This window comes from Dysidea avara, chromosome 10 (genome assembly GCF_963678975.1).
Source record: "Dysidea avara chromosome 10, odDysAvar1.4, whole genome shotgun sequence".
Classification (NCBI taxonomy): domain Eukaryota; kingdom Metazoa; phylum Porifera; class Demospongiae; order Dictyoceratida; family Dysideidae; genus Dysidea; species Dysidea avara.
Genome location: NC_089281.1, coordinates 11,266,841 through 11,395,849, shown reverse-complemented (window position 1 = coordinate 11,395,849; position 129,009 = coordinate 11,266,841). Strand labels below are relative to the sequence as shown.

The window sequence follows — 129,009 nt, the reverse complement described above, 5'->3', positions numbered from 1 at the left end:
ATTTGGTAAGTTATGGTATAAAATATTTGAAAATAGAATAACAGTATGCGTTGATGTAAAAATGGGACCAAGTACAAAATTTTTTATTGTTTGTAAACTTAGTGTCCATTGAGGCTATATTACTATAGTGTGTATCAATATTAATAATTTAGCAGTATCTGTTTTTGATACCGTCCAATATCTTGACTACCACAAATACCGTGGATTCTAAAATGCACATCTTATATCATAGCTAAAATAACCTGTATGAAGAAGTATACTTGCAGTACATCTGTATAAACCTGCAATTGGCTTTCAATGCAAATTCTACCATTACTGTAACTCTAGAACTACAGATAAGTTTAGTGATACTGCAGTATCAAGTTGACGATACCATACTGTTTATGAAATATCAAAACTATTCAGCACTACATGCATTAGTGGCTTCGTTTCTACATAAACTTGACTACTCTATTAGAGTATTTTGTATTAGCAATGGTGAGTGGAACGTGCCATCTAAAGTTGGGTCCAGATTTTCTTATGTGAGACTTTTCCATTCACAAGTTTTTTAGCACACAAATGCACATGTGCATGCGTTTACAATATACAGGAGCAGTTCTCAGTGACAAAGTATTTAATGACAAGGCTTATACTTGTGAATTCAATTGATCCTGGAAATATAGCATTTTATCAACAAATTTCTTTTTTACATTTACACAACTGGCACATGCAGCAATGTTAATACACAAGTATATAATATCAGCAGTTCAAAGCCAAATAAAAATATGTGTAATGAGGGTTAATAATTTCATGTTCACACACACATAGTTATAATTTAGCTTTCACAGGAGAGGTCAACATGAATACTTCAGGTGTGAAGGTGCCATGGAAGCCATACGGTATATGGTGTTTCAGCTTTATCCGAGTCACCGGTCCTTTATCAACATGTTGAGCATCAAGAATAGCAAACTCAGTGATGTGTTTCTCAGGAATGTACAGCTGAACAATGACATAACCATCATCTTCTTCACCAATATGCCTGGACTGCCAGCCATGACGTGGTACAAACACAGGCTCCCCCAGGCATCCATGGGAGTACCACACTTGTCTATTCTTTGACTGACTGTCAAACTAAAACAGAAAAAAGTATGATGCTTTACTATTATTTTTGATTCAAAGCATGCATGCACACACGTACCATATTCATGGCCAGTCTCAAATACACACGTGGGCTTGTTTGCATAGGCATAGCAACATGCCAATTTAACCTTCAAGATTGAAATACTCTAATAGAGCAATCAGTTACTCTAAACATTCAGATGTGTTTTCAAATGACATCAAAATTACTACCAAATGCAATTTCAGAAAGCTAATTCTTTTCTGATGGCATGCCCCCAGACCCACTAGACTGAGCATGCTTAAACATGCATGCTAGGTGTGCAACGCACAATGCGCAATTTAAATTGGCTAGTTATGACCCTGTTAGTCCCCTCACTAATATTGTCATTACTATAATACACCGCTGTTTGATAGTATGCCTAGCAAGGTATATACTGAGGTGCCAAAAACTGAATATAACTACAGCCTTGATGTATGTGTCTCACTTTAGGGAGTGTTTCACTGTTGCAAGTGAATACTGTAACTGAGTCGATTATATAGAACACTTTCACTACTCTGTGCCTGAAGCACACTAAAATAAATGCCAGGCTCATTTAAATGCCACTTTACACGCAATGGCTTCTATACAGATAAATGCAGTACATACAAACACACACAATTTCTGGGTGCCATACTATGGATGCAGATCATAATTCTGCCGTTGAGTAAATAAGGACATATTATATGTATGCAGCTAACACACACACGCACGTACGTATACACACACGCACGTACGTATACACACACGCATGCACGCATACACACACGACTGCTTGTACCTTAACAACATCCCTGTATGGAAGATTACAGCTCTTCCTGTCACTAGCCATCAGATAGGAGTAGCGAGTTCCCTCCATCCCATGACGGTATGGATGTGTTGTGGGGAACTCTACACTGGCCCTGTCTACTGCTCCATACGAAGTGCACACCTTCTTGCCCAAATCCAACTTAAATCTACACACCAACCCTACACAAAGACATGGGTAGGTTGAAGAAAGCAATACACAGACACAAATAAGAAGACGCTCACAAATATACACACAGATCATACATGTATAAATACTGATACAGTACTCGGTCACATACCGGGTGCCACTGAAGCATTAGACAGCCATATTTCACTTTCAAAATTCATGTTAAACTTTGGACCCAAACAAACAGCATTGAATGTTATCACATCATCAACTTGCTCTGACGTTGAGAAATGAAAGATCTAACAAAGTACATAACATCATTTTAATGTAATACATGCAGCTATTGTATTTTTCCTTACATGGAATGGATCTGTGTCCAGTTGGATGATCTCCTGGTGTTTGGCTCCCTTGTGTCGTGGGATGACCACAAAACGTGATGGAAGGTGAGGATAGTGATGCATCTGCTGACCTGGTGAACTCCAGCCGAGGTAGATAGACAGAATACTCCTACAATACAACATTAAAGCTTTGAGCACCAAAAATATGGAAATTTACCCACCCATACAGTGGAAAGTGAATTATCTTAATGTCAAGAAACGTATCAATCCAAATGCCACCAAAATGACTGTTTAATTAGAGCACTTTCCAAACAGGTGTACGTTCTATTAGAGTAACTGAACAAGGTTCTATACATACGTACTTGGCTGATTGGTTTTACCAGAAGCTTGTAAGTGTCAAACAACCCCCCCACCCCACATTATTTCAAATAACTTGACTCTCCAGTGTCTGCCTGACTATATTGGCCAATAATTATTAATTCTCTCATACAGACATTTATTGTAGTGGCCTACATAACTGTTAGTCTGAATATAAGTTTGTAAATACTATGAATTGTCGTTGTGCAGTTACTTACATAAATGACGTATCAACAAAAGGAGTCATGTGGAACACATAATAATCTGGTAACAGCAAGAAGTCATGAGCATAGTTGAGTCCCTTAATGTGGTGAAGTTGATGTTGTACGACTCTCCAGTGAGGATCAAACTCATAAATTCCTAGTGAAGGGTCTACCTTACCCACACCTGGCTTGACACTGATACACACCAACCTCTGTTGTGCATGAATAAAACATGTAATGCTACACACGTGGGTAAGCCTACACACACACACACACACACACACACTTACATTCTTCTCCATATCAAGTCTAAAATGTGCTGCAAGGGTCTTCAACTTAAGAGTCCCTCCCAGATCATCAACCCCCAATGTAGTAAGTGTGTGAGGGTCAAGACAATGTGGAAGCCCCGTCTCATAACAAGATATCACCTGTAGAGATCATTATTAACTTTACGAGGCTTCGTATAAGTATACAGCACTTACCTTACCACCCCAATAAAACACGTTGGTATTAGAAGGGTTGCGGTACATGTGTCTTGGCCACTGCAAGGTGAGTGCAGATGACAAGAACACCATTGTATCCTTCAGGGCACTTGATGGATGGGTGCCCATCTGTCCACGGTACAAAAACTTGCGTTCTTTCTGCTCCTCCAGGCGATGTTTAGATGCCACAAATTTGCACTTCAGATGCACGCGCCCACCTGTGAAAGTTAGCGCCACAATCATCCCATCACCGTCAATAGCTAGAGGAAAATCACGCTGAAAACGTTGCACCAATGATAAAATTTCTTTCTACCATGAACTAGTTTCTTCCCGTACACCTCGTGCAGTCCAGGACCGTTTCGCAGTAGCGTACCGTTCAGGTCAGAGGGGACGGATCCTTCTATGTCTTCTTGCGGTACCCAGTAGTCGTATTCTTGTGGAATAGTATGCCAGCCCTTCTTGACTTGGTCTATCTCTAGCGGTCGGTGTACATCTTGCAGCAGAGCCTCCATTGTCCCTTGCCGGGCCTGCGGTGCTAATTACCGTAATACGTATTTGGGCAATTATATATAATTGAGTGAAATGCAAATACTGCGGCTGCTAGTATGTACAATGACAAAGAAATAATATAATTATGTACAATATAATGTTTACTATTATGAGGTTGCTAACACTTCAACAAAATCTTTGAGTACACTGAGTTCCTTGTCAAATCGTTTCTGAATGTCTTGCAGCCTGTTACATAATCACACAATAATATTAGTAGGGATGCAGTAAAACTGAGCAAATCTGAGGAGGGTTGGTCATGCAACCAAGGCAATTAAACTGCTAGATTATACCCAGAACCATAATCACAAGCCTTAGGCTTAAACTACCCACAATCCATAGCAAGAGTACATAATAATAGAAAAAGTATTATTATGTACTCTTGTCCATAGCTTCTTTACTAGCAGCACTATGATGTGTGATAATTCTCAGTAATGCTGGACTTGTACCAATACCAGGTATCTGAATTCGACCAACCTCCTCTGAAACACCACACAACATCATTAACCTGTCTTGTCTATTCCGAGAGGCTTCCCTGACAGAATCTATCTCATCTAATATGACTGTGTCCAGTTTAGCAAATTGCTGAAGGATATAGTTATGTGGGTAATTACAGAACTTGTCTAAGTGTTTAATTAACCTCATCCATTTCATGATCTTCTACCCAAGCCTGTTGTAAGGATTCTGTCAAGACCAAATGGTTAGTACATTACACTACACTACACACACACACACACACACACACACACACACACACACACACACACACACACACACACACACACACACACACACACACACACACACACACACACACACACACACACGCACCTCTACATTTATTCAATTCACTAGTAGCTCCGGCCTCAACTTGTTCTCTGCTATCAGTAATGCCAGACAGATGTGTTGTCTCCTCCTTCAGCACCTCAGTAATCTGCGCACCATAACAACCATCACTGAACAGAACCACCTACCCTACAAGACTAACCTCCTTCAACCTACACAAAAGAACAAACAAGTAAAACAACAGACCATAAGTTGTGGAGTTTAATTGTTACAGTCAACGTATTGACTTGAATTACAACCAGTCCTGGCAACGCCTGAGGCCTTTGGTTGCTGAGGGTTTTGAATAAATCAAGTGTCTAGTCTCAAATGAATGCCTAGCGCAGTCATAATTTCCATGCAGTGCGAAGTGAAGAATGTTTTATAAAGTTCCTTTTAAGCTTGACTCTGTGAAATATACTGAGGAAAACATCAAGCAGAACACAACATTCAAGTATCACGAATGCTGGCAATGTGTATGTACGTAAACGCTGATCTCTTATAGTCACAAGTCTCCTAGGGTAAAAAGTTGTTTGAAAAATAAACACTATGTAGGGTCATAATTTGAGTCAATACAGTAATTATTTGCATATAAAATACATGCCTTTCATTTTCTTTCCTGACAATATTCAGCTTGTGGACTATTGTATTCACAACATGTTCTAGCTGATCCACTTCAGTGCTGTGCTGTCGTATGTTTTGCCTAGTGTAGGCCCTGCACCTCAGAATGTTCATCCTTATCTCCTCCTGTATGTAACATTATCAGTGTTGATATAATTATGCTAACTGTTTCACCTGAGGAATGTGCATCTTGCTTAAGGTCTTCTTGGCTCTAGCTATTCTCTCCTCTATTCCAGTTTGTTTGTTCTTCACCACTGCAATACTTCTCTGATACACATGTATATGTATCACAAGATCACAGTTCTTACCAACAATGTCTTTTTTCTTTGCTTCATATTTCCCAGTGATTTCATTATACTCTTCTTCTAACTTACTTAACTGTGGCTATAGTGTGTGTGTGTGTGGGTACAGTTACACATTACCATTTATATACTGCCATGAATTTACCATTACTGTTTCATACTGTTTATCAATATCTGCAAGGGTATTTTGCATTGATGTAATCTGTGTCTATTGGCAGTAACATTGTTTGTTACGCTGTTAGGTATGTGTAGGTGAAATGGTCATACCTCTAGGCTTGATTTTTGTTGGCTAAGTGATGCTATTAGTTGATCAAGGTGTTGTTTAGCTGCACGCAGTGCTTTAGTGAGGTCTTCAGTTTGGTTTGTGTGTTGCTCAATATCTTTGTGTAGTAACTTCATCTGTTAATATACCATATTTGTATAATGAATCATGCATGCAGCCGTGCACAAAAACACACACACATGTACACGCTCACACACAGAGCAAAATAAAGAAAGCAATGAGTTCCCCAGTGATGTTATAGCTGGGTGGGCTTCCCCAGTTGACAACAGGTCCCTGTTATACAGGAGAAGTTTCATGCTCAAGGAAACAACAACTATAGTAACTTGGCATAACCAGGCACTGAACCTGGAATCTTTTAATTACCAGGCTGATGCTCTAGCCACTTGGCTACGCTGCCTCTACATACACGAACAAATGCATGCACAAATGCATTCATATGCATGCGCGCACACACACAAACACACAGACTGTACATATACTTACATGTGTATGTATACTGTACATGTGTATACACTATAATAAGTGCTCGTGTACCTTCTGTGACATTTCATCTTGAGAATGTTTTTGTTTCTTTACTTCTGCTGTAGCCTCTTTAAATGATCGTGTCTGCTCAACTTGTTCTTTTTCTTTCACCTTCTGTAACTCCAGTAGCTCCTCCATTACTTCTTGTCTAAGACATGTACATTCATAATTATGTGTATAAGTATGTATGTGTGTACACTCAACAGTGAAGTTGTAAATAACACTATGTACAGTGATCATTGTAGTGAGACATGAAATATTCTGCAACACTAAAAGTCTGTAACCATTTCTCTAGCAAAACAGAATGTGTACCTGTATGCATGCATGAGTGCATATATTAAGGTCAAAGTTTCCCAGTATAATAGCTAGTGTTTTAGAATATTCTCTAATAGAGTAGTCATACAAGAATTACCTCCTTACCTTAACTGTCTTTCCCTCACTAGTTGATCCTTCAACTTGTTGATTTGCTCCCTCAAAATTGTCACAGATACTCTGCCATACGGAACAATACACATGTGTATTACAGGTGTTACACCACATGATCCTTGTAATTGAATGAGGACTAAGAAAAAGGGCCTCTAAAAACAAGGAAGAAATGTTGTAATTTCTTCTTTATAATCGATATAATATTCCAGATTCTAAATCCAAGTACCACATACTTGTGTGAATCATTTAGTTGGACTAGTCCCAGTTCCAGATCATGGTTCGTGCCTACCAGTCGAGATGCCTCGTCAGCTTGAAACATCAAGGTCCTCTTTGATGTATTAACACTAATTGGTAAAGAAATATAATCACCCCAATACTAATCTGTTTTGTATATACTTCTCTTGGATGTCTTTTAGGGTGAGATTCTGCATGTTGGCTTCCTCCTGTGCCTTCTTTTGCTCTAGATACATTGTAACTGCATTTAAAGACTAGGCAAATGTCTCTTACCTCTCTTGAGCAACTTGCGGCCACCTGCTAACTTCTTAGCCTCAGCTGTGCAAGTAGCAATTTCTTTTACATACTATCATTTTTTTTTAAAAAGTGAGTAATCATCAAACGATCCATTAACATACTTGTTCAGTCTTTTGGATCATTTCTTCTTTCTTTTCTGCAAACATTTTCACCATTTCATCTCTTTGTCTTATAATATCTTTTCTAATAATGAGAAAAAAGGAGAGCTGTATTTCACATACGTGAATACACATACTGTTCATTGTTAAGCCGTTCTGTTTCCTCTTCTCCTTCCCTCAACTGCTCTTCAATACCCTTGTGCTTGGCATTCAGGCGTTTTATCTTTGCCTCTAATTTGCAGCATGCCTGTAACACACATGCAAGCAGTAAGGCAATTCATCAACATATAATTGGATGCACATTTCTCTTATCCTCAGCCTCCAGTTCAGTTTCAACAGCACTGTTCTCCAAACTGATAAGCTCCCTGAAGTACACGAAGTATCATACTTCAATCAATATACCACACATTCAATCTTACTTCTTCAACTGTACGTCTGCTTTAGTATTCTCTTCACATCTTTTATTTACTGTCTCCTAGATGTTGGAATAAGACATAAGTTTTGTGCGCAGATATAAATTTAGTTGGTACCAAATCTTTGGCAAGAGATATCTTTTCTTTGTGAAAACTTTCTCTTTCTCTGATGATGGACTGATCTAGTTGTATAAGTCTACTCTCAGCACTAGCGATCTTGTGTTGTGCAGTGTAGCAAATGTCACTGATTATACTGTGTGTACCTGGTGTTGTGTGGTTGAGAGACTGTTCCTTGTTTCATTGAGGACAATCCTAGCACTATACATACACAGCACAATGTGTACTTAAAATAAATCAATACAACAGATTAAATAGTAATGACATGTGTATGTCACTTAATATGTGCAGCTAATTTCCTTGAGAAAAACTTCTTTTTTAAAAACCAGCAACACTTGGAACAATAAAATAGCATAGAAGCAAAGCACATAATCTTCACTAGTTTAATAGTACAATCATGCAGGAACTGGGATGCATAGACATCACAGGCAATGGCAGATCCAGGATGGGGCATTTGGGGCAAATGCCCCCCTTTTACTTTCCTCACCTTGTGGAGGAGCCAGCCCTTGCATACTTCTGATTAAAATACTAAACTTTATGTCAGGCCAAGATCAGTTTATACAACTCATGAAAATATGTACATTTTACTAGCATTTATTACAAATTCGTCTGAAACCAAAGTAAACCATAGATACAATAACGTTTACCGGGATTGGAAACGGAAGTGGGTGCACATGGGATCCATGTTTCGCTTACTTTTGGTACATCTTACTACAAAGCAGAGCAGTTTCACTGGATAAAGTAGGCACTACTTATTAGTTATGGCCATGAGACATGCGCTCGGCATACAAATCAGTTTAAATACTCACAGATGAAAAAGATACAAGCCCATATATCATTGAGTCCGACTTGCGCTTTCGACTGACACTGTTACAAAAATGAAATTTACAACCAGCAGAAACGTTTTACCTCAGCATATTGCAGTCTAGTGACTCCATTAGTGTGTAATACAACCTCGTAGCGAAGTATTTTAAGGTTACGGGATACTGTAAACCCCACATGTACACTATCGATCATTTTTCATGATTAGGGGTTTGATTTTTCTTAATGCATTGTTATCAAATATTTATGCATTCTTAACTTCTCATAAATCGACATGGAATTCAAATATTGTTATGGAAACATGAGTTGTCCCCATGCCAAACAGTGAAAACTGTGAACCAAAAATCAGACCAATGAAGAACCATGAGAACTTACTAACAATTCTAAGGTTTGAAGAACATCACTTGTGAGGGACTGGCAAGAGGATTTGTGAATAATGTGTATAGTTGCTGAAATATGACTACAATATGGCCTAAAGCAAGACACTGTGGTCACAAAATTAATTTTTAAATTGATATCACAAGCACTAGAAACATTATTTCTAACAAATGGCTCCGTCAGGACCTAGGCAAGAAGCCAGACTAGTAGTCTGTTTATACAAAATGCTAACAACTAGTTTGACAGTCCTGATTTTTGGTTCAGGAAAATATCGCCATTAGTCAGCAAAACTACGCATGCGCTTACAGGTGCGCCAGTTGCTAAGTGTGTTGTATCTATGTTATCTTGTACTGTTACATGTGTTTTCTTGTACCTTGTAACTGTTCAGTCAGCACGCTATTATTCTCCCAACAATTTAAGCCTGTTACCAGCTGATACAAAACACAACAACACCAAGCCCGCCTTAATTGCCTTAATTACGTAATAAAATTTTTGTTTGACAGTCGCTCACTATCCCGTAACCTTAAGTCAAATTCGTACAGAAAGTGAGTTATCTGTACCAATGCAGTAAGGCAAAACACGGATAACATCAAAGGCTGTGACATAACATTGGGGATTTTGTACACAAATGATGACGTAGTTACTTCCGTTTCCAATCCCGGTAAGCGTTATTGTATCTATGAGCAAACCAAAGTCAAAATAGCTGTGAAATAGTCACCCAGAACCTAGTCTCGCCCCCAGACCACATTGTGGTCTGGGGATGAGACTACCCAGAACTTTTGTGCGTACTAAGCGCCTCGATGTTGCTGTTGTCTAAGACATTCAGAGCCTTAAACAGCATTTAAGACTTCACAACCATCTGCAAAGGCCAAAATGGCAAAAATCAACAGTGAGACACTACTAAGAGGTGATTATTTGTTGCTTAAAAAATGCAGCAACTAACACTGAAGAGAATCTGGCTCTCCCCAACCAGGTACAACTTAGTCTGTTGTGCCCCTCCCCTTGCCAACTCCTGGATTTGCCCCTGACAGGAACTAACAAATTATATCTGAAGTTGCTTTACATTTTTTAAATTTGTTACATACATTGGGCAGATGATAGGTGACAACTGAAATGTTCTACTATTTGTATATTCTAAGTATACACTCACTTTGATTTTTCCAGCATACTCTTATTTAGTTTCTTCATCAGGTCATTATACCTTACTGACAGTGACTTCTCCTCCGTACTAGAAGAAGATGGAGATCAAATGTACTGCTCACATGATCTCAATAATGGATTACCTGAGCACTTCATTGTGCAACTCCAGCACTTCATTCCTCCGATGACAACCATCATCATTCTGACTGATGTTGCCTAGCTTCTCCTGTGTGGGTTGTACATAAGTGAAAAATAGGCTCAAATTATATTTATTTATTTATTTATTAAGGCTCTACAGCACATATTGAAGAAAAACAAAAAAAGAATTATGCTGCACCACAATTCATGTAACAGTTCTTGTTGCATGTTTGGGTATTTGTAGTGTGTGCTTGGCACATGCACTACTGCACCAGTAACTGATACACACAGTGTAGCAGTAGCTATACATATAATATACACTCCATACAGAACAGAATGTATTTTATTGATGGCAGTTGCGTCAGGCAAAGTTGACCCACAGTCCAAGCTTTAAAAAAAAGCATGAGGGTGGGAGGTCATTTTTTCACTTTTCATTAGGCCAGGCAAACTTGATTACTTGTTTATCATCCACAAAAATTCAGATTTCTATGCAGTCATTTTTCATTATTCATTAATAAAGAAAATACTCCAAATCAAGCTGTCTGTTACTATAAAGGTTAGCTAAACTAAGAACTAGCACTCCACCATTTCTGAGGTGCAAATAACATTTGCAAAATTGTAGCCAGCCTTCATAGCCCCAAAATACATATGTACGCAATTGATAGCAGCAATAATAAAATTAGAGGAGGTGGGGTAAAAAGGGATGCAGGCGGGGATGAAAAACAATTAATCAAGTTTGCTTCCTTTTTTCTTAGGGATTGAATTAGGAAGAATCTGAGTACAAATTTGTTGCTGCAACTCCATCTTAATTGTAAAAGTGTTTTGCACGACAGCCTGGCTCAAGCCAGTTGAGCTGTCACCATACGGGCATGAAAAAACACTCACAACATTAACAGTTGCTGAAATTAGCATTCTGCTAATCTTGTCCTATATGGGCTCTAAGGTTGACAATGACAGTTGCAACGATGTAGTACGTAATATTTGAAAACTTTCCAGACTTTGGAATATATCTAAATAATAGTCTACAAAAGTCACTGATGACTTCACTGCTAATACAGACCAAGGGACAGGTGTCCTAATCAGAGGATGTTACAATAATTAGCCATACTAATATTGAAACATCATGTGAATGAATAATCAGAACATCACGTGATAAAATAATGATATAATGACAATTTGAGGAGACTTCAAATACCATGCGGGTGGTGATGATAAACTGTGAATTAACTTTGCCTGGCCTTAGACACCCCAGCAATCTCTTTTGCAAACTAGATGCATGTGTTAGGCCTGCCACTAACCTGTAATTCCTTCAGTTGTGCAGCATTAGATTGTCTGGCAGCTCCAGTAGCAGCTAATAGAGATCACAATAGTCACCTAACTCAATTTAGAGCTAGCATACCAGCTAGTTCAGCCTTCAGTCTATCAGGGAAGGTAGCCACTTGGTGTCTTAACATACTACATGCTATAGTTTCTGCTTCCAGTGCCTCATGAGCAGCCAATCTCTTGACATCCTGTGTTAATAAGCTAGCAACATACTTATAGTGAATCACGTATACCATGTCTTTTAGGATAGCAACTACTTCATCAATTAGCTGCACACGTGATCCAGAGGATTGGCACAACTGGGCTGTCAAAATGAACGAGTTTTATGCTCGTAACATAACGCACTATACTTACCTAACTCGTGTAAGTGGTCTATAGCATTATTAACGTCTGTAGACTCGACACCTTCATCTTCAGTTGCAGGGCACGTTGCCATGTCAATACCGGTACAGTTCGTATTCTAACATATTAACACAGCTCGCTACAGTGCGCGTTAATTAAGAACACTGAACAGAAACGTTGCAAGTTCTATTCCCTGATCATTCACGATGTCCGAATTCGTTCCTTTAGGTGAACAAATCGAGATTGATGAAGTACTGGCGGAGCCTACATCGGAAAGGGTTTGTGTGTTGATGAACAAAGTGCTTTCACAACACGTGATACTCTGCAGGTTATATCACTGTTGAACGAAGCACAGTTGTATGACAAGGAAGGAAAATTGAATTGTTTGCACCAAGTATTGATATTGTGGATGTTATAATTTGTGCATATACACCTTGATGTATGTTATGTATAAATTGTGGGGCTCATACATGCAATTAGCATTTGCAATGTTAGATTTTCACTGGTCATTATTGAAGTCCTCAAAAATTTTGTTGGGTAGTGTGATTGTCTAGTATTTGCCAGCTACTTTCACATAACAGCATTTCCACTTTGCATTGCCTTTCTAAGCTAATAGCTACACACAAATATTTTAAAGTGGTTATATGTGTATGGAATTTGTGTGTGTATGTGCACATACATATACAATGTGATACATATTTACTCCTTTTAGGTACAGGAGTTAATCATACACAAGGATCCTTCATTGCTAGACAACTTTATGGATGTTAGTTCTACACATTTTATACCACATGTTGTTATGGTGTTGTTTAGGAAGTGATAGCATTTCAACAAGATGCTTCTGCTGAAGTACGCAAGTGTGTCATTAGCTTCATGGAGGAAGCCTGGTGGGTATTTATGTCACACTGTATTGTATATAGGATTCTAGTTTGATGCCCTGTTAAGGTTTGTGGTCAGTGAAAATGGCAAAGTGATATTTTTGTTAATGTTTCCTTCAGCAAGAATTTTACATTGTTCCACTTTACCTATGGGGACTTGGGGAAGCGGTCTAGATAGTTAGATTTTGGATTTTCCTGCACTGACTCTTAGAACCTGAGTATTACATCAGTGTCCCTAGTCACAACTGCTGATAGCTTGTACACTCATGTGCATGTGTGCTAGTATGTGTTCTCATGTGTGTGAATTACATCTATCAAACAGTATGGTACCCCCAAAATGTTGCCATCAGAAACATCATATACGACAATAAGTTTCTTTACAAAATACATCAAATATAGTATTGAAAACAAGAAAATCCTTATAGTACAAACACTGAATTTTAAAAACCACCGAAACCTGATTTTTTACTTACCTACCTCACTGCCTGGCTACATTCACATGGCTAGAGGCTAAAAGTTGGGGTTCCGATGAATATCTGCCCTCTGTAAGTGTTTACGCTGCCATAAGGGATATCAGACACTCAGTAGTACCTGTAGCTACATGAGAGATTCATCAATGAAACCAGAATATAATGACCACACCTCCAACAATTTAGCTAGTAACTATAACTTTAGCGATTGAGCACAGCATCCCCTTTATGGCCTAACTACATTTATATTATAGCAATTGTGTACGACAGCACATTTAGCTGTACTTATAGTGATTGAACACAATGACCCTGCCTCTTGATAACGATGGAGGGTGTGAATGATCTAGCTGCACTTACAGCAATTGAGCATGGCTACCATGCCCCTTATTGGTCTGGCTACACTTAGAATGAATATCAAAGAAAAACCGTGTGTCAACCATGTCCATTGAAATATCGCGTAGCCCAGGTGCTCACTCAAGATATTCTAACACAGCAGTCACCCTAATGCTATATGTACCATATTTTGTAGAACAGTCACACATGTATATCACTAGTAGTTTTTATTGTGTATTTGTGCCAATATTTTGAGAATTCCAAATTTGGTTAATTTTTTGAAAATAGCACCTATGATTTTCACCACATGCTTTAATACTACCTTCTATAGCAAGAAGGATCCTGGTTCCCTGTCTAAGGTGGTACCCATCCTGCAGTACACCATGTCAGATAATAATGTTAACATCCTCAAGAGAGTATTAACATGTGTTAACCAGTTGTATCGACTGATCCTTGAGGTGAGGATATACAGTACATGTATGCTGTGTCACCAAGAGTTCATTATGTGTATATTATGAACGTCATATTATGAACTCTTGGGTTAGGGAATGAGCGAGTAGCAACTTTTTGAAGGAATGTTTACAATTATTGTGTTGAAATATGAAACCAAAGTTTGGACTCAGTGGAACCAAGAGTACAAATATTATGAACTCTTGGTGGAACCCCTGTATTCTTTGGTAAATGTAAGAGACTCCTATTTTCAGGAGTTTAAATGTGTATATTGGGACCATGGATAAGTTTCAAGATTATTAAGGTGTTCTATTTGAAGGGTACAGTTCCACAGTGTCTACCTACTCACACTCCAACAGATTGCTATATTGAAATGCATGAGGAATTTATTTAGAGCGTTCAAATGTTTTTCGAGGTTTACAGCACAGTACATCTTACAAGATCACAATTCCTTGAATTTGAATTGAAATGAAAATTTTTCTTTGTGCGTGCGTGTGGGTGTGTGTGTGTGTTACTGGAGGAATAATCAGGAATTTACTATTAGTACTTGTTGACTAGATTTATTTGTTGAGTGGGTATGTATATACAAACTTTGGTTATCAAAAACGAGAAACTGTTTAATTGAACGTTAGGGTCGTGCCCCACATATTAACTATTATTTTTTTATTTAGTTTCTACTGACCAGGAAATCAGTTACTGATGAGATGGTGGGCATGTGGGAGGTAGGGATGTTATATACATGTTGTAGTGTTGATATGGGTCAGGTATAGGCACACATCTGTTATAACATGGGGCTGGACAATATGGAAAATTTTCTTCCACAGTTATTGTGGAGCTATTTTCAAGATTATTATACAAATGTCACAATATTGATGCAAACTTACATGAATTATTAAAAGTAAGCTATGCATTTTATTGTGAAGGTGAAAAGTTTGTTTAGCACCAGGAGCTAATAAGAGCCGAAAGGCTCCTGCTAGCACAAGGAGGCTATTAAACTACAGATAGTACCAACCAATATAGAAGCATCATATGGAGAATCATGAGTGACTAGCTAGCAATTTGTAAGCTAGCTAAAGCTTACCTACATAGTGTATGTGAGACGCATACTGGCTATATCCAGCTGCTGTGCTACGCATGTATTGTGTACATTCTAATAAATTAATAGATGGCTATAGCTTTGCATAGGTTGGTTTGTTTCCTAGCAGAAAAACTGATCGACTTCTAAAAAGTGCATTTCTGATATGAACCACGGACACTTTCTTCGTGGTAATCAAGAAACAATTCCAATGTCCAGTATGCTGATTATCACTTTGTGTATAACATGCTATTGGAATCTGCAGTAATTCAGGTGATATCAAATCTGGGTAGGTAAAAACAGTGGACCCGGGGACAAGCAGGGGACCCAGGGACCCACAAGGATCCAACTATTCTTGGGATTTTATACACTTCAATATTTTATACTTGTACTTGGTAAGTACCTCTGCAAGTAGTTTTGCATGGCCAATCCACTTTTTTTCCAGTCATGATGTCTCACACGATGTTTATAATTAGAAATTGTAAGCGCCTTTGAAGAAGTGTCGGAAGCTGACTGCCACTCTCCTGTTATACAATGAGCATACTAGTCTATTATGTTGCCTAGTTACTAAATTTTAGAAACATTGTGCAAACACACCACAGTGTATGGAGTCTGGTTGTCGAGCTGCTAGACTGAAACTTGCTTAGCTAGTAATTACTATTTCCCTGAAATATAGGCAACATACACCCTGTAATAGACTAGTATGCTCATTGTGTAGCCTATAAATGCAGTCAGCTTCAGACACTTTTTCAAATGTGCTTACAATTTCTAATTGGAAACATCGTGTGAGATTCCATGATGGGAGTGGCCATGCAAGACCACTTGTAGAGGAAGCTAGTACAAATATAGAATATTGTGAAGTGTATAAACTTAAGAAGAGTTAGGTCCCCTGGTCCCCTGGTCTACTGTTTTTACCTACCCATCAAATCTGGTTTATTGCTATACAGCAATGCCTATTTATAGTAGTGACTGTGCACAAAGTATCAACAGAGCAATACATTGAAGACTTTGTAGAGAGGACATGGTAGTTGGATGCATCAATGCCCAGTACTGTTTCATTCTATCATGTTAGCACATAAGTAGCAGGATCATCTAGCACAAAATTACTTTTTTAGGATATGTAGTAGCATCCGTATGGTAAATGTACAATACAAGTAGAAAGAATTTTAAGTTGGAGTAGGGTTCAAAGAAAAAAGTGAAATAAGGAATAGCTAAAAAGTGGCACAAGGAAGGTTGCCTATACCTGCAAATATACTATAGTGGCCCTAATTCAGTCTATAACCGTGATTGAATTAGGCATTAAATGTCCACTAGTATATCTGCAGGTATAGGCAACCTTCCTTGTTTAATCACTTTTTAGCTACAGTGTATTCCCTTGTTTTACTACTGTGTTTTCTTTAATCTCTAATCCAACTTAAAAATTGGTTTGTTTACCTTTAGAAATGACAATGTTTTATATCGAGACTACTGTTGACTCCACTCACCTTTTATTTTAGTGACGCTTAAAGCGTGTCCAACCTCCTCTGGGCTGGAGGCATCACTTAGTTATTCTTGTTGAATAGAAAGTTTGAAATTTCCATGGAAACTTTTTGGAAGGGTTTGGGGTTGGTCTGAAGACATTTTTGGGCTTGGCTGAGCTGTGCCTAACTAATGCTACCAAGCTGTCATGAAGGAAAATTGAGGATGGTTTTAGGGTGATAATTTTGGCTGGTCCCTAATACAGTGGAACCTCAGTTGTCCAAACCCCTTGGGACCAGGGGTGGTCCATAAGTCTGAAAAGTCTGTGTCTCTGAAACTGTGTATAAAATAGCATAAAGAACATTTTTAGTATTATAAACTATCCTAATAGAACAGTCACTTCTCTAATAGAGCAGTAATTTCCATAGTTCGGTTGACTGAGAATCCAGATAAGTGGGGTCCGGATAACTGAGGTTCCACTGTATACAGTACGGTAAATATACGGTACTATCATACTGTATGATAAGAATGCTGCTAGTCTTAACATGCTTTAATATACACAGAACTTGTTAGCTCTCATCACATTACGGTAGGATTGGATGGTATACCAGTATGGTAGTAATAACGTCTGCCACACTGGTATCAACACTTATGTGTTTCAATTCCAAGTGGACATGCAGCTTACAGTTACATATTGCCACCATGGTGTACTGAATAATAATACCATACAATTAAAAAGTCACCTAAGCCAAGTTTAGCCACTCCATTGTCAAAAAAAGAAATTGAGTATTGGAGGTAGTGTCTAGCATTGTGGATACATTTATTACAATGAATGGACATGTCCAGAGATATCAAAAATCTGCCATCTGTTTCCTAGAGAGTTTTAAGTATGTTTTGTCTAAAGACAGACTTTATACCTAAATAGGTAAGCTTCCTTGTAGAATGGTTATTTTGGGTCATGTGGGTTTGGTCCATATTTGAAACTCTGCCTGGTATTCTTACTGTTGCTCTGGTCCTATAAGTAACAACTTGTAATGACTCGTCACCATCATAATCCACTCAAGCTGTGTCTTTGAGCTGGCCACACTGCTGTGACTCCATAGACACTGGCAAAAACTCATCAACATTATTTGCACTATTACTGTTTTCCCACTGTGATCTAAGTCTGTCTTAAGGAGACAGCAATAAGATGTGAAATTTGATTTATTCATACTATCAAGCTTGGAAAAAAAATTCTTCAGCTCATGTGACAATTTTAAAGCGACGTCATCTAATCCCACAATGACTCCATCTGAATGCTTGTATAAAACACCCCTAAGTCAATTAAAGATCACACCCTTGGATCTTTATGTTTTAAAACACTGGACTTCGCCTGTGATTTAACATCCACAATGATCCTCATGCTAAGTCTAACCTATACTCCTAAAGAATACTCTTTAGTTTTCAGTGTAGAATGCTTGGTTTGTACTGCTGAGGTAACCCAGTACCTTTCATTCCAGTTCTTTATTCAGCTGTTATAATAAGTAACTCATTCAGCATAGAGGACTTTCTTCAGTTGTCCACAATCACAAAAGTTTTATTTTCTCACATCTATGTGAGCCATTGATTTTTGTCTCTAAAAACGTGACATATAGCAGCTGCTGGTAACTGAAAATGACATAACTGGATACCTTCCATTGATAAGTAGAAAACAACCAAAATTTGTATGTAGTTTCTAAGTCATAACTAACTAATGATATTTTGCATCATGAACTAGTTTTATGTCACAGCTAGTTACCCCTGCATCCCTACTAGGTGACATTCTCCATTCAGTAGAAGACTATGACCAGGAGTATGAGTATTGCAGTAACATTCCAAAAAACTCGAAAGACCATGTCTCTGAGGGCTGGGCTCATGGTAATCTTGGCAATACCCTGTTTCCCTTATTAGCTATCCATATGTTTCTTGTGACTTAAATGGTTTGCTATTCAGAAAAATAGTGGCCACCTGGACTCGTGGACTGAGCTGGAAATAGCTTTTAAACAATATTCCAGGCATTATCCATCTTTTACAACACTGGAGACACCACTATCGAGCTACAACTGTTGGTACTGCTCTTCCTTACAAGTCATATGACACTAGTGCATGCACTAATTAATTAGAATACACTTACGACACACATGTACTTGCAGTGATAGAGCGTGATAGAGGCTATTTTTGTATCGTAGATGTATTCTTTTGTTATTTCAGTTCTTAACACTAGCTAGCGTTAGGGCTGTAGTGATGAGCTAGTTTATTTGCTAGCCCCATCACCTCGCCTGGTGGTGCCACCTAGCTAGCTACCTGCTAAGAATAATTACTGGCTCATCTCTACAGCTATAACACTAGCTAGTGCTAAAGCAACAAAGGAAAACATCTACGCTATATCAATAGCCTATCACGCTATATCACTGCTAATATACATGTATCGTAAGTGTATTCTAATTAATTAGTGCACATGCTAGTTTCATGACTTGTGAGGAAGAGCAGTACCAGCAGTTGTAACTCAATAGTGGTGTCTCCAGTATTGCAAAAGATGGATAATGCCTGGATTATTGTTTAAAAGCTGTTTCCAGCTCAGTCCGTGAGTCCAGTCCATGAAATAAAGTAGGCCATATTGACTAGCAATGCTACTATCACAGTGATTTCTCTCACATGCACACCCAGCCCCCATTCCTGAGTCAAATGGTCTTTCTTTCTCAACAAGCTACCACAAAGCTATATAGCTAACAGGCTGGTATTCGATGTTCAGTGTTGGGAGTAACGCGCTACTTATGCAACGCGTTACGTAATATTATTACTTTTGTGGTAACAAAGTAATATAACGAAATACGCTATAAAAACAGGTAATATAACTCAAGTTACTCTACTTGCAAATGTAACATGTTACCTAAGTAATATAGTTACTGTAACGAATCTAATATTACGTAATATTATTACTAAAAGTAACGAAGTTACTAATCTCGTTAGTAACCCACTGAGTAACGCCTAGCCACAACAAAGTAATGAAGCCTACTAAATGAGGCTTATTCACCAGCTTCTTACTTATATCAAGACTTGCACATTGTCCAACAACGCAATCATGTCACGTGATAAGGTGGTAGTTTCACACGTGACAGCTTAAGGCTATGGACACAAAGTAATATAATATGTAATATTATTACAGTTACTTTATTTTATGGGTAATATGTAACTGTAACTAAATAGTTCAGCTGCAAGTGATATGTAATATGTAACTAGTTACTTTTAAAAAGTAACTTGCCCAACGCTGTCAATGTTGTTCTACTACACACACTAAGTTTCCTTCTGTGCAGTAGAACACTTAACCAATCTGCCAATTATGAGATCAATCCTCTAGCAGTGGGCAGAGCTGTTTCTAACTTATTTCTAACTTAGGAGATGCCTGGAAGCTTGCAGAAGGTAAAGAACATTGTGAAAGTACCATAGGACATACTGTGTATTGGAGTGAACTGCAATGGCTAGGGCAGGGCCTGTGGCAACATTGGTAGTATTTGTATGTTGTTGAAAGAACCAGTCAAAGCCATCAACTTCTACACATTGTATCTATCAATACAGGCTACATTTCAGATTGTTAATTTCTCTGTCAGGTTGTGGTAACAATCTAAAATTCCTCTGGCACAACTGACAGAGGAATTTCAGATTGTTACCACAACCTGACAGAGAAATTAACAATCTGAAATGTAGCCTGTATTGATAGATACAATGTGTAGACAGTGACGTAGCCAGACTTTTCGCCATGCCTGGGCAATGGGTGGGCAAGCCATTTCCTATGTAACACACGTACAAATGCCCATCTTCATATGGACATCAATATAACATTTTAAAATGCATTATGTATCATCCTACACTACTGTATGCAAGATGACTAATATCAACCTAATAGAAGCGAACGCCTAGCTAGCAATTGGCCTTCTAACATATTACATACATCTAGCTACATGTGTCTTAATACCAGACTACAAAGATTCTTGAATTAAAGCACGAGGCGCTCTATCACGTGATGACTATGCTCTGCCACTACAGTTGTTAGCCTAGAAAAGTGGAAACAAAAAGAAAAGAATTGCTGACTGAACAAGTACTCCATACCGTTTGAACTGAGCAGTATCCACACGGATAGATGGGTGCTAATTTCACAAATACCTCTAGACTCCTTTGCCTCCCGAGTTTTGACCACACCAATAGCTACCGTGATCACTTAATCCAAATGTAAACCGTCCAGCCCACTATAGTGAAACCAATTCTTTGTCCTTCACTCCTTGCCACAATGCTGCGCGGTTTTTGTAATCACGTGAACTTGCTTCTATTTATTGCCTCTATTTGTGCACAATCAAGTTACTCGTAGGGAAAATCCCTTGGATAACCCCATCTCTGTTTAGCCAAAAAGAAGGAAACCATCGGCGAAAATGGCACGGTGAGTGTTGTATAAGTTGTGCTATACTTATTCTTGTACAGTGACTAGTTAAGTAACTTTAGCAAAATCTCGAGCTATCCAGCCCACGTCTTTATAATTACTCTGGGGGCTGGTGGTGGGGCAGGGAAGTCTGATGCCCGGGCAATGCCCTGGCTTGCCCGGGTTTGGCTATGCCACTGTGTGTAGAGGTTGATGGCTTTGACTGGTTCTTTCAACAACATACAAATACTACCAATGTTGCCACAGTCCCTGCCCTAGCCATTGCAGTTCACTCCAATATACAGTATGTCCTATGGTACTTTCACAATGTTCTTTACTACACAGTCTTGCATCACAGGTCCCTAGTGGGATAGCATTCACAGAATAGTATCACACTACATACAGGGCTCACGTTCGACAATCAGCCAATTTCTGGTCAATATTGTGTAATGACTGGTTAATTTTATTTTTATTTTTATCTTATCCGGACATTGTGGCTGGATAAATCAGACAGAATGTTACATTACTGCTGGAGAGCAGCCTTACAAAGGCAGCAATATTTAATTAAGCTGTTTGTTTATGTGTGGCCACAAGCTTTACCTCAAGCCAAAACAGTGATATTTGAACAGTGATATTTGAACAGTGATATTTGAACAGTGATATTTGAACACCGTACTTGTCAGCTATATATGACTGTGCAAAATGTATTTAAAACCATGTCATCCAGTGTTACCTTTGACTTGTGGGATGCATGAAGTTTCATTTAATAGCTAAGACTGTTGTATTGGACTAGAAACAGTGTTTTATGACATGGTTACATTACTTTTGGCATGACTACATCTTCAGCACTGAAAGCTTAACACTAGGTACCAGTACATTTTTATGTTTTGACAGGACAAAATCTGTGTTGTACTGGCAGTTTGACAGTATACTCAAGAAAATTACCGGGAGCCCTGACATAGCAATACTTATGTGTGTTGTGTGTGCGACAACAGTCCTACATGCAATATAGTTATGTATTAGTCATAAAACTGGTAAGGTATATCTTCTATGATGATCTTGTTGAAGGTGTTTTCACCAGTGATATCCCATGTACAATAGTTGTTGGTAACTTCACACCAATATAACCAATAGACAGTTCAGACTTGTCCTCTGACTTTGTTGTCTGTTGTTGTGGAGTAATCATCACTTGTTGTTTAGTTTCTTCATCAACTGGTGATTTTACACCAATCTTACAGAGTTGTGATCTTTCCTCTACTACCTGGTGATGTCTACTAACTACTAATTCTTGTTTGATGTCTTCATCATTAGACAATGTTACACTAATCCTACTGATATACAACTCTGTTTTGTCCTCTCTTGTTTGTTGCTGTTGTGGAGTAATTACAACATCTTGTGGCTCATCTCCCATTTTGTGTTATTAATAAAATGGTGCTAATCTGCTGTAATAATGTGATTTTTTTCTAAAAACACAATAGCTTTGCTTATATCATACTATTTTTCTAGTCACATTACATACTTGATACCTGATTGAATCCTGTTCAGCTGCTTTTTGATAAGTTTTGCTTAATATACTTTCAATTGCACATTGATAGTAAATAAGATTGATCTACTGCAGGCAGCTTTTATTTGCAGAAATTCTTACCTTATCATAACATCAAGGTTAATAGTGGTTGAGTAGGCGGCTCTTATTTCCAGAAATTCCTAGCATCAATCTACCCACATAAAGTTTTGTGGTTTATCATGACATAAAGTTTTGTGGTTTATCATGACAGTCTAATCACACAACAAGGGGAATATATCATAACAGAATATATCACAAGGGGAATATATCATAACAGAATATATCACAAGGGGAATATATCATAACAGAATATATCACAACAAGGGGAATATATTATGTACAGTTCTGCTAAAGCACTACGCCTATTTCAATATTTTGGGATAATTATAACACAGAACTTAACATGGGAGAGCCACTACAAATTAATATCAGGCAAGGCCTATGAAACACTTGAAATGATTTAACATTCCATAATAATTGATGCAAATACTGTCAGCTCATGGTGAATACAAGATGCTAAATGCAGTAGTGTTAGCAATGTAGGCGTATGCACTTACAAGGTTTTAAAGCTGGCTGTCAATGTGTGTCTTCATAGCAGCCAAATCATCATCATTATATCAATCCCAAACCTTAAGCATATGTTTTCCTGTCAGCTGCATTGACATATTCATCATTTATGATTTACTGACAAGAAACCAAATACATTCACTAGGAAGTGGCTAACAGAGCTTCAGTAAAATGAAAACCATCACCTTGTCACTGGGCAAAAAATACCCTAAATGGTAATAAAATCAACAGAATCATAACAAACACTAACATTTCATTGGTCTGGAAATAAAACAACAGACACATGCTAAACATTCATTTGTACTAAACATTCGTGCTGCGTTTTCAAGAACCAACCCTGTATCTCAGTCACTGGAACAAGATACCTGAAAAGTTGACACTGCAACAGAAATCTTAGCTATGTTAGTCTACTATACATATTTGTGAAATCATGGGCTTTAACCAGTTAGGTTAAGTTCATAGTTTTGATTGATATTTAATAATACTTAAATACTTATGTTTCAGCACTCAATTATGCCAGCCACTACTCCAGACTCTATACAAAACGATGTAGAACAGGCTGAGGTGGCATCATTTGGTGCACTAATGCTGATCTATTGTTCAGGTCTCCTTGTAGAATTACACTAGTGTTGAGCAGGTGTGAGTAAAGCCTGTTACAAGTCCTGATACAGTGACCGCTACTCATCCTGTACAGGAGACACAGTCAGATAGAGACTCCAGTGCTAGGAGTGCCAGTTAATGTGAGGAGCAGTCAGTGCCTATTTCAGCAATGCCACAACCAGTGACTAGGACACTTGACTACACGACTAGTGAAGAAACCAACAGATTGAAAGAAATTTTGTCATTTTATGAAACCACTAGAGCTGACCTACTTGAAGCAATTGAGGTCCATAAACAAAGTGAACAAGATGTTAAACATTCTTATGAAGGATTAAGCCTTTCTTTGTCATTTGAGATCTTTTTACAACCACTTGTAGAACTTGGGAGTCTCTCTCATATATCAGAGCTGGGAGTAATGGACATGGTTAACACAGAACCATAAGAGTTTAATCAAGCTTTAGAGTAAGCTGAACAAGCTAGGGTAAGAGCTCTTGGTGATACGTTTCCAACTGCTGCTGCTCCAACCAACTTTACCCACAGCTAAGGAACACCAAACTACTGTTGGGCGATACAATGTGCGTATCGATGTTGCTATTACTCGAGTTGGACTATCGGCAATATTGACACATTTAGTGTCGATAGTAACAATAAATGAAGTTTTACGATCAATTTGTTAACAAATGACATTTTACAATAACGATAATAATCATCATCATTGCTTTAATGCTTGTAATAGCATACCTGAATCAAGCTAATAAGATTGCTTTCGAATAAAATGCATGCACAAAGCATATAACAACATGGCGGATAACGAGGACGATGATATACAGTTAAGTGATGAAGAGTCTAGTGAAGAAAAAGAACTAAGCAGAGATTCCAGAGAACAGGCAGGAAAAAGAATTTACAGCCACTACGAAACAATACTAGCATTGTATGGAAGTATTTCGGATTTTTAGTGGGCCACAAGATGGGAGCCAAATAAGCAATAGTGGACAGAGGTATACTGCAACAAGTGTTACGCACGTTTGAAATATACTGGAGGTACTAGTAACTTAAGGTATCATCTCGAGAAGCATCATTTGACTGAGCCATGTCAGAACAAGCCACTGAAGCTAGTAACAGTGGATATTCTTCAACCCTAAGCGTAGTAAAGCTTCCGAGCTGAATTCTGAATAAACAATTTCAAGCAGTTTTCTGAAGATGACACCACTACCTCAAACCTTGGAAAGGTACAAGAAGTTGACTAAAGCAGTATGTTACTTTTTTTGCAAAGACCAGCAGCCATTCGATACAGTAAATGACATTATGAAGCAACTTTCCAATGACAGATGGATGATGCAGATTTCTATTGCATCACGACAGATATGTGGTCATCTCTAGCCAAGCAAAGTTACCATTTATTACCTGACAGATTCCTTTGACATGAGGTCCCGCTTACTTGAAACAAAAGAATTTCTTGAGGTGATATGATTGCCGAATCATTGCAATGCAACAAATTCTAATGGAATGATAGTTTGATCCCAATAGGTTGCTGGCTGCAACTACAGATAATGGCTCCAACATTGCTCTTGCTTTGAGAAAGCTAGGTTAAACTCGCATTAGTTGTTTTTGCCACAAGGTGGAATTCAAGCTACTACATGATTCAACAAGCAACAGCCATTATCTCCAGCACTTTTACAACTACGAAGAGGAGATCTTATTCCACCCAATGCTGAAATTAGCACAATGAATAAATTTGTGGAGATATAATGGAACTGTTTTGTCAATATAACAGAGTGAATTGGTGGAGAAAAATGGTTGACAATTTCGTCTGTTCGCCCTTTAATACTGAAAATCACATCATGTTTTTTTACAGATATCTGATCATGATCACAGCATAGTCAAGGAAATGAAAGAAGTTGTGCTAAACAAAATTGACCAGTACTATGGTGAAGGCTGTGATTTAGGAAAGCTTGACAAAGCCGTGTTGTTGCACCCTAGATTCAAGAATGTTTAACTTGTATCATCTTACCTGAATTAGTTGAAGTTGCTTCCAATTGTAGTGTATAGTAGGGACCACAAAGGAGTAGGCATGGTCCACGAAATAACATCACCCAAAAACCAGCTTCAATTTCCCTGACGACGATGAGGCAGTATTGGTTAGGTAAAACTAAGCCCAAACAAGCTTTCAGATTGACCCGAAACGCTTTCACAAAGCTGCTACGGAATTTTAAAAATACTTTATTTAACAGAATTTTCTATTGACTGACTGCCTGACTGACTGATGCCTCCAGACAAGTGTAACTCGATAATGGCTAAGGCTACAGGCTTGATTTTTTCACTGTTCAAAGTCGCTTTGGCCCGAGAGGTGCCTTTTGACATACCGCAGTATGTACAATGCATTCTTCATGGACTTACCAGTGTCCTCCTTTGTGTCCCATTCATCTTTGGTGACAGCCAAAAGTGTTGATTTGGCGATAGCACATGATGGCTTCCCTTCGTAGCGGAAATCATCCGTATTTGTCGTAGTGGCTATTTTGATAGCAGAGGTGCTTTTCATACAGTTCTTGATTCACACTGCTGTGTAACGGGTTGAAAATAGCCGACAACGAAGCATAATGGATACTTCACTTTTCAGATGATACAACTGGGGCACGCGGCACCATTTCTTTCTTTCGGTATGCGTGGATTGCAGAAGTGCTTTTCGAACAGTTCTTGATTCGAAATGCTGCGTAATGGGTTGGACATAGCTGACAACGAAGCGTAGTGGATACTTCACTTTTCAGACGATAATTGGGGTGCGCAGTGCCATTTCAGATGCAGTATGCGTGGGTTCACCAGTCATAATAATTTATTTACAAAAAAAAGTTAACAAACAAATACACAGAAAAGTTTGGAATTTTCAACTAGAGTAGAGACCATAACACATCGATAAAAAGTACTGAAACAAGCTGGAGTAGTGCACGATATTAAATCACAGTAAAACAATAAGAAGCGTTATATCCCTACTGCGCATTTCCATTATGGTATCTTGAGTGCAGTAGGGATATAGCACTTCTTATTGTTTTACTGTGATTTAATATCGTGCACTACTCCAGCTTGTTTCAGTACTTTTTATCGATGTGTTATGGTCCCTACTCTAGTTGAGAATTCCTGTGTACTTGTATATCTGTGCCATCAGAAAGTCATTCCACTGCCAAAAGTGCCAGTAAGTCTCCAGCTCCTAAACGAGTTGATAAAAATTATTTTGAGTATGTGTGTGTGTGTGTGTTGTGTGTGTGGCAGTATTATAAACTGATAGGGTATATCTTTTATGATCTTGTTGAAGGTGTGTTCACCAGTGATATTCCAGGTACAATAGTTGTTGGTAACTTCACACCAATATAACCGATAGACAGTTCAGACTTGTCCTCTGACTTTGTTGTCTGTTGCTGTGGAGTAATCATCACTTGTTGTTTAGTTTCTTCATCAACTGGTGATTTTACACCAATCTTACAGAGTTGTGATCTTTCTTCTACTACCTGGTGATGTCTACTAACTACTAATTCTTGTTTGATATCTTCATCATTAGATAGTGTTACACTAATCCTACTGATATACAACTCTGTTTTGTCCTCTCTTGTTTGCTGCTGTTACTACACCTTGTGGCTGATCTCCCATTTTGAGTTATTTGGTGCTAGTAATATATCCAGTAGTACATTTATGATTATTGTCCTCATTAACAAGGTGGGTACATATTAAATATTGAGGTGATTTATTTGTAGCATTGCTTGTATGTACGTAGCCTAACTTTTTGCTAGTCCATAAATGAAAAAGGTGATTGTGTATAGATTTGGAGTAAGTATAATTTGTGAAGTTGGTGAGTAAATGAAGGCTATATCATTTTCAATGATTCATGGTAGGCTTGCTAAGTTAGTCTCTTGGGATAGCCAACAAGGCATTAAGATTCACAAGTAATCCTTAATATTGTCTACTAGTGTTACATAGTTGTTTCTAACTTTATCCTCATAGTGGGTAACCAAGCAAGAGTGTTCTTCCCATTCTGCACCACTGAATATATTAATATACCTCACGAATAGTGGATTAGCAACTGCGTGTCTTACTACTTTTTGCATGCAGACACTCATAACTCTTATTATTGCAGTGGTTATGAACACTATGACAGTGTGTTAGTGCTTGTGAATATGTTTCTTGGTTTCATGGTGAAGTGAGTGCATTCTTAGTAATTTAGCAGTGTGGTAACAATGTTGTAGCCAATTGTCACTTGTTTGTACAACTTTTAATCCACACCTCTAATTTGGTATTGGCATACACTGTAATTGAGGTAACCTGCAAAGCTGCTTCAAATTATATCACTGAAGTAAATGCAATGTCATTCTCCATAAACCAAAATATACACTAAAGTTTATACAATGATTTGTACGTGGCTTGGTAAAATCTATTCTGGACTGCTATCTTTTGCTACTTACTTTGGTTACAAGTGTAGAACTGCTCTTGGTAATAATCTCAACTTTAATTTTCCTTATTTACTAGACTGCTCCAGTCTTGCTAAATGTGTATCATGGTCAGCAGTGCTTCATCTTGATTAGTTTGTTCTTTATCACCTTGAATATCAGTTAAGGCATCAAGAGGCAGTAGCAGATCTAGAAGGGTTTTGGTAGTTTCGACAGAAACCCCTTTTCAGAATTTCACTTTTTAAGGCTGAGTATGCCATTCTTCTGTTGTAAATAGTCCTTTATCATAACAGGAACATTTAACTTATAGAATGTCTTCTTTTTCACCTTTAAGGCCAACTAGATCAAAAGCACAGCAACTGATCTCACTCTATAATTTTTTTTTTCAGGCACTTGTTGCTGCGAAAGCTTAAAAGTGACCCTGATGCATTAAAGCAAGGAAAAACCATTGTCTTTCTTTGATAAAAGAGCAAGTAAGGATGTTTATATGGTAGCACAATGGGTAGCTATATAACTATACTAACGTTTAGACTCTATACTAATGCAATGGCTTTATGGATAAATACCCAGAAGCCTCCTTTCAAAAATCCTAGATCCACCACTGAGAGGACAGAAAAGTTAGCTTGTCATGTGTTTGGAAACAATACGTATGTCTTAGTAATCCTTTCAAGTACTGGCTAATGTTGTCAAATGTTGACAGAGAAATGTTATGTCTTAGTAATCCTTTCAAGTTCTATTAACTGTTGAATGTCCATCTAGTCAGTTAATAGGCACTAGACTAGATTCAGGATTGAGCAATTTTTGGATTTCTTAGGGACTGTCCCTAGTTCACTTCTTGTTGTCTTGACAAGATATGAGTGACAGGAGGTGGTACAAGTGAGAGTTACAATATTAGAAAGCTATCAACTGTTGGTATTTGGCATTTCTTTTTTCAGACTAAACATATTTGAAGTTCTCACTAGTTTTTTCTTGTTGGTCCCCTTTTATTATAGCCATCATTGAAGTGAGTGCATGTCTTTTGTAGTTGTTGTATACATCATCATAAATAAAAAGGGATTGGCAATGATGATGTCACTACAGACAATCCTTGTTACGGGTTTGACTTGTCTCTTGGTTATGAGTTCAGTGGTCGACAGAATTAGCGCTCAGTTTATCCTTCATATCCATCTTCAACCATTGTGGACTTAGTTAATGCTGAAAAAATTCTCATACCTTGTCATTGTCCTTAGTAATAGTGCCACAAAAAATTATTGGTGCCATGCCTAGGCAACCATAATGATGATGTTCAAGACAAACTGGCTCCATACCGCCGTGATTTGATAACACTCACCTGATGTAGTAGTGAAGAGGAAACTGTCAAGATAAATTCACGAAGGACCAAAGTAGAGTTAGTGAGATATGGCCACTCAAAGTCTGGACCCATAACAAGGATTGCCCGTACATAAAACTATTAGTGCGTATTGGGATGATGTCACCGTTACTAATCCCTATTTATCTATGGCATCATCAACGATAACATGAAAATGCTGCGTTGAATACACTATACATTATGATGATGGGTGGATTTTGGTGATTACCTTTATTAGCTACTTTGTATCTCTATGCAGCCAATGTAGTGTCAGAATTAAGTGTGTATATAGATGTACTATGTTAGAGTTAAAGCACCGCCGTGCGTGTGTATGGAAAATACAGCACGAGGAGACATCCCCCAAGTGCTGTATTTTCCATACACACAAGCATAGGCAGTGCGTTAACTGTTATATTATACTTCCTGGTCTTCTGGCTTGTAGCGATTTTCTGTAGTACTTAAACCGCTGCGACTTTCGGTGATCAGGATATCAGTAAGTGTTTAACTAATCTATTTCTAGTTGTAGAACGAACTAATAGGATTAGTTCGGCTAGTTTTAGCGATTTAATGTTACGCACGTGATCAATCGTGCTGTTATAGTTGAGTTGTGTTTAAAAAGCTTTGTGATCAGACGATCAGTAAGTGTTTATACAATCTATTCCTAACCGTAGAACGAAGTCGTAGGATTAGTTTGGCTGGTTTTAGCGATTTACAGTGTGTTGTTTATGTAACATTGCTTAAATAAATTCTCCGCATAACTGTACTGTATTTGCCCAATTAAGCGCAAAACTGTACTGTATGACTCATACAGTACAGTTATGCAGTTGATTAGTGCTGTATGGGCAATACGATACGCAGCATCGCTTTGATCCTCCCACGCAAAGTACAATATATAATATTGTATATATAAATGTACTATATAATATTGTGCATGTGTAATAGCTCTGTAAACGTATAGTTTTTGGTATTATAAAATGAACGGTTGGATGCTTTGTTATGTTAGTAGTGTGAGGGATGTACTATGATGTACTGGGTGATGATGAGCCTGGAGAATTAAGAATAATACACACAAGTATAGTGTTTACATGCTAACCACTTTTCCTTCTATTCTTGAAGGTCACCAGTGATATTCCAGGTACAATAGTTGTTGGTAACTTCATACCAATATAACCAATAGAGAGTTCAGACTTGTCCTCTGACTTTGTTGTCTGTTGTTGTGGAGTAATCATCACTTGTTGTTTGGTTTCTTTTTTTTTTTCAGTGATTAACAGCTTAGTGTTGACTTTTCTGCTGAAGCACAACTCTGATTTATAATCTGTTGTTTGCTGCTCATGTACAGCAGCCGTAACCTCTTTTGTTCCATCTCCCATAGTTGTCTATAAAATAGTATAACTAATATACAATACTAAGCATCTACTTCTGCTGCGTCCTCTACTATTAGATTACAATTATAGCTATTGATACCTTAGTGAATTCACTTCTTTACTGCTGTACTCTCCTCCACCACTGTGCAATACACTATTGGGATAAATGGAATAATGTGTTGTATTTATAGTAAGCAACCCTCTACGGCTTCCTCTATGTGTTAGACTCAATTATTGTGAAAGGTATTGCCAAGGTTATTATTATTTGGCTTCCATTACCACTTACTTATTTGGCTGCTACAGTGGTAATGGCAGCTAAATAATAATAACCTTATAAATGCAATACTTATTTGGCTGCTATTGCCACTATAGCAGCCAAATAATGTTTTCCTGTATTTTACTTTGGCATATTCATCTCCATAATCCTTTTACTCTATTCTAAACATTTATCCTGTACCTTCACTGGAACAAGTTGCCTGAAGTTGCCATAACCAGAACCCTAGCACTACATACATATTGCAAAATCATAGCTTTTAGCCAGTTGGGTGAAGTGGTTAGATTATAGTTTCAATTGATAATATTAGTGTTTTGGCACTCACATATGCCAGCCACTACGTCAGACCCTATACAGAACGTTGTCCATTACACTAACTGATGAAGTGATCACTAATCCTGTATAGGAGACACAGTCAGATAGAGATGATGGGTAAATAATTTAAGAACAATCTTAGCTGAGAATGCAGATAGCTCCAAGTGAGGGAAAATGGTTTGGTATCTTCAACATAGTTGACAGATATGGTCGGTACCTTTGTATGCCAGTATTTGTCGTCGCTACCCTAAGCTTCTCAGTTTTAACAGACTAGTGAGTATACAGTAGTCATTCTATGTCCTCCAGGTGTAAGTGTCTTATTGAAGTTCTCTGAGCAGTATGCCTTTTTGTTAATTCATCCATATGCCTCTGCACTTATGGGATGCATATCACTCTCTGCTTTGATCACTTGAAATCCTTAAATTATCACTGTCTTCATGCTGTTATCCTAGCTTGTTCAGCTTGCACTAAAACTTGTTTAAACTCTTATGGTTCTGTGTTGACCATATCCCTTAATCCCAGCTCTGATATATGATGAGATAAGTTCTAAAGTGATGGTAAAAAGATCACTAGTTACATTCAAATAATGATAAAGAAAGGTTTAATACTTCATAGGAACCTTTAACATTTAGTTAGTCCATGGGCCTCAATTGCTACAAGTAGATCAGCTCTAGTGGTTTCTTAAAATGACAAAACTTCTTTCAATCTGTTGGTTTCTTCACTAGTCATGTAGTCAAGTGTCCTATCATTCACAGTCACTGATTGAAATAGACTGTTCCAGTGTTCCTCAACTCTTAGCATGATGATCTCTGCTGTGTGTTTTACTTTCTTTTGCCGACTGTGTGCCAGCAAGAGCTTATATGCGCCTTCAGCACTTATATGCTCCTGGTGCCAAACATGCAGCAGTCTTAGCACCATCTTAACATATATATATATATGTAAACAAACCTATGATATTGGTTAAGCAGAGTAGCCTAAACAGTATATTATGAAATCCACTATACACTACAAATTCACTGAAGTTAATATGAAAATTCCCAGTGTCAAGTATGCAGAAAACTCATGCATGTTAAGGAAACCTGAAACATAAAAGATATTTCACCTAAGGAGGAGGCGAGAGCCACCTTAGCCATGTCTTTGAGATACACACACAAATGGAAAGAATCAAAGCCACAGTCACCCAGTTCAACTTAAAGACCACTCTGGCTGACCACAGCCCCCCCACGGGTTAACATACCCCAGACCCTATTCCAAGGGAGATCCAAGCCAGATGGATACAATGCAGTAGAAACCTTTCCAAAGTTCTAATAAACTACCAATACATTAACCACTGCAGCCTACAATTGCAGTTATGAAGTTCTGCCTAACATCAAACAACAAGTGTCAGACATCACCGGATCCATAAAAAACGAGCCATTGTAATGAAAATAGGGAAAAGGAAGAGAGCACCAGAAGACAACAAAACACCAGCACAGAACTTAGTATGGGAGAAGATAACTATCTTGAGTTTGTACTGCCAGCATTGTGGGATCCTAAAAATATCCTAAGGATGTGGGAGGACAGACCATTTGATTATGAGAAACAAGATGGCCACTTTGAGTTTATGGTTTGTCGAATGGCAAGATTCAACAGGTCATCTATTAATCAAGCTACCAGTGAAACTGTTAAAGTATTGGTTAAATTGCTGTCAATGGTACCACTTGGTAAATGAGTGATGTATTTATTGTCGCATAAAATGCTTATATGTGCAGCTTTTTATTGCATTCATGCAAAAGTTTACTGTGTTGTTTCTAAGGGCTATTGGTAAAACACGGAATTCCGGAGCGGAATTTAATTTCACCACATGATTCTTATAATCGAGTCTTAGCATGATGCATTGGCAGAGTGTATCTAGCAGTATCTTCATTCTAGCATATAACATCATGTACAGTAAATAATACTGAGATAGACAAGAACCTTGTGAGGGGTGTAACCCATTTAATGTGATGAACCTTCAGCTGATGAGTATTAGTGTATGATCTGTTGGAAAAGGATAGCTTTAGTGTAAAATATTTTGATCATATCATGTTTACATTGTTGAGTGAGTACCCCGGAGGGGCAGCCACTATTGTACACATGTTATCTAATGCTTCTTCATTTTCTTATGCCAATATGGAGCTTTAGTTGCTAGTTGAAATCCTATTCTGTTGCCATCACATTTCTTCATTAGTGATGTTAGGAAAAGGATTGTCAAAGCAAAGTCCAAATTGAATAGGATAAAATCAATCAAGTAATAGAAGACAACATCAGGAAGAGTGCTGAAAATGTTGTCACTTCCCAAGAGGTTTCTACTTTCGTTAAAATGATGTCAACTGAAACTATTGTCAAATGCTACACATCTGCAGACATCAAATCAAGCAGCATATATGATACTCAGCATGAAGACAGTGAGCTCAGAGAACTTTACTGAAATAAAAGATATTCCCACTGCAAATAGTTAAGACAGTTACACCTGAAGGACATGGTCTGATTATCCTCTCTAGTCTGTTAAAACCGGGTTATTATCTTCTGCCTAGTGATGGAAAATACTGGTATACAAAGGCACCAACCATATCTGTCAACTACATTGCCATTTTCCCTCTTTTGGAGCTGTCTATGTTAACAGATTGACAGTATGACTGTGCCTGTCCAACCAAAACGTAATGGGATCAGTTAACATCTCAGGCAAGCTAGTGAACACTAACACTTTAGCTTATAGGCCAATTTGGGAAAAAGATTGGGCAAGCCCAGGACTTCGCTGGGGCATGCAAAATCTCTCAAGTAAAATGGTTAGGGTGTCTCTAGTCTCTGATCTCTGCATTTTGATTGGCTGCACTTGAGAGATGGCTAGCATTATGGTTATTCTTCAAGCAGTATTACTGCGCCCCTCCATCCTGGGATGCCAGGTTGGCTATTCAACACAGAACAAAAATGGGTGGGTGGGGTGGGGTGGGGTGGGGTGGGGTGGGTGGGTGGGCAATTGCAGGATTACTTGCTGAACACTCAAATCACTGTAACCACTGAACACTAGGTGCCAATACCAGTTGCTGCATGGCAAGTGCTACAGCTCATTGTTGTGTGAAACTGCTATCCCATGACATGCAGAGAGGTGGTACAATGCTTCATTAGTACATTCCAGATGGCCCCTTTTCACATGTCTACCCTATGCTCTTCCATGGTGCCTGTTCTGTTAGGGTAAATTGGTATTTTACATTCTTATGGTTGTTATCGTGTGTCACTAGGGTTGGGTGATGTTGAAAATTTCCTTCCACATGTATTGTGGAGCTTATCATCACGATTATTGCAACTATCACAATATTGAAATAAACTATAGCAAGTACACTCAAAAACAGTTTATATTTGCATGGGTGAAATTTATTTACTACCGCAACTGCAAGGAGTTTAGAAAAAGTAGCCTAACTTATAGAGATGCCATGGAGCGCATATAAATCTTGAAGGAGGCATATGTATAGCTAGCAGATAATTTACTAAGGCTTTTAATGTGAGGCCAGAATCTTATCCCACAGTCAAAGTAGTGCTGCATCCAGTACATGTGCCTCACATGTATTCTAATAATCAGTGCATCACTTCACATAGTAGTGCAATTACTTATTACTTATTTTTAATGCGGCAAGTCTGCATTAATGAATGGTTTGTGGGCAAGCTGCTGAGTATATGTACAGCAATTACAACTACAGTGGAACCTCTCTTATCCGGGCGGTCTGGTACATACTACTGTCCGTATCTCAGAAATGTCCGTAACTAAGAATAACATGCTATTATACTAAAGTGACTAACTTAAATACAAGTAATGTTGTTATTGCTATCAGTTAGTGCTATGCAGTTTAGTAGACAGAGGGGAAGTCACTACAGAGCATTCATGGTCACTCCCCTGGGCTGTAAAAATGCATTATCACCTAGCAACCAAGTGGTAGTTATTAGTAGCAAGCCACCAAACAGTTAAACAGCAACCTTTAGGCTCCCTCCTTGTGCTTTTATCTAAACCAAACTTCATTATGGTCAATAAACTACAAGCCACATGACCAATTTGGGCTGTCTGGACAATGGAGGTGCCCGGACAATGGAGGTGCCCGGACAATGGAGGTGCCCGGACAATGGAGGTGCCCGGACAATGGAGGTGCCCGGACAATGGAGGTGCCCGGATAATAGAAGTCCGGATAAGGGAGGTTCCACTGTACAGTACTTAAATGCACATACAATTACACAACATCTACTTATAACTACTTACGTTATCTACTGTGTGTGCTATGACCGTTTATACCGACAACAAGCAGTATTAGTTATTGCCAGCTGTAATATCGCCTTGTTACCATCATACTGGTATATCGCCCAACCCAGGATGGTGTTGGAAACTTGGCATTACAAGACATTAGGCCTGTGACCGGATTTACGAAAAGGGGTCTTCCATACACATCCAATTCTATGAACTTGGAAAATCATATCTCTGTGATCAGTATTGGGCGAGTTACTTTGTAAAAGTAACTAGTTACATATTACATATTACTTGCAACTGAACTATTTAGTTGCAGTTACATATTACCCATAAAATAAAGTAACTATAATAATATTACATATTATATTACTTTGTGTCCACAGCCTTAAGCTATCACGTGTGAAACTACCACGTTATCACATGACATGATTGCATTGTTGGACAATGTGCAAATCTTGGTTATAAGTAAGAAGCTGGTGAATAAGCTTCATTCAGTAGGTTTCGTTACTTCGTTTTGGTTAGGCGTTACTCAGAGGATAACTAACGAGATTAGTAACTTCGTTACCTGTAGTAATAATATTACATAATATTAGATTTGTTACAGTAACTATATTACTTAGGTAACGCGTTACATTTGTAAGTAAAGTAACTTAAGTTATATTACCCGTTTTTATAGCATATTTTGTTATATTACTTAGTTACCATAAAAGTAATAATATTACGTAACGCGTTACTTATGTAATGTGTTATTCCCAACACTGTCTGTGATCAAAAGACATAAAGCCCTGAAATTTTGTCTTTCATCCCTCAAGCTATGCCTATTCTCACTACTCACCAAATTTTAAACTAATAGTCTTTTCCAATCTGAAGTTATGAATTGACGAAGTTGGATGTGTGTGGAAGACCCCTTTTCGCAAATCCAGTCACATATATGACTTGGCCAGTGAAAACTGGATGTGTGGACTTGCCTATAGGTTGTCAATGCCAGGCAAGATGCCAGCCCTTCACTCAGTAAAAAAAAAGCCAAGAGTGATAAGCCAAGAAGATGAGATTGAATTGTAATAAGGATGCTGGTTTATAGAAACTAAGATGGCACCCACTGTACACACCATAATTCACGATGCACACGTGATACCAATACAAAGATCCCACAATCATTACTTACTATACAAAACAATGTGAACACTGTACTGTGCTGTAAGGTAATTGCAAGTACTATACATGTAGTTTTGTGCTTTAGTCTAGTTGGGCTGAGGAACTATAGGTAATTACTCATGCCATGCGTTTCTATAACATCTGTAAAATGTATGTGTAGATACGATCGTCCATAGATAGTAGCTACATGATTACATGGTTCGAGCTGGTCAGCTAGTTGGTCCAGCTAAGGCTTGACCGACTGGACCATCTACTCTGGGCCATGAAGTTTAAAAGTAGGCAAATTTAATGTGCTTATATCTCCCATTTCACAGCCCCAGTCAGATATCGTGGACTCCAGTGACTAATAGTCACCAATTCACCATTTACTCTCTATAGAAAGTTGTATAATCATGTGTGAGAGAAACATTTTGGGGTATACATGCCTACATGTTAGTATCTGCAAGTAGATACTATCAAGCAGTGTAATTGATTGCATTTAATTGAGCCCAGTATATCACAGCTACTTTTTAGGATTAAAGTATTCACCACTCAGTGCTGAAATGTCCACAAGTCGCCCAAATGTACAGTAACCCCACCCTTGAAAATGTGTAAGGCCAAAAATGTCAGTCCATTGCTTAGACACTACCATTAAATGAGTAAAGCAAACGTGTTAACATTTTAAACACACTTTCTTACATTGTAAGGCTCACACATAACCACAACTGTTACTCCCTAACAACCACTACTCCCTAGCAACCACCAAAGGTTTCAACATTTAGCCACCTAAACTTTGTTCCACACTAGAAGGCAACAATATCTACCCCGGGGGAATGTAGACGAATATGAATAGGGGTGCAAGCCCCAGTCATTGGTAGAAATTTGGAGATAAAATTAGTTTTCGATTCCATTTCAAAGTTGTTCATTTTGGGTGAATTGTACTATATAAACCATTATCATGATTGTATAACATACATACTTGCACATTTGGTTGAATAAGATAATAAAGTTATTGTGTGAGTAGTGTGTGTGTGTGTGGCAGTATTGTAAGGTATATCTTCTATGATGATCCTGTTGAAGGTGTTTTCACCAGTGATATCCCATGTACAATAGTTGTTGGTAACTTCACACCAATATGACCAATAGACAGTTCAGACTTGTCCTCTGATTTTGTTGTCTGTTGCTGTGGAGTAATCATCACTTGTTGTTTAGTTTCTTCATCAACTAGTGATTTCACACCAATCTTACAGAGTTGTGATCTTTCCTCTACTACCTGGTGATGTCTACTAACTACTAATTCTTGTTTGATATCTTCATCATTAGATAATGTTACACTAATCCTACTGATACACAACTCTGGTTTGTCCTCTCTTGTTTGCTGCTGGTGTGGAGTAATTGCAACATCTTGTGGCTCATCTCCCATTTTGTGTTAATGTACTGTAGTGCAATATGTGTAACAAATATACAATACCAATCCTTGATCTAATTCTACTACTTGTACTACTTCCATTATCTACCTTTCTAGTTGGATTGCCTATTACCTTAGTAAATTCAGTTCACACATTCTTTGCCGCTCTGCAACCACCATACATACAACACACTGGAGTTAGGAGGTATTTAGGTATTAGTAGTTACTAAAAGTATTTTTCAGATGCCTATGTTGGCTTTCAAAATAGCTTACAAGCATGGAAGGTGCCTTCCACAGTTTCCTGTGGTTGTAACTAATCACTGGACTGGACTTACTGGACTGATATACTTTTAATTTTTACACATACTAAGATTGGATTTATTGAGCCTTGCTAACTATGGGCCTTCAGGAGACCTTCAGCCCACTACTAAATGATGAATATAGAGCAATGCAATAAGCAGAAACTAACTTCTATCAATTTCATAACTATTTATTATGCTCTGTTCCACTTATAAGTCTTAATACTCCTTACCGTTATGCTACAGGGAATGTGATAACAATAGTTAAACCAGCGATTAAGTATTTGGCATTTTAGTATTATTTTTTTCTGCTGAAACACAACTCTGATTTATTTTCTGTTGTTTGCTGTTTTTGTACAGCAGTCATAAGCTCTTTTGTACCATCTCCTATTGTAGTAATATAGAAAGCAAAACTTATAGAAACACAGCAATATTACTATTACTCACTAAATTTTAATCTATTGAACTATTTTCCTAGTAGCTATATAGTTACTGTACATATTTGATACCTGAATGAATCCCGTTCAGCTACTTGTCATAGGTAATGTACTGTATATTTAGCTGATAGTGTCCTAGGACAATTTATCTCACCTAATTTCCTTCCAATTATTACACCACAACTGTAGGTTTTTTTCTGCCATCATGATAGTTCTTACATGTGCATTCTTCCCGTTTCAGCTACATGTTTCTGACTCCCTGTATTCACAGGCTTTAAGTCTCCTCACAGGTCCCTAGTGGGATAGCATTCCAGAATGTGCAAGCTGGCCTATGCGACTAGTATATGTGACCACATTTATTAGAATTGCATCATACAAACGTACTACTATCTTAGTATTGCAACGTCTATGTAGCACATTCCAGTAGTCCAGTCCAGTGATCCAGTCCCTTCCCAACTGAAATGTGTGCCTACTGAAATGCCTACTGAAATGCCTACAGCAAGCGGGTGTAACTAATCACTGGACTGGACTGACATTTTTTGTTTTGTTTTTATGCATGCTAAGGTTGGATTTATTGAGTGTCACTAGCTAAGGGCTTTCAGGGGACCTTCAGCCTGCTGAGCTGAGCAGTGGAATAAGTGAAAACTCTCTTCTAAGGATTTCATTATTCATTATGTTCTACAACACTATACAGTCCTTACTATTGTGCTGCAAGGAATGGTTATCCAAAACTCAACCAACTTACCAATGATATCTGTGAATAAAACAGAGTGATACAGACCATCTGAGACACAAGCCGGAGAAAATAAACAATAACAGACATCAGAGTCTGAGACAAGTGAAGCTATTGGAATATCACTGGTGAATACTTAATATGGTGAACAGACAACTACTTCCAGGTAGGTGGTTAGATGTTATGATAGTGGTAAGAACTCCTCCCACAATAGTACCTAGATAATACTACTTGCAGCAGAGAATTTTCATTCATATGTGTGTTGTGCTGTCGAGGAGACTGATAAACTCTTATATAGTTTTGTAATAGTTATTAGACCTGATGTAATGTTTATGCTTAGAAGTCTGACGTGTGTGTAATAGTTTTAGGTTGTGTATTAATGAAGTATAAATGTTAGTGTGCGGTGTTAATCGAGGTGATAATAGCAGAAGATAGGTGCAGCTTTCTGTCTAATAACTGAGAATCAATCATCATTACTATCCAGCCAGTCTTCTTCCTCACATGTACCACTACCTTGATAATGTACACATTGACTTAGTATCATTATACATGTGCTGTTTCTTATCCGAGAAATAGAATGATTTGGTAGAGAAGGCACCAAGGAGGCATTTCTGAAAAATAACAATTTGAAATTTCTATAGGAAAACTAATATATCACCAATACCATAGCTAATACAATAGTCTTGGGACATGTTACACTCAAAACAAGTGTGTTGAAGAAAGTGCAACAACCAATGTGCCTAACAAAAGTATTGAAAAAAAGAATTGTAAAAAAAAGCAAATAAAAGAAAACACCAGTCCAGTGGTACAGTCCAGTGTGTTTGTACCTTCCCATTCTAGTTGATGCTCTATTTGTTAAGCCACTGGATACCTGTTGCTGTATGTATGAGTGTGAAGTGGGATTTCAGGATAAGAACATTTTCTAAACATCTAGAGGGGTAAACTTTGCTGTAGAGTGGTCATTCAAAAAGTGGGCATGGTCCATATTTGAAAATGCAGCGAACTGTTTGTGAATATGTGTAACGCATCCTTAAACCAATGTTTCTCAACTCATAGGAAGGCAAGGGTGACGAATAGCTTTTGAGTGCTGTAGGATGTGAAACTAAAGGGAAAGTGGCAGTAATGTTCCCACATCAAGGCCACAGTACATTTTTACCATAGCCAGCAAATAAAATTTAGTGAAACAAGATATGCTAATGGTGCAGTGTCTTGTAGTTTGTAATTACAGCTGTCATTCCTGCCAATATAGTAGCTTATATGTGACTGGATTTGCAAAAAGGGGTCTTCCACACACATCCAATTCTATGAACTCAGAAGACCATAACCCAGTGCTCAAAAAACATATTGACCTGAAACTTTATCCGTCCACCAAGCCATGTTGGTGCTCACTACAAACCAAATTTCAAGTCCATAGCCCTTTTAAATCTGAAGTAATGAATTGTCAAAGTTGGTATATTGGATGTGTGTGGAAGACCCCTTTTCGCAAATCCGGTCACATATCTGAGTGACACAGGTGAAGTAAGTCAAGCAAAAGAATGCTCACAGTGATTACCATAGTCAGTAGTGCAATGGTTTTCCATGTTGAAAATAGTTGTAGCCATAGTGTTCTTTTATGGTTCATGTGGAATATTTGTAGCACCAAGAGTTTATGATATAAAATAGTGTCACTACTTGATAGCACTTCATGGTCTTCACATATTATTGAGTATCCTGACATATCATTCTCTACACAGAGCATGAAGGACATCAAGAATCAGGTGTTGGACTTGGTGGAGTCTTCTGATAATGTGGGGTGGGTGGGGCTCATTTTGATTATGTTATATCATCTGTTCTGCACAGTGTGAAGACACAAGCCATAAAGTTTCTGGAGACGTTGATATTACTGCAGACAAAGAAGGACTCAGTTAGTTTATAATTGGTATGGCTTTACCTATTGTTGTTTGTGTTCACACTAAAGGAACAGCTATTGGATAAGGGTCCTGAAATTGAAATATCTTTGGACAGTGTAAGTAACTAAGTGTACTTGTCTCTGTCTGTCTGTCTGTTTGTCTAGTGTGTACATATATCTGTACACGTCAGTGGTACCTGTTGTTATTATGTATTTCTACAGATTCCACCAACTGAGTAGAATATTATGAAAATCATATACTACGGTAGTACTGCATATTAGCAAGAGTTCATTATGAACTCTTGATATTAGGGATCATGAAGTGTTGAGCTTTTCCAGCCAACCTTAAAACCAGCCTCAATTTCCCTTCATGACAGCTTAGCAGCATTGGTTAGGCACTGCCAAGACCAAAAGTGACTTAGACCAACCCCAAAAAATTTCTTTGGAATTTTCTATGTAACAGAATTTTAAACTGACTGACTAACTAACTCATCAAGCATAACTTGAATGGCCTGGCCTGCATAACTCAACAAGCATAACTAATTCATTCACCCGTATTTTCCCTTAAGCGACTGGACTGATTGCAGAGACGTTTCTCGTACTGTTCTTTGTTTGTAATGCTGTAATGGGCAAAGCATAGCTGAAAAGAAAATGTAATGGCCACCTTTCTGTTACGTAATTGATTATTGGGGCACATGTTCTGACACAAAATTACTTTATGGCATTCCTGGCACCATTCTTTGTTTTAATGTGGTAAGTATGCATGCACCACTGGCTGAGGCATGAAACTAGCTATAATTTCTAACTATAATAATATTATACAACTTGATACAGCTAATTAATGTTGTGCAATCGTGTATGCATGCAAGTGCAGCTATAGCCAGCTAATTCCCTAAAGTCTAACGTTTTTGAGTGGCTTTCAAGCATTACATTATGTAGAGGGTACTGAATCTACAAGCTGTTGATGATGGATTGCAGTAAGATTGAATATCTACTGTATCAAGGAACTAATCATGCACCGTGTATAAAATATACATGTACATCTTAACCTTGTCAGTGTGACATTGGCAAGGAGATCAATCTCATAATCAATGCAACACCACTTTCCAATCAGCACATGATCCCCCAGATCACAGCAAATTTCAGCTAGAATATTCAATAACAATGTACATTAGTGTATGCTAGCTATCACGATCACTAAGTTGCAATGTCACCTTTGCAGATGGTAGCAATTTCTTTAATTTATTATTAATAATGTGTAGGTATAGTAACAGGGATTGGTGCAATTCATTAAACTTGATTAATAAGTACATTAACAATGACCCTTTGAGTTTCTCATAAAGTGAAATGTTTATATACATAGGTGATCTTTGAAAGTAATGGAGACCTGCAAGGGGGCATTGACTTCCTTCGTAGAAGCTGCCGAGCCCGACAAACTGCCTGAAAGTTACATGCTCCACATCACAGTGAATGCACAGAAGGTGTGATGACAGTGTTGAGCCATTTGAATCTAAAGCCCCAGGGATTTCCCACAATGCCCAGAAAAGACCAAGTGACTCATCAGTACCAAGGGTAAGTTATCATGGATTAATTTATAGTGGCTATATTTACTGTAAATCAGGAAAATTTTGCAATTTTTGTTTCTGGCTGTATCAATGGAAATAAACAATGAATTATTTTTAACTATATGAATAATTGTGCATACAAATATTAACGTTAGTTATGCCGTCAAAATTTTTCGTCAATTATGCCAGTGACAAAAATATGTTGCATTGAAATTTTAATAGTCAAAAATTTTGTATGCCAAAATTTTCCTGATTTACGATAGTTTGGCATCACCTAAACTTTCTATTTTCACTTTCTTGCAGCAAACTTAAGATGCTCTATAAGATCTGTACATTTGGACACCATATTGTCAAAATGCATCACAATGAAGAAGACTAACCCCTGTACAATCTATTTAAAGCCATTGGTGTGGGTTTTCAAAGATTCAAAAAACCTTCAAAACTCACCTTAAAGAATGGAAGAACCATAGTAGAATGTGTCCGGGACATAAGTTTATTGCATGTGTTTGCATATAAATTGTTACACAGTCTTCTTTCAGGATATTGTACAAGGACCAATGTGGTATACATGTGTAACCATGTTGCTGCAATAGCCAACAATATACGTACATAGATCAGTGTAGGAACATAAATATGTTCATGAATAGTTTGCAGTGTAAGGTATACATACCAGTGTAATAGAGTGTTGTATATGTATCTGTATCTTATCTGTATCTTCGGCTTCTACATTTAAATTATTGTCTGTATACAGTTTCTGATAGCATTTTTTTGATAATTGTTGACTTGCATATTTGGCCACTAAGTATGCTATTGTGTGTCCTGGTGAACTGAGTGCACTGTTTACACTCTTCAGTCAGTAAAGGAGTCAAGTGAGTGCAAGTATATAAAGGGGGAGGGTATTCCCCCATATACTCTTGATGCAAGTGTAAGGCTTACAAGCTACCATGTAGCAGAAAATTTTCAAAGGATTTTACAGTATTTTCAGATGTTTTAAAGTGATCATTCTTCAGAATTATTAAATTGCCAGTCCTTAAGACCTGCTGTTCTTGCATTCCTAATTTGATTGCAACGTTGCTTTCACGTGAACTGTTATATTTTGGGGTGGAAATGTACTCACAACACTATTGTTAATATAGTGATTGTGATTGTTAAACAGTATTAGTCAATTAATGTCATCTCATATTCCTTTCTGAAGAAATACACGAGCTGGTAAAGCTGCATGCTGATAAGAATTTGCTCCCCTTGAAACTTTTCCAGCTAGTGCACTGTCCAATATGTGAACTTGCAGTGATAAATTTTGTTCCAAATCGATTGATAATTGTTAATCAATACTTCAAGGCTAAAATGATGTACTGTGTGTACAATTAAATACACAATTAGTTATATAGTTTTATAACAACAGTTTCCACTCTGTGTATTGTGTGTCAATGTCTGCTTTACCTAGAGTGTTATAAATTGCATATATGTACGTACTGCATGCTTACTTTAAGGCTCTGTTTTTCTTTTGAGGATGTAACTAGTGGTACTTCTGTGACAGTATCAATCAGTGACTTTATATCATTACTAGCATTGGTACCTGCCCTACGTGCAGGACCACTGTAAAATTGTGGTCAACAGTATTTACAGCAGTTATAGCTATTATACTGCAAGTAAAGGTTTGAGCAAAAATTAACTTAATACACAGGTACACACTTCATCACATCACAAAGAATCGAAGTTACAAAGAGAAGGCACTTAGTCTAATAGAACACACAGGAGAAACACACTGCATACAGGCACCCAATTGGCTTGCCCACGTCTGCCCTATATCTATCAAATGTGCTACTGTATACATTTTCCAACAGTCTACATACTGTGAGCAAGCTATGAACTTAGGATAAGTAAAAAGTTTAGTTAGAACTATGCACCAAAAAGGTAGACAATATGAAAAAAAAAAGTTATGCCTGTGGCTGGATTCAAACACACAGCCTACATTGCCAATAACCACATCAACTTCAGGGAGGTGCTATACCAGCTGAGCTGTATGTCCTGTGGTTAGCAATGGAATGCAGCTGAAGTTTTCTCTACATCATGGCCTTCATTGTGCTGTAGTGGATGAAGGAACGACCGTACGTGTAGGACCATTTCACATTAACCATACAATAACTGAGGTCTATAAACAGCAGTAAACAAACAACAGCAATAAACAAACAAACAAACAATATGAATGAAGCATTAAAGATCATGTCCTTAAGTACCATGCATGGTGATGTTATGAACCTTATTCTACCATCATGCAAGTCTAATAATTAAGTTACAGTGATGTGAACATGGAGTTAACTAAATAGCAGAATTTCATGTAGGCTAAACCAATAATTACTAAGACATGTGCAAATTATGTGGTGCTATCCTATCATGCAGGTACTGTAATAACGTGGTCAACAGTATTTAAAGCACTTGTAGCTATACTGCAAGCAGTAAAATTAACTTAATACACAGGTACACACTTCATCACATCACAAAGAATTGGAGTTACAAAGAGAAGGAACTTGAACATGCACTCAATCGGCCTGCCCTATAGCTACCTATCAAATGTGCTACTATATACTTTTGCAACAGTCCACATGCAGTGTAGCAATACCAGGATGATATGAACTTATATGAGACTAAAAAGTGAGTTAGAAAAAGTATGCATCAAAAAGGTATATAAAATGAAAAAAGAAAGTTGTGTCACTGGCGGGATTCGAACCCACACCCTACACAGCAGTATACTTCAGGGAGGTGCTTTATCAGCTGAGTTGTTTATCGTGTGGTTAGCAATGGAATGCAACTGAAGTTTTCTCTACATCATGGCCTTTAATGTGCTGTAGCGGAGGAAGGAACATACGTAGAAGCTTCCAATAAACTTTGCGACGTAGCCAGATGGTGAGCGTTTCATTTTGCGTGTGAATCTTTCTAGAATTCCTATGGATATAATTACATGAAAATATTAACAAGGAGAAAACACCCTGACCACCTGGTAGACTCCTGTAAGCGTTCGAGCATAAATCGGATGGCTGCAGGTTCGAGGCCACCTAGGTCCAGTCATGGAGTTTCTCCTTTCTCCAACTTTTCAAACACACCTTAAGTAGTTAAAGTCTAAGTAGCTAAAGTCTTTGAGCAGGCTGTAGGACCGGACCAGGTGTCCTACAGACCTTCAGCACTTGTGCTGTAAAGCATTACTAAATAAACTAGTGTCCATTTGGTTCTACTTGGGGTACTTAGAGATAATGAGTTACTCTCTAGAATTCCTATGGATATAATTACATGAAAATAGCAAGGAGAAAACATCCTGCACCACCTGGTAGACTCCTGTAAGCGTTCGAGCATAAATCGGATGGCTGCAGGTTCGAGGCCACCTAGGTCCAGTCATGGATTTTTTCTCCTTTCTCCAACTTTCAAACACACCTTAAGTAGTTAAAGTCTAAGTAGCTAAAGTCTTTGAGCAGGTTGTAGGACCGGACCAGGTGCCCTACAGACCCTCAGCACCTGTGCTGTAATAAATAAAATCGTCTCGATACGTGCACAGATTGCCGAGTAATCATCGTCAATAGCTAAGATACGAAAAAGTGTGTCACAAAAAGGTGGCACTAAGAAGAAGAAAAAAAGTTGTCATGGGCTGGAATCGAACCTTGGACCTTTGGGTTAACAGCTCCATGCGCTAACGTTTTGGCTGCTTGTTCGTGGTTTTGACAGGAATGTAGCTCAAGTTTCCTCTACACCAACGCCTTCAAAGCTTTATAGAGAACGAACGGAAGCAGTTAGCAATTTGTAACAACAAACTTGGAGTTGCCAGATGATGAGCGCTTAATTTCGTTACAGTCCCGTGTCGATACGTGCTTTGGTTGTTGAGTTACGGGCGTTGCAAACAGACAGACAGACAGCCTTTCAGCTTTATATAAATAGATGATAAATTAAATATACATGGGACTCTGGTTTCACTCTGAAACATGTATATGTGGGTTACATTTTGCACACGCGTTTCTATCATGTAATATTTACAAGTGGAGTTCCATACTGCCAACTCATTCTATAGTTTAAGGTATGTACCTTGTGGTGCATTATGTAGCCAAGGGAGCCAGTGTGGGTGCATACGAGGCAGTAGTAGGCTGAAAAACATAGTCTACAACCGTTTGTGTTAATTTATATGATTCAGATACTCGAATAGAATGGTCACATAGAACACTGAACATAAAACCAGTCAGTTTTTGTATTTGCTGCTTTACAACTACAACCACCATACAATGCACATTATACATTACTATGTGTATAAGAAACTAGTTGCTATTATTACTGCTAGCTGGCTGAATACTTGAATAGTAGAATAGCACAAATTCACCACACTTATTCACAGGGGTTGGAAATCTTTTTATGGTCATTGATATTCAGTGATCTTTTGATAAAACACTAGTAATGTTGGCCACTATGAGTTATCAATACAGCCCAGGACCAACAAAATGTAACATAATACCATTTCTATGGTTGTGGAGATGTGCCAGACCATGTATCATATAGATGTATCTGTCACTGTAGGCACACTCCAATCCACAAACACCTTTTGAACAGTATGATTATTGTATTATTGTACTTCGTGAATTTTATCAGGGATCTGCAATGCAAGAAGACTAAACACTCCCTCAGTAATAGTACATGTACCTGCATGGATGAAATCATGTTTCCTCCTTACATAATTCTACTGATAAAAGAGTCTGAGTGACTAACTCATGAACTACTCCAGGCCAAGGAATAGACTCCACTGCATCCTCTGTCCACTTTGCTGTCATTTTTACACAAGCAAACACAATGCATTCAACATACACTATACTAGTACTATTATTATAGTGGTAAACACACCTGATTTATCTACAGCAATAACCACAAATTTCTATATGCACAAGTTGGCTAACAAATAACTACCATAGTATAGCTACCTCTGCTATACAACTTCTTGATAGTATGAACCGCTTGTACTCATCTCTGCATGGTGGAAAGGAAATGGAAAACATTGAAAGAAAGGTCACCGGTCATCCCAGAATTCTAGAGAGCAAATCTTACTATTAATGATAAAGCCTGTACAACCACAAAAAAAAGTACACTACAACTACAAAAATACAACAAACAAATAAGGTTACAAAACTACACAGTGGTACAAAAATATCAATTAATACAGGTATAATGGTATAATGAATGCTGGAAGGATTTTGGGTTTGGGTTATTGAGGGTACAGAATTACACAGAAAGACAGTGTTAACAAAACGAATAATGACGAGATCTATAGAGTTGATGGTTGACTGTGGTGGACTAATTGACAATCATGTTTTCTGGTAGATGAAATTTACAGTGACAATTGAACTTGATGGATGTATGATGGTGGTAAACATTGTGGAAGGAAAAATAGAAAGGTATTGACTGACATCTTGATTCAAGGATAGGAAGATTAAGGTGAGAGCAGCAATCACTTAAAGATATAGTCCTTGAATTAGTGGGTGGACTCCAGTGACTGCCACAAATCCAGCATGCTGCCCTAATTTGCAAAGATTCGAGCAATTTAGTATCTCCTTTGGTATGTGGAGACCACACAACAGCAACATACTCCATGCAGAGTTGGGTGTAGGATAGCTTTGTACACCACACACTTGGCTACACAGCTGCATCCAAACATTGAGCATTGTAAACAGTTTAAGGACTTGGTGGCCTTATTAACAGCATACCTGCAGTGCTTGGACCAACTCTATTTGATATATATATATGTAGTCATTCCCTGAGATCGGACACACTTATAACTTGTTGTGATCCTAAATGTGTCTGAAATGGAGTGCTACCAGTGAGGTTGTAACTGTAACACTATTTCAGAGGTGGTAGCTATTACACTACTATATTCAACTTCAGTTTACCATTCCACTAGTAGTGTGTCTACACTTTTAAAGCAAGGAGTTCCTCTCAGAGTCACAGTGCTCCCTTGAATATCTAGCCATTATTATCTAAACACTATAGGTTATCTGAACAGGAGAAATGACTGTTCTATTAAAGTATTTTGTCTAAGATGTGCATTCTATTAGAATTTATGCTGATACCAAGAGTAAATAATAAAAGAGTGGTTTACGTATGTAACATGCATGCATCGTGAGCTAACTGACCGAGCTTCACCACTTTGAATACATCATGATCAATAGTATTGAATAGAAAAATACAAGGAAGATTACAATGTGTCAGTGTGCATAATATTATAGTCCTCTATATAGCACCATTCGATTTAAAACATTTGTCAAATTGACATACATATTGACATTGTGATGTACCTACAGATTAAATATATATTCACTTAATTTTAATACTATACATTTGGTTGAACTGATAGGAGTGTAGGCAAAGCGTAACACTAACAAAGTGTTACAATTACATTTGGGCCATCCAGTTTAAACAGTGTAGGTAAAGATAGCATTGTACAACCTAACTTTCTACCTAGTCTAGTACACTTCTTTGGATCCAGTACCCTACCCAATTGTCTTATGTATGTATGCCTAAATAGGTGTATGTATGTCTGTGTGTGGTGTGCATATATAATTCAATTTAACGCATTCCATTGATTGTGCTTGTTATAATCCTTTGTCTGCACTTCTACTTGTAAACCTCGCCAGTCCAGCAACTTACTTTATGCTCATGTATGCTTTAGAGAGAGAGTATCTGCACTTCACAAGCGGGTTCACAAGTGCTTTCATTATCATGTTGTACATGTTTCCATCCTGACGTTATCATCACCATGGTGAAGCCAAGATAAGCTTCTTACCTATTTCATGTATGTACATTTTTAGACTCTCTTCTGTAGACCTCGAGTCGCTAGTACCGTAGACATATTATCCATGCTAGTACACTCTCTTCTGTAGCCTGGTGCGTTGGTATGCACACTCCGGATACCATGTAACAGTTCGTATTCTAACATATTAACACAGCGCGCTAAAGTGCGCGTTAAATAAGAACAGTGAACAGAAACATTGCAAGCTTGATTCCCTCATCATTTACTATGTCCGAATTCGTTCCTTTAGGTGAACAGATCGAGATTGATGAAGTACTGGCGGAGCCTACATCGGAAAGGGTTTGTGTGTTGATGGACAAAGTACTGTCACAAAACGTGATACTCTGCAGGTTATATCACTGTTGAATGAAGCACAGTTGTATGACAAAGAAGGAAAATTGAATTGTTTGCACCAAGTATTGATATTGTGGATGTGCAGTGTATTAGTTTTATAATTTGTGCATGTACACTTTGATGTATGTTATGTTATTAAAGCTTTACAGTGACCAGCACTGAAGGAACATGTGCTGTAGCCTTGTGTATGCACATTGTGGGGCTTGTACACTATCACTTTAGTAGCATTTGTAGTGTGCTAGATTTCCACTGGTCGTTCTTGAGAAAGTCATCAAAATTTTGTAGTTTTAAAATTAGTCTCGCATAGCCAATCTTTCTTTTGTGTGGGGTCAGGGAAAGAAAATGGTCTGGTGAACATAGTATAGCATCGTTGTTGGGCTCTACTGTGCAGCTTCCAGATTATTTATTGGTGCAAATGACATGTTTTGCTAATCGTGTCATTTGCGTTCTGTTGCTATAGATATTAAAACAGTAGTTATGGTAATAGAATGTAAACAATGCAAAGGTCAGCAAATCGTGTCATTCGTACTAATAAACAATCTGGAAGCTGCACAGTAGAATCTTCACAATCTCAGGATAGGCCAACGACAATGCTATACTATGTTCACCAGATTCTTCTTTCCCCACCCCATACAAAAGAAAGAAAAGGGTCTGGCACTACTCAAGATTTTAAATCAAGTGGTGTGATTGTCTAGCTACTTTGACATGACAGCATTTCCATATTGCAGTGCCATTCTAAGCTGATAGCTACACACATTTTTTCTTGAATGTGTTTTAAATTATTATTATGTGTATGTAGTGTGCGTGTATGTATGTGCACATACATATCCAATGTGATACATATTTACTCCTTCAGGTACAGGAGTTAATCATACACAAGGATCCTTCATTGCTAGACAACTTTATGGATGTTAGTTGTACACATTTTATACCACATGTTGTTATGGTGTTGTTTAGGAAGTGATAGCATTTCAACAAGATGCTTCTGCTGAAGTACGCAAGTGTGTCATCGGCTTCATGGAGGAAGCTTGGTGGGTATTTATGTCACACTGTATTGCGTATAGGATCCTTGTTTGATGTCCTGTTACTGTTGTTGTTTTCTTCAGCAAGAATTTCACATTGTTATACCTTACCTGTATTTATGGGAACTTGTTGGGGCGAGCCTGAGTGAGCCCCACACTAGTGAGTCGCTCACATAAGATTTGTAGTACTACCCCTTGACTCAGCTCACAGAATGCTTAAAGGCAGGAAGTTTTCCTTAAACAGTGAGACAAACTCAGTACATGATTTCGTGTAACATATACATATATAACTGTTTCATTACCTTATCGTCTTCGCAATCATAGTGGCCAAATAAAACAAGCAGAAGCTACTGTTAATCCTGAAACATCGCACACCTACAGCACTTTCATATTGATGACCCAACAGTTAGTACCAAAATCAGATTTTTGTAATGGTTTAGCATCACTGCAGCAACTGAAGTGCTTAATATGCCTTGAACTATGCATATTTCCATCTGTCTTTTTAATGATGCAAATTGCTGTACATGATCGTTATCACAATGATACTCATGTACCTAAGCTATTTTCTGCTGCTAATTACTTTATTGTATCATTGCTGAACAACAGTTATTTCTATCGTGTTGAGTACCAAATAAGGGGTACCAGCCACTTGCACAGTATTGTAGCAGCATTCAATGACAGCGATCCTGATTCAGAGGACAATTCTGGCAATCCCTTGAACCTTTTGGGTTACACCTCAGATAGTGATCGGCAAGACACTCTGATGAGAATGATACAGAATCAGTGAAAGCCGTGCTGATGTTCCAACCACCATACCTGCAACAGACATACTTATAATAGTAATTGTTCCTGTGTAGCTTATTCTGATGGTCTAAATTGTAATCAATGATAGTGTAATTCAACAGTGAATCCAATCAGTGAATAAGTTGACTAAAGCTTGCTTGATATTCAGCAAAACTGATGAAATAGCTATAGCCACGGTTTCAGTGTGTGCTACATAAAAATGCTATAGTCTTTGTATATTTAATGTCTGTCTTTATCAGTTAACACAGCTAGCTATGCAAGAGTTTGTGATGTATCTGCATGGTGTACTTTGCCTTGCAAGGCCTACTAACTGCTGTGTTTTTTGTATTGTTTTGGAAGTGTGTACGGGCTTATATCGTGATAGTAATCTGTCTTACAGTACAGCACTTTCATACTATAGCCCGCATATTTCCAATTGATTAAACACTATAACTCATTCTCGCCCCATGATGCTGTTAGCGTCTGTCTAATTATTAACTGGGGAAGCAAATGTCCTTGTCTTACATAATGGGTGCAGTTTAGTTAGATTTTAGGTTTCTTGACTGTGCTCAATTTTCACTTTAGCGGCGGCCTGTACTTACTCATGGGATGTGAGTGCCCCAGTGCTCCGTAATCACAACTGCTGATAGCTTGTACACCCGTGTGTATGTGTCTAGTGTGTGTCTAGTATGTGTCCTCATAGTGTGTGTGCATTGTATCTATCAAACAGTATGGTACCCCCAAATCACTGCCATTAAAAACGATCAGAAATATCACATGTGACAAAAAGCTTCATTACAAAAGTGTCTTTGTCTACTAATGTAGCATTTAAAAACAAGAAAATCCTTACAGAAGTACCAACATTGAACTGATTTTTTGGCTAGCCTGCCTCACTGCCTAGCCACATTCGCATGGCTAGAGGCCATCATTTTTAGCCACAATAACTGACTAACATCTGGGATGTGCCTTTTGGTGTTTCAATAAGTGTTTGCCCTCTGTAAGTGTTTACGCTACCCTAAGCGGTATTAGACACTCAATTGTACTTGTAGGTACATCAGAGATTCATGACTTAACACAGAATATAATGACCACACCCCCAATGATCTAGCTAGAACTTTAGCGATTGAGCACAGCAACCATGCCCCTTAATGGCCTATCTAGTGTGACAGCTGCATGTTATAGACAATGACCCGTGCCTCTTAATAACTGCATTAGTAACGATGGATGTACGGCCACCCTTACAATGTTCTAGCTACGCTTACAGCAATTATTGAGCATAGCTACCATGCTCCTTTATGCTCACTCATGGTACTCTAACACAGCATTCACCCTAATGCAACATGGACATCCATGCACCATATTTTTATAGAGTGTTTTATAGAAGTATGTGTGTATATAATATTTGAAAATTTCAATTTTGGTTTTGATTTTTGTTTTTTTTTGTAAAACCTTCACCTTTTTAACATGTGCTTTAATACTATCTCTTCTATGCTACTATAGCAAGAAGGATCCTGGTTCCCTGTCTAAGGTGGTACCCATTCTACAGTACACCATGTCAGATGATAATGTTAACATCCTAAAGAGAGTATTAACATGTGTTAACCAGTTGTATCGACTGACCCTTGAGGTGAGGCCATATAGTAACATGTACACTAGAGTTCATAATATATTATATTGACTCTTGGCATCACTGGGTTAGGAACGAGTGAGTAGCAAATTTTTAAAGAAATATTTGGTTAGCTTTATGAATGAAAGCAGACTCTATTCTAGACAACTTGGTAAATGTACAGTAAGGACTTCTAATTTTAGGGTCCTAGTTATCAAGGTGTCCACATTTCAGGATGTTCTATGTGAAGGGTACAGTTCCACAGTGTTTATCTCCCAATAGACTATTATATTGAAAGGCATGAGGAGTTTATTGATTGTCAATATCTAGAATATGCTAATTTCAAGGTGTACATACTATTATAGGATCACAGCTCCCAATGAACGACTTTGTGTGTGTGCGTGTGTGTGTGTGTGTGTGTGTTATTATTCCATTTAACGTTCTTCAACTATGAGGTATTTGACATCATATACTTGTTGATTAGACTTATTTAGTGGGTATTTTAACACTGGTTATCAAAAAACTAGATTCAATGCTCAGGTCATGCCCCACATATTAACTATTAATTTTTATTTAGTTTCTACTGACCAGGAAATCAGTTACTGATGAGATGGTGGACATGTGGGAGGTAGGGATGTCATATTGTGTCATGTTGTAGTGATATGTTGAGGGACATCAGCTACAGGTCACACATCTTTTTTTGTGTGTGTCTTTCATACTATAAAATGTTTTCTTCCATGGTTATTGTATTGTGGAGCTTATTATCAAGATTATTATAGATGTCATTATAATATTGATACAAACTAAAAAGGTTATTGCAGGTTATGCAATAAAAGTTACACATTATTGTGAAGATGAAAGGTTTGTTCACTAGCACTAGAAGCTAATAAGAGCCACAAAATTTCTGCTAGCTCAAGGAGGCTATTAAAACAGCAGAGATACCAACCAGTATAGAAAAGCCATGCCTACATCATATGGAGAATCATGAATGACTAGCTAGCATTTTGCAAGTTAGCTAAGGCTTACCTGTATGTACGGGAGGCCACTATATCCAGCTGCTGCGCTGCACGTATTTTGTGTACGTTTTTAATAAGTTAGTAGTTTTGCATAGGATTGGTTTATTGGCTGACTAAAAACTGATTAACTTCTAAAGCACATTATGATATGGACAACGGACCATAGAAACACTTTCAATACAGGAATCAACTAGTTTGTTGATTATTACTTTGCCTATTGGAATCTACAGTGGTATCAAATGAGCCATGCAGCAATCAGGTATTAAGGCTAATATAGTGAACATATACAAAGGAACAGCAGAGCATTACATTGAAGACTTTGTAGAGAGGACACCATAGTCAGTTGCATTTTATTCACAAAATCCATCTCTGTGCATGGGTAACAGAATCATTTATCACATGTTCACTTTTCTTTAGGATGTGTAGAAGTATGCATACAGTATGTGTACAGTAGTATAGAAATGCTCTTATTCTTAACTTTGTTTAAGACTAATAGCATTCTTATTTTTGTATGCATGCTACTACTACACATCCTAAAGGAAAGTGAATTTGTGCTAACATGCTATATTATAATAATACATAGAACTTGTCGGCTCTCAGTACATTACAGTATGGCTGGACGATGATGGTATTAACAATAGTTCTTCTACTTCTGCCTTGTTTTAGAATAACTGCCATACAATTATTTCAATTCCAAAGTGGAAATGCAGCTTGAGTGGAATACGATGGAAACGAGTGATTACAAGTTGTTGCTTATAATGCCATGGCAATAGGATACCAAACACAGTTTTGAAAAACCCACAATACAGATGGCTCAAAATAACCATTCTACAAGGAAGCTTACCCATTTAGGTATTTGGTAAAGTCTGTCTATACCCAAAACAGGCTTATAGTTAATTATCATTCTAGGAAACAGATGGACACTAAACAGAATTTTTGGTATCGCTGGACTTGTATGTTCATCATAATAAATGCATTTAAAACACTAGACTACTTTCCAATATCAATTTCTTTTAGACACGCTTCAGAGGAGGTTGGACACGCTTTCAGCGCCATCTAATATTATTGCCATTAATTGCATTCTTTTAATTAATATTTCACATGACCTGGCCTGAATAGTCTCAATACAAATGGTGGGGTTGAGTGAGGTAGACTTGATAATCAGATCACTCTTCACATAAGCTTCATGGAGATATACTTTGTTTTGTGAAAGCATTTAGGCTTTGGATGAAATTGCCACACCACTTTTTCGCATGCATAACTTTGCCTGACTAATTTCATATGTATTTGTAGACAGAAATCACGGCGTCTCACTGAATTATATCGAGATAACCCTTTACTTCACTTCATAAAACAGACTTTTGCAAAATTTGTTTTAGCAGTGCTTAATGGTGTCCAACCTCCTCTGGACATGCTTAAAAATCAATGGAGTGGCTAAACTCATGTTGTTGCCTGCCGTGGGCTATTAGCCTGTGATATGCTTGGTAGAGCGTAGCAAATCAATGATTGAAAGTGAGATTTTAAATATTTGAGGTCCTTTCTGCTCTAACTATTTTAAAGCCTGCTAGCAGGTCTCTTAGATTTTAAAGATCTCCTAAAAATCAAAGTGCATTATACATGTCATTATTAAATTTTGAAAACTGTTAAATTTTAGTGTTGTTATTAAAGTATATCACTAACATGTGTAATATACAACTGGCAAAAACTTGTTAACTTTTTGTCTTACAGGTAAGCATGTGATGTTTTATTTACCATTTGTTACCTTGTATGACTGTGTATAGTAGTGGATGGTGCAAAAGCGATCCCACAATACCACAAATATTATTTGTGGTAATTTTCAAAATTACCATAATAATTGTTTGGGTGGCTTTGCACATGAAGACAAAAAGTTAACAAGTTGTTGCCAGTTGTATGTTAGTAATATACTTTAAAAGTACAAAGAAAAATCTGGAATTTTCAACTAGAGTAGGGACCATAGCACATCGATAAAAAATACTGAAACAAGCTGGAGTAGTACACAATATTAAATCACAGTAAAACAACAAGAAGTGTTATATCCTTAATGTGCTCAAGATACCATATATAATGGAAATGCACAGTAGGGATATAACGCTTCTTGTTGTTTTACTGTGATTTAATATCGTGCACTACTCCAGCTTGTTTCAGTACTTTTTATCGATGTGCTATGGTCCCTACTCTAGTTGAAAATTCCAGATTTTTCTTTGTACTTGTTTGTTAACTTTTTTTGTAAATAGCTAATTATTATGACTGGTGAACCCACGCATACCGCATCTGAAATGGCGCCGCGTGCCCCAATTATCGTCTGAAGAGTGAAGTATCCATTACGCTTCATTGTCAGCTATATTCAACCCGTTTTCGAATCAAGAACTGCTCGAAAAGCACCTCTGCACACCGAGATGCATTCCGAAAGAAATGATGCCGCACGCCCCAGTTGTATCAATCATTGTATGAAAAGTGAAGTATCTATTACGCTTCGTTGTTGGCTGTGTTCAACCCATTACACAACAGTAAGAATCAAGAACTGTTTGACAAGCACCTCTGCTATAAAAATAGCCACTATGAAAAATACGGACGATTTCCATTACGTGAAGGGAAGCCATCACGTGCTATCGCTAAATTGACACTTTTTGCTGTCAGCAAAGATGAATGGGACACAAAGGAGGACACTGGTAAGTCCATGAAGAGTGCATTGTACGTACTGCGGTATGCCAAAAGGCACCTGTCGGGACGAAGCGACGTCAAACAGTGAAAAAATCAAGCCCGTAGCCTTAGCCGTTATTGAGTTACGCTTGTCTGAAGGCATCAGTCAGTTACTTACTCAGTCAGTAGAAAATTCCGTTAAATAAATTATTTTTAAAATTCCGTAGCAACTTTTTGAAAGCATTTCGGGTCAATCTGAAAACTTGTTTGGGCTTAGTTTCACCTAACCAATACTGCCTGATCGTCGTTAGGGGAAATTGAGGCTGTTTTTAGGGTGATATTAATTCGTGGGCCACACCTACTCTTTTGTGGTCCCTACTATACACTACTACCGTAGTGTATGATGACAACACTAAAATTTAACAGTTTTCAAAATTTAATGGTGGCATGTATAATGCACTTTGATTTTTAAGATATCTTTAAAATCTAAGAGACCTGCTAGCAGAATTTAAAATAGTCAGAGCAGAAAAGGCCTCAAACATTTAAAATCTCATTTTCAATCATTGATTTGCTATGCTCTCCCAAGCATATTACAGGCTAATAGCCCACAACAGGCAACAACATGAGTTTAGCCACTCCATTGATTTTTAAGCATGTCGAAAAGAAATCGATATTGGGAGGTAGTCTAGTGTTGTATTGTGATGAATGTACAAGCCACAAAGTACTCTTTGTGGTTAGGGTAAGGAATAAGTGCTGTATAGTGACATAATGAACGGTAGTGAAATACAGTTTTCGCATATTTCACTGCTCATTTTGTTTAGAAGTGGGCTGCAGCTGCCCTAAAGGTGCTTACCATAGCAAAACTCCATAAATCCAACCATAGAATGTTCAAAAACCTCAGTTCAGTGTTCCAGTCCAGTAGTCCAGTCCACTGAATAGTAACACCCTTTTATGGATAATATTAGGAGCATATAAGCACACAAGGGGTAGTGTCTAATCGCTGGACTGGAATACTGGAATGGACTACTGGACTGGCATTTTAAAGAGTTTTACACATTTTTTATGGTGGGGATACCGTACATTTGGGTGACTTGGGACAACATTTCAGCACTGAGTGGTGAATATGATCCTAAAAGGCAACTGTGATAAGCCAATTGGGTTCAATTAAATGCATTTTAATCATTGCTTGACGGTATCTACTGTCATAGATAGTTGTATCACAATGATCACGTGTGCCTAATAGTGAGAGAAACATTTTGGGCATACGCACTTGTCAGTATATCTGCTATACAGTAACATATATGGTGTGTAAACTAGATCCTATCACATAACTGGTTATATTTCATTGCTGAAATGAAATGTCTGTATTCTGTTAATTGTATTACAATGTCATATAACTGTTAATAGGAGTAGAAAATTGCATGGTCGTAGCACAATGGCATACAGTACATACAAGTTTTATAAGTAGTGTGCCACCATTACACACAGTTACATATTATGGACTCCAGTGACTAGTCACCAGTTCATATGAAGTTGTATCACAATAATCACATGTGCCTAAGAGTGAGAGAAACATTTTTGGGTATACCACTATACCTACATGTCAGTATCTGCTATCAGTAGAATAGATACTGTCAAGCAGTGAATGTAATACATTTGATTAAACCCATTTGACTGCTTTTTAGTATCATATTCACCACTCAGTGCTGAAATGTTGTCACAAGCCACCCAAATGTTCAGTAACCCCACCCTTAAAAATGTGTAAAACCAAAAAAAAAAAGTCGGTCCAGTAGTCCAGTCCAGTCCAGTGATTAGACACTATCCACGGAAGGTGCCCTCCACAGTTTGCTGTGGTAACTATCACTGGACTGAACTACTGGACTGGAACACTGGACTAATATATTTTTACACATGCTAAGATTGGATTTATTGAGTCTTGCTAGATATGGGCCTTCAGGACACCTTCAGCCCACTACTAAATGATGAATATAGAGCAATGCAATAAGCAGAAACTAACTTCTATCTATTTCATAACTATTTATTATGCTCTGCCCCACTTATAAGTCTTAATACTCCTTACCGTTATGCTACAGGGAATGTGATAACAATAGTTAACCAACAATTAAGTATTTGGAGATAGTAGTAAGCTTGTACGTTGCTGTTCTAATAACTTTGGTCACATATACTAGTCGCATAGGCCAGCTTGCACATTCTGGAATGCTATCCCACTAGGGACCTGTGAGGAGACTTAAAACCTGTGAATACAGGGAGTCAGAAACATGTAGCTGAAATGGGAAGAACGCACATGTAAGAACTATCATGATGGCAGAAAAAAACCTACAGTTGTGATGTAATAGTTGGAAAGAAATTAGGTGAGATAAATTGTCCTAGGACAGATGGCTTGTGTCTCAAATGATCTGTATCACTCTGTTTTATCATAGATACAATAACGCTTACCGGGATTGGAAACGGAAGTATCTACGTCATCATTTGTGTACAAAATCCCCAATGTTACATCACAGCCTGTGATGTTATCCGTGTTTCGCCTTACTGTGTTGGTACAGATAACTCACTTTCTGTACGAATTTCACTTGAACTACTTCGCTACGAGGTTGTATTACACACTAATGGAGCCGTTAGACTGTAATACACTGAGGTGAAACGTTTCTGCTGGTTGTAAATTTCGTTTTTGCAACCGTGTCAGTCGAAAGCGCAAGTCGGACTCAATGAAATTTTTGCTTGTATCTTTTTCATCAGTAAGTATTTAAACTAATTTGTACGCCGAGTTCATGTCTCATGGACATATCTAATAAGTAGTACCTACTTTATCCAGTGAAACTGCTCTGCTTTGTAGTAAGATGTACCAAAAGTAACCGAAACACGGATCCCACGTGCACTCACTTCCGTTTCCAATCCCAGTAAGCGTTATTGTATCTATGGTTTTATTCACGGATATCATTGGTAAGTTGGTTGAGTTTTGGATAACCATTCCTTACAGCACAATAGTAATGACTGTATAGTGTTGTAGAACATAATGAGTAATGAAATCCTTAGAAGATAGTTTTCGCTTATTCCACTGCTCAGCTCAGCAGGCTGAAGGTCCCCTGAAAGCCCTTAGCTAGTGACACTCAATAAATCCAACCTTACCATGCATAAAAACAAAAAAAAATGTCAGTCCAGTCCAGTGATTAGTTACACCCGCTTGCTGTAGGCATTTCAGTAGGTACACATTTCAGTTGGGAAGGGACTGGATCACTGGACTGGACTACTGGAATGTGCTACATAGACGTTGTAATACTACATATATGTGTTGTGCTGTCGAGGAGACTGATAAACTCTTATATAGTATTGTAATAGTTATTAGGCCTGATGTAATGTTTATGCTTAGAAGTCTGACGTGTGTGTAATAGTTTTAGGTTGTGTATTAATGAAGTATAAATGTTAGTGTGCAGTGTTAATCGAGGTGATAATAGCAGAAGATAGGTGCAGCTTTCTGTCTAATAACTGAGGATCAATCATCATTACTATCCAGCCAGTCTTCTTCCTCACATGTACCACTACCTTGATAATGTACACATTGACTTAGTATCATTATACATGTGCTGTTTCTTATCTGCAAAATAGAATGATTTGGTAGAGAAGGCACCAAGGAGGCATTTCTGAAAAATAACAATTCGAAATTTCTATAGGAAAACTAATATATCACCGATACCATAGCTAATACAATAGTCTTGGGACACGTTACACTCAAAACAAGTGTGTTGAAGAAAGTGTAACAACCAATGTGCCTAACAAAAGTGTTGAAAAAAAGAATTGTAAAAAAAAAAAACAAATAAAAGAAAATACCAGTCCAGTGATACAGTCCAGTGTGTTTGTACCTTCCCATTCTAGTTGATGCTCTATTTGGTAAGCCACTGGATACTTGTTGCTGTATGTATGAGTGTGAAGTGGGATTTCAGGATTTGAACATTTTCTAATCGTCTAGAGGGGTAACGATTTGAACATTTTCTAATCGTCTAGAGGGGTCATTTAAAAAGTGGGCATGGTCCATATTTGAAAATGCAGCGAACCGTTTGTGAATATATGTGTAACGCATCCTTAAACCAATGTTTCTCAACTCATAGGAAGGCAAGGGTGATGAATAGCTTTTGAGTGCTATAGGATGTGAAACTAAAAGGAAAGTGGCAGTAATGTTCCCATGTCAAGGCCACAGTACAGGACTGACAGCTGTAATTACAAACTACGAGACACTGCACCATTAACATATCTTGTTTCACTAAATTTTATTTGCTGGCTATGGTAAAAATGTAGCTTATACCGTATAACGGAAAATTTTGGCGAATTTGGCGAGCGTGCATTGATTCGCCAAAATTTTACTCGCCATTTTTCTAAACACTGAAAGTGTAGTAGTAGACGCTGTTCATTAGTGGGTGAATATTGTTACAGCGGTGAGTGGTTAGTCTTCCTATCCCATTGAATACAGTATGGTTTTAGACTACTAATAGCTCTGGCAGATGGGCAATTCAGCTCAAGCGATTCAGCTCAGTGCCCTCGCCTCGCTTGCCACGCGCGTCCCAGTGACTTAGCGAGCTAGTGCATGCTGTTTTAATTACAGCTAGCTCTCGAGCTAGCTATTTGCATAAGAGCGCGTCGATTTGAATGAGAGGCATTGAACTGTAGTAAGCTTCGTCGCCTACGCAGTCAGATTAAAATTGCGTAGGCAAAGTAATGTCATACATTCGCCAAAATATTATTCGCCAATTTCTGCCAATGATCAATTCGCCAAAAATTTCTCCCGCCAATATTTTCCGCTATACGGTATCTGAGTGACACAGGTGAAGTAAGTCAAGCAAAAGAATGCTCACAATGATTACCATAGTCAGTAGTGCAATGGTTTTCCATGTTGAAAATAGTTGTAGCCATAGTGTTCTTTTATGGTTCATTTGGAATATTTGTAGCACCAAGAGTTTATGATATAAAATAGTGTCACTACTTGATAGCACTTCATGCTCTTCACATATTGTTGAGTATCCTGACATATCATTCTCTACTCAGAGCATGAAGGACATCAAGAATCAGGTGTTGGACTTGGTGGAGTCTTCTGATAATGTGGGGTGGGTGGGGCTCATTTTGATTATGTTATATCATCTGCTCTGCACAGTGTGAAGACACAAGCCATAAAGTTTCTGGAGACGTTGATATTACTGCAGACAAAGAAGGACTCGGTAAGTTTATAATTGGTATGGCTTTACCTGTTGCTGTTTGTGTTCACACTAAAGGAACAGCTATTGGATAAGGGTCCTGAAATTGAAATGTCTTTGGACAGTGTAAGTAACTAAGTGTACTTGTCTCTGTCTGTCTGTCTGTTTGTCTAGTGTGTACATATATCTGTACACATCAGTGGTACCTGTTGTTATTATGTATTTCTACAGATTCCACCAACTCACAGTTTACTCAAGATACCAGAGCTCAGAGAGGAGGCTGGCATGGCAATAGGCAAACTCCTTCAGTTAACTGCTTCCTCCACCATATCCAGTGTCAACCTCATGACTATAATAGTCTGCCTCACTAACATAGCAAAACAACGACCACTACATTTTTCCACTGTGGTACAAGCATTTGAACTACTCCATGGTGAGTATGATTTAGAGGTGTCCATGATGTCACTCCTGATTACATCATTGTAGCCAACCTCCCACCATCTTATTCTCCATCACAAGTCAGTAGTGTGAGGAAACAGTTGAAGGTTTGTGTCGTAAAAGAATCATTTGTCTATAATCTTATTACAAATTTGTTTATTATAGTTTCAGGTCATGGGTCTTCTGAAGCAGCCAATGTCACGTGAGTTTCTATGTGCACTACCATAACAAAAATGATACGTACATACAGACACTTGTCATGGTCAGATTGCCACCCTACTAACTGACCTGGGATATTCACAGGCTGATGTAAGTGTTACTCTATTATGCAACATCACTATTAACTGGTTGGCTATAGATTACCAAGAACACTCCAAAGATGCCAACAGAAGTCCTGAAGAAATCCAGTAGCAGGTAAGTGTGGTATAGTGGAGAAATTGTTGGTGGTGGCTATATGTGTATCTTTATTTAGGCCGGGTGACATGGATAATCCTGTGAAGGTGTGTGTGTGTGTGTGTGTGTGTGTGTGTGTGTGTGTGTGTGTGTGTGTGTGTGTGTGTGTGTGTGTGTGTGTGTGTTTTGTAGTTTGTATGTCTGTTAGTATATGTGCCCACGAGCAAGTGGTTGTTTAACGTTTACATGTGTGCTTTTCTTAAAGGAAATATCCTCAGATACAGTTATTACCCCTTCAGTGACAGAAAATACAGCCAATCAAGACCCAGCACAGTCATCAAAACATTCTGTAATTGAAGCCACAGAACAGATAGCTAAGGAAATTGAACCATTACTGGAACCTGAAGCTGTGACAGATATTGTTGTTGAAAGCCTTACCAGGCTGCCCAGGTGTGTACTTATTCTTTAAATAAAGCACAATGATTTATTTCCGTTTCTATTTACTCCTTGTAAGTAATTAGCAATGTGACCACAAATTTTCAGTGTTCATACATTGTACATGTCTGGGTAAGAAATAAAGCGCAGGAAGGCTTAAATAATCATGCTTTGGTTTGACACGGAGTTATAGTTGAGATTTAAATGTGAAGTAGGGTTCCTGCGATAAAAAGCAGTGAAACAAGATATGATATTACCTATGAGGGAAAATTCCTAGCTACTTGTAACAATGTGGGAAAATCCCTACTTGGCATTGTAGGAGCAATTATCCTGTGCTAGCCCTGCATGTGAAATTCATTGGTCTACACTGTTATCAGTCAATCACCTAATCGGACACAGCACACCTTTGGAAATACTGTAATTGTGTTACCTCATCATGTGCCCAGGTACATTCCAGTAAGCTTTAAGGACTCCTACACTCCTATCGCTGCTGCTGGTACTCACATACAGGTAACATTAGATCACATATTGTGATGTCATATTGTGTCATTGTTGTGATGTTGTTTGTTGTTGCAGCGTGTACACTTGGCTCGCTTGTTGGCTTCACAAGTTACATCAGCTCGTATGGAGACTAGTCCAGCTCATATGGAGACTAGTCCAGTTGAGGTGTGCATGTGCAGTGTCTGTTACTGGTGTTATTTAATTTATGGACTCAGCTTATGCCTGGACCAAAGGACACAACTATCAAATGGTCTTCTGTCCAGGTGTGTGTGTAGTGTAGTGTAGCGTGTGTATGTGTGTGTGTGTCTGTGTGTGTGTCTGTGTCTGTGTGTGTGTCTGTGTCTGTGTGTGTGTCTGTGTGTGTGTGTGTATACCATTTACCCACTACCATAGCGACCACGAGATCCTCGCAAAAGAAAACTTGAAGACGATGACTCTTACATGGATGAGAAGAAAAGGAAATTAGAACATGAACTCTTAGAGGGGGCCAAAGTCAGGTACTAACCTCACCACCATTGTTACCATGTATTCACCATCACTGTTCATAGACAACTAGAAATAGAGGCTGAAGAGGAGGCAAAAAATTATGTGGAGTTACACTACCTGGCCATGTTGCTAGGGTTACCTAGTAGTATGGTGGATGAAGAAGTGGCATCTTTTAAAACCGAGAAAGAGTCAAAAAATACAAATGTGCTGTACTTGTATTTATTGATTTTGACATATTTATTTGTTTGTACAATTTTCAGTTGGTAAATCTAACATCTACAACTACTGAACCTGTCAGTGAAACTACAGAAGGTAACCAGCATAAGCATGTGTATATGTTGTAAACTCTTGTTGTAGAAAAGAAAGATACTGAGCCAGAAAAAAGAAAGGTAGGTGATTTTTTTTTGCCATTTACATGGCCACTTATTCATGTACTAACTCATTTCCCTCAGACACCAGTAGCAGTACCACAGGTAAGTGTCTGTGTTCAACAGAACCTGTTAGTGTGGACACTTGAGAAATGAAGACAGCTGTATTGTTCAGACACTCATCAACTGACCAGGAAAATCCAGACACCTTAGTATTCAGGGCACATTCCAACATAGATAATACATGTCTAAAATTTATACAACCTGTAGTATCAAGATGTCCATACTGTACAGGTTCCATTGCAATCCTACTAAAACTCGTACATATAAGTCATCTTTTTTTAAAACAGAAATTGAAAAGAATTAAGCTGTTTCATTTGTCAAATGTAAAAGCCGAGTTGACTACTGCAATGAAGAATGACATGCAGGTAGCCAGCCTGAAGAGAATATTACATGCTGAAAGTGAGTAATTACATCATTACTATTACATCATCATGATGTCATTGTAGGACTAGCTACTCAGTATGGGTCAGCACAAGTAGGTTTGGTGTATTGAGTTATGTTTTATGACAATCTGATTGTATCTTTTTAGCTACGATCAAAGATCATTGTCAAACTTGTAACGGAGCTTGGAGGGCAACTAAAACAAGGTAAACCCCAAGTATTACCACTAGTCTATTCATCCTGTAATGGACCTTCTATCTAATGTGTCCTTTATGCACAAAGTAACCTAGTACACTCCTTGATGTTGTAGTGTTGCAAGACTTTATCATCAATGACTTAAAGACACACTACGACCTTGCTGTCAGCTGGCTGTACCATGAGTACTCCACTGATCATGGGGGGGACCAGTATGATCAGTGCTTGACCTCTCTGTTACAAGGAGCTAGAGCAACATTGGAGCCACGTGATCGGTTAGTTGTCTGTAGTGAATGGATGGAGATTGTATTATATTTTGTGTTAGGTTGTTCTCCAAGCTAGTGTTGGATGCTCCGAAGATCACTGCCAATGCTCTGCAAATCATAAAGTCTTACTGTGATAGTGAGGTTGGTTTATTTAAATCCCAGTTGGTGCTAACCTCACCAAGACATTAACATTCCTTACACATAGTAGTCATAATCCTTCCCACACAAACAACTTGAGTTGTTATTTGTATTCAATAGTATTCTATGTTTTATGTCCCATATTAGGAGAGGGCCTTCCTGGGTTTGACCACATTACGTGACCTCATTCAGAAGAGACCAGCCAACACTGAACTGTGTCTACACACATTACTACAGGTTACCATGAGTGAGATTGATATGGTGAGTTTGTTTACTGACTGCATTATGAAACTTGTCAAAAAAATTTTTTTTTTAAGCCATATATTGACTAGTCACTATTTATGCCACAAAATAAGCTCTCTTAAGGCTTTGTGATGAGCAGTTAGCTGATGGCTTGTTTTGTATGAATTGGGATGGTGTATGCTTTATTAGAGTAGTTGAAGTTCTGTAACTGTCTTTGAAATTATTCTGCTGATTGTCTGAAATTTCTAGGCAAGAGTACAGGCTATTCATATCATCAAGAAGTTCTACAGTAGACCAGAACTGTCAGGGACAATAGAAGTATATACACCACTGTAATCCTGCAGTCAATTTTAGTAAAATCTTTTTATATAGAAATTTGCCCTCCAAACTGTTCAGTTTCTACTATCAGAATATCCTACATTTGAGGCACCATTAGATGAATCAGCTGGTATGTGTGTTTATCAAGAACAATGCTAGCAGTTGATGTTGAATATGTAATTGTGTTTGCTTGTGTAGAAATGACAGCAGAGTGGACAGAAGATACAGTGAAGTTGTGTCTTGCTCCATTCCTTGGCCTGGTGTCCCAGAACCACAAGCTGATTCATGAGTTAGTAAAACCTCTGTCACTTGCAAACTTTCACACTAGGCACTCTGCACCTCTTGAGCAATTGCGAGCTCCCTAGCAGTGTATATAGAGTAAAAGTATGGCCACGTTATCACCTTGAATTTCACATTATGGTACCTCCCCAAGCACATTTCTCTCAGCAATCTCTTCTATATTTTGATAGGCACTATAGCTTTCATACATACATATTTATTTTCTTCATACTAAATATCTTATCTTTGGTTGTCATTGGAATTTCTGCCACTGTTTACTACTTATAGGTTGGCGGTGGTATACACAGGTACTCCTGCTACAGTAAAGAGGATTGTACTGAAGCAGATAGAACAGCCAGTAAGTATCCCACTAGTACACAATATCATTGACAGGTGAGTGTGTGTATTCTTGTTTAGGTGCAGAGCCTGGGTATGGGATCACCTGAGCTACTCAGTGTTGTTGAGAGTTGTCCAGTTGGAGCAGAAACTCTCATTTTGAGAATATTACATATACTGACTGAAAATGGTATCATCACTTTATCATTTTGTCATTTGTCAGTAATATTTCTGAATTATCAAATGGTGTTCGTAATGCTCGCAGTCAGACATATTGAATAGACATTCATGCATCACTTGCGTTAAAGGATAAACTTGAAAGTTGTAGATATTGGTGCCACAGTGAAACTTGAGATCACTGTAAAATAAGGTCACCTGCCTAGGCTGTCTATGTAAAATGTTCCTGCTAATACAGTCTTATGCTCACAATAATTTGATCCTAAAGGCAACTGTAATAGACATATTTCACGGTGTCATCAACCATTCTAGCTCCCTTGTACCCTACCAAGTGAAACCTTCCAAGTAGCTTCCCAATTTTAAGCAGTTTAGCTTGTAACAGTAAGTATCAACTTTGCACATGTGTGGTTACAAGAGTAAATTTCCATTGTATTTTATTTTTATATTTCTATGGACTTGTGTCTTTGTGACCCAACAATAGTTACAGTTTGTTTTAAGAGTTGTGTGTTCATGTGTTCAGCTGTTCCTTCCACTGAGCTGGTTAATAAAGTTCGTGACCTCTATGAGAGAAGTGGGCAAGATGTGAGGTTCTTGATACCAATTTTGAATGGACTGGAAAAGGTATTACAGTTGTAGTCAAACAACCAGGGTACTTGTACTACTTTGATGGTGCTGTTTGTCGCAGAGAGAAGTTGTTGCTGTGTTGCCCAAACTGATTAAACTCAGCCCAAATGTGGTGAAGGGAGTATTTGATAGAATTTTCACCTCTTGTCAAGGTGTGCACAGTAAGAATATAATTTTTGCTCCCTTACACACGCATGCACGTACTTATGTTACACACAACTGTTTGGCTATCATTTCAGGGGAGCAGTCTTCAACTTGTCCACTCACTCCACCTGACCTACTCATTGCTCTACACAATATTGACTGTACTGGTGATGAGTCCATGATGAAATGTGTTATCAAAGGTATGAACATTTGTGATCTCCACACCACTGTATATTTTATGTCTAAAATTTCATTGCTGCTAAATATTGAATATTAGATTGGCAATATTGTGTTATGAAAGAACACGACAACTATCACTATTTTACTGCTGAATCACTTTGTAACAGTTAGGCCTGCAGTATATACTTAGTGGTTCAGAGGTATGAAGCCAGGCCTATTGGGACCAAAATATTTGAAAGTCTTGGTTTATCAAAAAGTTTATTTGAATTCACAAGTTCATAATAGTATGAAAACTATTTGATCAAATCTTCCCTGTCAAGCGCATAGGAGAAAGTCAAGAGAGCACTGGCTTCGGTGGATGTCAAGCTACTGACATCAGTGTGCAAAGTACACTAAGTTTTGTATGGACATCTGGGGACATGCCTCCACTAAAAAAATTGAACAATTCCTGACTGTTCTATTAGAGTATCTCAATAATTTGATCATACATCAATAGAAGGGGTTTCCCCCTGTGCCTGTGATACATGCAGTTGATGCTAAATACCTTGTATCAATGGAATATTCCATCAACAGCTACAAATTTGTGCTTTGCTGAAAAGACCATATACACTCAGGAGGTACTGGCTATGGTGTTACAACAGTTACTGGAGCAGACTCCCATCCCTACACTGTTCATGAGAACTGTAAGTCACTACTTATCTTGTGGTCTTGTAATGTTATCATATCTTGTTAGGTGATCCAGTCACTGGGTATATGTCCTAGACTACTTAACTTTGTCATGACCATCTTGAGCAAGTTAATAATCAAACAAGTACGAACTATTTTGTGTTGGGGATGGATTGGTTAATGAAGCTTTACAGGTGTGGAAACAACCTAAAGTGTGGCAAGGATTTGTGAAGTGTTGTGAGGCGAGTGTGTGTGTGTGTGTGTGTGTGTGTGTGTGTGTGTGTGTGTGTGTGTGTGTGTGTGTGTGTGTGTGTGTGTGTGTGTGTGTGTGTGGTGTCTCATGCATATGTGCAACATAAGTTTTTTATCTCACATGTGTGCGCATACATGCAGATGTATGATGTGTTTACTTGTTGCTATGATGTACAGGTAACCAAGCCACAGTCCTTCCAGATCCTCTTGCAACTTCAGCCCCGCCCCCTGGAGAATGCACTGGAGGTATAGCCACACCTATGTCACTACACTATATGATGCATGTGTACTTAACAGATTAGCCCATCATTGAAGCAGCCACTATATGCCCACATCCAAGGGTTGACAGCACATCAGGTCAGTGTGTGCATATAATATTATGTGCTTGTTCACTCGTGTGCACGTGTATTTCTACAGAGAGCTCGGATTCCTCGTGGCATACAACTAGTCATTGAGAAGTCACTAGGTCTTGTTGAGGTGACAGAGAAAAAACGCACTAAGTCTGAAACAGGCAAGAGCAAGAAAGAGTCAAAGAAGAGGAAACAATCCCTCAAAGACAAGGAAGAAACCGATCAAGAAAATGAACAAAATCAGTCAATGGAAACAGAAGCCTCTGAAGACACACCTAAAGAAAATCAACCAACAGAAGACAAACCATCAGAACCTTTAAACCAATAGTATACATTCTTATTATAATGTAAAAAGTGAGAATACGCGCTATGCGCTAATATTAGGGGTGGGGCTAAAACCTGACTAGGTTTAAAAAGACCATAAGATTATTAGCCTCGAAGATGGACGTAGTAGTTGCAGGGTCGTGTAACGTTGATTTGATAAGGTATGTTTGTGTGACCTGATCTTGCAGAACTAGAACTTAATTTTGGAAGCTGCGTATGTCAAACCTTATGTCCTCGCTCGTGTCATTTATTCTCGCATTTATTAAACACAGGACCATCCGTGGCATGGCCTTTCGGGTGTGCCCTTCTGTTTTCCTCTCAAGTGTAGCAGTATATTAAGAGTAAGGGTGGTGTGAGGTTGTGTACTAGCTGGTTAAAGGATTTTTTAGCTCTGGTGTTTCAGTGACCTCTTTGTACCAATTAGACAAATCAGGTGACAATAAGGTGTGGAAGCTAGTCACTTGCACGTATGGTATTGTGCAAACATAGAAGACTGCATCAGTTAATGCTGCCTTTTAGCAGGTCCCTGAAATGATAGATCACCATAGTGCCAAAAAGTTTAATTCACACTGTCACGTTATTATCCATATAGCTACGTTCCTCGTCAGCCCAACCTTGGTGAAACCATCTATGGGACAGAATTTCAGATGGGATTTGGCGGGAAGGGTGCCAACCAGTGTGTAATGGCTAGCAGATTAGGAGCCTCCACTGTCATGTTAGCTAAGGTTTGTTCCTACTTATCTTCCTTACAGAACAATTGTATTGTTATTACGTATATTATTAGGTAGGCAATGATATGTTTGGTAGAAACACAATACAAAACTTCAAAGACAACAACGTGTGTACAGGTGAATGCATGGCTTACTGACTAACTGTCATGCAATTAATATGTGCTTATTAGATCATGTACTTGTGACGGACGAAGCCGCATCAGGTGTTGCACCCATAACAGTGGACAAAAATGGTACCCCTGACAAGTACAAAGCACTGATAACTAACATGGTGACTCGTAGGAGGCAATGCAATAATTGTAGTGCCCGGTGCAAATGATTGTCTTACGGGTGAAGATGTTAGAAAGATTGAATCGCTCATAAAAACTACATCAGTTTTGATTTGTCAACTAGAGGTGCCTATTCCGACTAACCTTGAGGCTCTGAAGTTAGGAAGACAACATGGAGGTATTGTGTGTGTACATTACATAATGTATTCCTCCATCATTACAGTAACTACAATACTCAATGCTGCACCTGCAACATCCTCTCCTGACATTCGTGCTCTATACCAATATACAGACCTACTCTGTGTCAATGAAATTGAGGTTATAATCCTACATGTCAATGTGTTATGGTTGTACTATTCAGTAGGCAGAGATGTTACTTGGATGCAGTCCTCTCAAGGACATAGATACAGCCAAACAAGCTGTTACACAGTTCTATTCAAACTTTTCTATGCTCAGGTGTGTTATGATCACCCTGGGGGGAGAGGGGCTTGTGTACGCAACTGATGGTAAATCACCAGTGGAACACATCCCGGCAGAACCTGTTGATGCAACTGATACAACTGTAAGCAACTAGCTCACCATACAGGGTACAATTTGACACTCTCATAGGGAGCTGGAGATGCATTCATAGGAGCATTGGGGTTCTACCTGGCTTGTTTTAAGTCACTATCACTGGAAGAAAAAATTAAAAGAGCAATTAAGATTGCATCATTCTCTGTAACGAGGAAGGGGACTCAAAAAAGTTACTTTAAAAAAGATGAATTACCCAAGGAATTGTTTGCGTCATAAAATATGTACAATTTGTGTGTGAATGTTATTCAGTTAGTGTATTTTATGCTTTTCCTGACTCGACAAAAAGAACATGTTGTCTCACTAGAAGGAGGAATCATTACAACTGCACAGACAAGTTCATGTAGCCACACCTCTTGGATCATATTTGCGCAGAATCATTTTATCTCCTAGGTAACGCTTGGTCTTTCGTACAGTATAGAAATATCCAGTTCCTGCAGCACTCACAAGCTTCACTAATTGTACCCTGTAGAACAAACGAGAAAATATTAAATGATTCAAATGTTTGCTAAAATTAAAGCCTAAACGACTCAACTTTCAACACATAACAGTCTGCTATAATTATACAATTTAAGTACAAATACTAACATATAAAGCAATGCTTACCCTTTCTTTCCTCGGGCCATCCTTAATGGATTCTATTTAACGCTCACCATTGAGATTTTTATTCCAATTATTTCGTGAAGTTTTCTTTGTGTACAATGAGATTATCGTGTAGTTTGTTATTCCTCCTATTCGCTGTCATCCCCGATGTGTTTGGGATAACCTTCTACTTATCAGCAGACACGACGAAATGTATTCGCGAAGAAGTGCACAAAGATGTCTTAGTTGTGGGTGAATACAATCTCAACGATGCACCTTATCTGCGTACAGACATAATGGTACGTGCAGTATTGTATGATCACATAATGTGTGGATTGCATGTAGCATGGCATAACCCTTACACTCAGTTGTGATTTATACGTTGTGTGTAGGTAACTGATAGTCAGAGACATACTCTGTACAAGAAGGAAAGTGTTTCTAAAGGGAAATTTGCCTTCACAACTGAAGACTATGAAATATTTGAAGTTTGCTTCACTTCGTATTCACAAGGTTGATTTTAGAATGGTTTCAGATGACTTTAAACTTGTTAATTTAGGTCATGCTGGTACTGACATGGATCGATCTGTTCAACTGACACTTCGACATGGAGTAGAGGCTAAAAATTATGATGATGTGAGTTGTCTTGCATGACCAGGCTGTATTGTATATATTTAAATGCAGTGACTTGTTACTTTCAGTATGAGTGTTTGTACCTATGTTTTGTGACTTGTCACAATTCTAGTATCTGAGGGTCCCAGACAAAAAACAACATTTTTGCATGCGTATCTTTCATAGTAGCAATGGCAACCTAATTATAAGTTGTTGATGTTGAACAAGTATCCAACAAGACCACTTTAGAATTTGGTGTACAATGCCTACATTTGCTACCCGTAATTTTATGATGTATGACTCCTACTATACACTAGCTAGCTAGTCCTACCTGTAATATCTAAGGAGATCTTGCTTGAAGACACAAGTACTTGTATGGTTTCTGAGAACTGAAAATGTGTCAGGGTGATAAAATAAAATAAAAAGATACAGCTTAATACTATGTGACCACACAAGATAAAATAATCTGGCAATGTGAGACTATAAGTTTTACAGTGGAACCATAATATTAGGAACTCTTTTGTAATTGGACACTTGTCAATGGTCCTGTTTTTTTAGTATACATACATTAAGTCAGGTCAGTCCAGTAAAGAGATACATTTGTAAAATATAGGTTGCCAAGGCTGAGAAGATGAAGCCAATGGAGATGGAACTACGGAGATTAGAGGACCTAGCTGAATCAATTGTCAATGACTTTGCCTACATGAGAGCCAGAGAAGAGGAGATGAGAGACACCAATGGTGAGCAAGTAATTGTTTGTGTGTTATATTACATGTTAATATTTACAGAGTCTACAAACACTCGTGTCCTCTACTTCAGCGTTTTCTCAATGTGTTGCCTCCTATTCCTGGCAGCATGGCAGCTGATCTACCTTAGAAGATATTTCCAGTCCAAGAAACTCATAGAATAAACAGAATGATAACTATTAGTCATTATTTAGTTGTACTAAAAGAATACACATTTCAAAAGATAATGTCCGGGGAGTATACGGTGTTCACCAAAGTTTGTAGCTATAGGAGCCATAGCAATGCTAAACGATATCGATATAACAAAGAACAATGGCTTGTGGAAAGATCACTTCGCTGTTGCTACTGTTGTTTTATAATTTTAGTAGCTCTGACGCGCAAGGATGTCTGTGCTTAGCCGTGGACACTACGGATTCAATGCGATTAGAAATACAGGTGCTCCAAGAGGAATTACCAAAGATTTTCAATGTGAGACGAGAGCGAGGGACGTTGCCAGATGTTTTCACACTTGTACCGTTTGGTGACCCTAGTAAGTGGTGCTGAATAGTTCGTTGTTACGTATGGTGTATATAGTTTTTGGTGTACAAGTAAAATATGACATGATGGCAGATCAGGCATATAGCTATACGTGTGTGCACATGATGTAGTCCATCTGTGAGTCAATCTATGATGTAGTGCAGTTTAGGCCAGACCGCTTTTTTCTCTTTGTCATTGGGTAGGGAGAAAAAGGGTCTGGAACAGTTCGAATCCCACAATCGTCTTGACACTTCACGAGACTACGTCATAAGTGCAACCCATGCGCTTAAACTCCATTGTACAAGAATGCCACAGCACAACAATAAACAAAGACTTTACTTACCTAAGCAACTAACAATCGATTTAATCTCAAAAGCAGCTTTATTGCTCATAGGTTGATAAATACGTGCTTGTAATTGATTGACGCAAGCGGCTACTATTTGAAAACGCATCACATTTCTTTGGTTAACACCCCCCAATTATCCAGGGAGTGCCACGACGAGTGTGGGATTCAAACTGTTCCAGACCCTTTTTTCTCCCTACTCAATGACAGAAAAAAGCGGTCTGGCCACGCAAGACTGTAGTGCAGTTGTATTTAGTAATAAAATGCACATGTATATACATACTCACGCATGTATGCTGGTGTAACTTTTTGTCCATTATTTCATAGCACTTGGCCAACTTGCTACATTTCCATCAGACTTTTTGTTCAGGTTTGCGTTGCGTGCATTGAATGCCAGTGGAGGTGGTGACTGCCCTAACTTGGCCCTTAGTGGTCTTGAGAGTGCCATTGACAACTGTAACAGTGACTGTTCTGTATTTGTTATTACTGATGCTGACGCAAAAGATAGGTTTCTTCTGGAAGATGTGAAGAACTTGATTGTGACAAAACGAATGCAAGTGAACTTTATTCTAACTGGAAAATGTGGAGAAACAGTTGATCCAGTTTACAATCAAATTGCAGACTTTTCATTGGGATTAGTTGTGGAAGTGTCTGAAGCTGATTTTAACTCAGTCATGCCATTCATTGACTTAGCTATTGATCACCATCAACGACATGCTTTGCTGGCTGTCAATCGAGTACCTCTCCCCCATGCCAGCCGCTTTGTGTTTGACATTATCGAAAACACAACAGTTACAGAAATTTACTTATCCGGCTTATCACCATCTGCAAAGGCATTTCCAGATGACGATAGTACAGATCTATTATTAAATAAATCAACAATTGTTGAGCTACCTAAATTTAAGATCTTCACTGTGAAAGGTGTTAAACCAAACAGTTATCTACTAGAAGTTACATCATCAGGACCCACCAGTATCAGGATCCATGGATATGCTGAGAATGGGTTAGGTACTGCTGGAGCCATGGGTGACCTTGATGTTAGGGTATCATTTGACTTTGATGCCAGACGTGTTTCACAGCCTCCACTAGGTATGTGTTATATTAATGTGTCTGTGGTTAGGCACATCTGTTAGTGGTTATTGTAAGTGTGTGATCACTAATATTTAGTGGCTACAAGGATGATATTTGAGAGCATTGGAGAATATCATCCGGCTGAAATACATCAAGTGGAACTAACTACCTTTCAGAATACTGTACTTGATGCCAGAGTCCTAGAACCCTTTCCTGAAGAGAATTCTACTATGTGGAGAAGTGAACCATTTGTTATACCTCGTGGCAACTACTATGCTAGAGTACTTGGTAGGACTTATAGTGGAATGGACTTTGCTATTTATGCCTTCCCAGCGTTTGAGTCAGTTGCTGAACCCCGTGAGTGTGTGTGTGTGTGTGTGTGTGTGCGTGCGTGCGTGCATGTGTGTGTATGCGTGCATGTGTGTGTATGCGTGCATGTGTGTGTGAGAGAGAGAGGGGGTTGCAACCAGATTGATTTTCTGGGTCACCTGAGTTATATTTTGTCTGGGTCAAGGAGAGTCTGGTCCGCTACAGCATCCTGGATTGTGCATGTGTGATAAATTACATAAGTATGCTTGATTATGTGCGTACTCAAGATTTGAAGCTGCTCATTACCTGACTTTGTTATTAGAGTAGAGTATAGCAAATCATAGTCAGTCTTTTTCAAGGATATAGATTAGATATACAAGTCTTTGCTGTCACTGGAGGACAACACTAGTTGAGCTGGAGTGTGGGAGCAGTTTCAAATCATGGTGTAATCTTTCAAACAGTAAGATGGCATTGTTTGTTGCTACTTATTATGTGAAGCCACACCCACTGCTATGTTGTGTCATCAAATGAGCTAGAAAATTTAGTATGAGAAAGTGTAACTTGTGTTTGTGATTGGTCGAATATGTAGCTACACATTTGCCTTTTGCTGACAATCTTTTCTATGACCCATGGCCAACATCATGGCCAAAATCATGTCTGCATATACCTATGATTAGTAAACCTGGATCATCTCCAGGATTACCCTAACTTAGTGAGTCATCCAGGCTCAGTACTGGTACTTATGTGACTTTAACTCTGGAGACAGACAGACAGACAGTGCGCGTGCGTGCATGCATGCATGTGTGTACATTTGTGCTTGTACATGTGTGCGTACGTGCATGTGTGTACATGCGTGCATGTGTCTTAATTTGTACCCTTGTTTATTTTTGTATAGGAATAACTACAGATGGTGATCCATTATTTACAGTACAGTTGAATGAAAAGTTAAGCATGTGCTATGCAGTACATGGAGATCCTAACAAAGTTTATAATCTGATTTCTTCACCTTCCATTAATGTCAACTCATATTTTGTCAACTGGCCTATCAAACCTGAGCTAAACTTCCATGGAAAGATCGGCATACTAGCATGTAACAGAGAGTGTCTTGTAGCCAATGTTGAAACATGTGAACTGTTTGTAAATGGAGAGCTCTACGGAGACACAGTGTACCAGTCTTCATGTGTTGAGGTAGTGAGGGATAATGATAAAATAACTGTTAAGACACTGGGAGGATATGAACCAGTCGAGATGTTGATACAGTGTCACAACATTGATGGAGCTAAGTGTCTCAAGTTTCAAGTGCTTAATCCAGAAGGATTAGAAGAATTGAACCTCAAGCCTCATGGAATAATGGGTAAGCAATTCATAATGGAGCCCCTACAGTTTTCTGTAAAAAGGTTGATCTCTAATAGAGCAGTCACAGTATTCAGAGAAGCAGTGTAGTAAACTATCAAATTGTAAATGAGGACCTTTATAATGTATTAGTGGAGGGTAGCCAGGTATTGACCTTATTGTGTGTGTGTGTTTTTTTTTGCATTTCAACATGTGCCCTACCAAACTAAGATAGAGCCCCTATCTAAAATATCTTGTAACACCTATGTTTAATGGAAAATACATTATAGTTGATTATTTAAATTCCTGAAATTAATCATAGCTTTCCTATGACTCCAAACAGAATGTAATGATAACCCGATGGCCAAAAAACTAAAGCAGCCAAGTCCTTGAGAAGCACACTTTTAAAAAGGCAAGCAGAAAACACAATATAAAGCATCAGGCGTAGTACTGTAAGATAAATCATGATAAGGTCCAACTTGTGATTAATGAAATACTTGGCTTTGCCTTGTTTTCTTGACCTTGAACAGTGCTTAAGTAATAGAAATAAATTCCATGCTTGAATATAGTCGAATCTTTCAGTTGTGACTCATATACCAGTTGGATTTATCAAAAGGTGTTCTTACCCTGTACTCTTCAGTGGCTACATTCCTAATTATATCAATCATTATACAGTACTATTGTACTGTATAGTAGCTAGGGACCACAATAGTTTGGGCGTGGCCCATGAAAAAATACCACCCAAAAATGAGCCTCACTCTTCCCTGATGACAATGGGCAGTATTGGTTAGGTAAAACTAAGCCCAAACAAGCCTTCAAGTCAACCTGAAACGTTTTCAACAAGTCACTATTGGATTTTTTTTTTAATTATTAAACATTTTTCTATTGACTGACTGATGCCTTCAAACAAGCATAGCTCAATAACAGCTAAGGCTATGGGGTTCACTGTTCGATGTTGCTTCGGTTGGACATGAGCCTTTTGGCATATAGTGCATTCTTCATGGACTTAGCAGTGTCCTCCTTTGTGTCCCATTTATCTTTACTGTCAGCAAGGTGTTGATTTGGCACATGATGGCTTCTCTTTGTAATGGAAATTGTCCATACATTTCATAGTGGCTACTTTGATTGTAGAGGTACTTTTTGGAACAGTTCTTGATTCGTAATACTGTGTAACAGGTTGAATATAGCTGAAAACGAAGCGTAATGGATACTTCACTTTTCAGACAATAGTTGATAGCTGAGGTGCATGGCACCATTTCTTTCTTTTGATGTGGCATGCGTGGGTCACCAGTCAATAATTTTTTTTTACAAAATAAATAAATAAATTTGGAATTTTCGACTAGAGTAGGGACCATAGCACATCAATAAAAAGCACAGAAACAAGTGGAGTATTAAATCACAGTAAAACAATAAAAAGTGTTATATCCCTACTGTGCTCATAATGGAAATGCACAGTAGGGACATAACACTTCTTATTGTTTTACTATGATTTAATGTCGTGCACTACTCCAGCTTTTTTCGGTACTTTTTATCAATGTGCTATGGTCCCTACCCTAGTTGAAAATCCACAATTTTTTTGTGTACTTGTGCTATAGTAAATGTGACAGGATCTTCAAGTGTGCCACATGTTAGTACATTTTTTGAATTCCATTTTCTTTATCTACAGTAGTAGGGCTGCACCGATTCTAGTATCGGTATCGGTATCGGGCCGATACTGCTGTTTTCATAAAGTATCAGAATCGCCCATTATATTGTTGCAGATACCAATCTTATCACGTGTGAGAATAAAATATCGTTCGTTTGTACTTGCTTATTTACTAGCACAGTGGACACCTAAAAGCATCAAGTATTACACTAATAGCTAACTACCAGCAAAATTGTACTGATCTATGCTGAAACCTACGTGTGAAAATGCTTTGTATTGATATACTCTAATAGAACAGTCAATAACTCTAATAGAGCAATCAGGTAGAAGTGACTTTCAGTATTAGAATATTTTGTGTTTTTGTAAGCACCATTATGATATCATCTGCACTTCTCCAGAAGAACACTGGAATATCCACTGGTTTGCATTTCAGTGACTTCTTTCTTTGTGAATCTTGATTGGCTACTTCATTATAAACTGAACCATATTGAAAACATGTACAAAAATACCATGAAATGCACTATATAATAAATTTGTGCACTATGAAGTAGCTACTTTAAGGTACTTGGTATCGGTACTTGTACTTGCAGATACTTCCCAGCTGAGTACTTGGTATTTGAAGTATCGGTAAAAAGTGGAATTGGTGCCGCCCTATACAGTAGATAGCCAAAGGAATGGTCAACTGAAGTTTCAGCTCTAGAACCCAAGAACTTTTTCAAGTTACAACACTACATACAAAGTAGCAACAACAGAAAAATTCAATAACGATACAAAAAATAAACTACAGTTGCTTAATCAAATGGTCATAACTTATGAATGCAGTCCTCTACCGTTCTCCATGAACAGGTGAATCCATTGTAAGTTTTGTCTTCCAGGCCCTTCCTACAACCAACAAACCGCTCATCAAATACGTGGCAGACTAATACACATATCTTCTATCTCCTTGGGAGTACTGACACGAAACATAAACTTTAAAACTTCTCTTGCTTTGGATGCTACCAAGGTTTTTGCCACTATCACCTTCTTCACCATGAAACAAGCACTTAAAAATTTAGGGAATTTTTTCTTAATATTTCACCCATTGCTTTTATTGCATTTTACTGTAAAATTAGGCTTGTGCTAACATGTAGGGTTCTTGCAGATCCAGTCATGTTATTTATGCTGCCCTCTGAATAGCATTCGGCTTGAATGCTTATTTCTAGGTGAAAACTGTAGTTCATGATAATTAGTTTCATTTTCATTTGCAGGACAATTTTATCATCAGGATTTTAACTACACGCTAGTCCCTACTGCTGAACAAATCTTGTACAAGCTATACATCCGTGGCAGGGAAATCCCAGCTATTTGGGATCACAAGACTTGGAACAGAGCTAAGATGCCTTGTTTCTACGTGGGTGACAGTCAAGGCAATGGAGTCATTGATGGGCATTACACTGACTATGAGGTGAAGGAATGTTCTTCTGATGCAATGAAGCAATGGGAGGGACTTCCCCTCGATCATTGTCAATTATGTAGTACAGAAGTTAAGGGGGAATTCCTACCAAAATATGATGATGAACTATGATATTTTACACGATCAATTTTTTCATTTGTATTCCAGTCATTATATTTTCTTCACATATATTATATATTATTTAATATGCAAAATTGCTGTTAAGTAACTATAGTCACATAAGTACACTTCCTATTTTGATATATGTAATAGTTCTAGACTGCCCAGAAGATTGGCAATTTACAATGTATGCATACATGGTTGTTACAGAGTTCCTTTCTTGTCTTTAGCAATTGCTAAGGCTCCTTCTCTTTGTGTTTGATTTAATATCTTTTATGATTTCTTGCTTTTCCATTATGGTATTCTAAAATAATATTGTGTCATTAGTTTAAAATTATTTACGTGGCTCACTTTAATAAGCTTCAGTTTAGCTTCAGGAGTGGTTGGCATTTGTCTCTTCTGCTCACAACATATTTGTGCCATGTTGTCAATGGCTTGGAGTATACCATAAGTCTGACATATCTGCAAAGGCAATAAGCAAAATTAATTCAACTCTCCAAAATTGACAGGGAAACTAGGCCAGTTTTTTTTTTTTTTTGATGTGGCATGTGAACATGTACAAAAAGAAGTATTGCAAGGAAAAGCATACAATTTTTCGTTGCATCATTTTTGCACAATATTTCTGCATAGAAATGACCAGGCAGAAACATTAATGGCCTTAACTATGTGTTTTGTTACCTGGTTATTGTACGCTTGTCTCTTTCTCAACAGGCTCTCTTCCAATTCACTATTCCTGTTAGTAAGGTATTCAAGTTTCCTCTCCAATTGTGAGGCTTTTGCTGTCAAGTGCTGTGTAGAATAAACACTCCCAACATGGCTGAATATGTATTTTGGTGCTTACTGACAACTTCTCTGTATGGGAATACTGAAGATGGTCATTCTCTCTTTGCTGTCTGTCAAGCTACAAGAAAATTTTGTTCAATGTGCAAGCTGCATGGCAGGTAACTGAACTTGGTAGAATTACCTCAGTCATAGTGCTTGATATCTTTTTCGATATGTCTTCACGTATGTTGACTAATGTTTGATATCTCTTTAACACAACTTGACATGGTGTTGCACAATCAACCATCATCGAGTCTATACAGGTCATAATGTGTACTTGTATAATGTAATGACCATATTAAGTCATACATACTTTTAAAGCCCATTTCACCAACTATGGTTAAATAGTCAGCAAATTTCTTGTGGTTGTCAATTCTTGCTTGTAATGCTGTAGTCCTGTGTGAAGATATTGAAATACAGTTTGGCTATATGGTAAGATTTCTCACTTGTCAGTGGCAGTCTGCAATTCTTCTTGTAAATTTTTGAACATAGCTTCCTTGCTTCGAAGCTCAAAAAGTTCACTTTGTTCCTTCTGATTTGTCTTGCAGCGCTTCATCTCTATGTCTTCTATATATGGACAAAGACTGTTGATTTTATCGTGAACCTTTAACAGATTTCTCATTACACATTATAATCTTCCCCCATTTAATTTCAACCTTTTTCCATGCTTGCCGAAAATCTAATTTCCTCTTCACGATCTTAGCCATGTTAGCAGAAAATTCTTCCCTTTTTCTCAGCAGCTCTTTCTCTACTTCAATAAGTTCTTTTCTTTTTATCAGTCCATCATACCAGTTGAATGAAGATGAAGTGCTGCTTGAACTGATTGGCAGCCTCGGGAGGTAACTCTGAGTGGCTCTTTTGTCTTCCTGTACATGCAGTGATTGTATTTGACATGCAGCTGTAGAGTGTTCTTGTACCTTTGGTGGTATTTTTATTTTATCTTCAACAAACGCTACATGCCTACATATGTACAAGAAAAATAGTAGTATTTCCATCTAGCTATAGTACACAAGTATACTATACTTTTTATTGATGTAGTAGTGTCCTTCAGTTGAACTTACAGCTGAGCCACTCTCTTCTGACATTTATACAGACATGCAAAAGACTAACAATAGTAGTTAAAGTACCAGTGTGTGTGAGTGTGTATAGATAGTTGCAACCTAGCAACATATCTTTCATATATCATGATTCCTTCTTGTACTTAGAGTCATTAAAGAGACTCAGTAAGGAGGTTGTACCGATTCTTCAAAGAAGCAACTAATGACTTGTATATTGCAAGTTCAATGGTAAATTATCAGATGTGGTTTCTTTATAATTGTGATTCAACTTTAAAGACTTTTGATATGATGCATCATTTTTTGCATAAGAAAATTTCTGTTCTTTTAAAGAGTTACAGTATTTCTAAGATGCGACTTCAAAAATCTTGTTGACTATTCTAAGTGCTTTGCATTACTGTACAAGAATAATTATAAAAGTGTTCTGATTTTCCAGGTAAGTTTATGTACTAACGAGTCCATTAGCACCATTTCAAAGTGCTCAGACAACACCGGTGTCCTGAATTGTTAACTGAAGGTATTTTTAGTTATGAATATCAATACAGAACTAACAGTGAAGTCACAATGGCCCAACTACAGTGAATAGTTGAACAGTCTCACTGAGTGGCCACTTCTATATATAATACGATCACTTCAGGTCTCAATAATAGCTAAGGCATACTTATGTAAACTGAGATCATTTGACATGATATATAAATGTACACTTGTCAACTGGTGTATGTCCCATTAGAACAATTGAACAATGTGCATCAATCAATGAATGATTTATCATTGTCTAGTATATAAGTGATAACTAAGCTAGTCCCACTATACTTGTCTTTTTTTCCCTAATGGCACAACAAAACACATTTCATAACTTCGCCTGCAAGCTGATAACATTGTCTGAAGTCACACTGTTGAAGGTACATAAAATATAATAAAATTCAAAATACACACAATCTGGTTCATCATAGTTTGCTAGCACGTGACATCATTTCTGACAGACTTCGTCCACTCACCATCCACTGTCCCCCATCAACCACTAATATACTACCGGTGATATAGCTTGCAGAAGGACTGCACAGGTACACCACTGCCTCTGCTATCTCCGTCCTCGTCCCAAACCTCTTCATTGGAATAGTCTCCACCATGCTTTTGACGTATGGTGACCTACCCCCTGTAGATTTACTAACATAACAGGGGTTCTGTTCTGTTGTATCTAAAGCTCCTATTAGCTACAAAAGGTGCCTTGACAGCGAATGAGCTTTAGATTCTATATAATGAAGTTCAAAAAAAATCAAAACCTTATAATGATGGGATTCCTCTAATGTCCATACCACTTGTACACACACCTAATTTCCTGAATCCCTCAGTACCCTCAATTGGTCCTGGAGCTAAAGAGTTTACTCGAATGTTATCGGGACCCCACTCCACTGCCAGGTGTCTTGTAACAGCATCTGATTGGACGTATTACATGTCAAATCAGCAGATGATGGATGCAACTCACCTATTGCAGCTTTAGCTGCACCAGCATGCACCTAAAGATAAATAATAATAATAATAATAATAATGTAGAGCTAGCTACACCCCCTTTACCTGCAGAACTGTACCAGTATAATACAGGGTAGCTGAGATGTTTACAATGTTCCCTCCATGTTCCTATTGCAAAGGCACAAGTGGGTGCAGCTAATTGCATGATCATACGTACCTTCATCCACAGGTCATAGACAGTCTTGCTCACTGTGTATGCTCCTATTGCATCTATCTCCATCACTGCAATCAACATGAATGGGAGGAGCTCAATAGATCACATGATCCAACCTACCAGTCCTGAAGCCATTAGGTGACAGGGAACTGGCTGGTGACAGGAAATTACCTGCAGCACCTGTAAACAAAGACCACATCATAACTCTACTATCAGATAAGAGTACAGTTCATTGATACAACTATGTATACCCTAGAGCTTAACTGCTCATAGTATAAGTACCCACATGGGGGCTGGGCAAAGTTGTTAGAATGTATAAATTGATCATGTAAAACAAGTTCAGGGCCAGAGCCCAGAAATTTTGAGTGCATCCATGGGCTACAATGGAGGTCACAGCCATATACACTTTTTATTATGTGTGAAGCGCATGTGACATGCCTAAGCATGCAAATGCTAGGGGAGTCTGGCACCATGAAATGTACAGAAATGATGTTCAGAAATATATGACAAGAACATCAGTAAAATGTTCTTGGATCTCACAGAAAACAGTCTAACACAAAATGGCTGTATAGAAGTAATTCATAAAGTTTGAAAGGTCTTTTTTCCTCTTCCATCACAAGCACGATCATTTTGCATTGATCGCGTTTTCGTCTCACTCCGCCAATTTATTAAGTTACAATCACGTGATACTGCACACTGTATGATGTGCCGTGATGTGACAAGTCTTTTGATGTTTATCTCAACACTGTAGTGTAAATGGGGACAAAGTTACAGCAAATTTTCTAAGTATATTATGAAGAAATCAGTTACAAAACAATGTTTTAAAACCTTACTATTGTTCAAGAAAGAAATCTTTGGTACCATAGCAAACGCCAATCATTAAAGAATAAAATGGCAGTTGATTCATGGAAATAACGCATGTGAGTGTTGAAGTATAAGACTTTGAATGGAATGGTGCAAAATATAATGCGTAAATTTTGGGCATTTATGGATACACGCACCATATTTTCTTATCACATCTTTAGTTCACCCACTAGTTCTACCCAGTACCCACATCACACTAGTGCTGTGAAACCTCACCAGGTAAACCAAATAACCAACCAGTTATCAGCTTTTTGCGTAACTATATAACCAATACCTAAGATATTCAATCAAAAATGCGTACTTTTCTAACATTGATAGTACTTTAAAATCATTTGTAGTAGGATTCTGAATCACTTGGTTCCTATTACTATTAGGACAATCTCACAAACTGTTAAAGGTACGTAGCTTACATGTTAGGTGCAGCATAAAAGTTACAGGAAATGTTATTCTATTCAGTTAACCGTATAAACAGGCATGAACTGCTCAGTAGCTGGGTATGATATTCTGTCCAGTTTCACTGCTCTATTATCACATAAAGGTTTTTATTTAAATTTGCCATCACCAGGCAGAGGTGAGTATAAAAAAATCAGCTTCCACACAAATACAGCTTGTTTATCACTGCTCGCCCATAAAAAATTCAACAGACATGTTTTGAAAAGCTACAGTGGAACCTCAATTATCCGGACTCCACTTATTTGGATTCTTGGTTAACTGTACTACGGAAATGACTGCTCTATTAGAGTAGTGACTCTATTAGGGTAGTTGATTATACTGAATTTTTAAAAATGTTCTTTGTGCTGTTTCAAGGTTATCTATATTTCAAAGATACAATTTTTTCAGACTTATGGATCACCTGTGATCCCAAGGGGTTCAGATAACTGAGGTTCCATTGTAGTTCATTATTGCATCTTTATAATGGCGCATGGCAATCTTGTCAATGATCTATAAGGTAGAAATTAAGTGACATGACAATAGCAATTCAGTTTAGTAGTTAGGTATGGAGATGTGGACAACATTTTTGTGCACCTTTTGCTACTTGGTGACTGTTCTATTAGAGAAATTAACTTAATATGTTCATAATTTGGTGAATGCTTATCAGATTCTTACCAGACTTGGTACGTGCTCAATAATTCCTTTTAAAATACGCTAAATTTCATGACAATGAGACTACGTGCATTGTGTTTACACTGGGTTTCGTAAAATGTGCAAAAAATTGACTGGAAGAATCAAAAACAAGAAAAAACTTTGAGGGCTTGCATTTCACAAATGCACATAGTTAAATTTGGTATGGAGGACAGCTAGAATTCAAAAATCATGTTTTCAAGAAGGGACTGTGGACCTATGCATGCATGAAAAACATCTGTTCCTTCATACACCCATGGTGACTTTCTGGCGACATGACACATGTGCACTGCCCATGTGTCTTGTTCTGCTCCAAGAGTTCACAGGTATAAAAGTATTCCAGATTTCCCAGACCATTTCCAAGTATACTACAACTGATAACAAAGGGTCCAGCATGTAAAACATTCACGAACACAGCTAAACTGCACGTCATGAGGGTTAAAAATGTCTATCTCAATCTTTACAATTTGTCGCTTACCATTAATGAGGATATCAATTTTGCCAAATTGATTTAGAGCTGATGTCACAGCTTCTTTCACTTGCTTACTCTGTACACACGATTACAACAAGGAGCACTTTATCATGTATCACTCACCTGGCGTACATCCACCACTACTGGGACACATCTCCTACCTGTTGCCTCCCTCAGTCGTACAGCAGCCTGTAGCAAGCATATGGATCATTATGTCACAGTAACATCATTATACCTCTTCCAGGCGTTTGCCTTTTCTACTACATATCACAGTATCGCAGCCATGTCTGCAGTGAACGATATATTCACCACGTGATGCTAGTGGGAGTTTTTGACCTCATTAGAATCTCTGCAATACGCATTCCGATTCCTGACCCCCCTCCTGTAATAAAAGCGACTTGGTCTTTGAGGACATCCGGTAAGAATGTGTGGGAATATTCCTTCAAGCAGTAATCGTCGTGCTCTGCAGCCATGGTGCGCCCTAAATAGAATTATTTCCGGATATCGGTCCCGTTTTTTTCTCTCACATGACTACGTAGCATATTGATATTAAATTATTTGATTGCTACACCAGGTCCCGTCCTGTTGGTTAAAAAATCTTAACGATGAAAGTGAGTGATCTGTACAGTCTTTTATTTTAATACCATTTGTGCTAACAAAGGTCGCTTTGGCATTGTGGCTATTGGCCGGTTTGTTAGTACCAGGACTGGCCATAGAATTCACACGCTGTGAACCTGATAACCAATCACGTGGAGTGACTTCACCTGAGGGCTGCAAGATCTGTATTGAATTTGCTGACAAGGCTCTCAATACTTTGCTAAATTTAATACTAGGCAAGTGGGCGTGGCTACAATTATGGCAGCCTTATGCTTATACGAATAGCTAATTTAAATATTTTGCTTATTTAGATGGTGTAGTAATTAATGGATGTGGAGATCTGTGTGGGGCACTAGCTGAGAAAACCAACAAAATAACTGGAGAGATTTGTGATATCCTTTGTGATGTGGTTGGCATTAAGGAATTTATCAAGATAGTAGAAGAGTAAGTCACTAGTAGCTAATGCACTTTGATACAATAAAAGGCATTGCATGTCTCTGGTGCCATGCAGCAGGCATTCCAGCCCAAATGTAAGATTAAAGTGGACTTTCGTATGCTGTTTCTGACAAGCAATAATACACCAATCAAACTCTACAGCCTTCATGATGGATGACAGATACGTCATGCAAGGCATTGTAAGCTGGGTCACATGATATTAACAAGTACTCAAGTAGTAATTTTACTATTTGAGTACCAAAATCCTTAGCAAGTACACAAGTATTTGCAGTGTTTGTTCAACCCTACTAGTAAATACCCGTCTCCGTCTGACTGTACATTTTAAAAAAAGTTTCAAAGTATTCTGAATACACTACAAGTCTTACAAAGACTAGCAAATGACACAAAACTTGCTTAGATATAATTTCCACAATGATCAGCATATGGACAAACCCCATATCAAGGTTGATCCGGCTTCATAGAAGCTCAGATGATGGAGCAACCACGTGCTGTGAACCATGTTTTAATTGCAGATACTGAAATTCCTTCATTCAGTAAACTGGTGAAAAGGTTCTTTTATAATTTGTCATCTTAAGTTTAAAAATAGTGCATTATAGCTAGTCCAGTCGGCATAAAAATGTAGGTGTGTGTGCAGTCATATTACTGTTATCTTGATCACAGAGCTGATCTTGATCCTATCTACTACTGTGAACTATTGGATCAATGTGCAATCAATGATCATGGTGATGCCACCATTACCAATGCTACTGCCATCCCAAAGTCTGGTCCACAAGGTCCGGATGATAAACTTGTAACACAGATTATCTTTATTTAACATTGTTGCATATGTAGGACTCTTTCACTTTCCAATGACGTATGTGAGTAAGAATGGAACAGGGACTGGAGAAGTAGGAATATTTATTGGCACTGTTGATGGAATACCAGCTGAAAATTCCCAACTAAATGTTGCACAAAATCCTGGTACATACAGTGTGCAGTGGGATCTCAAGGCTGAACCAGATCCCAATTGTGATCCATCACAAGGACCTTGTGAGAAGTGGCTTCCAGGTCTTTATAATGTCACTATTGGTAAGTGTACATTGCTGTATTAACGTCTCATTATTGATGTGTGGTTTATAGTTATCTGTGAAGGAGAGTGTGGAAGTAAACACCCTCATAGTTCCATTTATGATGAAGCCCACCTCACATTTGAGATCACGGCATAATATGACTGAGTGTTATGAGTGTCAAGTTGAAAGTTTATATGTTTGTTAAGTGTCATGAAATATGGATCTATTAGCTATAGCTATATATTAAATTCAAAACGTTAACAGTGTTGATGTTAGATAAACTACTGCATGGCATGCAGTGCTGCTAGTGCGGCCCTTACTAGAGTCAAGGTGTGTCTTTAATATCTATATGCTTTAAGAATCTTGTGGCATGCAATTAAACCGCAACAATACCATCATCCCAGGACTGGGCAGAGTTTGCCTCTCTGCCCACTTTATTTATATTATCATTGTCTTAGTATCTTTAAAAAATAAAAATACATTTAAAAAAAATTAAACCACTTTTTGCACTTATCCGGATATCTTTAGTCACTCCGTTTTTGTTTGTTGGAAAACTTATAAGGTCATTCAACCTTGCATCGATATCTTCAATGAAGGTACGCGACATATATCATAACTTGCAGTGTTCATTACATTAATTTCTTTTTGTAAAAGACTGCTTTATTGCTGTCACTTTTGGCGAGTTTCCTGATACCAGGGCTGGCGGGTTATTCCATCAAGGTCACACGCTACCAATTACAAGATCCTCAGTCAACCGTAGTGAAAACTCAAGACAAGCAGCATGGAGTTGGCTCAGATGAGCTCTGCAAAATCTGTATCCAGTTTGCTGTAGAGTCGCTCAATATTCTGTTGAATTTAATACTTGGTGAGTAGGCGTGGCTGTTTATCATGTGATAACGCATGGGAAACGAAAGCAGTCTTGCTATAAGGGACTTCCATGCTTTGAGGTACTAATTTACTGTCTTTATGTACTCTCCAGGGTTAAAATTACTATCTAGGAGCATCCTCAATTAGCTTATATAGCCCCATATAATTTTTAACCACTGCAGGATATTATCGTGTAACGTAATATGTCAATATCTGAATCACCGAGTTGCAATCGTTTTAATTCAGCCTATCATTTTTTTGCACCCTACAGTAAAGGTGTGATGATGCAATGCAGATAGCTACTTGCAGGATGAAACTTTCCATCATCAAATTCAGAACAGGATGTTAGCTAGCTATCCAGTGCCACTGTAAACTCAACACTTGAATAGCCATTGGAAAAGACAAGACAAATTTTAGTTAACTAAGACTATTATAACTAAAAGCAAATACAACTAGGACAGCTTCAGTGTCGCGCAATGAAGTAAATATTGAATGACTATACCAGCAACCAAATCTCGATTACTTAAGCTCAAATTTTGCCTTTAATGTAGCTACGTTTTGGATATCTGTGACACAATTTTTTATCAAAAGCCTAAATGCCCCTATACGTTAAATTCACTTAAGGAAACATGCGATTAGGTTCTATCTGTAAACTACAACATGTAAGAAGTACCCATGTTTCCAGCAGCAACTTCTATTTCAGCAGATTCCCTCGTATATGGAATTTTTTTAACCTATACCTAATATCAAGTACAACCGATGAACTTCACAAACTTTCTTTGGAATCATTTTGAACAGAGTTTTGATCCTGACAACGCATGCACTTTTTCTTTTGTTTGTCCCTGTAGTAATTGTAATAAGTCCTCAACTTTGATCACCTGTAACGGTGTAACCATTACTTTAATGAGTTTTATATAATATTAGTAACTATAACTAATCTTAATAATTACTATATAACTACTTACTCCTGGCTACTAGCACTGGACACCAGTGTACCTTCAGTATACACTAGATCTTAACAACTACTAGTGATTATACTGTACATATCTTGTATGTACGCTGTAAAGCAAATAATAAATAAATAAATAAACAAATCCATATTATAAATAAAACACAACAAAATAATTTACCAAAACTAAAAGTAAAACCAAAAGATTCAGTAAAACTAAAAGATTTTCATGTTCTTAACTAAAACTAAAGCATCACAGACAGTAACCATAACTAAATCTATAGCTAACTAAGAAAGAAAGAAAGTTTACCATAAATAAAACTCCTTACTAAAAAAACAACACCAATTGCTCAGTTCTATACACCTATATACCATAGTCATATAGCGCTATGTTCATATTTTTTGTTTAAAAGAGGGTGTTGTTGGAGAGTGTGGAGATTTGTGTGGGGCACTTGCTGAAAAGACAAACAAAATTACTGGAGAAATTTGTGATGTTCTGTGTGCACTTTTTGGGATTCGGGAGTTCATCAAAATCATAGAGGAGTAAGTTCTATTAATAACAACTGTATTAAATACACTGTTCATATACAGAGCTGATCTTGATCCTATCTACTACTGTGAACTATTGGATCAATGTGGCTACAATGATAATGGTGATGCCACCATTACCAATGCTACTGTAACCCCAAAGTCTGGTCCAAGAGGTTTGAATTGGCCTATGCTACACATATTTATGTACACGTGCATACATCACAGGACACTTCATATTTCCAATGACATATGTGAGTAAGAATGGAACATCAACGGGAGAAGTGGGTATATTCGTTGATACTGTTGATGGAGTACCAGTTGAAGATGTTGAACTTAACATGCCACAATCACCTGGTACATACAATGTGGAGTGGAACCTCAGGGCTGAACCAGATCCTGACTGTGATCCAACTCAAGGTCCTTGTGAGAACTGGCTGCCTGGTCTTTATAATGTTACTATTGGTGAGTGTTTCTTGCTACACAACTAACATTATCTATACATGCTATTACTAGCTATCTGTGCTGGAGAGTGTGGAAGTAAGCACCCACATAGTTTCATTTATGATGAAGCCCATCTAGTGTTTGAGATTACTGGCTGAAGAGGACTGTGGACTTATATGGTTATGTGCCATATATGTGCAACTAGCTAACTGTTATCTGCTTTGTATTTTTAAAAAGTATGCATGCAATTGCTGTTTTGATTACTAGTTATTATCCATTGCTATAAGTACTGACTTGAACTGCTACTGGATTTCAGGACATATTTACATATGTGACTATACTCATAGATAGTATATACCTTACCACACCCACCAGCCCAACTAATCAAAAAGCGAGCGGCGTAAAAGGGTCGGCAGCGCCAGACTATGGTGGAACTAGGGGGTCTGGGGGCATGCCTCCCTAGGAAAAATAGATGCTACAATTTTCCACGTACAAATGCTTATAATTTGTCACTGTCGCGGCCGCCCCTTCAATTAGAAATGGAAGGGGCGGCCGCACCATAGGTTAATTGTTCGGTTGCAAGCATTCAGATCATTACACCCTGTTACAAGGACGGAAATGACTGGGCGTGAGACGTTGTGTTGGTGTCTGTTGTTAATCTTCTACCCCGTGATAGTACTGGGATGCTCATGCCCACCTGGCCAGTATTCACGGCCTGCTTGTGGCGATTACGAGTTTTCTGATGAAGTTTTTGTGGCCCGAGTATTCAATACTTCTTGCAACTGTGTTCCATCCCCATACGACGTCGAATACTTTCAGAACGTTTCGAATATATCCTGCGTATCCGCTACTCTCTACGGATCTGGACAGTTTACGAATCAAGTTTTAACAGAATCAACTTGTGATGTGTTGGAGGATGTGTACGGGGTGTTGTCTTGTAACACCATCAGAAGTATTTTCCAGCCAAATGGTGAGGTGGTAGCTACTTTGTGAGCCTACTAAATTCACCTTGTTTATTTCAGAGTGTCCATATGAGGGACAGGTATTCATGGATTGTGCTCCATTGTGTCACACGACTTGTTCGAATTTTGGCCACAATTCTCCATGTCCAGTGGTGTGTGTAAGGGGGTGTGGCTGTCCACAGGGTATGGTGATTGATGAAGATCAAAGGAGATGTGTCATGCCACTGCAGTGTCCTAACAAAAGTATGTTAGCTAGCATGCTAGCACTGGTTTCAAATTACAATACTGTGATCATTTGCTTTCTTATTTGTCAGGATTCCTTGCACTGGTTTTATATGTCTGTGACTAGTATGCAGTGTTGGGCCAGTTACTTTTTTTTAAAGTAACTAGTTACATATTTACGTATTACTTGAAACTGAACTATTTAGTTACAGTTACATATTACCCATATAATAAAGTAACTATAATAATATTACATATTATATTACTTTGTGACCACAGCCTTAAGCTGTCACGTGTGAAACTACTACCTTATCACGTGACATGATTGCATTGTTGGACAATGCACAAATCTTGGTTATAAGTAAGAAGCTGGTGAATAAGCTTCATTCAGTAGGCTTCATTACTTCATTGTGGCTAGGCATTACTCGGTGGTTCACTAACGAGATTAGTAACTTTGTTACTTATAGTAATATTAGATTCGTTATAGTAACTATATTACTTAGGTAACCGGTTACATTTGTAAGTAAAATAACTTGAGTTATATTACCTGTTTTTATAGCGTATTTCATTATTACTTAGTTACCACAAAAGTAATAATATTACATAACGCGTTACTTTTGTAACGCGTTACTCCCAACACTGCTAGTATGACATATAAAGGTCTCAGAAGTATACCCAAGCTTGATGGTCCCCTATTAGGAATAGAGCCATAGCTACTGCTATCTGATAAAAGTTTTTAACATTAAATTTTACTATCCATTAATGGGAGTACTTTACAGTGTCGTAAATTATCACGTTGGTCTAACCTTGCTGACCATGAGGCCATGGGTAAGGTCCACAATCCGAAAAATCAACTTTTACAAATCAATCCCCCTATTATTGTGGGATGTTCATGGTAGTATCCCATTGCTAGATCTACCATGAAACCGTAAGCACAACTGTTGTCTTCACAGAAAGTATCTCGCAAGATGCAAAATTTATTTTTTAAATTTCGTGCTCCACACAAAGGACCAGATAAAACTTACTACTTAGCTAGATATTATCCAGAGTTATTGTAGTAAAAAGTACGCACAGTAATAAGCAAATGATTCACTGGGTTCCTGTCATAGGGTTGTTTTCTTTTAAAAAAATCAGAATATAAAAATGAATTTTCGAATTCAAGCTGCCCTACCTGTCAAAAAAAACAAACAAACCAACTCTTCATAGTGATGTGATACATAGCCTATCTATATGCTGGATCTGAGACTTGTCACCATCTGGGTGAAGAGCGTCAAAATTTTCGTGCGTCATTCCACAGGATTCCAATGGTGCCAAAGTCCTTTCCAGTACATCTGATTTAAAATGAACGTTTGGTAGTAGTAGCAGTTGGTGTTTCTGCGATTTCATATGATGCAGTATACCAGCAGCTCACCACAGCTTGAATGCAAAATGAAAGATTTTGTGCTTTTTCTGTTTGTTGTGGGACATTTTGCAACATAATGGTGATGTAGGGTGATCCAGTAAAGATTTGAAGCTGCTGTGGAGCATGAGAGCTGAAGTCAAATTAGGAAGATTTAGCTGCCTTCCATGGTACAGAGGTATAGAAGCTGTGGATCAACTAATAATTGACAACTGCTGGTACCAAACGTCCAGGGACATCTTTTGCCATAGTTCTAGTCAATAATTGATTACTGTTGTGACTGCAGAAGCACCAAAAATGGCTAGAAATAGTGATATAATTGTTTAATGCTGCAGAAAATTTTGACACTCGTCACCTAGATGGGGAGAAGTCTCAGATCTTTTCCAGATTAGCAGCATAGACAGACTATATATGCATCCAACCGTATTGAAATGCTATGAAGAAGAGTTAGCTTTTCTTGCCCTGGGTAGTATGACAGCTTGAAGTCGAAAATTCGTATTTCTTTGTGTTTTTTTTTTTTTTTTTTTGAAGAAAGCAACCCTGTGCCAAGCACCCAGCAATTTATTTTTGCTTATTATGTATACCTTTTAACTACAACAACTCTGGGTATGATTTGGCTAAGTAGCAAGTTTCATCTGGTTCTTTGTGAGGAGCACGAAATTTAGCATCTTGTGACATAAAAATCAATATTTATATATATACAATGCAATACATTTATAAGCCTGTCTTCAATAATCATCATTGTGTCTGTCTGCATAGGAAAGAAGAAATGTGAGTAAAAAACCTCAAAGTTAGCCATAGGCTGGTTTTGGGGCCTTATAAAGTACAAAAAGAAGTGAAATCCACACAAAAACAGCCAAGCTGTGAAAAAATGGTGCGGCCTTAAAAATCCTGGGTGAAAAAAGTTGTGAAATCAAAGGTGGCGGCCAAGAAATGGCTGCAATGATGTTAATGCTAAAAATTTTAATAATGGCTGTTTGCATTGTTAAAATTTATTAGTTTCTTGGCCACCACCTTTGATTTCACGAAATTTTTCACCCAGGCTTTTTAAGGCCACACCATTTTTTCACAGCTTGGCTGTTTTTGTGTGGATTGTGTATATGAGTAGTGACAGTAGCAAAGCGGTAGTGCATGAGACTTATATACCATCAGGGGTTTCTTGCATTATTTTTTGTTTGAGACTTTTAGCCATCAAAATTCACCACATGTAGTATAAAAACATTGTTTATGTACACCCATCATCAATATTAATTCACAGAATGCTAAAGTACTCTCACTAATAGCTAGCTAGTTTTGTGAGACCAAAATCAGTTTAGCACTGAAGAAAAACTTGTTGTATGACTTTAGTGAAAAAAATACACATAATATTGTACTTCCCAAATCCCCTGAAACTGTCACCCTGGTACTGTTTTTGTAACAGCTTTTAAACCTTGACCAGACCTTGAATAACTAATTATTCAGAGTAGTGGCAAAAAGCAAAAGGTGTATTGTAAATCTGAATCTTTGGTCTCAAGAAAAGAGTTCTGTTTCCTTTAATATTTAGTGTAATTATTATCTATTTGTGAGAACACATTCGTTTTGTTAATTGCCTTAAACAGAGTGTGAAAGTTGTTCATTTTATGAAATGAAAAATGTGTGTTAAACTGTAAAAGTGTACATTATGACTATTTACTTGTTGTTTATTTCTAGCTTGTCCAATTGATGGCCAGATAATGAAATCATGTGCCAGTTCATGTCCTCAAGGTTGTTTCACACCTACTGACATTGGCTGTTCCCAAGTTTGTGTGCCAGACACATGTGAGTGTGAGGGAGTTGATGAAGTTGTGGACAGTATTGCTGGAAAGTGTGTACAGCAGGAACAGTGTACTGGTAAGTTAGAAGATTTAACAAACTGTAATGGAATGTATATACCAGGAAGTGTTAAATTACAGAATCATATCAAAGTAAACTCTTAGATTGGATTACTGCACGAGCGCTTAAGGCACAAACCATATTCATATTTCATGTTTGTGTGTTTGAGTTAATGCTAGTGCAAAGAACAGGGGTATAGCAACAAAATTTAAAGTGAGGGGGCTAAGCAGGGTGGTTACTGGTTGATATAATTTGTACGATGTGGAAAGCTCACTCAGAATGTGGAGCATGTGCTTGTTAGGGAGTCTGGGAGCATGCCCTATAGGAAACTTTTTTTAAATTGCCTTTTGAGATTAAATTTTGTAACAATTTTGGCTAAATTTTAGTACATGACTGCATGCTCTACTAGAGTATCTGACTGCTCTAATTAGAGTCAGTGTTGGGCAAGTTACTTTTTTAAAGTAACTAGTTACATATCAAGACTCACGGTAGTGAGTCGCGCGGCCAAGAAACTACAAAGCGCACGCCCAATTAAAAGACGCGCGGCCACTACTGTGAGTTATTTACGTGTAGGGCCGGTTTCGCAATATTAGTCCTAGATTATGCAACATCTCTCAATAGATTTGTATTGCGTTACGTGATAAAAAAATCTTTAGGAGTCGTCATCATCATCATCATAGTTTTCTTGCGACCTCGCTAAAATAAAAAAGTAACCATCGCAAAATAAAAAATAGGCGTATTTCACTTTATTTCTCTACCTTATGTTACAACTACTGTCACGTTATACCAGTCAACATAGTCGTGTTTGTATAGTCCATCTAGCACTGACATTATCCAATCCTGGTTTGCCTATACGCGTATTTTCTTCAATCAAACCTCTAATCCCTACAATAACTTTTAAAGGCACAACGTGGACACAAACTCTAATGCCTGATAAACAAGTTGTGACAACGTGCTGAACCGTAAGTTCCCTAGGGATGGCATTTTAAGCAGAAATCTTTTAAATTCCATTTAGTGCCACACCCCAATGCGAGCGTTTATAAATCGCCAGTTGTCTTATGGTGTGAAGAACAAAATCACTAGCGAAGGTGCTTTAAGCATACTCTTCAATTCTCTATTTACATGTAATTTTTAATAGATTAACCACAAAGGCCGATAAGGTGAATATAAAAGCTAGGTAACAAGCCTTTAGGGGTTACCACCTCTATGTAGTGTTTACCATGTAGCTTGTGTTGTGGCTTTCATTAAGTATTATGCACACACAAATGGTGCAACAAAATTTTGTAATGGATTGCTCGAATGTGGTTGGTGGTGTTGTGGCTCGAATGTGGTTTGTGGTTTGCCAGTGACCATGTATGAGTTGGGGTTGTTCCACACAACTTACACAATATTCAAATTTCATGATGGCCATGAAAATTTCTTGCCATATGGTAAACATACAACAATGTGTAACAACGTTAATTAACATCACATCAAGACTTGACTAAAAATAGTTCCAACAATAGTGATGATTTCTTGTATGTCAGCATGACGATACTAAGACCTGTAAAAGAATAAGTAGGCACTGAAGTTAACCTTAAATTAAACACTCATGCAACTGACCTGGAACATTGGTCGCAACACCAACACTTGTTTCGATATCTGATGACACAATCCAGCAAGTACTGAATTAAAAGAGAATGTACAAAAAATCAATATGCCGGGCTGTATCAATAATAGCATGGATAATCAAAATGAACAAAAATTATATCCCAGGCTAAGTGAATGAATAACATAACTGTTGGGTAAGCATGTCAAACCTGAACATTAGGACATTAGTCAAACAAAAGTACACTATCACAACTTGGTCATAATACAATGTTTGTACCACTGGACTTCACACTGGTTGCCCAAAAATTGTGCCATTCCAGGACAACAGCATAATTATGAAACAAATAGTTACTACAACACAGAAGGCTTACTGTTGTACTGTCTACACTGATATACCATAATTTAAAAACATAACAGGTAGGCATTAAATACAATACACTTAACATCTGGGTACTAGGAAAAAATCACTAACATCACAACATGTAAACTGACCTAGAAATTAACACCCTTGATGCCACTACAGTCTACACTGGGTATTTGTTTGAACCCATCAACACTATACCCGATACATCTGAGTAGACTGACCTGCAAATTCACATCACTAGTATACAGTGATAATTGATAACTACAAAAACAACAATTGCAATAATACAATTCTTCTGTATGTCAACTGACCTGAAATTCATGACACTCGATACCGAGACCTGTAAAAGAATAAGCAGGCACTGAAGTCAGCCTTAAATTAAACACACATGCAAACTGACCTGGAACATCGGTCGCAACACCAAGACACCTGTTTCGATATCTGACGAAACAATCCAGCAGGCACTGAATTAAAAAGAGAATGTGCAAAAAATCAATATGCCAGGCTGTACCAATAAAGGATGGATAATCAAAATGAACTAAAAATATATATATCCCATATGCAGGTTAAGTGAGTAACATAACTGTTGGGTAAGCATGTAAACCAGAACATTAGGTCACTGGTCAAACAAAAGTACGCTATCACAAACTGGTCACTGATAATTGATAACTACAAAAACAACAATTGCAATAATACAATTCCTCTGAACGTTAACTGACCTGAAATTCATGACACCTGTATCTTTGTTCTTGCATGGTCTCAACTTACATATGTACCATGATCACATTCAACTGCTAGTGGATAAACCAGTATGACCAGATGGCCTGCAAAAACCAACAAGCAGGTGTTAAATACAATACACCTAAAGCCTGGAATATGAAAAATATTATATAAACATTATTCCACACTGATATAGTAATAGAATATAGGACGTTGTGGAACTTGCCTAAACGTGTAAACTTGAACATGAGGACAACTGCATAATCTGGACACTTGGAATTGTCCAATACCTGATGAACAAGTTAGTACTAATGACATTCACTTCAACATTTTATCCCAGCTGGGTGAATCTCTTGTAACTGAGTAAAAAGGTATTTATTTTCCACCTGCAACCAAAGTTCTATATTTCTGTGGTTGGGTGTACATAAACTGACCAGGAAAATCAGTATGCCATAGCCGGGGTATGGAAATGGTTCATTTCCTTCTGTTGTGACATTACTTACAGCTGACTGGTAAATGATCATCGATGTCCCCGTAGACCCCAACAATGAGTATATCAATAACTTCACAAGTTGGAATGAATTTCCTTTCAACATGTGTTGGAATGAATTTCCTTTCAGCATCTGGTGGACAGGTCCATAAACCCTATCGCACAAACACGGTGAATCAGTGTGTGGCGATGTGACACGTTACACAAACTTCACTCCTTGTTTCGTTAGCATTCAAGACCGGCATATATCATAGAGTACCTCGATCAGTATTCTTGACTCTTACTTCTTCAAGCGTTGCTCAAGCGATGTAGTTTCTCACGAGGGGCTCGAGTTTCTCATTAAAGTCGAGCCGATTAAAGTACGCCTCACCATCTAGTTACATTCTTAAACCATTCAATTTAAAACCACGTATCACGAGTGTCCACTTAAGGTAATTAGGGACTTTCCACGAGATTTCCCTAAATAGATCACGTATTAGTTGTCAATCCGGTGGATTCTGGTGGTATACATGGTTCAACAATGCGGTAAGTGTACATATGCTGTCAATAATTGTTTGTGCACTGCTAAACTAAGTTATTTTTGTGTGATAAGCATGCTTGAGGAAGGGTCTGGGGGACGACACTAATGTTTTGACAGCAGTTGATGATGGCCAGGCAAAGAACTGCGAGAAGAACTACTGTGATAGTGTGATAATAGGGAAAAATTCCCACCCCTATAGCTCTGCCTAGGGGCATTATCTACAGCTACTGTATTATGTTGCCGATATGTACATCCGGGCCAAGAATAAAGGTGAAAGTGGTAGTAAGGCTCAATCCTATTATTCTGCTGAACAGGCAAGGGAGTCTGGGACTCTGGGGGCATATTCCCTCAGGAAAGTATAAGTACTACAACTTTTTTGTTTTAATTGCTTCATCAAGTATAAAAATTTCAGTCAAAAGGTGATGATCGAGGCTCTGGTCTTATGCACTGGTTGGAGTGGTTGTATCGATACTGCACTGTGGCAACCTTGAGGGGGTTAGTGCTGGCATTATCCTTGGCAATACTATTCCATCTCCCCGAGTCTTGATGATTGAGTCCTCCATTCCTTTCTCTGCTGCTCCAATCCTGAAGTTGTGACCACAGTCAAAAGGTGACGATCGAGGCTCTGGTCTTGCATCTATACTGTACTGCAACACCCTTGAGGGGTTAGTACCAGCATTGTCCATCGCAACACTGTTCCATCTCCCATATACAAGTTCTTGATGGTTGAGTTCTCTATTCCTTTCCTCTGCTGCTCTAATCCTGAAGTTGTGACCAAAATAATAAAAAATGGTTATAACATGATAAATGATTATGGTGATAACAATTACACATGTATTTATAGCTGTGTAGCAACTGTAAACTAATTAGTCACTTGCAAGTTTAATTAGGTGTCTGAAGCATTTAACATGCACAGATATGAGATATATTCGTCACATGCAGGCAGTAAAGATAGATTTACTCTAATAGAACAGTCATACTACACCGTAAATTCATACTTACGAATTTACGGTGTTATGAAACAATCATTATTATGTATGGATTTTACTGACTCTCCAAGATAATATTCTGTATTAATGTTAATTGCTCATTTCCAAAAAAAATTACCTTTAAACCAAATGTAGAGTCTATCACTGACAAAAATGAGTGATATCCACCCCAAAAACACCTTTCGCTGTTAAAAAAGGTGCGCCCAAGAAACTACAAGTACCTGGAACCCAATGTAAAAAAACAAAAAGAAAACAGCTCAGCTGAAGTGAAAAGTAACTGGTAACTTAAAGAGCTGATATCTGAAGCGGCCAAGAATACAATTACTAAAGTTTAATCCATGCAAGAACACCTTGGCTATAAAACAGGTGTGTACCTGAAAGTAACTGGCAACTGAAATGGCTTGATATCTGAAGCGGCCAGAATGAATGGTCCATATACAACTAATTCAAAAATTTAACACTGAACCTTTATAATTCGGCTGTGTTCTATATTCACTCTTGCTGCATCGTAATTGGCTGGTAATTTGGCCGCCTTTTTTTGCTCTATTATACTGACTATTAAAAAAGGTGGCCAAATTACCAGCCAATTAGAGTTAAAAGAAATTACTTTACGATGCAGCAAGAGTGAATATAGAACACAGCCGAATTATAAAGGTTCAGTGTTAAATTTTTGAATTAGTTGTATTGACCATTCATTCTTGGCCGCTTCAGATATCAGCCATTTCAGTTGCCAGTTACTTTCAGGTACACACCTGTTTTATAGCCAAGGTGTTCTTGCATGGATTAAACTTTAGTAATTGTATTCTTGGCCGCTTCAGATATCAGCTCTTTAAGTTACCAGTTACTTTTCACTTCAGCTGAGCTGTTTTCTTTTTGTTTTTTTACATTGGGTTCCAGGTACTTGTAGTTTCTTGGGCGCGCCTTTTTACAGCGAAGGTGTTTTTGGGGTGTTACATATTACTTGTAACTGAACTATTTAGTTACAGTTACATATTACCCATAAAATAAAGTAACTATAATAATATTACATATTATATTACTTTATGTCCACAGCCTTAAGCTGTCACTTGTGAAACTACCACCTTATCACGTGACATGGTTGCGTGGTTGGACAATGTACAAATCTTGGTTATAAGTAAGAAGCTGGTGAATAAGCTTCATTCAGTAGGCTTCATTACTTCGTTGTGGCTAGGCGTTACTAGTGGATTACTAACGAGTTTAGTAACTTCGTTACTTGTAGTAATAATATTATGTAATATTAGACTCATTACAGTAACTATCAAACGGTACGGTTGTACCGTTTAAGTAGGGATCGTGGTGAATGTTTCGCGCGCCGCCAAATTTTCCGCCTTTAAAAATCATCCTAGAGATATCTTACGAGACGAAAGCCACCTTTACGGAATAGTACTAGTCCATATAATACATAAAACAGCATTAAATACAACGAAACACTTACAGGTGGCCGGATATAAAATTTAAAAAAATTTCCAAAATCTCCAAATTTAGTACAACTGCCTCACTGCCTCACTCACTGACCACATTCGCAAGCCTAGAGCCCAAACGAAGCAGCGCACAGTCACCATTTTACGCTACAACAACAAGCTCACCGGTGGGATGTGCCTTTTGGGGTTCCGACGAGTGTACGCCCTGTGCGCCTTGTCTTTTCTTTTATCTTCAATCAGGCTGCTTGTCTTCTTCTTCATCCAACGAAACCATATCGAGGCGTTAATTTTCCATATCAACACTTTCTTTAAGCAGCATAATAGACGCCACAAAATTATTTAAGATGCTTAGAATACACTACTGTAGCTACGGAGGTACCAGTACTCCACGATAGGCCACAAGATCACGCCCATTCTTTGTTCTACGTATATTGATCTATGGATCGAGACCATGCCCCTTTTACGCTAGCTGTGTGCTTGTCCAAAAAGGGCTCGGAAAAAGGGTGTGTTCATTGTGGTTTCGATCGATCATTAGACTAGAGTATCTTGAATCAGCCTACTAACTTGAAGGTGTGTGGTCAAAACCACGATGAACACACCCTTTTTCGAGCCCTTTTGGACAAGCACACATCTTTTGCAAGCTGACTCGAGATACTCTAATACAGCAGTCACCCTAATAGAACAGTCACACGTTTATAGCTAGCTGTATGCTTTAACAAAAAACTAAACAAACTAGTATATTAAAAATTTTGAATTTAAAAAATGAAGTAGGGATCCAAGCGATAAAAAGTAGTGAAACAAGAGATGAACAATGGTAGTTATTACAGCATAGCTCAGTGGGAAATCCCTACTTTGGCATGGTATAACAATTATTTTGTGTTCATTGCCAAAGTAGGGATTTCCCACTGAGCTATGCTGTAATAACTACCATTGTTCATCTCTTGTTTCACTACTTTTTATCGCTTGGATCCCTACTTCATTTTTAAATTCAAAATTTTTAATATACTAGTATTACTTAGGTAACGCGTTACATTTGTAAGTAAAGTAACTTGAGTTATATTACCTATTTTTATAGCGTATTTCGTTATATTACTTAGTTGCCACAAAAGTAATAATATTACGTAACACGTTACATAAGTAGTGCGTTACTCTCAACACTGATTAGAGTATATCAATCTTTAAAAGTGGAGGGGCTAAGCCCCATCTAAAATAAGAGCGCTAGTCCCCCCCCCTGTTGCTACACCTATGGCAAAGATAATTTTATTTGTTTTCATTGAAATAATTGGCAAATGAAAATTCATGAAAGTTGCAAAACAATTTGAATCATAGTTCTTTCATTCAAAGGTTTTTCAGATTACATATGATACAATAGCTATACAAGTATACAGAAAATTAGCAGTTTTACTTTTGAGTAGAGACCATAGAGATACAAAGAATGAAACAAGGGAGGTCATTTATACCTGTGCAGGTATATTTTTGTTATTCCTACTTCAGTCATATATACAGCCTGCAGTGTATTTAAAAATTATTAATTCAAAAATGAAGGAGGGACCAAGCAATGAAAACCAGTGAAACAGTATATATGAATGGTTGTATTACTACTTAGCCATGTGGGAAAATCCCTACATTGGCATGTCTATTTTGTTCAGTACCAAAGTAGGGATTTTCCCACAGGGCTGTGTTGTAATCATACCATCATTCATATATCTTGTTTTAAATACACTAGTTTTTTTTTTTTTTACAGCTTATAGATTTGTGACTGTTCTATTAGAAAAGTGAGCATCGCTATTGTGTTAGGGTGACTGCACATTGGTGCTACTAAGGGCATTGTCAATCCTATCGTGGAGCTACAGGTACAAACTTGCAATACCTCTTACAGCAGCATGAGTGCTTCTAAATGGAAGGTATTGATACGGAAAATTAACACCTCAATATGGTTTGTTGCATGAAGGAGATAAAGACTGAAGATAAAAGGAAAGGCAAAGGCTGACACTCATTGGAACCCCAAAAAATTACATTCCACTAGTGAGTTTGATAATATGGTGGTCATACAGTACGTTGTTTAGTTTGTGATTGTGGTCAGGTAGGCAAGCAGGCAGGCAGGCAGGCAGGCAGGCAGGCAGGCAGGCAGGCAGGCAGGCAGGCAGACTTAAAATCAGATTTGGGTGGTTATTAATATTCAGTTAGTATCTTTCTGTATGGATTTTATTGTTTTTAGTGCTGTATCTGGCTTTAGTAACACTACAACTCTTCCATAAATATACTACAGATATTCCTTGTTTCATTGCTATAATTTCTATGATCCCTATACTAATTTTTCCTTACACTTGTTTGTTACTGTAACATGATTATAATTGTTGAACCAGTGCATACTGCACCATAGGAAGGAATGGTGCCTAACACAAGGACAGCTCCAGAAATTTTGTTGACAAGTTTTTAAAATTTCTGTTGCATGTACACTTGAATCTAGGAGGGTCTGGGGGCTTGCTTGGCACAGGAAATCTGATTGAATCTGGTAACAATTTTGATCAAAAAGCTTACATTTTAAATAGCTGCTTATATTTGTTTCTGCTGTATCAGGAGCAGGCTAAAAAGATAAGTGGTGGAGCTGTGAAGTTTGAAGTACACAACAGACATCCTGCATACCCGCTACACACTGCTCTAATACTGTGATTGCTTTATTAGAGTGACTGCTCTATTAGAGTATCTCGATCTTGATCACAGTTTTCAGCCCACCCCAAGAAGGATAATTTCGCGTGATATCATTCTGAGGGGGGGCTAAGTCCCCCTCAGCAGACCGAGGGGGCTTTAGTCCCTAGCCCCCCCCCCCCCCCCTTTTCCACCACCTATGACAAACATAGATGCTATTCTGGGGGGTCTGGGATATTCCCCAGGTCTTTAAAATGCCCTGTTGGTACAGGTTTAAAATACAAAAGTGACTGCTCTATAAACCCGCTGGATTCACCCCCTGTGACGTCCTGACTACCGATTACTGAGAATGAAGTGGCTATTACACTTTATTTTCAGCTACATTCCACACATTATGCAATTTTACAAATGAAGAACAGTACTTAGCTACCTTGGCTTGGATGGAGAGGGTAAAACAAGATGGCTAAGCTACACTTGCATGAACAATATAAAAGTTGACTTGGGGTTTAGCTGCCTGCACAAATGTAAGTTAGAAGTATTCTGTGCCATAGGCAGTACTTGATACCAGGAGCTTGTGAGCCGCCGAAGGCGGCGAAGGAGCATGAAACTTATGTAGCCTGCTGGGTGCCATCAAAATCCAAATTCATTAGCGATTAGTTTCCATATAAGGAAAGTAAAATCTCATTAATCGATGCTGTGTACTAATTTGTGCGCGACACTTGTAGCAATTTATTCAAAAAACATGACATAATTTGGATTGTGATGGAACCGAGTTTCATGCTCCTTCGCCGCCTTTGGCGGCTCATAAGCTCCTGTTGATACTAATTAATAGTTACACTCAAAACAGATCTTAAAACATATTGTGTCTATTGTTATCAAATTCAATGTATAACAATACCATCAAATAATATTCCAATACAGCGCCCAATTATTTTGGGTGAAGTATAATATTATATATATGGCCAAGAGTTCATAATAATTATTATATATATACTGAGGAGAGTATCCTACTCTCATATACCCCTGTAGAAGGGCGTATAGTGAAGTTATGATGTAATACTTTTGAGTTCGCCCGTTTTTCTTTGTATAATTAATGATGTCATTAGTTGAACATGGTATCGATTGAACGCGTGCCTAACAACATTGCTAGCAACCAAATTAACTTATGCTCTAAGCATTTCTCACCGAACTACAATCATTCATTCATGGGTTAATACTACTTCGTAGGTGTTTCTTGCTAGACCATTCGTGAATACGGCTATCCTGAGCGTCGCAGGTGTGAAATGGGGCTAACAATTCTTGCACTTTTATGGCTGCTAATACGTCACAAACCGCAACATCTTGTCGTTACGTCATAACTTCACGATATACCCTTCTACAGGGGTATATGAAAGTAGGATACTCTCCTCAGTATATATATTATGAACTCTTGATACGACTATACCAACTTAATGGTTATTGCATAGCCTCCAGTATGGTAGTACTGTATAGTAGGGATCATGAAGGTTGGGCTTTCCTGCCTAAAAATGTCACCCCCAAAACTAACTTCTCTTTTATACCAGCTTGGCAATATCAAACCCAAACAGCAGCTCCACACATTTCCAACAAAATCTTCTTTTTTTTATTTAACTAGATTTTCTACTAAATGACTAACTAACTTGCTGATACCTTTCATAACTTAACTATTACACTTGATTTCTTTCCTGTTCAGTTATCATCTCTTAGGCCTGAGACATGCTTTTTTGTCGACTGCAGCAGCTACAATGCAATGAATGCATGCATCATGGACATACTTTTGTGTCCCATTTCTTTCTTCACTATATAAACGTCTGTGTAATCAACTAACACTGTCATATTTAATACATTATTTGTAATGCTTGGCAGAAAAATGGAAATTGGTGGTCCCAACTATTAAACTAGTATTTTAAAATTGTTAATTTAAAAATGAAGTAGGGATCCAGCTATGCAATAAAAAATAGTGAAACAAGATATGAATGATGGTATTACAGCATAGCTCGATGGGAAAGTCCCTACTTTGGCACATTATAAAATACTAGTTTGTTTAGTTTTTTGTTGTAGCACAGCTAGCTAGTTACAGCTTATTAAAATAGTCTCAATGTAGATAATTACTTGATGAAACTGCTGGATTGTCTATTACTGCGTCTAGAAGAATTTTTCTAGCAAGGAACTGTGCTGAGTGGTCGGTAGAAACACAGAACTTTGTGTGTGTGTGTGTGTGTGTGTGTGTGTGTGTGTGTGTGTGTGTGTGTGTGTGTTGTAATTTCACTCCTTGCCACACCTACCTTATGGTATTCCATGTTGTGGTCGCGTGTGCCTGAGGGACACACCACACTTCCAGTTACTGTATGATTATGTATGCATTATTTCCATCATTGATGGTTCTCTCTGTACTGTGCCAAAATTGGAAGAACATAGGCCCGTAGTAGCGTGCATAGCTTACCTTTGATTGTAGTAGCAGTGGCGCTCAGATCTATGACCTGTCTCAGTATGATGGTCCGTGTTCTATTCACCCTGGCCGGAAGTTGTTTGAACGAACAGGCCCTTTCAGTTGTCTGGAGCTTACAGGATGAAGTAATACAATTTCCACTCGAGTAGTACTATCCAATCACATGAATCACTCGCTGATCTTGCCGTCCGGCACTGAGTGGCTGAGTCAGTGTGTTCAGAGGAACAAACCATCAAGTATTGGTCCATCTCAAATCTCTTTGTCGATTGCAGTCCAGGCGTTGGCAAAAGTCTAAGTGACAACTCAGCAGTCTTAATGTTTCACCAAAGATTTCACGTGCAACACTTGAAATTATAAGCGCCCCACTCTTTCAGCAGCATAAGCACTTTCTGAAATAATTTTGTGGTGTCTACAGAAAAGTGTTGATACAGAAAATTAACGCCTCAGTATGGTTTTGATGCTTGAAGAAGAAGACAACCAACCTGATTGAAGATAAAAGGAAAGACAAGACGCACAGGGCGTACACTCGTCAGAACCCCAAAAGGCACATCCCACCAGTGAGTTTGTTGTTGTGGCATAAAATGGTGACTTTGCGCTGCTTCGTTGGGCACTAGGCTTGCGACTATGGTCAGGCAGTGAGTGAGGCAGTGAGTGAGGCAGTGAGTGAGGCAGTGAGTGAGGCAGTGAGACTAAAATTGGAGTTTTTGGCAATTTAAAAAAAATTTATATCCAGCCACCTGTAAGTGTTTTGTTGTATTTTATATATTATATGGACTAGTACTATTCCGTAAAGGTGATTTTTGCTGCGTAAAATGTCTGTAGGATGCTTTTTAAAGGTGGAATTTTGGGCGGCGCACGAAACATTCACCACAATCCCTACTTAAACGGTATGGTCACCATGTAACACTTTCACAAAGGAGCAGCCCGGGCTGCATTTTGTATGCAGCCCAGCTAGCCAGGCTACATATGAAATGTAAACCGGGCTACATCTGAGCAGTGATTATATGGAGCCAAAATTTATTGTGGGAATCAATTAATATTCATGTAATTAGTATGCACGACTTGGATTTCGCCATGAAAACCACTCAGACGGAGAGTGTTTTGTTATCCTACAAGTTGAAAAGCGTTGGAATAAGGTAATAGTATATTAAAAATTATGAATTTAAAAATGAAGTAGGGATCCAAGCGATAAAAAGTAGTGAAACAAGAGATGAACTATGGTAGTTATTACAGCATAGCTCAGTGGGAAATCCCTACTTTGGCACTGAACACAAAATTATTGTTATACCATGCCAAAGTAGGGATTTCCCACTGAGCTATGCTGTAATAACTACCATAGTTTATCTCTTGTTTCACTACTTTTTATCGCTTGTATCCCTACTTCATTTTTAAATTCATAATTTTTAATATACTAGTTTGTTTAGTTTTTTGTTAAAGCATACAGCTAGCTATAAACGTGTGACTGTTCTATTAGGGTGACTGCTGTATTAGAGTATCTTGAGTCAGCCTGCAAAAGATGTGTGCTTGCTCAAAAAGGGTGTGGTCATCGTGGTTTCGATCGATTATTAGGCTAGAGTATCTCGATTCAGCCTACCAACTTGAAGGTGTGTGGTCACAAATACAGCTAGCGTAAAAGAGGCGTGGTCTCGATCGATAGATCGATATACATAGGATAAAGAATGGGCGTGATCTTCCTCCATACAGTAGCACAGTAGCGTACTCTAAGCACCTTAAATAATTTTGTGGTGTCTATTATGCTGCTTAAAGAAAGTGTTGATATGGGAAATTAACGCCTTGATATGGTTTCGTTGGATGAAGAAGAAGACAAGCAGCCTGATTAAAGATAAAAGAAAAGACAAGGCGCACAGGGCGTACACTCATCGGAAATCCAAAAGGCACATCCCACCGGTGAGTTTGTTGTTGTAGCGTAAAATGGTGACCGTGCGCTGCTTCGTTTGGGCTCTAGGCTTGCGACTGTGGTCAGTCAGTGAGGCAGTGATACTAAAGTTGGAGTTTTTGGCGATTTTTTAAAATTTTATATCTGGCCACCTGTAAGTGTTTTGTTGTATTTATTGCTGTTGTATGTATTATATGGACTAGTACTATTCCGTAAAGGTGGTTTTCGCCGCATACAATGTCTGTAGGGTGATTTTTAAAGGCAGAATTTTGGGTGGCGCGCGAAACATTCACCACGATCCCTACTTAAACGGTACGACCGTATGGCAAGCGATCAGTAACAAAATTATACACCCGACGTTCAAACTTTGATGTTACGTCGAGATTGTGTTTCGACATGACGTCGAAATTGGACGCAACGTCAAAGTTTTCAATGTAACGTCGAGATTTTACTCTAATCAATGCTCTTTTTATTCTTATAATTTCATGCTGTTTTAATCATTCCTTTTAGTGTCAACTGACCTGCTTTGAGCTGTGACTAGCCTTCATAGCATGTGGAAGTGGTCCTCCGTTGAGTGGACAGAAATGAGTGATGCTGCATGGTAGTGATGATGGAATTCTTAATGGCTGGAGTGTGTTCTTCACTGAATTAACAGATTTTTTGACTGAGGAAGAAAGGAAATTTGGGATTGCTAATCAAAATTATACGGAGTACGTAATGCAGCGTATGGACATGGCGTCTAACATAAGGCGCAACCTGACTAATTCCCCAGAATTACAGCAATTTTTGTTGGATTGAAATATATGAATTATACAGTACCCTCAGATATATTTAAGTAGGCACAATCTCTGTTTATGCTGACCTTCCTAGTATGCGTGCAAGTGACTCTCTACAGGCAACAATCCCTCCTTCTGTCCTGATTACCTCACATCGCCCAGATATTGTTTTTTACAATGAAAACAGCAACTCGGTGGCCTTGTTAGAACTGACATGTCTCTTAGATTCAGTTGAACACCTCAAATCTGCCAGGGATCGAAAACAAGGGAAGAGAGTACCAAGAGTTACAGTCAGAATTTGATCGTCAAGGAATTCCTTGTTTTTATGATACCATTGAAATAAGTGTTTTAGGCCACTACTTGCCGGCATCTTTGTCATCATTTATGAACTGTGTTAACTTTATTAAAAATGAGATCAAGATTTCTAAGTCCACCTGCAGAAGGATTTTTGACTTGGCTACTACCATTTCTATTTTTTCATCGAGAATTTTCATGGCAAGAGATTGCCCTGAATGGTCTGAAGATGCTTGAATGTTGTCAACTCTATTATTTATTGTAATTACATTTTTGTGTGTGTTGCTGTAACAAGTTTTTTTCCTTGCCACACCCACTCGTGGGCATTCTATTTCCTTCTCTGTGGTAGTGTGTGTCCGAGGACTCACTCACTCACTTAATTAGTTATCGGTTATTTTTGTACATTGTCTTTTTTTGTTGCTGTTTGTCACAAAAAAAAATCGCCAATGATCACTATGCGAGGACTATTTAAACAGTGGAGCTGTTGTAAGTGGTACTTATCCAGTAGCACACAGAGTTGGGGTTAACACTATTAACTGTGAACCTGGAAGGTCTTGGTTTGACATTAGTAAAGACCAGTTGGAATATTTGTCTTCACATCGTCAAAACCAGACTTCACTGCCTCTAGTAGATTACCGTACTCTTCCTTAGGAGTACTTCCACTATTGAAGGTAATGGGCCTTCTTCTTTCCCTAAAGATGCCTAAAACCGTCTTTTCTACAGACATTTTGCAAACAACGTGCTCTGCCAACGTCTTTACACTCATGCATGCGTACACTATTATATGTGTAGGGCACTAATAGGAGTATTTTGATGTTGGGCTGAAAATGTTTTGTGGATGTCGCGTCCAATTTCGACGTCACGTCGAAACACAATCTCGACATAACATCGAAGTTTGAACGTCGGATATAATTTTGTTACTGATCGCTTGCCATACAACCGTACCATTTGATAACTAGTGCTATAGCTTATGGATCTTATCCGCAATGACGTCAAAGCACAAAATGGTGGCCGATAGTGTGGGAACTTTTGTACAGAGGGTATTGGGAAAGATGGTGGTTCACTATGTTAACATTTACATACTGCAGCAAGGGGCAAGGTGAGGCATACATACTTCATTACAAGACAAATGTGAGTAGTTTTGCATCAATAACAATCTGGTTTCGTCTGGTGGGATTGTTTCGCATCACCACATCACGCTAACTAGTCTTTTACCCTTACTATCCAATAGTTCCATGTTTTGAAATCTGCAAACAAAGCTCATTTTAGTAATTACATACGAAGTGCCCACACTAAACACGGCCATTTTGTCAATTATGATGTCATTGCAGATAAGGTCCATTCACCAATCGTTTCTACACGTTTCTGAATATGGACCACACCCCATCACGAAGTTACCACTCTGCATGAAGCAACCACTCTACGAGCAAGCTTATCTATCTAGGTCTTTAGTAAACTCCATATTTATTCCATAAATGACTCAATATAACTGATTAAAACATTAAACTCGCATAACCGAAATTCTCCGTGATACCTGTAGGATTTATCCATTCATCGTAACTGAATGTAACCAGAACATACTAACTGCTGACCCATAATCAAAATTTTTAGGCATGTATATATAATATATCCAGTGGTTTGCACTCATATCAGCTTGGGTGATTAATTGCCCTGTGCAGGCTATCAGCCTAATACAGATGGGATAAGTTTCATATTAGCTGTAACATGGAGCATTCAGGCTTTTGCCTGAAATGTATGCCCTCTGGTCTGTGCAGTCAGGCAAACGTTTCAGGCAAAGTCCTCATGCCCATGTTACAACTATTACATAATGGAAGTACTGCTGAATTACCTTTATGTCGAAAATTCTGATTTTCCCATTCAGCATGTCCTATTGATGGTCAGGTATACACAGATTGTGGATCATCTTGTCCTCAGACTTGTGACAATTTCAATGATACAATATCATGTACTACTGATTGTTGGCAAGGTTGTGAGTGTCCATCAGGAACTGTAATTGATGTGGAGAAGAGGAAGTGTGTGGAGCCCAGCCAGTGTGGTAGAGAAATGCCCACATTGGTAGAAAGAAGAATCCAAAATGAATTGTACTGCACACCACGATTTGTGTGTCCTCATAATGAAGGACTAGATGATTATAATGTTTGCCAATATGCTGTGGAAGTTGTGCAGGTTTTCAAAGGGACACATGAGGTAATTAAGTATGAGAAAAAGAGGCTGTATATATGTGGTACAGTAAGCTGGGCATCTACAGGACCAAAAATAATAGCCACTCAATTGTTACAGAGTGATGAATAACAGACCGTCATTCGATACATACAATAACAACTTTGAACGACCATCTATTACTTATATGCATCACATGACACTGACCGTGGCATAACTTGCTATATACTTTCATGGTGTTTCTTGGAACCAAATTGGATAATCAGATTAAAGATGGAGAAGATATTCAAGCAGTTTTGGCCCCAAGGTTTTCACTGTTGCCAGGGTAACCTGGGTATTGCTATTTCATCAGTTATAAAACAGCACTAATTGTGTAGCTATAGCAACACAAAAGAGCACATGACTTGCATAAAATACTTTGTCTTGCAAGTGGGTTGTCAATGGTATTTTTGTTAGTAGGGAATCCATGTACACTGCAGACCATAGAAAAAAGCTTCCTTGCAAGGCTACTAGCTAATTGTAATGTTAAACTAGCATATAAAAGAGCCATGCTTTGAACATTGTGTGTGATACCCAAATTACCCGTTATTTGGTACTGAGCAATTGGTGATGAAAAGCACACAGTATAAGGGCATAATACACATGATTATTATTGTTGTAGGTGGGTCAGATTGTTATGGAAGTTGGTCCTGATTTACAATCATCTTGTGGCTACTCAAGAGATATTCTGAGTGTTGGCACAACATATGTAGTTGGTATTGGAGGACCTTGTTCCTTCTACCGTGAATGGACCCCATACAGTAGCTTTTCTCGTGAAGATATTCAACGACTGAATAATGACTGTTCTTCAGCTGGTCTACAATTACCAAGTCTTGTATTGGTTTCTGTGTTGGCCTCAGTGGTGATTTTTGACAAGTTCATTTGTGTATAGTACTCTTATTCCAAGATGAATGTAGCTGCCATTTTCTATCCTCAGCTTGTATATATGTATGTGTGTGTGTTTGTGTGTTACTCTTGATGAGTACCCTACATAAATTGCCCTTTATTTGTAATATTGTATAATACATTATCAGTTAGTTGTATTGCCAAATCTATAAATATATGAAAAGCTGTCTGTCTGTCTGAATTCTTTCCTCATGACACTGCTAACTTGGCAACCAAAATCATGCAATGTGATGCTATTGATAATGTGTTTAATACACACATGTAAACTATGCTAAGTAGTAGTATATGTGTCCTATCATTAACTTAGTGACAAAATTCGAATGGCTATGGGCACACTACTGGCACAATATTCTATACAATTTCCCTTGTTTAGTTCGGCTATTTAACTTTCCTGCACACTCGCATTGTCCCACTAATTATGATATATAGTATAACACTCATGTACTTTGAAAGTGACATCACCGTACATGCTGCATACATGAATGGTGCTGATGTTTGAAGTTAATAGCTTGCCATTACATTAGATTTTGTATGTTGGTGTGGAGATGATCCTGCACGTAGGGCAGGTACCAATGCTAGTAAGGACTAAACCCATGCACGTTCTATTATTATAATCCAGGAGGTAATAAAATATAATACAGCTTTATACATCACCAGCTTATATTCACATACAAATACCTTGCTGAACATGCTGAGTGATAGCAGCCAACATGTTCAAGGCTATTTGGGCCTGAGAGTTCATAATATATAGAGGTTTTATAAACTCTTGCTTAAAAGAAATACCATGACTTCAAATGAATAGAAATTCTTACGCAAAAAATATCTATAGCTTCATCAAAAGTCTTTAAAGTTGATTCACAATATTGAAGAAACCACATCTGATAATTTACCATTGAACTTGCAATGTACAAGTCATTGGTTGCTTCTTTGAAGAATCAGTACAACATCCTTACTGAGAACCTACATTCTCTTTACTGACTCTAAGTACAAGAAGGAATCATGATATATGAAAGATACATTGCTAGGTTGCAACTAGTTATACATACACACACACACACTGGTACTTTTAACTACTATTAGTCTTTTGTACTTTCGTATAAATGTCAAAAGAGAGTGGTTCAGCTGTAAGTTCAACTGAAGGACACTACTACATCAATAAAAAGTATGGTATACTCATGTACTATAGCTATATGGTATTAATTTTCTTGTATATATGTAGGCATGTAGTGTTTGTTGAAGATAAAATAAAACTACCACCAAAGGTACAAGAACACTCTATAGTTGCATATTCACTCTCACAAATACAATCACTGCATGTACAGGAAGACAAAGGAGCCACTCGGAGTTACCTCCCGAGGCTGCCAATCAGTTCAAGCAACACTTCATCTTCATTCAACTGGTATGATGGACTGATAAAAAGAAAAGAACTTATTGAAGTAGAGAAAGAGCTGCTGAGAAAAAGGGAAGAATTTTCTGCTAACATGGCTAAGATCATGAAGAGGAAATTAGATTTTCAGCATGCATGGAAAAAGGTTAAAATTAAATGGAGGAAGACTATAATGTGTAATGACAAATCTGTTAAAGGTTCACGATAAAATCAACAGTCTTTGTCCATATATAGAAGATATAAACATGAAGCGCTGCAAGACAGACCAGAAGACTAAAAATGAAAAAGATGAGTGCACAGGCAAAGAAGTTATGTTGAAAATTTTACAAGAAGAATTGAAGGCTGTCATTGACAAGTGAGAAATCTTACCACATAGCCAAACAAAACTGTATTTCAATATCTCCACACAGGAATACAGCATTACAAGCAAGAATTGACAACCACAAGGAATTTGCTGACTATTTAACCATAGTCGGTGAAATGGGCTTTAAAAGTATGTATGACTTAATATGGTCATTACATTATACAAGTGCACATGATGACCTGTATAGACTCGATGATGGTTGATTGTGCAACACCATGTCAAGTTGTGTTAAAGAGGTATCAAACATTAGTCAACATACGTGAAGACATTTTGAAAAAGATATCAAGCACTATGACTGAGGTAATTCTACCAAGTTCAATTACCTCTATGCAGCTTGCACATTAACCAAAATTTTCTTGTAGCTTGACAAACAGCAAAGAGAGAATGACTATCTTCAGTATTCCCATACAGAGAAGTTGTCAGTAAGCATAAAAATACATAGTTAGCCAGTTAGATCATGTTGAGAGTGTTTATTCTACACAGCACTTGACTGCAAAAGCTTCACAATTGGAGAGAAAACTTGAACACCTCACTAACAGGAATAGTGAATTGGAAGAGAGCCTGTTTAGAAAGAGACAAGCATACAATAACCAGGTAACAAAACACATTCTGCCTGGTCATTTCTATGCAGAAATTGTGCAAAAATGATGCAATGAAAAATTGTATGTTTTTTGTATAATTATTGGCCTTGCAATACTTCCTTTTAATACATGCTCACATGCCACATCAAAATAAAAACTGCACCTTGTTGATTTTGGAGAGTTGGCAGGACACTAATTTTGCTTATTTCCTTTGCAGATATGTCAGACTTATGGTATACTCCAAGCCATTGACAACATGGCACAAATATGTTGTAAGCAGAAGAGACAAATGCCAACCACTCCTGAAGCTAAACTGAAGCTTATTAAAGTGAGCCACGTAAATAATTTTAAACTAGTGATACAGCATTATTTTAGAATACCATAATGGAAAAGCAAGAAATCATAAAAGATATTACATCAAAAACAAAAAGAAGAAGCCTTAACAATTGATCACACAAGAAAGGAACTCTGTAACACTATGTATGCATACATTGTAAAGTGCCATCCATTATACATATCAAAATAGCAAGTGTACTTATGTGACTAGTTATAACAAGAGTTCATACTATATATAGAGGGCAAGGCCGGATCCCACGGTCCGGCCGGTTGGACATTGCATGGCCGGACTGCTTTTCAGCTACTTGAATTTGTAACAAGATCGAGATACTCTAATAGAGCATTCAGTATAGAATATAGCCAATGTTCTAGTTACACTGCTGTTAATTGTCTTCAAATTACTCAAAAGTTCCAGTGAGTCATCTGCATGGCACTGCATTGGACTAATTGATCAAGCATGTTATGCATTAGCAATTACAATCCCAATGGCTTTGGTATCTCAAAGAATTAAGTTTTCACTGAATTTTTGCATCATGAAAGTAAAATTAGTTACTAGCTACGTAGATTAAATGGTATACTGTAGTACAAAATTACCAAAATGGTGAAAGATGCTTTGCATGTAAAATAGCCTCTAGATGCCATTTCAGAGCATCTATTTTCAAAAATGTCCCTGGAAGAGAATGCCCTACCTTGGATACCACATGTGCTTAGCACATGCAGTTGAGTATCACATGAAAGCAGATAATCTCTGATTTAAAGATCATAATTAGATCAATAAAAAGTAGTGCTCATTACTATGACCTCTATTGCAGTCCATGGGTGGTCAGACTACTCAACATCTCAAACCTATAGGAGGTCTAATTTTAAAAATTTTCTCAGAAGATACCCAACTATAGTCTTAGAAAGTGTATGCTCTTCATTCATACAGCTATACTAAAGCAAATGATTATACTACTGGAGTTCCATTCTTCTCCTCTTAGTGGAATAAACACTGTTTTATCCTATAACTTCTTGCCCCCCTCAGTCCCTACAGTGTCTCCTAGATCGACCTATGCATTTGGAGACCTCAGCTGCATGTAACAGACACATTTGGGGGTCTGCTCAATGCACTGTATTCATACCAACCATGGTGGTTGGTATGAATACAGTGCACTGAGTAGACCCCCCAAATGTGTCTGTTTAGTGTGTGCCCATATCATTTGCAAGTACATGCATGCTGTGCCATCCTAAAAAAAAAGAATTGGCATGGTAAAGTTCACTGGCATATCAAAACTAAAACTTTCTGCAGATACAATAAGGCCACTCCAAATAAATTCTCTGTGTCCCATCCTCCGCTCAGCCGACGGGTGAGCAGTCCATTTCCATTATAAGATTGGCAGCTATTCAAGCCATTATTTACCTGGATACAACCATAGCAGGGGCGGATCCAGACTTATGGAAAGGGGGGGGTCAAAATCAACTCATGCACTGCATTGTCTCTGGTTTGGTAAGGTGAGACCAAAAAAAAAGGTCACAGCCAGCTGACAGTATAGCTGCCTACCTAACCAACTACGCATTTATAGCAAATAACCCACTACACACTGTTCTAATACTGTGACTGCTTTATTAGAGTGACTGCTCTATTAGAGTATGATATCTCGATCTTGGTATACTAAAAATTTTTGGAGGGTGGGGGTCAAGAGCCCCCTTTCACTGCCCCTGAGTTACCATAGCCTAAAAGCATTTCAGCTTGTGCCTTCATATTTTCAGTTGCAGGATTAATGTAAGGCCACTCCAAAATATTCCTTGTTTCCCATTTCATTGACTTTAAATATATATACATGCGGGCGGGCGGTTCATTATCCATTATAGATATTTTCGAAATTCATAACTAACTTACAGGTATAAGAATAGAAATATTTAAACTAAGAGCTTTAAGTTTAACAGTGAAAATCTAGCTATATAAGGGCTTTCTGAATGCTACCGCTATGCTGCCTATGCAGTCACAGGATAAATAATGAATATTGACAGCAATAATGAATGACCATGCGGGAAAAGAATCTGCATGCGGGCCGGACTGAATAATGAATTTTCTAGGAGTGGCCTAAACGTGATTTGTGATTTTGTGCCGACTTAATACACAATGTCACGTGAGCTGACAACCTTACGAGAGTGCCTAACCATATCGATATGTAGACTGGGCATGGAAGGAAGTGTTCTTGCTGCTTCAGTATTAGCCACATCGATTATTTAGTCTGGTGGCGCCCGTCCTTCCTTTTGGCGAAAGGACGGGCGCCATTAGACTAACACACTCGCTAATTGGTTGAAATCTCGGTCTAAATGGCTGTGCGTGATCGATCGTTAAAACTCGCGTTCAAAGCATTGTTTTGGTTCACCTGTTACCCCTTGATAATACTGGGATGTTCTTGCCCACGGAGTCAGTATTCACGGCCTGTGTGTAGCGACTACGGGTTTTCTGAGGATGTGTTTGTCGCACGAGTACTCAACGCTACGTGCAATTGCATTCCAACTGCGAACAACACACTCGACGACTTTCAAAATATTGCAAACATATCCTGTGTATCCGCAAGTCTCACTGGGTCTGGACAGCTTACAAATACACTTTTGACTCAAGCAACATGTGATATAGCTAGTGGATAATGTCTATGGTGTATTATCGTGTGACACCATCAGAAGTTTTTTCGAGCCAAATGGTGAGGCAATAAACACTTTGAAGTTATACTATCACAGTGTTTCGATTGCAGAGTGTCCATATGAGGGACAGGTGTTCATGGATTGTGCTCCATTGTGCCACACTACTTGTTCCAATTTTGGTCAAACTTCTCCATGTCCAGTGGTGTGTGTAAGGGGATGTGGTTGTCTACAGGATATGGCGATTGATGAAGATCAGAGGAGATGTGTCATGCCATCACAATGTCCTAATAAAAGTATGTCAACAACATGGCTATATAAAGCATTTGTACTCAGATTACATCAAGTCATATCAAAACTCATGTCTTAACCCATACACTTCAATTTTCCGTAAAATATTATTATGCGTAAAATAAATGTACAGCATCCTATGGAGGTAAGTTAGTTTAAAGTTTCATTATTTATCATAACTCTTGTTCTGAAGACAGTATCAATTTTGTTCGGCCGCTGTTATACACGCATAAGCTTCCTCTATCTGGTGATAACAAAATTTAATCAATACTTCAGCTTGCAAATCTATGATAAATGGTAGTAAGTAGCAACTTATGCAATACAAAATCCATTGGAGAACAAATCACAAAGTTTGCATTGTAATTAAATAGCGGCATCACACCATCACCATGGCGATTACGAATTTTGTTCGGACAGAAGCAATTCATAAGTAGTTGAATGATATCATATCTAGTGTGAGCAATTTTATTGAAAGTACAAAATGATATAAAATGTATGGAGTTTGTATTGGAGAAATCAAAACTATCCTGATCAGACCTTTCAAAGAATCAGAGTTTAATCAGTCCATTTCATGACCTAAGGGTGGAAAACAACAAAGGACACTGGTAATGTATAATATTGCTGATAAAATGATTACTGGCTGTAAATTTGATTTTGCCATTCTGACTTTACAAATCCCAATAGCATGTTTTGATATGTTTCAGAGCTGTGTCAATAAACCATCCAATAGGATTCTGTCATTTGGAAGTCCTGGGTTTCATTCTCCTGGCTGTTGCAGTTTTAATTTATGTGACTAGTATATGTGACTGAATTTGACAAAACCCGGCTTCGACGCACAAAACTTCGTTAGGAGATATGGCGATTTTAAGTAATCATTGTGTAATAACTTCCCAGTGCCTACAGCTGTGCAAACAAAATTTGCACCAAGTATGCATCTATTTACTATCTATCACTGAGTGGGTGTATACATTTCTGATACCCAAAATTAGCCCTGTTTTGGGCAGCTTTTCTCGAGTGAGTAATAATATCACAGGTGATAGTAATAGGGTGGGAGGGTGGGGGTGGATGGTAGTCTTAATATACGGGTATAAAATGGAGTAAGAAGACGATTGGAATCCAGAGGCCAAGTTTGGGCTCTCCATGGCCCTCAAATCACTCCAAATTGACCGAGAACACTATTGGTGAGCTCTCTGTGAAGTCCCAGCTCACTACACACCATTATCACAAAGCCATGGCCATTCAATGGCGCCAATCTCCCACTCGTGGCTTTGACAGGGTCGGAAGAAAGCTGCCACAGAAACCAGACTTGCCAGTCCTGAAGGAAGTACAGTGTGGAATGTGATAGTGTATTAGGCCAGCAATCCATTTCTGGTAAAAACGTAAGTTTGATTTTGTGTGTGCGGAAGCCTTGTTATGTGAAATCCGGTCACATATATGCACGCATAGCTTTATTCACAATCTTGAAAAATCTATGGTTCTGTACTATAAGAAGGATATTGATTATGGAATGGCATCTATTACATACTCAAAGCTCTATAATAGTGAGTAAGTTATTTAGCAGTTATCATACGATTCTCAAATTGTGCAAATTTCCAAATAAATATGCAATCATATCTCTAATAGTGGTTTAGTACACTAGTACTGTATGTGTGACCCAGTCTGGGAAAACCGGGCTTATCGCCTATTTAAAAGTATTGAGAAACGCCGGTTTTAAGTATTTAGTGTGTTGTAGCTTGCCAATGGTTGAAGCCATGTGTACCAAATTTTCACATGTTTTACACCAATTCCTTACCTTCCAGAGCATCCACTGTGCAAGTAGCCAACAACTAAGTTTCCCACCATTTTAGATAGTTTTTAAACCAAGGTTGACTGTATCAGGCGAGCTGCAAATTGGGTGGGAGGCGAGGGCCCTGGAAGGCGGGCAAGATGGTGTTCAGAAATTGAAAAGGAAGGCCAAGGGATGAAATAGGCCAAGCTTTGGGCCATTGAGGTCTCAAAACTGGCTAAAATGAAAGGAAATTTATAGCAGAGGTACTTATTCAACACCACAGAGCTGTACAGACACATACAGTCATCCCCAGGTTGACCAGAGCTCCATTAAGGCCCCACACCACACATACGGATCGCCACTGGGCTTGGGAAAAGCAGCCAGAAAAACCAGACCACTCAAGTCTAGCTGATTTTGATTGTGGAATTAGATAGTTTATTCATGTAGCTTTGTGTCCTGGGTGAAAAATCGAATCTGCTGACATGGGCGATAAGACTGGTTTTCTCAGACTGGGTCACATATAATGTTTTAGACACTTGCATAACTAAAACTGTTCACTGATTGTGTGTTCATTCCCAGCTTGTTCGGTTGCTGGTCAGATAGTGAAATCATGTGCCAGTATATGTCCTCAGGACTGCTTCTCACCTGCTAACACTAGTTGTGTAATTGAAGTATGTGCAGTAGATACATGTGAATGTGAAGGAGTTGATGAGGTTGTAGATAACATTGTGGGGAGATGTGTTCAACAGGAGCAGTGTACTGGTGAGTAACCTCCATATAAGGAATATGCTGATGTGTTGGTAGTGGAATGTGAAATAGATTCATGCTAAAATAACAGAAACATGATGTCATGTGTGAAGGTTGTTTTGTTTCCTGTATCATATAGTAGTGGCATCTTTAAAAAAGTTAATTGCATGCTTCTATATTATTGATAGTGTGTTGGGCATCGATAAAAACTAGTGAAACAAAATATCAACATATTCCTGAGGGAATCCCTGCACATTAACATGTCATTTTTTGTACAATGCCAAACAGGGCTATGTTGTAATACTATCATTCATATATCTTGCTTCTGAAGTTTTTGTTGCTTGGATACCTAAATTTTAATGCACTAGTTTGTTTAATTTTTTTTGTTATGGCATATAGATATCCACACAAAAACAGCCAAGCTGTGAAAAAATGATGCAGCCTTGGTGAAAAATTGTGAAATTAAAGGTGACAGCCAATGATGTTAATCATACAATAAGATAGTACTGTATAGTAGGGACGACAAAGATGTGGGCGTGGCCCATGACAAAATATCACCCAAAAACCTGCCTTGATTTTCCCATGACAGTATTGGTTGGGTAAAATCTATTCCAAAAATGTCTTCAGATCAACTCATTCGTTAAGTTACTACTAAAAAAAATTTTTTTTTTACATTATTCAACAGAATTTTCTACTGACTTCCTGATGCGTTCAGTCAAGCATAGCGGAAAAGTGGTTGTATCTACAGCCCTACTTCTTTCTCAGAAACACTTCAAATTCACTTAAGAAGAAACTTTTGGCATATTGATAGCCGTACAACAATATGTGTGCTATTGTCTTACTTTTATCCTTCCATGTAGCTATAGTGGCCGTAGCACAGTATAGCTTTGATCTCTGCGCATGCACATTTCACAATGTCATTGCACCGACATATTGGAACTACACATGTCTCGGTTCAAGCGGGTAGTTCAGTAAGCTGTTCTCCATTGTAGACGAGAAGTCACCTGCTACCAGGAGATGGACTGCTTGTAGGATGGTATGCACAAAGAAAGTGAGCTGTTCTCTGTTGTAGACAAGATGTCGCCTGCCACCAGGAATGGAGTGCTGTATGCACAAAGCATATGTGTGAAAGTAGACTACTGTTCTAATACCTCTTTCATATGGTCACTTTAAACCAGCACATTTAACCTTTCATATGGTCACTTTAAACCAGCACATTCAACCCGGGTTCATATGATCACCTTAACCAGGTTGAACCTGGCTTGAGTCATAACCTCAACCCAATAACCGAGTTCAACCCTACAAAGCAGTAGGGTTGAACTCAGTGAACCTTGATCCTACAAAGCAGTAGGGTTGAACTCAGGGTTGAACTCAGTTTATGGCTTCAAAAGTGAGTTGCCGTTATATGACATCATGTGATGATTGCTTGTGAACAGAAACTGGGGGTTGAATGTGGGTTATTCGACCCAGGTTGAACCCGTGGCCATATGAAAAAGGGTGTAAGTGAATTAGTCTGGCGGGTACGCCAGATCTTGGTGCTTGGTGTGTATATATCAGTAGTAGCTGGAATGTACGTAAATGAACAGCCCTTGTGTATAATTGGATTATTATTGCTGCAGATCATGACCTCACTCATGAATATGATTAAAACTAAAATTTTATTACATATGTGAGGGTAGCCGGCTATTTAATAGTGGTCATGCATTGACAAAGAAAGTTCACAAACAAGTATAAGAAAAAAATTAGGAATTTTAAACTAGAGTTAGAGTAGGGACAATGTAGTACCGCTGCAATAAAGCAATAAAAAGTACTGAAACAAGCTGGATCAGAGTAGCACGTAATGTCCAGATATTGTAAAACAACAAGAAGTGAATATTCCTACTGTGCATTTTGATTGTAGAATCTCCGTAGCTGCTGTACAGTCTCTACCAATACAGAAAATACTTACCAATCAGATACCAAAGCCAATTTATACTGTTATAATTTTGAGTTTGCTTGTTCATGGATATATATATATATGCAGTGCCTGTATTTATTTGCAATATTGTTTTGTATACTATTTGTCTATTAAGATTTTTCAGTGACTGTTCCATTAGAGTATCTCACTTTTCATACAAAACATGATAAAATGCAGTTGCTCAATTTTTACAAAGCATATCCTGCACCTTTTATGCTAGAATATACAATTTTCAGCCTGTAGTCACAAGTTTTATTAGCATAGCACTTATTGTGATGATTATGATGATGATGATTGGCGTGAGTAGGTCTTTCTATCCCACCAATCTGTACCAAAATGGCTATAATATCGGCTTGATTTAATGTAAGACTAGAGAATTGAAGTTGTAATATTGTACTACTTGATTACTTTTGTAATGCTCTAATAGAGCACACATTTTTTTGAGGATTTCTAATAATACACACATAGAATGTTCTAGATTTTCCATTGGTAGTTCTATGAAATTATGAACTTTTAAAAGTAATGATAGTAACATTCAGTGGTTAAGGATGTGGGTGTTAGGTATGGAGGTCCCTGGTTCGAAGTTTTTTCTTAGAGATTTTTATGCACCTTTCTTACTCTGCAGTGACTGCTCTATTAGAGTATCTTGATCACGTGATTTTATACTTGTTTGGTTTTTACTTTATAACCTTGTAGCTGTAAATCTATTGCCTACCAAGCGGACAGCTATAATACAAACATGGTGTGCTTTGGAGAAGGGACCATGGAGCTATGCACACATGAGAATGCAGGACACAGAGCTACATATGCATTGAAAATCACATTTTTCAACTTTTTGGCAGTACAACACATCACTGTATGTTTTGATCAGTATAATTAATGCTGCAACTGAACTATATTCACTTGTATTTTAAATTCATATGTGTTTCGTTCAGCTTGTCCTATTGATGGTCAAGAATACACAAATTGTGGATCATCTTGTCCTCGGACTTGTGATAACTTCAATGATACAATAATATGTACTACTGATTGTTGGCAAGGTTGTGAGTGTCCATCAGGAACTGTAATTGATGTGGAGAAGAGGAAGTGTGTTGATCCCAGCCAGTGTGGTAGAGAAATGCCCACTACAGTGGACAGAAGAGTCCAAGATGAATCGTACTGCACACCACGATTTGTGTGTCCTCATAATGAAGGACTAGATGATTATAATGTTTGCCAATATGCTGTGGAAGTTATGCAGGTTTTCAAAGGGACACATCAGGTAGTGAAGTGGTACTACTGAATGTGTATAAGCCAAAACCAGCTGATATCCATTTGTTTTCCAAATATTCCTTAGGTGTTTTCAAAGTAGTATAAATTTATATGTGGCCTTGGAGTATAAGGATGGCAGGTGCTTCCAGACCAAAATAATCACCAGAAAAAATGAAATATACTAATAGAGTAGTTCTTATAAGCAGAAAACTCAGAAATCTGTACAGAAAATATTCTTATAGCCTATTTAAAAAGCCAAAGAGGGAGATTGTTTGAATAACTTACCGTATAGCTGGTAATTTTCAAAGGGTTTTTATTTATTTCAGATATTTCATCAAAAAGGCTCTTCTCTTCAAAAATAATTTTTTTTTGCCTTCATAAATTCTCACAAAGTTACCTTCACATGATCAAATATTTTGGGCATGAACACATAATCTCTCTTGTTTTTAACTCTGTGTTAGTGATTGTAATAGTTAAAACAGTATCATTACTGTGTCAATAGCCAGTAAACAGCTGATCCAGATCTGCCATTGTTGGGCCATCTGCTGCGATTCTAGCATAGGCATAATTGAGCCAGTAGAATTTGCTCTACTAGAGATTCCCCCCAGTCTTCTCTCCAGTACATAGGGATGGAGATAATTCTATCAGTAAGTCAGTTGTTGGCAAGCATGCATGCATGCATCTTTCGTGATTTGTGACATGAATTTCTGTTTATTTGAAATCCACCAAACTTCAAAATATACGTTCTTCAAAATTTAAAAGCTTCGAAATTCAGATTTTTGTCTCTTCTGTGAAATTTTCTGTTTTGAAAATAACCTGCTATATGGTACCAAAAGTGTAAACAAATTATAGCCATTATTGTGGATATTTGATCAAAGACGGATTTTTATATAATAATTATAAGTGTACATTTTACTATTAATGCAAAAACAGCCAATTTCAAAAGCCTAGGTGAAAAAAAGGTGGGAGCCAAAAAATGGTTGCAACAATGGTAATGCTAATGCTGTCTTGGCTGCCACCTTTGATTTCACAACTTAAAAACCCATAGCCAGCCATAAGGCTTGTTTTATCCAATTTCTTTTATCAAAATGCAGATAGACTGATTGCAAACTTTACAAGTACAGAAAAAATTTTGGAATTTTCAACTAGAGTAGGGACCATAGCACATCGATAAAAAGTACTGAAACAAGTTAAATCACAGTAAAACTATAAGAAGTGTTATATCCCTACTGTGTGTAGGGTAGCAGTGATAGTAATAGCCGGTTGTCAGACTTAACCATGGTAGGATCACTTCGTCTTCGATGGATACAGACTGTACAATCAAGCCAGCAAGGAACAACACTACGACGCTATCTTATTTCTTATAAGCACGTGCATGACATTACATCATACATTCTAAACATAGCCTACTTAACTAATAATAATCTATACACTGTACTACGTTAAGTTACTTAGTCAGTCCATGTTACTGTGCTCAAGATACCATAATGGAAATGCACAGTAGGGATATAACACTTCTTATTGTTTTACTGTGATTTAATATCATGCACTACTCCAGCTTGTTTCAGTACTTTTTATCAATGTGCTTTGGTCCCTACTCTAGTTGAAAATTCCAAATTTTTTATGTACTTGTTTGTTAATTTTTTTGTAAATAATTGTTATGACTGGTGAACCCACACATATTGCGAAAGAAATGGCACTGCGGGCTCCAGCTATCAATTATTGTCTGAAAAGTCAAGTATCCATTATGCTTCGTTGTCAGCTATGTTAGACCTGGTACACAGCACAGACCTGTTACACAGCAGTTTGAAAAGCATCCCCTGCAATCCATGCATACCGTATCAAAATAAATAAATGAGCACGTCCCATGCAGTTATATCAATTATCATTTGTAAAGTGAAGTATCCATTACGCTTCATTGTCAGCTATGTTCAACCCGTTACACAGCAGTACGAATCAAGAACTGTTCAAAAAACACCTCTGCAATCAAAGTAACCACTATGAAAAATACAAACGATTTCTGTTACAAAGGGAAGCCATCATGTGCTACTGCCAAATCGACACTTTTCACTGTCAGCAAAGATGAATGGGACACAAAGGAGGACACTGGTAAGTCCATGAAGAAAGCATTGTACGTACTGCGGTATGCTAAAAGGCACCTCTCGGGCCAAAGCGATGTCGAGCAGTGATAAAATCAAGCCCGTAACCTTAGCCATTATCAAGTTATGCGTTTGTCTGAAGGCATCAGTCAGTTACTCAGTCAGTAGAAAACTCCGTTTAATAGTTGTTGTTTTTCAAATTCCGTAGCAACTTTTTGAAAGCGTTTCGGGTCGATCTGAAGACTTGCTTGGGCATGGTTTTACCTAACCAATACTGCCTCATCATCATCAGGGAAAACTGAGGCTGGTTTTTGACGAAAATGAAGACATTTTAGGCAAAACCTGTACTTTTAAGGGCGCTTATAAACATTTGACGAATTTAAATTTGACGAATTAAACCGATTCGTCAAATTCGTCAAATTTTTTTGACGTCAAAATTTCCTTGCGTACGGTATACCAATCAGTTATATCGATGGTTGCACAATAGTGGCACCGCTTAATGTAATGATGTGGGGGAGGCCAGACATATAGTATTTGGCATTTAATTAAGTTATGTGTTGATGGTGTAGTGTGGTAAACAAGCCAACCCCAAAGTAAACTGGGAGGTTTTAAGGTTTCTATGTAGTGCCAGCCACTTGTCTCAACTGTAAAGCAGTAGCAAAATGCATTTAAAACCTGATAAACAAGAGTAACTTTTGCTTGTGGTATACATTTAAACTTACAATGAATATGTTTGTCTTGCAAATGTTATAGTTAGTTCTATATCGTGATATATGTTCATATCGTGATATAAACCTTGGTGATAGATGATATAGAGTTTTTCTATATCGTGGCAGCACTAATTAGTAGCATAAAAATCATTTCATTTGAAGAAGGGAACACATCATGCTACATATGCATGAAAATCACATTTTCTTTCTTCCTGTCAATATGCTCACATCAAAATGGCTTTCTTGGCCGCATTACAAACTACCATGTGTCTTGATAAAGTGATTGATTTTATGATAAGAACATTGCTACCCAATGCTTGCACTATGTATGTTTGAACTAAGTGCTTGTTGTCCCTCTAGGTGGGTCAGATCCTTACAGAGGTTGGCCCTGACTTACTTAGTACTTGTGGATACCCAAGAAATATTCTGAGTGTTGGCACAACCTATGTTGCTGGTATTGGAGGACCTTGTTCCTTCTACCGTGAATGGACCCCATACAATAACTTTTCTCGTGAAGATATTCAACGACTGAATAATGACTGTTCTTCAGCTGGTCTACAATTACCAAATATTTTACTGGTATTTTTGTTGGCCTCAGTGGTGATCTTTGACAAATTTATTTAATAAAAACATACTCTAGTCTGTTTATGTTTTAATACTGTAACTGCTTTACTTAATTGCGTTATATTATATTATGTACAATTCAGATTTATAAGAATGCAGTTTGAACAGATATAATAGCCAGAGTTGGGGTAACTAGTTACTTAAAATGTAATTAGTAATATAACTAGTTACTTGCTTTGTAACTAGTTACAACTTCCTGAAAAGTAACTAGTAACTAGGTACAATAGTTACATTGTAACTATAGGCAATTATGCTTTAAAAGCAAGAGCACTTCAATTTTTGTGATACAGCCACATTAAGTAGTGTATACTGTACTTCATGATTCAATGATGAAACTGAGGTGAATTAGCCACAGAATTGTTATTTTCAGAAAGTGTACATATAATTATTCTATTTAGTTCCCTTCTTCCTTTGCTCTGGGCAAAACAATGATTTTACAAAAGTTAACAAACAAACATAACTTATTTATGAAAGCAACCAGATACTTAGTTACCTTTCAAAAAACAATTGTAACTGTAACTAAGTTACATGGGATAAAAGTAACTAGTTACTTTTGTGAAGTAACTACCCCAACTCTGATATTAGCAATGCCAAATAAGATATGATCCAATGTTCTTTATCTATCTCAGAATGGCGCTTGACATTAATCTATATATTATTATTATTATACAAAGCTTAAAAAAGCTGTCTGTCTGTCCATCATGCTGCTTAGCTACTCACCAAACTCGGTGCAAATTGGCGCAATCAGTGCTGATAATGAAGCACTCATTATCTGGCGACT

General features: G+C 38.0%; 13 protein-coding genes and 1 long non-coding RNA gene across 20 annotated transcripts; 10 read left to right on the top strand and 4 right to left on the bottom strand.

Annotated features, from left to right (window-relative positions):
* Positions 1-648: 648 nt before the first annotated feature.
* On the bottom strand, positions 649-12,412 carry LOC136268395 (apocarotenoid-15,15'-oxygenase-like). Of its 2 annotated transcripts, XM_066063726.1 has the most exons (26): positions 12,268-12,412; positions 12,147-12,217; positions 11,990-12,101; positions 11,889-11,941; positions 10,596-10,678; positions 10,463-10,540; positions 8,259-8,313; positions 8,113-8,211; positions 8,002-8,057; positions 7,884-7,947; positions 7,720-7,829; positions 7,586-7,667; positions 7,461-7,533; positions 7,350-7,413; positions 7,187-7,297; positions 6,948-7,019; positions 6,540-6,675; positions 5,990-6,121; positions 5,868-5,930; positions 5,729-5,804; positions 5,595-5,674; positions 5,404-5,546; positions 4,809-4,975; positions 4,618-4,661; positions 4,486-4,562; positions 3,958-4,166 (listed from the first exon to the last, which is right to left on the bottom strand). In XM_066063726.1, the coding sequence occupies exons 1-23, from the start codon at positions 12,347-12,349 to the stop codon at positions 4,948-4,950; spliced, it is 1,923 nt and encodes a 640-aa protein (XP_065919798.1). In that variant the 5' UTR covers positions 12,350-12,412; the 3' UTR covers positions 3,958-4,166; positions 4,486-4,562; positions 4,618-4,661; positions 4,809-4,947. The 2 variants fall into 2 exon arrangements, with proteins under 2 accessions (XP_065919799.1, XP_065919798.1); XM_066063727.1 differs by lacking the exons at positions 5,404-5,546; positions 5,595-5,674; positions 5,729-5,804; ... (17 more) ...; positions 12,147-12,217; positions 12,268-12,412 and adding exons at positions 649-1,110; positions 1,917-2,104; positions 2,224-2,350; ... (2 more) ...; positions 3,240-3,377; positions 3,432-3,691 and having other exon boundaries at positions 3,745-4,166; positions 4,809-5,140.
* LOC136268408 (symplekin-like) lies at positions 12,389-44,349 on the top strand. Of its 3 annotated transcripts, XM_066063741.1 has the most exons (11): positions 12,389-12,533; positions 12,584-12,649; positions 12,968-13,021; positions 13,069-13,142; positions 14,268-14,394; positions 15,058-15,108; positions 41,810-41,868; positions 41,916-41,979; positions 42,034-42,081; positions 43,328-43,536; positions 43,833-44,349. In XM_066063741.1, exons 1-10 carry the CDS (start codon positions 12,462-12,464, stop codon positions 43,406-43,408), a joined length of 696 nt encoding a protein of 231 aa, XP_065919813.1. In that variant the 5' UTR covers positions 12,389-12,461; the 3' UTR covers positions 43,409-43,536; positions 43,833-44,349. The 3 variants fall into 3 exon arrangements, with proteins under 3 accessions (XP_065919813.1, XP_065919814.1, XP_065919815.1); XM_066063742.1 differs by lacking the exon at positions 43,833-44,349 and having other exon boundaries at positions 41,810-41,863; positions 43,328-43,530; XM_066063743.1 differs by lacking the exon at positions 12,389-12,533 and having other exon boundaries at positions 12,584-12,694.
* A 6,124-nt stretch (positions 44,350-50,473) lies between these two features.
* Positions 50,474-70,577, top strand: LOC136268392 (symplekin-like). Of its 2 annotated transcripts, XM_066063723.1 has the most exons (44): positions 50,474-50,640; positions 50,691-50,756; positions 51,551-51,604; positions 51,652-51,725; positions 54,000-54,126; positions 54,683-54,733; positions 62,838-62,896; positions 62,944-63,007; positions 63,062-63,109; positions 63,215-63,416; positions 63,470-63,528; positions 63,587-63,623; positions 63,672-63,730; positions 63,780-63,835; positions 63,894-63,921; positions 64,080-64,264; positions 64,696-64,759; positions 64,826-64,915; positions 64,966-65,013; positions 65,144-65,247; positions 65,299-65,440; positions 65,497-65,548; positions 65,594-65,625; positions 65,689-65,709; positions 65,955-66,066; positions 66,114-66,142; positions 66,197-66,254; positions 66,359-66,518; positions 66,569-66,650; positions 66,795-66,908; positions 67,140-67,208; positions 67,263-67,338; positions 67,407-67,497; positions 67,776-67,845; positions 67,905-68,013; positions 68,521-68,621; positions 68,686-68,776; positions 68,864-68,968; positions 69,522-69,631; positions 69,682-69,759; positions 69,809-69,856; positions 70,044-70,112; positions 70,164-70,223; positions 70,284-70,577. In XM_066063723.1, exons 1-44 carry the CDS (start codon positions 50,569-50,571, stop codon positions 70,542-70,544), a joined length of 3,687 nt encoding a protein of 1,228 aa, XP_065919795.1. In that variant the 5' UTR covers positions 50,474-50,568; the 3' UTR covers positions 70,545-70,577. The 2 variants fall into 2 exon arrangements, with proteins under 2 accessions (XP_065919795.1, XP_065919796.1); XM_066063724.1 differs by lacking the exons at positions 50,474-50,640; positions 50,691-50,756; positions 51,551-51,604; ... (1 more) ...; positions 54,000-54,126; positions 54,683-54,733 and adding an exon at positions 60,035-60,154.
* A 4-nt stretch (positions 70,578-70,581) lies between these two features.
* Positions 70,582-72,387, top strand: LOC136268403 (ribokinase-like). The gene is made up of 8 exons (XM_066063735.1): positions 70,582-70,701; positions 71,133-71,265; positions 71,325-71,388; positions 71,442-71,504; positions 71,554-71,718; positions 71,764-71,858; positions 71,905-72,102; positions 72,150-72,387. The coding sequence occupies exons 1-8, from the start codon at positions 70,658-70,660 to the stop codon at positions 72,327-72,329; spliced, it is 942 nt and encodes a 313-aa protein (XP_065919807.1). The 5' UTR covers positions 70,582-70,657; the 3' UTR covers positions 72,330-72,387.
* Positions 72,388-72,761: 374 nt separating this feature from the next.
* On the top strand, positions 72,762-74,274 carry LOC136268409 (transmembrane emp24 domain-containing protein 10-like). Its single transcript, XM_066063744.1, has 5 exons — positions 72,762-72,991; positions 73,085-73,202; positions 73,249-73,325; positions 73,915-74,041; positions 74,090-74,274. The coding sequence occupies exons 1-5, from the start codon at positions 72,812-72,814 to the stop codon at positions 74,209-74,211; spliced, it is 624 nt and encodes a 207-aa protein (XP_065919816.1). The 5' UTR covers positions 72,762-72,811; the 3' UTR covers positions 74,212-74,274.
* A 29-nt stretch (positions 74,275-74,303) lies between these two features.
* LOC136268394 (hemicentin-2-like) lies at positions 74,304-80,910 on the top strand. The gene is made up of 5 exons (XM_066063725.1): positions 74,304-74,576; positions 75,234-75,995; positions 76,074-76,334; positions 77,182-77,640; positions 80,511-80,910. The coding sequence occupies exons 1-5, from the start codon at positions 74,360-74,362 to the stop codon at positions 80,825-80,827; spliced, it is 2,016 nt and encodes a 671-aa protein (XP_065919797.1). The 5' UTR covers positions 74,304-74,359; the 3' UTR covers positions 80,828-80,910.
* LOC136268401 (coiled-coil domain-containing protein 42 homolog) lies at positions 80,660-82,666 on the bottom strand. Its single transcript, XM_066063734.1, has 9 exons — positions 82,555-82,666; positions 82,294-82,503; positions 82,084-82,241; positions 81,951-82,033; positions 81,780-81,892; positions 81,657-81,716; positions 81,494-81,604; positions 81,167-81,277; positions 80,660-81,119 (listed from the first exon to the last, which is right to left on the bottom strand). Exons 1-9 carry the CDS (start codon positions 82,630-82,632, stop codon positions 81,042-81,044), a joined length of 1,002 nt encoding a protein of 333 aa, XP_065919806.1. The 5' UTR covers positions 82,633-82,666; the 3' UTR covers positions 80,660-81,041.
* An 874-nt stretch (positions 82,667-83,540) lies between these two features.
* Positions 83,541-87,350, bottom strand: LOC136268405 (peroxisomal 2,4-dienoyl-CoA reductase [(3E)-enoyl-CoA-producing]-like). Its single transcript, XM_066063737.1, has 10 exons — positions 87,171-87,350; positions 87,070-87,121; positions 86,958-87,023; positions 86,841-86,910; positions 84,497-84,556; positions 84,380-84,444; positions 84,268-84,330; positions 84,179-84,209; positions 84,024-84,128; positions 83,541-83,848 (listed from the first exon to the last, which is right to left on the bottom strand). Exons 1-10 carry the CDS (start codon positions 87,305-87,307, stop codon positions 83,640-83,642), a joined length of 858 nt encoding a protein of 285 aa, XP_065919809.1. The 5' UTR covers positions 87,308-87,350; the 3' UTR covers positions 83,541-83,639.
* Positions 87,287-89,171, top strand: LOC136268407 (countin-1-like). Its single transcript, XM_066063740.1, has 6 exons — positions 87,287-87,445; positions 87,496-87,667; positions 87,743-87,875; positions 88,548-88,660; positions 88,719-88,955; positions 89,007-89,171. The coding sequence occupies exons 1-6, from the start codon at positions 87,440-87,442 to the stop codon at positions 89,090-89,092; spliced, it is 747 nt and encodes a 248-aa protein (XP_065919812.1). The 5' UTR covers positions 87,287-87,439; the 3' UTR covers positions 89,093-89,171.
* A 293-nt stretch (positions 89,172-89,464) lies between these two features.
* On the top strand, positions 89,465-92,023 carry LOC136268406 (countin-1-like). Its single transcript, XM_066063739.1, has 6 exons — positions 89,465-89,532; positions 89,591-89,801; positions 91,166-91,295; positions 91,344-91,456; positions 91,509-91,745; positions 91,797-92,023. Exons 1-6 carry the CDS (start codon positions 89,527-89,529, stop codon positions 91,880-91,882), a joined length of 783 nt encoding a protein of 260 aa, XP_065919811.1. The 5' UTR covers positions 89,465-89,526; the 3' UTR covers positions 91,883-92,023.
* Positions 92,024-92,287: 264 nt separating this feature from the next.
* Positions 92,288-113,663, top strand: LOC136268398 (zonadhesin-like). The gene is made up of 5 exons (XM_066063729.1): positions 92,288-92,694; positions 92,747-92,929; positions 95,997-96,176; positions 112,239-112,564; positions 113,199-113,663. Exons 1-5 carry the CDS (start codon positions 92,343-92,345, stop codon positions 113,466-113,468), a joined length of 1,311 nt encoding a protein of 436 aa, XP_065919801.1. The 5' UTR covers positions 92,288-92,342; the 3' UTR covers positions 113,469-113,663.
* On the bottom strand, positions 97,829-99,769 carry LOC136268410 (uncharacterized). Of its 2 annotated transcripts, none has more exons than XR_010706998.1 (7): positions 99,532-99,769; positions 99,267-99,477; positions 99,059-99,218; positions 98,832-98,936; positions 98,513-98,576; positions 98,424-98,452; positions 97,829-98,373 (listed from the first exon to the last, which is right to left on the bottom strand). It is a non-coding gene; the product is annotated as an uncharacterized lncRNA (long non-coding RNA). The 2 variants fall into 2 exon arrangements; XR_010706999.1 differs by having other exon boundaries at positions 97,829-98,333.
* Positions 113,664-113,819: 156 nt separating the features above from the next.
* On the top strand, positions 113,820-116,384 carry LOC136268400 (coiled-coil domain-containing protein 42 homolog). Its single transcript, XM_066063733.1, has 10 exons — positions 113,820-114,644; positions 114,702-114,744; positions 114,805-115,014; positions 115,067-115,224; positions 115,280-115,362; positions 115,421-115,533; positions 115,596-115,655; positions 115,717-115,827; positions 116,032-116,142; positions 116,190-116,384. The coding sequence occupies exons 1-10, from the start codon at positions 114,583-114,585 to the stop codon at positions 116,262-116,264; spliced, it is 1,026 nt and encodes a 341-aa protein (XP_065919805.1). The 5' UTR covers positions 113,820-114,582; the 3' UTR covers positions 116,265-116,384.
* Positions 116,385-118,474: 2,090 nt separating this feature from the next.
* Positions 118,475-128,291, top strand: LOC136268404 (von Willebrand factor-like). 2 transcript variants are annotated; one of them, XM_066063736.1, is made up of 5 exons: positions 118,475-118,843; positions 118,895-119,077; positions 121,420-121,602; positions 124,480-124,805; positions 127,965-128,291. In XM_066063736.1, exons 2-5 carry the CDS (start codon positions 118,921-118,923, stop codon positions 128,226-128,228), a joined length of 930 nt encoding a protein of 309 aa, XP_065919808.1. In that variant the 5' UTR covers positions 118,475-118,843; positions 118,895-118,920; the 3' UTR covers positions 128,229-128,291. The 2 variants fall into 2 exon arrangements, 1 of the variants encoding a protein (XP_065919808.1); XR_010706997.1 differs by lacking the exons at positions 118,475-118,843; positions 118,895-119,077; positions 121,420-121,602; positions 124,480-124,805 and adding an exon at positions 126,415-126,904 and having other exon boundaries at positions 127,965-128,104.
* The last annotated feature ends 718 nt before the right edge of the window (positions 128,292-129,009 follow it).

Excerpts from the sequence above, each read along its gene's own strand:
- LOC136268395 (XM_066063726.1), bottom strand. The coding sequence starts at position 12,349 with ATGGCAACGTGCCCTGCAACTGAAGATGAAGGTGTCGAGTCTACAGAC. Across the intron at positions 8,212-8,258 it reads TCTCAACCACACAACACCAG|ATCGCTAGTGCTGAGAGTAG; the intron begins GTACACACAGTA and ends GCACAACACAAG. Across the intron at positions 7,534-7,585 it reads TGATCCAAAAGACTGAACAA|TATGTAAAAGAAATTGCTAC; the intron begins GTATGTTAATGG and ends AAAAAATGATAG.
- LOC136268408 (XM_066063741.1), top strand. The coding sequence starts at position 12,462 with ATGTCCGAATTCGTTCCTTTAGGTGAACAAATCGAGATTGATGAAGTA. Across the intron at positions 13,022-13,068 it reads TGCTAGACAACTTTATGGAT|GAAGTGATAGCATTTCAACA; the intron begins GTTAGTTCTACA and ends GGTGTTGTTTAG. Across the intron at positions 41,869-41,915 it reads GAGTCTTCTGATAATGTGGG|TGTGAAGACACAAGCCATAA; the intron begins GTGGGTGGGGCT and ends TGTTCTGCACAG.
- LOC136268392 (XM_066063723.1), top strand. The coding sequence starts at position 50,569 with ATGTCCGAATTCGTTCCTTTAGGTGAACAGATCGAGATTGATGAAGTA. Across the intron at positions 63,836-63,893 it reads CTGAAGAAATCCAGTAGCAG|GCCGGGTGACATGGATAATC; the intron begins GTAAGTGTGGTA and ends ATCTTTATTTAG. Across the intron at positions 64,265-64,695 it reads AGCCTTACCAGGCTGCCCAG|GTACATTCCAGTAAGCTTTA; the intron begins GTGTGTACTTAT and ends TCATGTGCCCAG.
- LOC136268403 (XM_066063735.1), top strand. The coding sequence starts at position 70,658 with ATGGACGTAGTAGTTGCAGGGTCGTGTAACGTTGATTTGATAAG. Across the intron at positions 71,859-71,904 it reads TCTGTGTCAATGAAATTGAG|GCAGAGATGTTACTTGGATG; the intron begins GTTATAATCCTA and ends ACTATTCAGTAG. Across the intron at positions 72,103-72,149 it reads TTGATGCAACTGATACAACT|GGAGCTGGAGATGCATTCAT; the intron begins GTAAGCAACTAG and ends ACACTCTCATAG.
- LOC136268409 (XM_066063744.1), top strand. The coding sequence starts at position 72,812 with ATGAGATTATCGTGTAGTTTGTTATTCCTCCTATTCGCTGTCATCCCC. Across the intron at positions 72,992-73,084 it reads ATCTGCGTACAGACATAATG|GTAACTGATAGTCAGAGACA; the intron begins GTACGTGCAGTA and ends CGTTGTGTGTAG. Across the intron at positions 74,042-74,089 it reads GGAGATGAGAGACACCAATG|AGTCTACAAACACTCGTGTC; the intron begins GTGAGCAAGTAA and ends TAATATTTACAG.
- LOC136268394 (XM_066063725.1), top strand. The coding sequence starts at position 74,360 with ATGGCTTGTGGAAAGATCACTTCGCTGTTGCTACTGTTGTTTTATAAT. Across the intron at positions 74,577-75,233 it reads TGTACCGTTTGGTGACCCTA|CACTTGGCCAACTTGCTACA; the intron begins GTAAGTGGTGCT and ends ATTATTTCATAG. Across the intron at positions 75,996-76,073 it reads TGTTTCACAGCCTCCACTAG|TGGCTACAAGGATGATATTT; the intron begins GTATGTGTTATA and ends ACTAATATTTAG.
- LOC136268401 (XM_066063734.1), bottom strand. The coding sequence starts at position 82,632 with ATGGAAATACTACTATTTTTCTTGTACATATGTAGGCATGTAGCGTTT. Across the intron at positions 82,242-82,293 it reads TTCGGCAAGCATGGAAAAAG|GTTCACGATAAAATCAACAG; the intron begins GTTGAAATTAAA and ends AATCTGTTAAAG. Across the intron at positions 82,034-82,083 it reads TTGCAGACTGCCACTGACAA|GACTACAGCATTACAAGCAA; the intron begins GTGAGAAATCTT and ends ATCTTCACACAG.
- LOC136268405 (XM_066063737.1), bottom strand. The coding sequence starts at position 87,307 with ATGGCTGCAGAGCACGACGATTACTGCTTGAAGGAATATTCCCACACA. Across the intron at positions 86,911-86,957 it reads TAGTGGTGGATGTACGCCAG|AGTAAGCAAGTGAAAGAAGC; the intron begins GTGAGTGATACA and ends TCGTGTGTACAG. Across the intron at positions 83,849-84,023 it reads TGAGGGATTCAGGAAATTAG|GGGGTAGGTCACCATACGTC; the intron begins GTGTGTGTACAA and ends GTAAATCTACAG.
- LOC136268407 (XM_066063740.1), top strand. Across the intron at positions 87,668-87,742 it reads TTTGCTAAATTTAATACTAG|ATGGTGTAGTAATTAATGGA; the intron begins GCAAGTGGGCGT and ends TTGCTTATTTAG. Across the intron at positions 88,956-89,006 it reads TCTTTATAATGTCACTATTG|TTATCTGTGAAGGAGAGTGT; the intron begins GTAAGTGTACAT and ends TGTGGTTTATAG.
- LOC136268406 (XM_066063739.1), top strand. Across the intron at positions 91,457-91,508 it reads CCCAAAGTCTGGTCCAAGAG|GACACTTCATATTTCCAATG; the intron begins GTTTGAATTGGC and ends CATACATCACAG. Across the intron at positions 91,746-91,796 it reads TCTTTATAATGTTACTATTG|CTATCTGTGCTGGAGAGTGT; the intron begins GTGAGTGTTTCT and ends TGCTATTACTAG.
- LOC136268398 (XM_066063729.1), top strand. The coding sequence starts at position 92,343 with ATGACTGGGCGTGAGACGTTGTGTTGGTGTCTGTTGTTAATCTTCTAC. Across the intron at positions 92,695-92,746 it reads AAGTATTTTCCAGCCAAATG|AGTGTCCATATGAGGGACAG; the intron begins GTGAGGTGGTAG and ends TGTTTATTTCAG. Across the intron at positions 96,177-112,238 it reads ACAGCAGGAACAGTGTACTG|CATGTCCTATTGATGGTCAG; the intron begins GTAAGTTAGAAG and ends TTTCCCATTCAG.
- LOC136268400 (XM_066063733.1), top strand. The coding sequence starts at position 114,583 with ATGTCAAAAGAGAGTGGTTCAGCTGTAAGTTCAACTGAAGGACACTAC. Across the intron at positions 115,656-115,716 it reads CCCATACAGAGAAGTTGTCA|CACTTGACTGCAAAAGCTTC; the intron begins GTAAGCATAAAA and ends TATTCTACACAG. Across the intron at positions 116,143-116,189 it reads CTAAACTGAAGCTTATTAAA|AATACCATAATGGAAAAGCA; the intron begins GTGAGCCACGTA and ends GCATTATTTTAG.
- LOC136268404 (XM_066063736.1), top strand. The coding sequence starts at position 118,921 with ATGGATTGTGCTCCATTGTGCCACACTACTTGTTCCAATTTTGGTCAA. Across the intron at positions 119,078-121,419 it reads ATCACAATGTCCTAATAAAA|CTTGTTCGGTTGCTGGTCAG; the intron begins GTATGTCAACAA and ends GTTCATTCCCAG. Across the intron at positions 124,806-127,964 it reads TTTTCAAAGGGACACATCAG|GTGGGTCAGATCCTTACAGA; the intron begins GTAGTGAAGTGG and ends TTGTCCCTCTAG.